Source organism: Ostrea edulis, chromosome 1 (assembly GCF_947568905.1).
Source record: "Ostrea edulis chromosome 1, xbOstEdul1.1, whole genome shotgun sequence".
In the NCBI taxonomy this organism is placed as follows: Eukaryota; Metazoa; Mollusca; class Bivalvia; order Ostreida; family Ostreidae; genus Ostrea; species Ostrea edulis.
Genome location: NC_079164.1, coordinates 102,957,123 through 103,082,637, shown reverse-complemented (window position 1 = coordinate 103,082,637; position 125,515 = coordinate 102,957,123). Strand labels below are relative to the sequence as shown.

Genomic DNA, 125,515 nt, shown 5'->3' with positions numbered 1-125,515 from the left:
GCCGTCTCATGAATTTAATATTTAAAAAATACCTAACATATTTTTTACTGTACATAGAGTGTATGTCTGAATTGAACCATGGACGCTACCCTCCTTCCCCGTGATAAAATTATTGAAGTACATGTATTTGGGGAAATGTTTGGGGGGAATTGTTGCTTGTCAATTGATCGTGCCAAGAAATCCCGTCCGTCTGAACTCGTTGGCTTTCATAGAACCATATTACATGCTGATTAATAGTAACCGTCGCTTATATCTCAATTGCGGTCACTGATTTATAACGGTTTTCCTACACCGGAGATTTTGCTAGGAATTTCTTGGCATGTTGAACAGTTGCGAAGTCCACTTCGCCTCATGCCTGAATAACGTCTTTCTCTAGTTGGACTATTCGTTGTTATTGCATGAAATCTGATTTCAACAAACTGAAATGATCGTTAATTTAGATTGAAAATGTAAACTACATTTAGCAGATAGTAAACATGATTTAAATCTAATAAATGCAGTTTTACTACTCTAAGCTAAGTTAAGCTATAGTTTCCTTAAATATATGTTTCACATTTGATAAACTAGGTTTATCGGTCGTAAACTGTAGTTCACAAATTGCTAACTATATATATATATAATTAACACTCTGTAAAACAAGGTTTACGCAGCTTAATAAACTTATAGTTTATGAAATGGGAAATTATAGCCTTTATTGCTCTCAGTTTTGTGAAATCGGCGTGTTATATACTGATCATAGTATATGATCTACGGAGGGGGTTACGGAGGGTAATTAGCTATCCCTTTGCAAGGTTTATTTTTAAGCTTTTGTCCTTTAGGGGTCTTCAGCTCCCTTTATTGGGCGAAAATGGTGCAAACTTGGGTTGCAACCCAATGTATAAGCACAATTTCTATTCTTTCTTGACCTTTATATCATTCTAGATTTATTGTATATATTAGTAACAATGTCTATAAGCTGTATTTGCTTTTGATTAATAAACAACAACAACAGCTTTTGAAACATTTCTGGATCTGTCATTGGTGACTAGGTGTAAATTGACACCTTGTGACAATTATATTGGCTATATATCGCCGGTGGACAAAACATACAGCTTTACATATAATAAGTATTAAGTTTGGACGAATGTTATATCCGATATTGGAATAGAGACTTAATTGTCCTTTGACAATGATCGAATAACAAGAAATGTATTTGAACTTGATTACAATAAATGTTGAAATAATTGGTGCAGTGATTTGAAGTTATTAAAGGGGCATGGGTACTATTTGAGCTGAACATTTTCAAATTTTATTTTTCTATTTTTATTGTTTGCAATGCTTAACTAAAGTATTTCTGATGGTCATCCAAAATTTGAACATCAATCGTTGAGTTACAAGTGAGTTACAGCACTCACAATTCGTAGAACTTTATGTAAACAAGGCTCGTGCCATGTTTTTGTTTACATTTGCATTGCTTAATAGAAAATATGTTTAAAACAAAATGAGATGTGCCAAACACTAAAACTTATTTAATTGTTTTAAGAATTAACTTGTAAAGAAGGTGTTGCACGTCTCATGTTAACTTCCCTAAAGGTGTTGCATGAAAGATCGAAAAAATTAAGTTATTCAAATACACTGTATATGATAAAACCAATTGGAACGCATGTCTTGATTCAATATTTTTTTTAAAATAAGTTTAAAAGACGTATATTGACAAAATTAGCCAAAATATTCGAGTTTAAATCAAGCAATAAGCGATTTATGATTTTTAGCGTTAAAATGGAGGAGTATCCCCAAATTTCGGAAAAACTGTCTCCGTGAAACAAAATAAATTTTTCATGAACATGTTCTTCGAGTTTTCTTCTAAAAAACTGTCGCTTTGAAATTTTGTTTCACGGGGATATTTTTTGTTGATGTAAATTTTAAAAAATCGAAACGACTTCATAGGTAATATTTTCAACTTCACTTGTACGTTAATTTTCCTTAGTAATATATTATGGTCTACTGTGTGGTTCAGTGGGTAAGGTCGTCAATTCTTATATGAAAAGATGTTTTCTATTTTTAAAACGACCGGGTTCGACTCCCTCACGAACACACTTTATTTTTCATATTACGTTTTCCATCTAGATTTATTTTCTTAATTGAAACACGCTTCTAGTTTTTATAGATGTTTCATGTCAAATCTCTGTTTATTGCCATGTGCCAAGTTTGAAATAAGCTTCCAACCTGGGCACTGTTTAGTTTGTGAATAGGGCTCTCAACAAACACGCCGAATACAGCATGCAATACCTGTGTTTTAATAGTCAAGGATGCTAACGAGAACTTGTATGTTTTTCTGAATGAAAGTTGTTGACAAAGGCATGGTGCCTTTTACAAAAATCCGTTGTGAACTATGCAAAGCTTTGGAAGAATTTTTTTAAGGCTAAACAGGGGATATAACCGTTAAACAGTTTGAGTTTATATGTATTCCAGTAGCAAATTGCTATGTTGAATCAATTTCTATAGGTGCATATACTTCGAATAATGTTGAACTTTATAAATGCGTATTAAACTTCCGATATTTTGTTTTGTGGTCAGAGTCATGTACAGTTGCCAATTGTTGGTTGTAGAAAATAATACATACGAGTATAAGAGCTTCTGGACTGTAGTAGTGATTCATTCGTAACATGTAACCGTATGCATTGTATCTGATACTCAGAAGAAAAAAAGACAATTTAATTTTCACTATTTCAAAAATTATCTTTAGACTACATGTATAATGTATTGACACATAAAATGTATTAGGCTTGTCCCTAGTACTAGGGGTATCCTTCAGGTATTTAAATGGTAAATACGCAATGAGTATAAATATGAATGAAGGTCAGTTCTACGTCACGAATGCTGGCACGGAGCTCCGATTAGGGAAAATTCCCGCTTCGGTGCAACACCCTCTTAAAAAAGTCTGCTTTAAACGAAACTTCTACAAGTACATGTATATCTAACCTATGTAAATAAAAACATGACACGAGCCTTGTTTACATAACAAAGAATGATTTATTGATTGATGTTTTCCGCCACACTCAACAATTTTTCAGTTATCTTGTGGCGCCCACCAGTTTTTTGTTTTTTTGTTTGTTTTTGTTGTTGTTTTTGTTGTTTTTTTTTGTTTTTTGTTTGTTGTGGAAGAGAGAACCCAGATACAATGTACCTGGGAAGAGACCACCGACCTTCCGTAAGTAAACTGGGAAACTTTCTCACTCACCAGCGCGAGCGGGATTCGAACCCGCGACGAGCAGAGGTGCTCTAACCACTACGCCATGGAGCCCCCCCCCCCCCCCCCCCCCCCTTGTTCTCATGAATAACTATTCAAAAATATCGTCCAATCAAAGTAATCGTTATAATAGTAACGGAACTCGTCTGTTTTTAATGCATGTAGCATTAACTTAACTTTGCTATCACAACAATAGTATTGTATACCGAAATTGGGCTGGAAGCGTCTTGTTGATTGGACAAATTCGCTCAGGGTGTACTATGAGCGCCCAATCAAATTTCCTCATAAATTATCTATGAGAAGGAGCGAGTAGGAATGAATGGACCCAGGCGTGTTGGAGAGAGGATTCGAGCATAATCAACTGTGGGTTTCCGACGATGGTATCTCCCATGTACCTAACATTCAATTTTTTGCTGATCGTTAGGAATACCTTAGTTGAGCATTCTAAACATTAAAAATGAAAAAATAAAATTTCAAAAATTTCAGTGACCATGCCCCTTTAAAAGGCAAAGTATATATACAATCGCTTGGAGCCGGATGAAATGATGTACATGTACTTCTATAGCAATTTTCACTGTCGTTCAACCAGTTCGAGCCTCTCCGTAAATCACCGACAAGCAATTTCTGCTTGCATACCGAAGATTTACGGAGATAGTCGAACGAGACTAGCATTTTTGGATAGCACAATAATAATTATTATAATTTTTCTTTTCAACGTAACGTATTTTAGTACAGTGTTGTTTAGGATGTCTATAACTTATAACCAATCACTGAAATAATGATGAAAATAGTTTAATATGAAAAGCAATACGTTTGAAAAACCGTGATTTTTTTTCCATCAAAAACAAATTATCGGGAATTTTTCATAGACACAAACACTCATGCAAAGCAATATTCAATGAAATGTATTGTAAAATTATCTTAAATCAGTATTGTTATATTATGAAAATGCATGCATTTTAAAAACTGATGTGGAAACGTCTAACAGTTAGTGACCAAACGTCCTAAGGCCAAAACGTCTTAAGGCCGAAACGTCTTCAAGTACTGAAACATCTAAGGACCGAAACGTCTAGGAGGCGAAACGTCCTGCATTCATCACAGAAGGAAAAAAATAAAATGGCGATGTGGTAGTAAAAAACCTGTTGCTATATACACAACTTTAGATTTGTCGGTGTTTCTGATAATATATCAGTGGCTGTGATCATGGAGAACGAAGGGTATTTGAACAAGTAAAAAACTCACATACATTTTTTTGTAAATATTTCTTTGAGTGAACAATAAATTATCTTTTCGAAGACTAGATTTTCAGTTCTTGCTCGAATTTCACTTTGTTTTCAAATGTTTTGAATAAAAACTATTCAGGTACTCACCTATGTCTGTAACCACATGTGGAATAGTTTACTTTGTATCTATGTATATCTTTCAATGGTTGAGACGGTGCTGTCAAAGAACTGTTGAGGCGGTATAAGCGTTGATTCGAGCTCGGACGATTGAACAGGTTGGGAACACTTCCCCTATAGCGAGATATTCTCCCTAAAATGCGATTATCTCTCTCTAGCGAGAGGAAATATATCCCGTACAACCTAGAAAAACACTCGTGAAGTACATCTCTTCGTGTTTAACGTGAAAAGAAGAAAAGGTGCTAAAATGTCTGATACTTCTGCAAATATATTAATCAAATCAAAAACACTCAAATGTGTATTGGATTTCAGACTGCTTCTCTCTTACGCAGCAACATTGATATGAAATTTCTTGACTGTGTTGTCAATTTCATATCGCGTCATATTGAGTGCGTGTCGCATTTATTTAGTGTTGCACGGGATTTGCCATTATTTTCAATAAAGCAGCCAAAACATCTGTTTATGGTAATGTTTACTCTTTCGCTAAAGTGGGATAATCGCGTTTTAGCGAGAATATCTCGCTATAGGGGAAGTGTTCCCAACCTGTTGAACAAGACTTGCAGAAGTAGGAGTACTCTCCTGATTTTGATCCGCCAGTTAACCTCATAAGCTATGATTTCAAAATGATGACTGAACTCAATGTATATTAGTGTGCACAGTGACGTATTATAGGATTTATCACACAGCTTAGTGGTTCCTAGCTGTTTGTAGCATCAACCACCAGGAATCCAAGATAATGCATAACGGACATATATAGGTTCAGTTTGGGAATTATTTTACATTGATTTTCTCCGATAAATGTGCAGCTCAACACCCCAATTTCTGCTTTCATTACAATGACACTAAAGCTTGCCTTTTGGGCTGTTTGCTGCATTCGCTGTGAATTGTATCGGACCATTACATGTTACTAGTTGCCATAATTGATGAATGATTTTTTTTAATTCTGAAAAGTTATCAGCAAGTGCATCAGTTTTAGAAATACTAGCACACAACAAGCATGTAAGAACGAGCTGCCAGACTAATAATGATATAACTGGTCAGTAAAATGTGTAACATGCATGCTAAAAAAATCCAAGTGTAAGACTTCATGTGTTGCATGTCATTAACTAGAGTCTATTCACATTCGTTATCGCATGCATTACTACAGTGTTGTAAAGTAAGAATTGTTGGCAGCATCTGTGCAATGTACACTGATTTGTAAATTAGATAAATCTTTGTCTGGTAATTGGTAAACTAGTTTGCAATGCCTTACAAAGCACCATTTGACAGTATATGATTCAGACAAAAAGGTCAGTAAAAGATTGTTTTAATTCACTTGCAGGCAAAATGAAGATGAGGAGCTTAAAGGACCCATCATCAAAACACTGAAATCCAGACATAAAGGGCCAGTGGAAGATGGAGTGACAACCGTAGATATAGGCCCACTGTGTAGGAAGCTGGGTCTGGCCTGGCTAATGACCAACCCATATTTGTGGTGTGTCAAGGATATTTGTGGATGGGTGTGTGCCATCTTTACATGGCTGCTTGTTCTATATGCTGAATATGTCGTTAACTTTGTCATGTTGCTCCACAACCCTAATACAACATGGAGTATAATCAATGGCGTAATATTCCAGTTCTTTGCATTTATGGCAATAGCATCACATCTCCGTTGTATGTTATCGGACCCTGTAAGTATTTCACAAACTATATTGCATTACTTGATATTTATTAAATCTTTATTAATATCATGATGAGGGTCGTGTACATGTAATATGTCTTGGAAATTTTCAAAGTTGTACATGTATGAGACAGATAGTAAATTTTTACAGGTCTTCATTCTGAATATGTATTTTTTCTCTCTCATGCAAGTATGTTCATTAAAAAATATTGTCATAATCTTATGAATCCAGTATTCTGGGTACTAATTCAGCAAGCCTAGAAAAGTTTGTATTTATCTACTATTGGTTCTAGGGTGCTGTGCCAAAAGGAAATGCAACCCATGAAAATATAAAAAGGATGGGATTAGCAGACGGACAAATTGTTTTTAAGTGTCCGAAGTGTGTTTCCATTAAACCAGACCGGGCTCATCACTGCAGGTAAATATTTACAAAGAAAGGAAAAAACACATCATCACTGCAGGTAAATATTTACAAAGAAAGGAAAAAAACACATCATCACTGCAGGTAAATATTTACAAAGAAAGGAAAAAACACATCGTCAACAAAAAGTACAATGCATAAGAAATTATTTGTGGTTGATTACAAAGTATAGTAAATACTTGTAGTTATTTAATTAACAGTAATTTTCGGTATTTTTATTTTATCTGTATGATTAATTATGTATTAGTTAATTGAATTGAACAAAAAATATGTACATATGATCAATTGTGTATACAGATATACCAGTACATATTAAATGAATGTATATTCAGGGTTTGCCATTTACTTTTTTGAGCACTAGACCAGTTGGGCTACTTCAAATGATTTTTGCTAGACCTGACCTTACATCCACTATCCCCGACCAACTTTCCAGAAACTGATAGTTTTTCCATATTTAAATGTACTTAATTCAAATGACAAACATTAAGTTTGCATGAACTAAAACATACTTAATTGTCTCAAAAAAGAGCTTTAGTCTCGTCATTCAATTTAATGCTTTCATTTTCAAACACATTTTCTGTTTCATTAAATTCTACCCGGCATGGAAATTCTCTAGTCCATATAAAATAAAATGACCTCAACCGTTTTTTAAATCTCTATTTCATAAGCCCTGCTTTGTTTCTTCCCAACCTTTTACTTTTTTTCTTTTGGGACATCTTTCCTTGAGGACGAGAAGTTGTATTTGAATATAGATATTCCCGCACATATGTCAACACCGAAAAATGGCTGTATAATTTATTAATTTGGTAAATACTTTCTTATAATATTATTTGATTCAAATAAACTGGGTTTTTTAAACAAAATGAAAATAAATTCATCTAAAACATAACTTTACACACATTAACATCGAGTAGATGTCGTAAAACATCACTTCCAACCACGACTTATTTATTAGAACTAAAAATAGAGATTGTGTCATCATGTGGTTCAAAATTGCTCACAAAGTCTACAGTTATTCTTTTTTAGTTAAGAATAAAATATCTTATGGTTTAAAGTAAAGTTTCTTGTTTATTTTTTCAACACGACCAGTCAGACTAGTAAATCGACATTTTACCCAACCAGGCCTATCATTTAGTAGACTCAGTCGGTCGGACGTGCCTTAGTGTCAAACCCTGATATTAGAAAATAGATATTTTGAACACAAAGATTTCTGATTGTTTAGAGAATTCATGTGTTATGTAAATTTTTAGTGTTTGTCAAAGATGCATAAAGAAGATGGACCACCATTGTCCATGGGTAAATAACTGCGTAGGAGAAAGCAACCAAAAATTCTTTGTTTTATTTACAGTGAGTATGATGTAGAAATATTTTGATTTTAGATTTGTGGATTTTATGTTTGGGTGATAAATTGATGAATTCACTGATTGTCAATTTAGAAAGAAGTTAGTTTAATTGGATGGACTGGGGGAAATCTGTATGTTGGAAAGGAAATGCTGTTTTATGATTTAGTAGATCTGATATGACAAAAATTAGTATATATCTACCGATAATGGAGGAAAATGTTTACTTCATCTATGTATATGTACGTTGCTCAAAGTGCTACTGGTGAGAAATAGTTAACCAATTAATGTCCCATGGCCAGACAAATTCTGTGATATTGTATGTGTTCATAAAGTAGTGCTACATGCACTGATATGTTGATGCAGTGTCATTCCATGATAAAAAGGAATAATAGTATTAATATTGTACAACACCAATATATCACTAATTCAATATTTTGCCCTATACTAGTTACTCTAAATTTTTAATAGTGTTACACAAAAACTTGTATTAGTACTCTAAACTTAAGAGAAAATACTGCCAGGACCAAATATATGAATATAGAACAGCAATTCCTGCATGTTTACAGGAATGTGACAAACTGGGAGATTTACAAACAATGCTGTTGTCATTCATTACATGTACATATAGATTTTAAGTTACATTTGTATGAATATGGTGTTTTATAGACAGGAGCTCACTCTTCCCTAAATAAGAAATTTGTTTACTAGTGAATAAAACTCTCGAGTAGTCAATATATGGGGATCAGATTTGATATATTGTAGATATACAGTCTAGATTTCTACCCTTTTCTAGAATTTTTGCAAAACGTCTTTGACAATTTGGTTAACAAGTCAGACTTTTCAAAGAAATTGATTTATTATTATCGACTTGATGTATTTTAGATATTGACGAAGCATATCAAAATATCATTTTATGACAAATTGTTTACATTGTTATACTAAGCATGATTGACCATTCATCAATTTAGCAGCCATGTGCTTTTAAATACAATGTATTAGATACTACAGGAGTCCTCTTAATATGAATATATACAATTCTCAATGTAGAGACTCAGAGAGTGGAATTCTGAATTAGGTCTGCATTCAATCTATATATATATATTAAATGTTTAAATGTTTCCAACAGATGTTTATCTGATAATAAAATGTTACCATTTTCTGTCAGATGTTTACATGTCTGTTCTTTCCTTTCAGATGTATATATGTATCATATCATTCCATGCACTCTATATGGCGATTCACCATTTTATTACCTGTGTTGGAAGGGAGTGGAAAAGTAAGTAGAGATATATTTTGATAGAGTCAGCTGTTCGTATTACATGTATGGTAAATGTTTCTTTTCTGTTGGTGTGTTTGTGTTGAAGATATGTAACTTTTCTAAAGGCCATGGTTCCAGTTTTTACTAATAGCTGCAGAACTGTAGCTTGCTTAGTTTACATGAAAGTTATGGATAGTCAATTTTTTTGATAAAATTTTTTGGGCTTTGATCAATTTTTCAGTTTTGGACTGATCATTTGATGAGAAAATGATATGTCCTCAAAGAACTACACACGTTAACTCGGGATTCCGCCTACATATTCGACTCATATATATTTTAAAAAGCTTTGCGATTTTGCTATAAATGAGATTTTTTAAAATGCAAAGTAGAATTCATTAGTAATTGATTATTAACTTTAATACCAGTGTTAATGAATTAATTGCTCTTGATTTCAATTACTTTTGATTAGGGGTAGAAAAATATGTTCCTTGAAACCAGGCTTTAAAACATCATATATTTTAAAATACTTATTGATATAAATAAATAACAATTTAATTTGTTGAATTGCTTTATATTACTGAGTAAAAAAATGGTTAATCTTCATTTTTTTTTTTTTTTATACTTTAAAGGTATATGTGCCGTAATGAACAGTATTTTGTATTTATTTAAAAACTAGACCAAAGTTTTGTTATAATAGTTTATCAAATTTAACAAACTCTGAGCACAAATATTAGGATGGATATCTCCCAAGCATGACAGTCCTGGTGCTAGGTGTCAAACATCTTGAGGCGTATAGGGAAAAATTGTGAATTTGATTTTCCTGCTTAAAATTCCTATTCTTTACTCTCAATCGTCCTGTTGACAAATTGGATAATGAGCATGGGTGCCTTTTCTAAAACTGTTGAAGCCAATGCTCCCTTAATCAGGAATTAGACCTAGGCCTGAGGGTGGGGTTATATGGATCAGACATGTATACTGTAAAAAGAAAGAAAGGTGGTCATGTGACATCGATAGGAGTTTTGATAGGAGGATTGGAAAGGGTTTTTTAAGAATTGGCCATCTTGGGGATGGAGATTAGAAAGGAAAGGGTCACTGAAGGAGAAAAAAAATCTCAAGTGACATATTACTTGAAAGTTCTCAAAGAGTAATTCAAAAATAGTTAGCCCAGGATAGGCTGGAGCTGGGTCACTGTGTATGAAATTTAAATTGTTGATTAAATTTGTAAGAGAATATAATGAGTGTTGTAGTTGTCATCACGATTATCCAAATTCCCAAAGAAAAGACCCACTTACTGCATGTGTTGTAAGGTACGGTGCATTTAACTCAGGTGACCACTATGGCCTATGGGCTTCTTGTTCTGTCAGTACATAATGAAAATTAAAATTTTGGTTTTAAGGTAACATTCAATTTACTTTGGAACTTAATTGTATTTCTTACTTATTTTTGTAACAATTGCAGCTTGTTCAGGGGTCTCGCCACCAGCTACAACAGTTTTTCTTATTTTCCTCATTTTTGAAGCACTACTGTTTGGAATCTTCACAGCTATTATGTGTGGGACACAAGTGTCAGCCATTTGCTCAGATGAAACAGTAAGAAACAGATATATAAAACTCAGATTCGCAAAGTTTTCAAATTCTTAGCTCACAAGAGAATTTATCACTGTTCTTACTTCACCACCATAAAATTTTCAATTTGAGAACATTTTTCCACTACACTCGTGTCAAGACATACGTGGACCATCAAACATCAAACATCTATTAAAGCCCCATTCAAACAGAAGTTTTTATACATGTATCCCTGCAAATGAAGTTTAGGGGGTATACTGGAATCACCTTGTCAGTCCGATGACATAAGTCCAGTGTTAACTTTAACAACAATGAATAGATTTGATTGAAACTGTATATCTTGTATGAATAATGAAATTGTGCACCTGCTATTTTGATTGAGAGTTTTGAATATTCACGGATTGATTGATTGTATATTGTTTAACATCCCGCTTGAGAATTTTTAACTCATATGGAGATGTCACCATTGCTGTTGAAGGGCTGCAAAATTTAGGCCTATGCTTGGTGCTTACTGCCTTTGAGCAGGGAGGGAACTTTATCATGCCACACCTGCTGTGACAAGGGGCCTTGGTTTTTGTTGTCTCGTCCGAAGGACCTCCCCATTTAGTCACCTCTTACGACAAGCATGGGGTTCTGAGGACCCATTCTAACCTGGCTCCCCACGGGATAACATTCAAGGAAGTGATGGACGTTTTTTTCCATTTTGAGTGTGTTTGTTATGTTGCCATTGTCCAGAGTACATCTTAAAAACTATAATATTCTCTATTTATCACTATCCAATGTGCCCTGTGAGGAGTATTAGTCCCATTAGGATATTCTAGTTTTACTTGTTTACATAGCCAAGTTAGGTTGCAAGTCAATCTGAATCCTCTCGCTTATGCATGTAGTATTCATAATTCTAATGCTACATGTATCAAATTTCATAAACACCAATGATCAATATAAAATGAAACATGTATTGTTCCTTTTGATGCAAAATAACATCTTGAACGTTGAAAAGTTTTTGTGGTATCTTATGATACAATATTCAAACCTATTCAATACGCCGGTTTCGAGATACTTCCCTTTGGAGAACTCTCGTATATAGTGAGGCGCAAAACAATTTGTTTACACGCGGGAGTGGGACTGATATCCATCACTGTGTAAGTGAATGTACTCAGTAAGTTTCTCATACACTGTTAGATCACCCGAATTTGACTGATACACAAACTAAGTAAGTTATAAGTATTTAGGGAGTAATTAAATACATAGAATTCTTATCATATCACGTTATTTTGTTGGACATAAGTACCATATCTAAGACATTACTTGCAAATATGACATTGTTTTTATGTTTCCACTTTAGTAAAACATTTCTTTCGATAGTATATTGTATTTCCCACATTTACATATTTAAAGAGAAGCCGCTTTTAATACATTTCATCATCTTCCTCGCTGACTGTAGGTCCACTCTGTCCCACTTCGTGATTCAAAGTTCCACTAATTGCACAGAAGAGTTCGTATCTTGAAACTGGCGTATTAAACAGTACCTTTTTAACCAAGCTTAAATGATTTCATCCAAAATATTTTAATGAAAAATATTTGTAGGTAAACAGTTAACATAGACAGAGTTGTTTGTAAATTACATAGAGCGAAAGTATGAGAACATATGAATGAAAATCGATGGAATTCAAATTGATTTGTAACCCAAACTGTTTAGTTTACATGGGGCTTTAATGAATGTTCAATGGTAATGTCTTGATACAAGTATAATGGGAAAATATCTAGGGAATTTTTCCATATCACAATTTTGAGGCATTTATGCAAGAATACATAAGACCTCATAAAAGTTGCACTGTAAATTGAAGATGTTTTAGCTATTAGCTAATGCAATTGGTTGCCTTCCATCGTCGTCTGTTAATGATGAAACTTGATAACTATCATTTCAATTCTAACGAAGCATCTTTGGTACAAGGGGGACATACATTATAAATTTCAGGACTCCTGCACCCCTGGGGCCTTAGAGGCAAGGCAAAAACTGCCAAAAATTGACCAATTTTCAAAACAAAAAATCTTCTCTACAACCACACATGTTTAAGAAAAACTAAATGCATAGTGATGTAGAGCAGGAAGGTCTCTTCCAAAATTGTCAATTTCTTGATCCCTTGGGTAGAGGTTCTGACTCCAGGTAGGGGCCAAACTTGATATATAGTGTTTATGTGTTATCGCAATTCACCTTTGAATTAGAACACTTTACCCGATATACATGTAGTATTGCGTTGAGTGACGACACAATTGAATGAGACGATTGAACAGTTTGAATGACATGTTTGATGTAATACAACAAGAGTTTTCATTGGCTGATTACAGCCTGCCCACTTTCTCGAGTGGATTCAGGTGATCAGTTAAGATGGACGAACTAGAAAATTACTAGCTGGAGAACTGTAGCTCTATGAAAAAATATTGTGACAGAGAGCTACAGATCCACCTTTTATAAAAACCTTTGATTTACGGGGCACAAAAAGCTGCGCATGGTTGAGGCCTGATATCGGTGTATTCTTGTGTTGCTGTCTCATAAATTCAATATAAAAGTCTTAACATATTTTCCTACTACCGGGTATACTTGTGTCCAACCAAACCTTCAAATATTCATTAAATCCACACATGACCCAAAAACTCGCAGCTTCAAATGATTTCGTTTGTTGACGTAGCCATGTCAGGTAGCTGGTCAATTTGAACTCTGTTGCTATTGGTATCTTTTCATGAAATTGGTTGTAAGTTATGTATTCGATCTTCATTTATTATCAGCACGAATAATTAATAGAAATTAAAAAATATAGTTTTTGTAAAGGCAAAATAAGCTCTTGATTAATGAAAATGCTACATAAGCCCATTATGATCCTTAACACTGTGTGGCGTCGGTGGCCGAGTGGTTAGGCCGTCAGACTCTCGACCGAAAGGTTGTGGGTTCGAGCCGCGGCAGGGCTGACGTTGTGTCCTTGGGAAAGGCACTTTACATGAATTTCCTCACTCCACCCAAGTGTGAAAGGGGTACCTGGCTATAGACAGTGAAAGATATTGTTAGAATGTTAGTGCTCTAGCGCTTGTAATGGCAGCTTGCACTGTATGCTTCCTAGGAGGCTGAGAAAGTTCTAGATTGATATAATGTCTGCCGGGGTAATAATGTACAATGTACATTGATAATTGTAAAGCGCTTTGAGCAGCATACGCTGGATAAGGCGCTATATAAAACCAATCATTATTATTATTATTATTAACACTAATGTGGCAGAGATGGAGACTGGCCCAGACTAATGAAAGCCGCATTGCCATGAGTTTAGCTATTTGAATAATTATCATTTAATGGAACTGGGATGATACATTATTTAAAATATTTAGCTAAAATATTTGTGGGGTATTAGTTCACATCTAGACGCTATTGTGCCAGTATGGAATTGAACCAGGATTCGAATACCTAACATGGCTACGTCAATGAACGAAATCATCAAAAGCTGTGAGTTTTTGGGTCGTATGGGGCTTTAATAAATATTTGAAGGTATGTTTGGACACAAGCATAGTAGGAAAATATGTTAGAAATTTTTTTATATTAAATTTATGAGACAACAACACAAGAATACAACGTTTTCTCTTTCTTCCTTTGAAGTTTGTTTCCATCTGGCCATCATGTTTTCAAATGCTGACCACTCCTGTATAAGGGAATTTGGGCGGACTTATACATATGGACCAATGAGAGTTTCTGTTGCATTTCGCAATTGTATTACAAACAGATTCAATTGTGTCGTCACACAATACATTATCAACTCAGTGGATTGATAATTGATTTCGAAATAGGCGATATTTCAATATAAGCGATTTTAATGTAACTGACGTTTTAATGCAAAGGAAATAAGAGACTGAGACTGGGGATTTTGTTTTACTTCAAAATAAGCGACTTCAGTATTATTGGAGTAAGCTGTACATGAAACTTCCTGACATATTGCAGATTAAAGATTGTAAAAATCATGGCCCCCGGGGTAGATTTGGGCCACAATAGGGATCAGAGATTTACATGCGAATGTATATGGGAAATCTTTAGATATGGGCCAATTAAGGTGAGCGATGTGGCCCATGGACCTCTTGTATGTTTTTATAATGAATAAACATCTGACGGGTGTACACTGTATCATGTGCCGTGGCGGTGCACTTTTTTATACTCCCCGCGAGCGAAGTTCAGGGGGGGGGGGGGGGGGGGGGGGATATAGGAATCACTCTGTCTGTCTGTGCAGATTCGTGTCCGGGCCATAACTTCTTTGTTCTTTGACATAGGCATACCATATTTGGCACACGGGTGGATCACCATGAGACGATGTGTTGAGTACCTTCATGATGTCTATTTGACCTTGACCCTTGACCTCAAGGTCAAAATTAAAGGTTTTTAGCTCACCTGAGCTGAAAGCTCAAGTGAGCTTTTCTGATCGCTTTTTGTCCGCTGTCTGTCCGTCTGTCTGTTAAACATTTACATTTTCAACTTCTTCTCCAAAACCACTAGGCCAATTTTAACCAATGTTGGCACAAATAATCCTTGGGTGAAGGGGATTCAAAATTGTTCAAATGAGGGCCAACCCCCTTATCCAAGGGGAGATAATAGTAAATCAGTAAAAATACACTGAAAATTTTTAAAAATCTTATTCTCCAGAACCAGTAAGCCAATTTCATTCAAACTTAATGCAAATCATCCTTAGTTGAAGGAAATTCAAAATTGTTCAAATTAAGGGCCAGGTTCTCTTCAAAGGGGAGATAATCACAAAAGTGCAAAATAGGGTGGGGTCATTTAAGAATCTTCTCATGAACCACTGGGCCGGAAGAGCTCAAATTTACCTGAAAGCTTCCTGACATATTGCAGATTCAAGTTTGTTCAAATCATGGCCCCTGGGGGTAGGATGGGGCCACAAGGGGGGATCAAAGTTTTACATACAAATATATAGGGAAAAACTTTTTCTCAATAACCACTGAGTCAGAAAAGCTGATATTTACAAGAAAACTTTCTGACATAGTGCAGATTCAAGTTTGTTCAAATCATGGCCCCCGGGGGTAGGATGGGGCCACACGTGGGGGGGGGGGGGGGGGGGGGGGGGTCAACGTTTTACATAAAAATATAGGAAAAAGCTTTAAAAATCTTCTTCTCAAGAACCATTGGGCCAAAGAAGTTAACATTTACATGAAAGCTTTCTGACATAGTGTAGATTCAAGTTTGCAAAGGGTAGTTTGGGCCATAATAGAGACTAAGGTTTTACATGCAAATATATATGGAAAGTCTTCAGATATGGGCCAAGGTGACAAAGGTGAGCGATGTGGCCCATGGGCCTCTTGTTTTGCAATGGATTCGTGTCCGGGCCATAACTTCTTTATTCTTTGACATAGGCATACCATATTTGACACATGAGTGTATCACCATGAGACGATGTGTCATGTACCTTCATGACTTCCATATGACGTTGACCTCAAGGTAAAAATCGATTATAGGGTTTTGACATAGTCATACCATAAGACATGGGTGTATCACCATGAGACTATGTGTCATGTACATTCATGACCTCTTTATGACCTTGACCTTGATCTCAAGGTCAAAATTATAGGTTTATACTATGGATTTGTGTTCGGACTATATCTTCCATTTTCTTCTACAAAGGCATACCATATTTTTACACTCAGGAAAGAGGTAATTTATACCTATTAACAACACCCTTTCGGAGATTGGGGGGGGGGGGGGGGGGCATTGCTCACAGTACCTCTTGTTTATTTTGTGATACTTAGGTGACCACCATTAAAGATCATGGGCCTCTTAATGAAGTGCATACTACAGATATATATTGATATTTTTAAATGTTGATAAATCAAGTTAGTATGAAGGCCTATGGGCCTTTTATATTGAATTACTCTGTATGCTTACATTATTGTCACATATATTGATCTTCTTTTTGAACCTCAAGTAACTGCACTTACCACTTCATGGAGGGTTTGATTTGATCAGACAGTATGGACACAGGGCTTTTATCAGCTTTACGCTGTCATTTAAATTTTTAACGTGGATAACACTGCTTATTGAAGTTACACAAGTTATTTGTTACTTCTACTTTACAGGGAATTGAAAGTCTAAAAAGTGATTCAGGTCACCAGAAGAAGGGCTACTGGATGAGTCTGAAGGCCACATTTGGTCACCCCTTTACTTGGAAATGGTTTTCTCCTTTCAGCACACCAAAGTTTGCTTATTCCAAACCATATTTACATTGTGTTTAACCAAGGACTTGCAAGGAATGGTATATCAAGTTGATCAAGATAATTACAAAAAATCTTTTTATGTTTTATTTTATTTTTATATATTTGTATTTTGTATTGTTATTGTCTGTTATTTATGTTGCCATTGTATCATGTTAAATGAATGTGTTTCTCCATAATGATTTTTATATAAATTCATCCAACATGGCACTGTGTTACTTTAAAACTGTAGTGACTGCATGCAGTCTAAATGATCAGCAACAATTTATTATGTACTTCCTTATAAACTGGATGGGCCTTAGAACTGATTGCATAAGTAGGAATTGTTTCTCATACATCCATTGGAAATAACATTTTTCTTTAATTGTCATAAAAGAATGATGAAGTATTATATCATATAATTGCCTACTTCAAAACATGTCAGAGACAATCCAAGTTTTAAATAAAAAGGGGTAGATTTATTATGATTTTTTTGCAACAAATTGTGTTTGTAAAAGAGAGATAACTCTTTTACAGGAAAAGTAAATAATAGTAAAACTAATTTTCAACCTGGTTAGCTTGATGTGTGTGTGTGTGTAAAAAGATGAGAAACAAGTGTTAGATACTTGCAGGCTATTTTCCATTTATTTTTAGTGGTTTTACCTGAGCAATACAGGTGCAGTGTATTATACTTTTGTATTATACTTTTGTGAACATTTTCCATAACATTTTGGGGGGGGGGGGGGGGGGGGGGGGAAGCCCATAGCCAATTTTGATTTTTTTTTTTTTTTTATAATAAAGAATTCTGAACTACATTGAAATTCATTAGGTCAAAAAGAAAAAAGAATAATCATTAGTTTCTCATGCACCACTACATCTGTTAAAAAGGTACTGCATGGATTTTTTTGTCTTAAGTTTTTTTTTTTTTTACTTTTTGTAAATGAGGCCTGTTTCATTACAGATTTTTATGTAGAACTCAGAAAGTTTTAATAAGATTGTAAGTATATTTTTGATCAAATTATTATTCAATGTATACTCATTTATGTCCAAGTGTTCAAGAATAATAATATACAGGTAACTCATGTTTCAGTCAACATAGAAAGGAAAGATAACTCATGCTACAACCAAATAAAAAAAAACTTGAAAAATAAAAACCTGCCTGCCTCATCAAAATTTGATATTTTTTGCTGGGGAAATTATTAATTTTTTTTTTTTTTCGCCTTTCTTTTCTTTTTATAGATAAAAAGTTCTGTAAAGGATTTCAGCTCTGCTTTAAAATTCCTTTCCATAGAACAGACTTCAAAGTTTCTATTTAATTAACTGGCGAGTGTTTGAAATAGCTTGATTTTAATGTACCATTCAGAATTTAGTGGAGGAGTTCTCCTGTACTCAGTAACTGTTACTCACCTAGATAACAGTACCTCCTTTCAGTTAAGTGTAAAGAAAATGGAAGAATCTGCTCAATATTGTATAGAATATTGCACATTTTTGTGCACAGCAGATTTCTTATGAATTTGTATTATTGACTTTTGTTATAGTGTATAAAATCCAGTGAAAAACATATACTATGTAACATTAATTTTGTTTTAGTTAAAATATTTCATATATGTACATGCATGTATGTTGAGCACTTAGAAGTTCTTGTATACTGGTGTAGAATGGTTATGATTTTTTTAATAATGTAGTCTGTAGTACATGTTTTAAACACTTATAAAAATGTGGAATTCCGCTCCATATTATAGTCAATACAATCATGATGAGGGGGGATACAATCATGATATGGGGGGGGGGGGGGGGGGGGCAACATTACTTTGTTGAAATATATAATTGCAGTCAAGCACATCGCAGGAACCATAATGCAGTGCACTATTTTCCACTGTGTGTGTGTGTAATCTTGTTTTCTTTTGTTTTAGGTTAGACATGTGTTTTAGTTTATTTCAATATGAACGTGTACATGTATTATGATGCAGTTTTGAGTAATGATTTTTTTTTTTTTTTTTTTTTTTTTTTGGTTTTTGATTAAACAACTCAGTGCATTAAGAATTATGTAGTTTTTTTCAAAAATGTTTGAATATTAACAATAACAGATCTAGTGAATTATTGCATGTGTAGGTTCAATACACGTACACTAGCAATGGTATATAAGGAAACACAGTACGTGGACTTATTTTAGCGGGATTCATATTTTGGCGCCTTTTAGAAGGCCGCTATTTATGGTTGCTCTAAAATCTGAAAATTTCAATTTAAGCTTTATCATATCTATAGAACAATGTGTACAAGCCGTGATCGTGGTATATTTTACGGCATCACAATGGCAGCTGACCTGAGTAGGAAGAATTTTACACACACGATTTCAAACAATTGTGTATATATGATAAGTAAGCAGTGGTGTAATTTCGATGTCATTCGTTGTTGTTTACTCGTATTGAAACAAATTTTAAAAACAATCAAAACGATCTCCAAGTTTTGTAGAGTGATGACCGTAACAAACAAGGTTAACGTTTTAATGAAGATCGCAAATTATCAAGTAGATGACCATATCCTAAGTATCAAATCCTTTTGTAGAGGTTAAAATGCAATTTTTAAAGATATCATGTCCTCAATTTTACATTATTATTTCAGATGTACATGTATGATTGATTGTATATTGTTTAACGTCCCTCTCGAGAATTTGTAAACGGTTATTACGACCAACTTTCACTTCTTGAATGCATTTCTAAGACAGATTTACAAACCCACTAATTATAATGAATTGTCTGACCAGATTGTCCATCTCGAATTCTAGATATGATTGACATGAATGCTGAAAAGGTAGATGCCTGATAATTTATATTTCAAAAATTTGTGAAATTTTACGCTAAACCAAAGCAAGGCTTTCTTTGAATTAAATCTATAAATTCAGGATACATTAACTACTAGAAATTCAGGGGGATCTGGATTAGAATAGCCCCTCAGTACCCCTTGCTTGTCGTAAGGGGCGACTAAATGGGACAGTCCTTCGGATGAGACCGCAAAAACCGAGGCCCCGTGTCAAAGCAGGCGTGGCACGATAAAGATCTCTCCCTGCTTAAAGGCCATAAGCGCCGATCATAGGTCTACATTATGTAGCCCTTCACCGGCAATGGTTACCTCTCCATATGAGTGGAAAATTCTCAAGGGGGACGTTAAACAATATATAATCAATCCATCAACTAACAGTAGCATGGGTAATATACATTAAAGCATGTTACACCCATTTTGTGATCGTTTTACATCTGATGTTTTATTGGTGGATCAGAGGTGGTGAATTTGACACCAAAATGTAAACATACTCATATTATTGGCTTACTGTTACTTTTTTCTAAAAGAGGAAGCGATGTGTTTGAAAAATTCTGAGAACATTGTGCTTTTTGTTTGGCTGCTACATAACGCTTGGAGCCGGATACGGTTCGAACAATATTTCAAACAATATATCTCGTAAAGAAAAGAACCGATTAGTATTGAACAGAAAATATTCTAATTTTCTCCGTTTTAAAAACGGGTTTGAGAATTAGCCAGGAATAACATTAAGATTTTCATATGGAGTGAGCCAAGTCTCCATTGTGAACTGAGTAGAATATGTTAATACAGGTTCAGATTTTATATGTTTTGTAAATAAAAGTATGGAGACTTGACCCACTCTATGAAAAAAAAAACAACACCTTCTTGTGTATAACTTTTGTCGTATTATCAAGAATTTTGTATGAAAATTCTGCATATTGGCTATAGATTTAAAACTCTGATCTATAACCCCTTTTTCTTTAGTTCCATCTAGCAAGACTTTGTGATTAATGTTCAATTCATAAAATTGGTAATATCCCTACTATATTCTTTTGAATATGATGAATTTTTCCGTATATTAAGTGCAAAAAGGTCATTTATTGGTCCGTGTTTACCCAACTCTCTACCTTGTATTGCTTATAGGAGTTATGAGATTATCGTTTACCTGATCAAGATAGAGGGCTTACGGCAGGTGTGACCGTTCGACAGGGGATGCTTCTTACTCCTCTGGTGTGTCCAGGGGTCTGTTTGTCCAACTCTCTATTTTGTATTGCTTATAAGAGTTATGAGATTGATCACTTCGTTATCTTCACCTTTCTTCCAATCTACAAGCGTTGATATATATGTTTATATATATATATATATATATATATATATATATATATTGTGAATTGAACATTAATCACAAGTCTATTTAAATGTTTATCATTACAATTTGTAAGGAAACTTTTTAACTGTAAATATTGTTTGATATCCACGGTTACCGGCTTGAACACAGTGATAGTTGAAGTGTGCAGTCATGGTAATACAAATAGTTCATCAGCTCTGACTGTGCCCAAATTTGAATAAGCTAAACTAAGTACACAATGAGTATTGTGTATGATATAGAAAACTTTATATATCTGAGTTCTCTGAAGCCGTTGTCCCTTAATTTATTTCGAATGTTAACTACAAGCTAGTGTAAGGATTTTGAAATAATGAGAGCATGAACTGCTACGATTAACTCTAGCATATTTGCACTTCATGGAAAGTATGTTGCTGTTAAATCCCTCATGTATTTCAAAAATGAAATTCATGTTTTATATTTACATCTTACTTTACGTCCTGTCGGAATATTCCCAGCCGTTAAAATAGTGATACTATATTTATCAAGATTCATACGCACATTGTTTACCATTTCAATTTGTAAAGATGTCGAAGGTAAAAACTTTGGAAATGTAGATATTCTGTAGCTAAAGGGTTGATATGGCTGAATGTAGGTTTTAAAACTTGTAAGGTTATGTAATTGGGAGTTTATTTTCTTTGCAAGTATATTTGATTGAAACATAGTTATAAAGACTTAAATCTGTGTGTGTGATACTGGAAAGTAAGCGGAAACAATATCCTCACGAGATTTTGTTTTTAAAAAGTCAGATGTGGCAGACACCTTTAATTCATACACACCCAATATTTAGTACTATTAATGTGTTTTGCTGTGCAAATTGTACGAACTAATGCGTGTTTTTAAAGTACATGTACGTTTTGGGGTTGTTTTTTTTTAATTTTTTTTTTTACATATGTGTTAATGCGCTGAAGGTGATGTTGAATTTACATGTTAATAAATGAAGCAACTGATGTTTTTTTTCTCTTCTGTATATTGCTAAACAGGGATATACATCGGACTTCTAACAGCACAGGAACAAGATGTGTATCATTAGTTTATGGCGACTAAGGGTGGTTATCTATAAAAACTTTACCAACACAATGAGTGTCACTTCAGCTCTCTAAAGAATAATTGCGTCCCTGTACACTTGCGTTTATAATTACTGCTGTGATTGGATGTTTTAAATTGTCAGAAGCATATTTGTATTCGAGGCTGCGAATTTGGCAAAAATGTCATTAACGAGTTTCATGACATGACTTTGCTCCATGAATCAGACGTACTTTGTCAAACATTTAAGGAAATGAAGAACACTAGTGTCTCCCCGTTTTAAAAGAGTAGACTTTGAAAATATTTTGTTGCATGTATCATTCGGCTTTAATTCAACTTTATTGCTACTTCCGTTTTGATTTGTAAACATAAATTAAAATTTGACATCAAAATACACACACACACACAAGGTGCTCTCAATATTCATAACTAAGTGGAGAAGAAATCACCACGACATGTTCAAATTCTGTTTTTAATAAAATCCCATTCACACAGTCTTCAGTGAGAAACTTTCATAAACACAAACATCTTTCCACCTTTCATGTAACATTTGATCATGACATACGATACTTTGGTCATTATGGCAAGTCAGTAATATTTAATTGGCAAGAAACAATGTATGTATAATAACAGTTCAATGAATTACAACACATTGAATACTACGAATAAAACCATGCTTGAATACTGACAAATTCTCATATGAAATGTGCAATATTGAATTTTTACTCTCTCAAAAAGTCGACGATTTTAAATAATGAATATAAGATATGATGTTCGACTTTGACACAACTGATACATAAACACCATCATAACTCATTAATTATTCATGTATAACGAAGCTAATTCCGGTGTATTAAGAAATTAACATATATTGCGTTCTTATGACGGAAGAAGATATTTATGATGTAAGGCAATCGAAAAACATATTTCAAACAAATCATTGAAACGAGCAGCTAATGAAATTCCTGGAAAAAGAAATGGAATTACATGAAGAAAAACAGAAATACATAATGTATCCATTCGTAGATTGATTTCGTCATAATGGAGATGATTCTTTAAACAAGTCCAGATTGATGATGACTCTTTTGCCATTCAGCAGAGGGGAGGAGGAAGGAGATTGTTTCGGAGAATCCTTCTGGGCTGCTTCCGTCATGGCAGAAAGTTTGTGTTGTAAGTGACGGTTTCCAATCTTCATATTTCGCTGTTTTAGTGTTTCTAACTGGGTGTACAGACGTCTAAATTCCTCCTGGAACAAAGGTTTAATACAATATGTACATATTTCGCTGTTTTAGTGTTTCTATCTGAGTGTACAGACGTCGAAATTCCTCCTGGAACAAATGTTTAATACAATGTGTACAAACTCGTGTCCGTATACATATGATTGAATACTGATTATAAATGAACTGTTTATATGACATGTATTTAAAAAGAGGAATATCCATGTACAGTATAATCTACATATATTTGCCTGCTTTGAGCTAAAAAAACAACGAGTGCAGTCCACTTGGCTAGTGCTTTTGAGCTAAGGATCATTAATTTACATGATGTGAGCAATATTTGATGCGGTTATACAGTGTATTGTCGAAAAAATTCAAAACATAGGTTGTGTTGTGAAGTGAGCAGCATTATTTAACGTCATTTGCTGTATTCACTGCAATTCATTTCGACAAATTCCTATAATATTTAATACATGACTTGTTTTTGTTAATATAACAATTTATCAATCCGAGAAATATGATATTTTGCTTTTCCTCGGTCAATATATCATCTATCGTGGATTGATAGATTCTTATATCAAGTTCCACAAAAGTAAATAATTGTTTCATAACAATTATTCCTGACAAATAGCATTTTGACAATTTATAGGGAGCCAAATGTAGTTACAAGACGACGGAGTGTTCGCCTTGTCTGTGACAGTTTAAATGACTACTTTACTTGGATGTCTTTCTCCAACAGGCTGTCACACTCGGTGTCCTCTTGTCTGTCGGTGTAGTTGTAGCATCCGGCATTGTTGGAATGGCCACTGCCCATATTAACAGACTGCTTGGCGTTAAATGTGGGTTTGGAACCTTTATTCAGCATGGTATTGTGAGTTCCATTACTTTCACCCTTTCCTCTATATTTATACACTAGATACATCTACGGAGAAAGGTAAAACATACTTTTACATATTGAAGAGGGTTATTTCGATTAACAAAATGGATATCAACTTTGATTATTTTGATGAAGAAAAGGTTTTTTAAAAATGATACTCTCCTATGAATAAAAATAATGATTACGCTGTATTTTAGCATAATAATAACAACAGCTAATAACCCAAACGTCCATTAGATTCCGGTCTAACCTTGCTTCCGAACAAAAACGCGAGAGTGACGGTCGTCGTTAATTGTGTATGGATGAAGATGACTAAATACATCAAATCAGGGTTGGCAGGGAAAGGATCTTGAAGAAAAATCCTGTAATATGTGATAAATGAGACAATTTAATGGGGTTTCTTAAATCATATTTCAACAATGTGAGAAAAATGATATGCATATATTTCTCATATTTTTATAAATTTTATAAAGCCTCGAAGACATTTTTAAGTCACCCGATCGGGTAAACAATTCAAATTTTACGATATTGTGCGTTAACTTCAAACGTTTTCCTTTCTTACATACATATACTACAGGAACATAGTTTACCAATATTGGTATGTAACATTTGACGAAGGAGAGAAAACAAATGTGATTTTCGTGGTCCTCCGCCCTGGATTAAAAACCTCAAAATTGGTGCAATCAAAACCCTGGAACATCTACATGTACATGAAGCAGGACAACTGTTTACATGAAAGGTGAAGATAAGGAACAGTGATCAATCGCATAACTCCTATAAGGAATATGAAATAAAGAGTTGGGCAAACACGGACCCTTGGACATACAAGAGGTGCGGTCAGGTGTTTTGGAGGAGTAAGTATCCCCTGTCGACCGGTCACACCTGCCATGAGCCCTATGTCTTAATCATGTAAACGGAGTAATCCATAGTCAAAGTCAGTGTGCCAAGAACGGCATAAAATTAGTATAAAATACGCCAGACAGCATTTGATCCAATGATAGGTTGTATTGTCAAACTAGATCATTATAACGATAATAGAATTTGCGAAATGTTGACTATAAACGAGATTGTTGAAACCCCTTTAACATCAACTTGTTTGTCATTAGCCTTTCTCGATTTAACAACTGATCCTACGCAGAACAAGCTCTTGCGTATCGAATCAGTTGAGAGGTATAAACACCATATGCAGGTGATAATGGAATATTGCTACATAAATATGGGAAGTTGATAATGGAGGAGCTGAAATAATCTCATTTATCATCAAGTGGAGTTCTTTATTTGCCGTTAATACCCATTTTCAATATAATATTTAAGTACGAAGCAGATATGTAGGACTCTGCGGTTTCTTTTACTTCGAGTTCACAGGGATATATCGAATCGACATATGAATGAAAATGATTATTGTTAACAGATAAAACGTCGTCGATATATGTAAATGTCGAGTTGAAGGCCACAGCAAGATAATTTTTCTTCTCGTGTGAAAGCTTTTGAAGAAACTCTACTTCATAATAATATATAAAAAAGGTCAGCCAACAAAGGAACACGATTCGTGCCCATGGGATTTCCAACAGACTGTTGGAAGACCTCATCACCAAAGACTGCGAAGCTATTGTCAATGAGGAACACCAGCATATTCCTTATTTCAACTTAAGAGTACTTGCGCGTGGAATTATAGAGTGGTGTTTAACAAAGTATTTTTTGGGTGACTGATCACGAGATATGAATATTCACTTTTTCCATTTTTGCTGAAGAAGCAACTGTTTATGATGTCAAAAAATTTAGTTTTTGATTTATCACGAGGGATGGTCGTGTAAAGTGTTGAAAAGTCATGAATTTTGATTTTGTTGATTTGAGAAAAGTTTTGCGATTTCAAATTAATTAAAATTTCTTTAGAATTTTTTATTGATTTACACCATTTCTGGCATATGTAGTCACACAGTACGTTTGAAGTTTCTCCTTCATAGCTGCTAATATTTTCGAGAAGAGCAAAGATAGGGCTTGGTAGAACATTTACTCGATCCAGCAATTTTTCTTTCTTTGTAAGGTTTTTTGTGAAGTTTAGGAATCCAGTATAGGTACGGTAACTCATATTCATCCATCCCATTGACTGGGAAACTAAATGTATCTAAAACTGAAGCATGATTTTGAAGAATTTCATCTTTTGAAAGGGCAGTTGGAACATAAGTACGATTACCAAATGTGGAATTAACGCCAAGTTCGTTTAAAATACAGTTGTAATAACGAGCCTTATAAAAAAGACAATGTTGTTACAAGCTTTGTCAACTGGAACCAAAACATATTCTTCATGTAACCTATTTAATTCTTGCATGTATATTCTAGATTGTAGTAGTTATGACAAGGAAGGGTGTCTCTTCCAAAATTGTAAGTCTCAGGTTCAGGAGTAAAGGTGCTGAGACGAGTTTCCAGACCCCTGTACATCAACAATCTGAGTACAGTGATATTGTGAAATTCACGCCCTGTACATCAACAATCTGAGTACAGAGTGATATTGTGAAATTCACGCCCTGTACATCAACAATCTGAGTACAGAGTGATATTGTGAAATTCACGGTCTCTGGTTTTGGTGCTTGAACAAGGCTCTATGTCTTATATTGTGAAAAACATGGTTTTCTTAAATATATTTTTCTTGACTCCAAAATTGGGTGTAAAACTGTAAATTATATATATATAAAAAAAACCAACAACTGAAGATGTTTCCGTTCTCAGAGTGAAAGATGTATTCATTGCACTAACAACTTACAACTTTCGTTGAGTGATACTGGGCAGTCGGATGACCGTTCAGGCTCATGTGCCTCTTGCTTCGTTATCAGAGTGGTAACGTACGTGCTATTCTAAGCATAGCACACAGCAGCAGCCCATTCCCTAGTCTGCATCATCCAGACTTCTGTGTTATATAATAAAGTTAATTCCTGACTACAGAACATAATCATGTAAACTGAAATACTACTACCATACACTTACATTGAAACATTGAGGAATAACGAGAGGAGGGTCTCGTTGTATATAGCCCAGCTGATAAATCTGCTCTCGTTGAACTCCGATGGAGCCTTCCTTACTACGATGCACAATCGAACACCCCATAAAAGAAAAAGTAACTCCGCTGCAAGATAATAGCAAAGGATCCTTAATTAATCTTAATTGCTTCTAAGATGGTAAGGATAATGTACTAGAAGTTTAATATGAAATAAAGGTTAAGAATTAATTCCTTATTACAACTATTATCAAAAAAACATAAGAGAAGATAAATTGTCAGTAATTGACATCACTATTATTGGGATTTTTAAAAGTCATCCAGTACCCTAGTTCCTGTGCAAGAAATGCAAAAACTATCTTAACCATCGTAACGATTTTTCTGACCATGAAATCACGTAAGCATAGTTATGAGTTTCCATTCCCATCTAATCTTAATGTGTTCACTCAAGGCAATTTAGTACGTGTGATTTAGTCAACGACATCGTCAAATGTCTTCACTCAAATGTGCTCACTCAAGGCAATTTAGTACGTGTGATTTAGTCAACGACATCGTCAAATGTCTTCAAGGATGTGACATTCCTAGAAATTCGATGACGTTTTTGTCCTCTGGAAAATAATAATCACTGAAAAAATTTACTCTATTAATGAGGGCATTCTTTACAGTGTTAAAGTAGAAAATATGAGTTACATAACCAGTGCGAGTTGGTAGCCATTTCAACCTCAAAATCGTGTTTCTTAGCTTTTTAATTTTTCAGGAAAACCAAGTGTGTCTTCCCCCATTCTACACTTGGTTGGTTTTTTTTTTTGGTAAATGTATTTCCTTCAGCTGTTGTCTACTCTATTGAAAAAGACATTTGCAAGCAATACACACGAATGCTCTCTGTGATCTGTCGATATGAAATACAAGGTCTTGTTCAAAGATTGAAAAATCAACGTTCCATGTTTACAAAAGCCCATTGAACTCATTTTCGTAACTGAAAAGAATATATTTTTTTTGCGTTTTAACGCGAAACTTTCGAGAACAAACGCATCACTTTTGCGAATAAACGCGTAACTTCCGCGTCATGATGCGAAAATTACACATTATAACGTTATCAAGAGTAGATTTTGCTTATAAACACAAAACGATGGCATAAATCCCAATTTATCGATTAAATGTGCACAATATTAAAAAAGAGCATGAAATAATTTGTTCATTACAATGAAGAAAAATAAAAATAATCTTGTCCCGCTGTACTTTGTAATTTTGTATTTGCATATGTCTTGATATATGTACTAAGAAGATCATTTTATTGACCTGTGTTTCCGTGTACTTGAATTTTGGAACATATTTTGTGTTTTTTAATTGTTACTTAGGAGAGTTTTTTTCTACATCAAATCAAACCAAACGCATTTCAAATGACAAAGTTACGAGACAGTATGTTACAAAGATTGCAGTGAGAATTATACAGGGTTTCCCAAAAGATGACAGTCAAGGGACATAACCTTTGAAAAGTGTGGATTCATCTATTATCGGACGAAAATGACTTAGGTCATTAAGTGCTTTTTAGAGACATTCTGACAGGTTTTTATGCTTTTCAAATGAATCAAAAGAAAATGCCGATTAAGCAATGTTTACAAAATAACATAACATAAATTCAGATAATAGTATTTCAATATTTCTTTAAAATTCTGTGACATTTATGAATTCGACTTTGCATTCAATGAAATCATAATAGCATATTTGCCAAACATTCTGAAATATGCGTGTATAAACTGTAGGAGTGTTAGTGTGTATATAGTTCTTTACTTTAAGGTTACTTATAAATGCAGTCTTCGTTCATTGTACTGATCACGGGTTCCTGTTTTACATAACTATATTCATAAAGAATATTTCGCGTTATAACGTGAAATATACGCGTTTATTCGCGTATATATAGGTAATGGGACAAAGTTGATATTGAAAAAATGAAATGAAGATCACTGGGTTTATAATGGCTGTCTCTTAAGAATCACCACTGCCTCTGGGGAAATGTAATACTGAAAATAGTTTCATCTGCTTTCATTTGATATTAAACAAAATTAATTTGTTCAACAAGAAATGAATTTGATCATGAATTATACAATGCTATATATTGAATATCATTTTACACAGATAAAACTTTTAAGTATGATTTTTAATTAGGACTATACATGCACACTCTGTACATTTACATACGAATTTGTTTATCCCAAGTCTATCTTGTCCATCTTGAAAGGGTTTACGTCAATTCAGATGATACATGATAACTAATTACCTTTATTAATCTATTCTATTCATAGCAGATATATATATATATATATATATAAGGGCGGAAGTGGGTATCCAAATAAAGTGAAATTTTTTGTGCTTAAATTACATATTTCTTCACTTAGGGCAGTTATGTTCATTTAAAGTAGACCTATACTCGGCCTACGTCACAATCAAATGCAAAACCACGCTTCCGTTTTCCGAAATGTGATATTTTAACGATATCCATTTGATTTTTGCATGGTGATACGAGATATGAATATCCGATATCAATTCCTTCCTGGGTGTTCTTATCAGTCAAATCTTAAAGTAGACCTATACTCAGCCTACGTCACAATCAAATGCAAATGCGGAAACTCGCTTCCGTTTTCCGAAATGTGATATTTTAACGATATCCATTTGATTTTTGCATGGCGATACGAGATATGAATATCCGATATCAATTCCTTCCTGGGTGTTCTTCTCTTCTTATCAGTCAAATCTTAAGTTGAGATTTTGTGGTGTGTTTTTTAAAGGAGGGAGATAAAGATGATTATAGCTTTAGAAAAAAATCGGTTGGAGAAAAAACAACATTTTGGTGGATGAGGGCGTGTCAATTACATTGTACACTGTACATGTCCGTGAGGCATTCAGTGTACATTGACTATTTATGTATGTAAAAGTTTTACTATGATCCAAATGTTCAACATATGGAATTGCGGGGCATCAGAAAGTGGGCGAGACAATTGCGAAAAGGGGGAGGTCAAACCAATTCAGATTTCCACGAGCATCATGATAATATTTCTTTTGTGAGGATCCCGGTTAGAATAGGTTCCAAATTATCATCAACAAATACATGGTACGCTCGTGTAAGAATGAAAAGTTCACATTATGCTGCTTCAGTGACCACAGATATCGCAGTTGTTTTTGCTGCTACAATGTTGCACAGATATTGACGCAAGCTTCAAAGATCAGCTGCAAATAATTTGTTTTATTTCACCGACCGTCATGAATTTGTCATTTTCCCCTCATCCTCTCTCCTTTTTCAAAATTATTGGGGCGGCATCTATTAGTTCCTTATTGAGATTGAATCTACTTAGACCGGCGTAAGTGGTGTACGTGTACATGTACATACATCCAATTTATGTACATGTAAATGATTTCATGACCTGTAGAGATTCATATAAAACTTTGTTTCAGGATATAAGATATATCACACATTACACGTATACATTAGTCATATAAGTAAAATCATCAAAATTCAGTTTGTTACTTTATTTCTAAAAGCAAAACGCGTACACCAATTTGAATTGCATCATCTGAAACTAATACATAAGCGTTCTGGTGAAGATGGTCTGCGCAATATTTTTTTGTGCCTAAACCTCTCGTGGTAAACCACGAGTTACGAGTGACTGTAAGGTTTTGGATTATGTAGTACCTAAATTATGTCAGTTTTTTTCACAATAGAAATGTTGTCTTCTATTACTTAGAAGTTACTTTATACAAACTTGTACAGTGCATGATGTGTCATGGACTCGGAGCACTGTTATGTTAAGTTTGTCAGTAAAATGTCCGGAGTTTACACATCGATAAATTCTTCAAAAAGAATGTTTGATTCTTATAATTCCAGTTCATTCACTTTATTAACAATTGCAAAAATTTGAATAGTTTCTCCGCACTATGTTATTTGTTTTCAGGTGTGTATGAATACATTGCGTTTTCGGATTTATTGATGTGTAAACTCTTGTTCAGCTTTATTTTTGTCCAATCAAAACAATTGTAATAAATAACATTGGAATTATTTTAAAGTATGTTTTATATGATTAGATACCTAAATTGTGCCATTTTTTATCTGTTCAAAGCATGCTGCTGACCAAGAATTTTTAGGTCACCCTAGTCACTCTCAGATGAACTAGTGTTGTTGGTCTTTGTTCGTCGCCATGTGTTGTCGGCTAACATTTTTCATTTCCTCTTGAAAACATAGACTAGGCTAATGTTACCAATAGGGCTGTAGAGTGAAAATGTATTATATTTCATAATTTTATTATCATATTGAATCAAATTTTAGAAAATCTTTATTTTCAGACAAGTGTGTGGATAAAATAATTGCGTGGTATATGTATGGGGTATGGTACTTAGGTGATCGTTAAGGCCTGTGGGCCACTTGTTTATTACATGTGCATGTAACCAAATTGTCACAAATACTGGTATTCATTTTGTGCATATATGTACATGTGTATCCTGAACCAGAAAATCATGAAATTAATCATACAATACAATTGACACATCTCGACTTTTCTTCTTTTTAAAAATGTGTGTGAGGGGTTGTGTGTGTCTGTAAGGGGGGGGGGGGGTAAATTTTTCTAATTGACTTTATAAATGAATGCAATAAATGAAACAACATATATTCATATTATGCCTGAAATATTTTGCCTATCATTCTAGTTCAATATATTTTTCCAAATATTAATTTCAAGCTGACTTTTTGCTCATCTTCAAAGAATAAATGCGTTTTTCCATGTTATTTTCAAATGGCTAGAGTTACCTCCCTTTAGTGTTTTGGCGGGAAAAAATGCTATTTTTAGAAACTACACACCCATACCTATCTAATGATGATATGAAATATATACCTTACCAGGCATAATTTTTTCGTCAATTGTACATCAGATACCTTAAATTGTTCTCTGAGGCAAATATTATTAAAAGTTATGTAAAAGGTGTTTTTAAAAATAAAAAGCATGTAAATTAAAATAATGTGCACGCAGTTGATTGTAATTCTATTTGAACTTTCGATATGTAATAAATGAAATGATACACTCTATTAAGCTACACACTACATTTTTTTAGTCGATCTAGTTCAGGTAAAATCGATTCAAATATGTGGTGAGATGGCAATAAAAAAAAATGCTGTTGCATGTTATGTTAAAACTTGAGGTGGAATAGGATATTTTTAGCTCAGATGCGAATCACAACGATTAAATCCATTTGCAAACATGCTTTAACCGGTCGACAGTTTGACGTTAACAGTAAATCTTACTTTCCTTTAATCCCCAAAAAGCATTGAAATGGGATTTTGGATAAAATTGACATGTTGAGTGCAAGTAAATTTAACAGAATGGAATTTTCCGGCATGTTCATTTCCATGCTCACGTAATCATTACATCACATAAACCTCAAAACACTTACGAAACCGAGGAATTTCGACGAGACACCATTAAACGTTACAAAACCTTTCTTTTGTTTAAAGTGCAGTGACTACGAATCTGCAGCACACAGTGTACATTCCATTATAAACCAGTGAGTCGTAGTTTCATCAACATGATTTTAAAGTAGACTCTGCTTACCGATGGCAGCGGAATGGTCCCACCAATCAGAGGAGCATTGATATGTTTTCAAGCCATTAACATGCTTTCCTGCAGAAAATCAAAGGCATATGCTAATGTTTATTCAAATGCCGATTTCATGAAAAGAAAGGCAGCTTTAGTGATTATTCAAATTTACGTTTCACGTAAAATTACTCATTCTACCCCCCAAAACATTGAAATTTTAATATAGATCAACATTTTTTTTTCTTTTCTGAGCTATTACACGATAAATTGTGTATGCTTTACGAACTAATAGTCTCCTTGATACGATCAGTATACAGATATTCAGACATTAACACTACCTTCTACTACCCTCGGCGTTCCTGCAATGGTTCTGGCAGTTAAATATGCAGCACACACGACAGTGATTAACAGCAGTCTTTTGATCAGGTCACCATCGGAAATTTTCACTCTTTGGGCAGATCGTACTCTGAACACAACTGATATTCTACAACAAATAATTTGAAAGGATGCAAATCTGAAGATCAAAACATCACAACGACTTTTATATCCTACATTAAGGGTGTATGTGAATATTCATTGTTTTACAAATACAAAATATTAAATGTACTTGTGCATTTAAAACGGGAAAATCTATTTGGATTATAAAGAGTAAGGTTTGATAACCAGAAGGAAAATATGTATGCAGCAGTGAATAAACTCTATTTGTATTCTCCATGAACCCTTTTCATTTTACATGAATTATGAATGAATGTGCGTACGATAAATACCAGAATGCCTTGTACACGTGTTGTCACCGATGTACTATTGAACACGTATTTGCGGATTGAATTTCGTTTTAATGAGTTGCACAACACAATATCATTTTAGGCCACCTGAGTCACTCGTGGATGTCATCTGTTAACATTTGAACATAATCATCTTATCCTCTAAAAGTGCGTGGCCATTTTTCATCAGATTTGGTATGGGACATCTTTGTGGGGAAGATAAATATTGTGAAATTCATGGTCACTGGCTTCAGGGTTAAGTTCGAAATCTGTCATCTAAAAACGTCTTCTTTACCCAGGAACATAGCAGACAAACTATGTTATTGACATAATTAATAAGGACGCCTTTACCCAATTTGTGAAAACCATGGCCCCTGGGTGCTAGTTTAGGCTTTTTTGTTTACATAGTGAAAACTCCTGGACATCAAATAAACAAACTAAGTACATAGTAATAATGAAAGAGAAGTTTGGGAAATTCATGGCCCCTGGGTCAGGGGATCTGGTGTTAAGGCAGGATAGTATATTTTTTTCTTTCAAACTCTTTTTCTTGACTCTTGGACATCAAATAACAAACAGAGGAAACATTTTTATTGATAAGGAAAGAAGCCTCTACCAAACTTGTGAGATTCATGGCTCTTGGGTCTTGGTACCAGGATGGGGTTCGCTGGCCTATATAGCGCAAATGTGTTATTTCTTTCAAAATTACCTTTTTTATTCCCAAACAGCCAAATTGGATATGTAGCAATGAGGGGACATATATATATATATATATATATATATAATATGTATATATAAATTAAGATATTCATGGTCCCTCTGTGTTGAGGATTATAGGTCGGAACACTTATAGTGGGTCCATATGGTGAAAATGTATTACTTCCTTTTTAATAGTCTTATTAAACCTTAAATGTTAGACTTGACACATACATGTAGTAACAATGCGAAGCGAAGCCTTTACTTAAATGTTAGACTTGACACATACATGTAGTAACAATGCGAAGCGAAGCCTTTACTTTGAATGTTAGACTTGACACATACATGTAGTAACAATGCGAAGCGAAGCCTTAACTTTGAATGCCCCTGGGGTCAGGAACCTTGATATTAGGAGGAGGCTCTATGATTCATATAGAGAATATATAGTATTTCTTCTAAATTTCTGGACACCAACCGAACTTAGCATAGATATTGTCTGCTTAGTTACTTAGTATAATGGGTTGGGGACATCTACCGAAACTGAAATGCCTGACCCCTGGGTCAAAAGTTCAGTCTAGATTAATCTAGTGAAGAAGAAAAACAATGGATTTTATAGAATCTGCTTCATTCCTGAATATATTGCAAACAAACTAAGCTGACAGCAATAACTCCTGCAGAAAAGATTTAGGCGTTACAAAGGAACTATCATGTCTGCATGTCCATTTTCTTTCCAACTCGGTCAGAACATTGTAATAAAAAGGAATTAATTTGTTTTCTCTGGGGGTGGGTGGGTGGTGTTTTACCTTCCCATCCCATAATTCATCTTTCATATTGGGACGTCAGTAACAGTAGGTGAGATGCCACAACTATTGACCCCTGCATGGTGCTCAAAACTGTAGCAGTGAGGTTTTTAGCATGCCAGCGCGTAAAATGGGACCTCTATTTCCTAGGTCATGCAGTGAGGTTTTTAGCATGCCAGCGCCGTAAAACGGGACCTCGGTTTCCTAGGTCATGCAGTGAGGCTTTTACCATGCCAGCGCATAAAATGGGACTTCGCTTTCCTAGGTCATATCCGAAATACAGCAGTGAGTTTTTTTTTAGCATGCCAGCACCAAAAAACGGGACCTCGGTTTCCTAGGTCATGTCCAAATGACCGTGACCTTTACTTCTTATGTCGGGTGTTTGACGAAAGAACAGTCAATGCACGTGTTCAACGTTTTGGGTTTGATGTTGTGCCGGGCTCGAACCCGAAGTTTCCCGGTTGCGAAGTGAGCGCTCTAGCTAATAGACTACAGTGATCAGGCAGACATTTAGATCAGATAATGTGTAACGAACAATCACAAAATTGTGTTGCTTAGATAAATTCCGTGTGGATGACATGCCTTCCTTGTGAATTGGAATAGCTTGTGGCATATACAAAATGAAATTGATGCACGTTTCTCGTGAATGCGAAGTGATGCTTGTTTTAGGAATTCTAGTAAATGTAAATCACACTTTGCAGTTTGAATTATCGGCTTTCAAAGACTCTTCAATCACAATTTCTTTTGTAGTACATTGTATGTGGGTAATTTTGTGTGCTGACATAGAGGGTGTACAAGTTACAATTATAATGCAAGTGATTTTGTTGGTTTCAATAATTTGACTTAAGCAGACAGCAGAATATCAAAGTGGTGCCATACATGTACCAAATTCACTGTCAATTTCCTTTCTTCAAGTAGTAATTACACCTAAAAGCTGTCTTTATCTATCCAGGAAGACATCAGGAAAAAGTTATTTGAACAGATTTTTGAGAGCTTCATTTGGAGAGAAAATAGACGGTTACCTCCATGTTTTTAATAATAGTGCTCCGTAGGAGATCGAGAATCCTATTTCTCGAAACCAGAATCGAAGGATGCACGTGACGACACTTGCCTCGAAGTATCCTACAATTAACTGAAAAATGATTGACTTTAATATTTCATGTAGAGCACAAAATATAGAAACTGGCTCAAGGCTTTGAGACATTTTAGGCATGTTGAAGACTAATTGCATTCAGTTCATTATTTAAAAAAAATCATAGACAGTGATTTCTTCATTCTTCGCTGTGTTCGTGGTTGAACAAGACGAATTCCAGTGACTAAGAAGTACACAAAATCTGACTATTTACAAATTCATATTTACCACACACTTTTATGCCCTTGAAAATTAAAGTTGTCATGGCTTGAACATTATATTCACTATGCGAGTGCATGGACTCCTTTGCGATTTAGTTTTGTCTGTTTCTGCTGCACGTCCCATTTCAGAATTTTTCACTCGTGTAGAGATGCTAACAGTTTTTGATGAAGTGCCACAGAGTTTGATCTATGAATGACATCTTACGACCGTAGCAGTGAGGGTTCTTTATCGTGCCAAGGCCTACCGTGACACGTGACCTCCGATCCGAAAGACCCGTGACTTTCACCTTTAATGCCGGGTGTTTGGTACAGGAAGAACAACTACATGTGCCTATGTTAAACGTTTTAGGCTTTACACAGCGTCAACCGCAGGCCTCCCATCTGCGAAGTGAGCTCCCTAACCACTTGCCTACCGCGATCAGTTTAGTTAATTTTAAAGTAAAACTGTCATATCACTCAATGGAATACAATTCTAATTTTTAAAATAAAACTCTAAAGGTAATATAAAATGGCATTCGGTACTTGTCCTATGCATCGATCAACAAGTCTTATAACAACCATTATCATATGAATGAATGATTCCGATATATCTATTTGGCTGAAATCTAACAAATTAGGAAAAATGAAAAGATGAAGATAACGAACAGTGACTATTCTCATAACTCCAATAAGGTATACAAAATTAAGAGTTGCGTAAACACGGAGTCCTAGATATACCAGAGTTAGGACCAGGTGTTTAGGAGGAGTAAGCATCCCCTGTTGACCGGTCACACCCGTCGCGAGTCCTGTATTTTGATCAGATAAACGGAGCAATCTGTAGTCAAAATCAGTGTGTAAAGAACGGCCTAACAATTGGAATGAAACACGTCAGATAGCATTTGACCCACCGACAGGTTGTATTAGCAAACTAGATCCTTATTACGACCATAGAATTTGCGATAAGATAAATAAAATGTTATATTCACTTCAACATGCTGTCGAGGCGAATATAACATTTGATTTTTCCAATATCGGACCAAATATATTCTAAAGTTGATACGATTGGTTAAAACTTGCGTCTCTATATCATCTTCGATTAGATCTTACACTTTAGCTGTAAACAAAGATGTCCAAGCAAATGGTTTCGTGAGATCTAGTTGCTGGTTTCACATTTTAAATTATTCAACACACAATTAAGTAATTATTGACAATTTCCTGGCTAAGACGATGTTTTAGTTACCCTCGAAGTACCATATTTTCAGCGCCCTCCGGGCTCGGTGGAGCTAAATTTATCCTATTCTTGACCTCAAAATGTTGATAATTTTATAACATTAGTTTTATCATAACCCAAAGATGTGCAATGCACTATATCTTTTCTTATGACAAAAATTCATAAACACCAAGGTATTAAAGGACTATGTATGTTAATAGTCTTTCTGAGGCCCCGTTTCAAAAGTTGTAAAGGAAGAGTTTTGAAATGTTCTCTTGTTTTCAATCTAATTGAAATTAGATGTTAGATCCGCTTGCATACTCGCTACACAAACATCTAACAACATCCCGTAGAGGGTCACGTCAGAGGTCAAATTCGATTGACCAATGAAATCACCGCTGGCAAAATCATTGAATGTTTGTTGAAGCCGATAAGTCTAGAGTGATACCGAATTTGACCTCTGACGTGACCCTCTATGGGATGTTTGTGTAGCGAGTATGCGAGCGGATCCAACATCTAATTTTAATTAGATTGTCTTGTTTTATGAAAGAGATCACATTAAGATATAGTTTACATATTTCCTCTTGGATATTTATAGTCATTTGAAAGTGCATAACATCTAAATAAAGTGAGACACTTTAATCTACTAGTAGGTTTGTTTAAATGTTTGGTTTTTGGTGGGTTTTTTTTGTGTGAACGTTTTTCTCTCAGAAAATATTGAGCGCAGCTTTGGACAAACGAAAGTTTTCTCTTACACGTGTATACTTTAAAGATAAATGGATGTATAACAAGCTTGTGCTCGAATTTCTTGTAGAAGAAAAACACATTGAAAATATTCATCTTACCACGGTATATCAAAATACCGGAAGTAGCGGCAAAACGTCACGTTGATTCATCATTTCAGAATTTTGATTCTACATCATATTGATCAAACTGAGAAGAACTGAATTGCATCGAGATTCTTCCACAGAATGCATTGAGATTTGAAACAAATGCAGAATGTCGATTTTAGTAAACAAATACAGCCCTCGTCATATATATGGTTCTTTGTATACTTCATTCAAACTATGACCATAACCAGCCATTATTACTGAAAGGAAATGAATCATCAACTAACAATTCAGATACAGTTAACACATGATCATAGAGGAATATTAGTTACCCCGTGATTCACAATTTACAATGTTTACATACCGGACAATATAGGAAGAATGCACCAAGAAGAATAATGCGCATCAAGACTGGACTTGCAGCTTTTAAAACCTACAGTGAAAGCATGTGACACATTGTACATGGTAAGACATATTTGATACATGAGCTTTTTGAGTAGTTATACCATGAAGAATTATGCCTCCTCAAAGACGATACAGCTTATAACATTAAAAGGGTCTGTTGTCTGATTTTGCTGTCGTGATATACAAGGGACACTTTAAATGATAAATATTTTAAACATCCACGTATTTGACATGGTTTGATGTAGTTGAAATCAATAGATTTACATATAAATAAATCATATATTTATAAATATATGATGACGTTGAAAAGTAGTCACGATAATGTACATTGTCTACAACGAATTTCAAAGGAATAAAATCAAATTGTTAATACTTGTAAAAAAATTTTTTTAGCAACGTTTAGTATTTGATATTCATATCATGTTTTACATATTCATACACTGTACTATATTTTAGTTCATTATACTATTAAAAAAAGAAGATAAAAGGTCCTATTGTTACCTTGACATCTCTGTACTGGACCGTGAACCAAACAAGTAATGGGGTGCCACAGAGAATGAGAATAGAAATAGCCAACAGGATGCTGCGCATAACCCAATTAAGGGTCAGCACGCATGGACTATGATCGTCACAGGTTATACATCCAGGTTCGCACATGAAGCACTGGTAAGCAAACAGGTCATCGTATTTGTTCTCAACTCCCTTGAAAATCAATTTAAGAGTAAGTTTTAATTTACATCTAATCGAATATCAACGGCGAACTTCAAAAGTGGCTATCGTTCGAGAATGCAAAAACATACATGCAGTTTAGATTTATTAAACCTAGTATGTGCATAACTAGACCAATAATCTTCATTCATATATCATTAAGTATTTTGAAATTTTCCTATGTTTTCTATAAAAAGTACCCGGACTTTTATCGAGTCCTAGAAAGCCCGAAATGTAAATGCCGGGTGACGTCACATCTGCTTAGGTATCTCAAATATTGTGTCATAATTACATCTGTTTACTAATGATAATGAACTCAAACAATTCGTCTGCTACCAAAAATGTAAACGAACGTGCACTTCTAGGATTAGAAGTTCATAGAATTTGACAAAAAAGTAAGAACATATGGAAACGGTACACAATTCCCCCGTCACAAGCTCAACCAGGGTGTTTTTCTTAAGCCTTAACTTGATAGTATCAGCCCTCATCAAGCTGACTTTGATATCCTCCCTTTAATATGAATAAAAGGTCCCAGCTTAAACACTGAGAGAATGTACACGGACCAACCAAGAGCTCTGTAACAGTGTGTAAAATATTTCCCCATAATTGATCAAGTTCAACAACCTGCAATTCTTATAAGCATCAAAGAAAACTAGTTCTAATTGTAACGGGGACCGTTACAGATGTTCCCCAAACCTCCCCCAATTAAAAAGTGATGTCCTTGTGAATCTATAGGAAAAAATCATTTTATTTTAGCCTTTAATTACATGTAGTACGTTCAATATGGTCATTTCAGTACCAAGAAATGAAAGAAAGCGTTGCACGTGCATACACGCGCACGCGTGTACGATTCCGAATTTTTGTTTATGTCGTTCAATAGGCATTTGTATCATATACCCACAGTATGAATTTCATAACCTTTCCACCACATATAAGGAAGTTATAGCGATTTCAAAATCGTCCAATCAGAATTCAGCACACGTGCATGCAGGTGCTGAGCAGTAATTCTAACCACAGCAATTTGTAAGGAGTACCAAGACACATCTAAACCCCTAATATCAATAGAATTTGATGAAAAACAAAAACGTTATCGTTCTTTAAATATTGAACATTTGAAAAACGTTGCACGCGCATGCGCGTGTGCGTTGGAATTTTTTGTTACACCAAAATATAGATACACATATTGTCTACGTATGCTGTGAATATCATCTCATTCGCTTCATAAATAAGATAGTTACAGACGTTTTAGTACTATCCAATCAAAATGAAGAGCACGTGCATGCGCGTGCAAATTGGTAATTTTGACCATGCAAATCAGTTAAGGGTCTCAATATCTACTTATGATATGAATATCAAGCCATTTCAATGAAGAACTAAAAAGTTACACTAATTCCAAAGTTAGAGTACAAATTTTGTAATGCACGTGCACGCGCATGCGTGCGCGTGCAGACAAAATAAATATCATTTTTGATATCTACAAATGATATACTACCATCCTATTTAGGTTTCATATCGATCCCTTCAATATTCTGATTTTCCATTTTTTGTACCAAAATTGCAGTGCACGTGCGCGCGCGTGCATGCACGTGCAGACAAAATGACTATCACTATGCACATCTACAAACGCTATACTATCATCCTGGAAAGTTTCATATCGATCCCTTTTGTAGTTTCTGAGAACACTACCGGACAAAAAAGTACCGGAGAAAAAGAATAATAATAATAATAACTAGTTCTAATTGTAACGGGGACCGTTACAGATGTTCCCCAAACCTCCCCCAATTAAAAAGTGATGTCCTTGTGAATCTATAGGAAAAAATCATTTTATTTTAGCCTTTAATTACATGTAGTACGTTCAATATGGTCATTTCAGTACCAAGAAATGAAAGAAAGCGTTGCACGTGCATACACGCGCACGCGTGTATGATTCCGAATTTTTGTTGATGTCGTTCAACAGGCATTTGTAGCATATACCCACAGTATGAATTTCATAACGTTTCCACCAAATATAAGGAAGTTATAGCGATTTTAAAATCGTCCAATCAGAAATCAGCACACGTGCATGCACGTGATGAGCAGTAATTCTAACCACAGCAATTTGTAAGGAGTACCAAGATACATCTAAACCCCTAATATGAATAGAATTTGATGAAAAACAAAAACGTTATCGTCCTTTAAAAATTGAACATTTAAAAAACGTTGCACGCGCATGCGCGTGTGCGTTGGCATTTTTTGTTACACCAACATATAGATACACATATTGTCTACATATGCTGTGAATATCATCTCATTCGCTTCATAAATAAGATAGTTACAAACGTTTTAGCATTATCCAATCAAAATGAAGCGCACGTGCATGCGCGTGCAAATTGGTAATTTTGACTATGTAAATCAGTTAAGGGTCTCAATATCTACCTATGATATGAATTTCAAGCCATTTCAATGAACAACAAAAAAGTTAGACTGATTCCAAAGTTAGCGTACAAATTTTGTAATGCGCGTGCACGCGCATGCGTGCGCGTGTTGGCAAAATAACTATTATTTTTCATATGTACAAATGATATACTATCATCCTATTTAGGTTTTATATCGCTTCCTTCAATATTCTGATTTTCCATTTTTTGTACCAAAATTGCAATGTACGTGCGCGCGCGTGCATGCACGTGCAAACAAAATGACTATCACTATGCACATCTACAAACGCTATACTATCATCCTGGAAAGTTTCATATCGATCCCTTTTGTAGTTTCTGAGAACACTACCGGACAAAAAGGTACCGGAGAAAAAGAATAATAATAATAATAATAACTAGTTCTAATTGTAACGGGGACCGTTACATATGTTCCCCAAACCTCCCCCAATTAAAAAGCGATGTCCTTGTGAATCTATAGCAAAAAATCATTTTATTTTAGCCTTTAATTACATGTAGTACGTTCAGTATGGTCATTTCAGTACCAAAAAAATGAAAGAAAGCGTTGCACGCGCATACACGCGCACACGTGTATGATTCAGAATTTTTGTTGATGTCGTTCAACAAGCATGTGTATCATATACCCACAGTGTGAATTTCATAACGTTTCCACCAAATATAAGGAAGTTATAACGATTTTAAAATCGTCCAATCAGAATTCAGCACACGTGCATGCACGTGCTGAGCAGCAATTCTAACCACAGCAATTTGTAAGGAGTACCAAGACACATCTAAACCATTAATATGAATAGAATTTGATGAAAAACAAAAACGTTATCGTCCTTTAAAAATTGAACATTTAAAAAACGTTGCACGCGCATGCGCGTGTGCGTTGGCATTTTTTTGTTACACCAATATATAGATACACATATTGTCTACGTATGCTGTGAATATCATCTCATTCGCTTCATAAATAAGATAGTTACAAACGTTTTAGTATTATCCAATCAAAATGAAGTTCACGTGCATGCGCGTGCAAATTGGTAATTTTGACCATGCAAATCAGGTAAGGGTCTCAATATCTATCTATGATATGAATTTCAAGCCATTTCAATGAACAACAAAAAAGTTAGACTGATTCCAAAGTTAGCGTACAAATTTTGTAATGCGCGTGCACGCGCATGCGTGCGCGTGCTGGCAATATAACTATTATTTTTCATATGTACAAATGATATACTATCATCCTATTTAGGTTTTATATCGCTTCCTTCAATATTCTGATTTTCCATTTTTTGTACCAAAATTGCAATGCACGTGCGCGCGCGTGCATGCACGTGCAAACAAAATGACTATCACTATGCACATCTACAAACGCTATACTATCATCCTGGAAAGTTTCATATCGATCCCTTTTGTAGTTTCTGAGAACACTACCGGACAAAAAAGTACCGGAGAAAAAGAATAATAATAATAATAATAATAATAATAATAAGAAACAGAGTAAAAACAATATGTTCCCAAACTTTGTTTGGGGAACATAATAATAATAAGAAACAGAGTAAAAACAATATGTTCCCAAACTTTGTTTGGGGAACATAATAACTAGTTCTAATTGTAACGGGGACCGTTACATATGTTCCCCAAACATCCCCAATTAAAAAGTGATGTCCTTGTGAATCTATAGCAAAAAATCATTTTATTTTAGCCTTTAATTACATGTAGTACGTTCAAAATGGTCATTTCAGTACCAAAAAATGAAAGAAAGCGTTGCACGCGCATACACGCGCACGCGTGTATGATTCCGAATTTTTGTTCATGTCGTTCAACAGGCATGTGTATCATAGACCCACAGTGTGAATTTCATAACGTTTCCACCAAATACAAGGAAGTTATAGCGATTTTAAAATCGTCCAATCAGAATTCAGCACACGTGCATGCACGTGATGAGCAGTAATTCTAACCACAGCAATTTGTAAGGAGTACCAAGATACATCTAAACCATTAATATCAATAGAATTTGATGAAAAACAAAAACGTTATCGTCCTTTAAAAATTGAACATTTAAAAAACGTTGCACGCGCATGCGCGTGTGCGTTGGCATTTTTTGCTACACCAATATATAGATACACATATTGTCTACGTATGCTGTGAATATCATCTCATTCGCTTCATAAATAAGATAGTTACAAACGTTTTAGTATTATCCAATCAAAATGAAGCGCACGTGCATGCGCGTGCAAATTGGTAATTTTGACCATGTAAATCAGTGAAGGGTCTCAATATCTACCTATGATATGAATTTCAAACCATTTCAATGAACAACAAAAAAGTTAGACTGATTCCAAAGTTAGCGTACAAATTTTGTAATGCGCGTGCACGCGCATGCGTGCGCGTGCTGGCAAAATAACTATTATTTTTCATATGTACAAATGATATACTATCATCCTATTTAGGTTTTATATCGCTTCCTTCAATATTCTGATTTTCCATTTTTTGTACCAAAATTGCAATGCACGTGCGCGCGCGTGCATGCACGTGCAGACAAAATGACTATCACTATGCACATCTACAAACGCTATACTATCATCCTGGAAAGTTTCATATCGATCCCTTTTGTAGTTTCTGAGAACACTACCGGACAAAAAAGTACCGGAGAAAAAGAATAATAATAATAATAACTAGATGCGATCTCGTTGCGAGCAACGAGTGGGTCTTCCGTCCAATTTTAGATGTGATGAGATAAGAATTCGAATGAGTTTTTCGTTCATGAATAATGATACAAATATATTGTCTAGACGTACAATATAGTTTCGGTAATGTTTTACAAATATTGATCATTTAAGTGCTATGAATTAAAGACTCTCTGTCGCTCTCGGCCAATTATTGAAGGGGTCAGCCTTTTTTTCGACAAAAAAATTAATAATGTAATATATACTGCGATACAAATTCGACTGGTCAGGCGAGTCATGTCGCCCAAAGGCCTATTTTTTTTTATATATCATTCTAGATATATCTCGGAAAACTGAACAAATTTTGTTCTACATGTCCTATCAAAATTTTCTTGAGAAAAAAGTTATTGATTGCGACATTTATCAGATTGTTAAGGCGAGTGATAAGGCCCGTGGGCCTTTTTCTTGATATCATTTGAAAGATCTTGCAAAACTGAACAACTTTTGTTCTACATGTCTTATCAAAAGTTTCTCCAGAAAAAAGTTATTGATTGTGACACAAATCAAACTGTTCAGGCGAACCATGAGGCCCGTTGGCCTTTTTCATGATGTTGTTCGAAAGATCTTTCAAAACTGAACAAATTTTGTTCTAGATGTCTTATTAAAAGTTTCTTGACAAAAATGTTATAGCTTGCAACAATAACCCAACTTTTCAGGTGAGCCATGAGACCCGCAGGCCTATTTCATAACATCGTTAGTTAACGCTTGCGAAAATGAACAACTTTTGTTCTACATGTCTTATAAAAAGTTTCTCCAGAAAAAAGTTATTGATTGTGACACTAAGCAAACTCTTCAGGCGAGCCATAAGGCCCGTTGGCCTTTTTCATAATGTTGTTCGAAAGATCTTTCAAAACTGAACAACTTTTGTTCTAGATGTCTTATTAAAAGTTTCTTGACAAAAATGTTATAGATTGCAACAATAACCCAACTGTTCAGGTGAGCCATGAGACCCGCAGGCCTATTTCTTAACATCGTTAGTTAACGCTTGCGAAACTGAACAACTTTTGTTCTACATGTCTTATCAAAAGTTTCTCGAGAAAAAAGTTATTAATGTTATTAATTGTGATACAAATTCGACTGTTCAGGCGAGCTATGATGCCCGGAGGCCTTTTTGTAGATATCATTAGATAGATCTTCCAAAACTGAACAACTTTTATTCTACATGTCTTATCAAAAGTTTCGTGAGAAAAAAGTTAATCATTGTAACAGAAATTCAATGGTTCAGGCGAACCATGAGGCCCATGGGCCCATTTCTTGATATGGCACGAAAGATCTCAATAAACTGTACAACTTTTGTTATATATGTCTAAACAAAATATTTACAAGTAAAAAGTTATGATTTAAAACGTGGAAAAAACTTGTACACTTTTTAAAACTCCATTTTCGACCCCTACCGAGCTTCCATACTAGGCACTTCCGGAAATTTTGAAAACCCAGGTGCACAACTACAACATGTCGTCTAACATCACTGAAAATTTCAGCTCTCTAGCTTTTATCGTTTTTGAGTTTTTGTCTGGACAAAATGGTCATCTGAAAATCGATAAAAGGGGGAGAACTCCCAACCGGAAGTGATTTTTCAAAAATTAAAACGGCGGTACAAACTTCAAATGGCAACGCATCAACCCTGAAAATTTGAAGTAAATCGATCCAGCCATCTCCGAGAAATCTTCTGCACAAAAATCGGTAAGGAGAAAAAAAAAGAATAATAATAATAAATAATAAGAAGAAAAGTGAAAAATCAACAATAGAATAATAGAAGGGTCTTCCGCTGAAGACGGAAGACCCCAATAATAATAAGAAACAGAGTAAAAACAATATGTTCCCAAACTTTGTTTGGGGAACATAATAAGAAACAGAGTAAAAACAATATGTTCCCAAACTTTGTTTGGGGAACATAATTAGAACATTGCTATGAATCGAAATCCGTGCAATAGACACATAATATTCATATTGTCTACGAAGGCGTTAGCTTGAAAACTGTGAGATGAGGTAAATGAACAAACCATGTAATCGCTTTATGATAAATCCTCAAAACTGATTAAGTTCAACAACATGTAATTTTCTAGAATAAAATGACGAAAATTAAAAATCTAAGCAGACTTACATATAAATTATCATATCATTATCTACGTCACGTGAAAAAAATATACTCAAACTGATAGCAAAAATACTATGATATGATATATACGTATTACAGTGATGATTATGAATTAAATGACAACCATATTCTTGGTTAAATTGATGGTTGGTTGATTGTTTCCTCGAAAATCGTCACTTATGTAGAGAATAGACCAGGTTTTCAGTGAAATTTGGACCTATTCTAGGCGCTTTGGGTCATTTAGCTGTGATTATTTTTTTTTATTGTTCGAATACCTACTGTGGCAACAAGACATCAAATGTCTCATCCGAATGATAAGCGATTTGAATATTCACTATTTTAATGACCTTGAAATGCCGCGGCGGTATAAAGGTGGAGCGATCGCCCCGCACACGGAAGGTTGGGTTTTGAATCCCGGTTGCTACAGACCCAAGATGTTAAAACAGATAGTGACAGTTCCATCGCCAAACGCTCGGGATCAGGTGTAAATGTCACGGGTCCTCGGAGATGACCTTAAAAACGGATGTCCCGTGTCACAGTAGGTTTGGCACGCTAAAGAACCCTCACTGCTCAACGGCTGTAAGCGCCGAGCATAGGTCTAAATTTGAAGCCCTTCACTGGTACTGATGACGTCTCCACATGAGAGAGACATTCTCGAGAGGACGTTAAACAATATACAATCAATCGATGTTTGTTACGTCTTGTAATCGAACCCAGACAGGCCTCCCGCACTCGAATCGAAACTTATCGTTACATCTTAATGAACTAATAATATTCAACTAAATATAAGAATAAAATTTAAAACATGAATGCAATTTGAATACACAATGCATTTTATTACCTTCATTTTCTTTTCGTATTCATTCTCAATTTCTGATCCATTGAAGTATTTGTCCAGTTGATCCAAGACCGGAAAATAAAACCCATCTTTACAGACGCATTTATACGATCCTCTTTTGAATCCTAAACCACGTAACGGCTCACACTGAAAAAGTTTATAACAACGGTATAGAAGTGAGAATACAGAAACTGCCCTATCATGTCACGATTTTACAAGTGGAGGAGGAGGACACAAACACGACAATATATATGTGTTCTCAGTGCCAGTGCAGATTTAGTTGTTCATCATCCACCTGTACACCTATCTGTTACCTTGTCTGTGTGTGTAGTAGGACTACCAGTGTAGAAATGTACACCTATCTGTTACCTTGTCTGTGTGTGTAGTAGGACTACCAGTGTAGAAATGTACACCTATCTGTTACCTTGTCTGTGTGTGTAGTGAGACTACCAGTGTAGAAATGTACACCTATCTGTTACCTTGTCTGTGTGTGTAGTAGGACTACCAGTGTAGAAATGTACACCTATCTGTTACCTTGTCTGTGTGTGTAGTAGGACTACCAGTGTAGAAATGTACACCTATCTGTTACCTTGTCTGTGTGTGTAGTAGGACTACCAGTGTAGAAATGTACACCTATCTGTTACCTTGTCTGTGTGTGTAGTAGGACTACCAGTGTAGAAATGTACACCTATCTGTTACCTTGTCTGTGTGTGTAGTGAGACTACCAGTGTAGAAATGTACACCTATCTGTTACCTTGTCTGTGTGTGTAGTAGGACTACCAGTGTAGAAATGTACACCTATCTGTTACCTTGTCTGTGTGTGTAGTAGGACTACTAGTGTAGAAATGTACACCTATCTGTTACCTTGTCTGTGTGTGTAGTAGGACTACTAGTGTAGAAATGTACACCTATCTGTTACCTTGTCTGTGTGTGTAGTAGGACTACTAGTGTAGAAATGTACACCTATCTGTTTACCTTGTCTGTGTGTGTAGTGAGACTACCAGTGTAGAAATGTACACCTATCTGTTACCTTGTCTGTGTGTGTAGTGAGACTACCAGTGTAGAATTGTACACCTTTCTGTTTACCTTGTCTGTGTGTGTAGTGAGACTACCAGTGTAGAAATGTACATGCACCTATCTGTTACCTTGTCTGTGTGTGTAGTAGGACTACCAGTGTAGAAATGTACACCTATCTGTTTACCTTGTCTGTGTGTGTAGTGAGACTACCAGTGTAGAAATGTACACCTATCTGTTACCTTGTCTGTGTGTGTAGTGAGACTACCAGTGTAGAAATGTACACCTATCTGTTACCTTGTCTGTGTGTGTAGTGAGACTACCAGTGTAGAAATGTACACCTATCTGTTACCTTGTCTGTGTGTGTAGTAGGACTATCAGTGTAGAAATGTACACCTATCTGTTTACCTCATCTGTGTGTAGTAGGACTACCAGTGTAGAAATGTACACCTATCTGTTTAACTTGTCTGTGTGTGTAGTGAGACTATCAGTGTAGAAATGTACACCTATCTGTTACCTTGTCTGTGTGTGTAGTGAGACTACCAGTGTAGAAATGTACACCTATCTGTTTACCTTGTCTGTGTGTGTAGTGAGACTACCAGTGTAGAAATGTACACCTATCTGTTACCTTGTCTGTGTGTGTAGTGAGACTACCAGTGTAGAAATGTACACCTATCTGTTACCTTGTCTGTGTGTGTAGTGAGACTACCAGTGTAGAAATGTACACCTATCTGTTACCTTGTCTGTGTGTGTAGTGAGACTACCAGTGTAGAATTGTACACCTTTCTGTTTACCTTGTCTGTGTGTGTAGTGAGACTACCAGTGTAGAAATGTACACCTATCTGTTTACCTTGTCTGTGTGTGTAGTGAGACTACCAGTGTAGAAATGTACACCTATCTGTTTACCTTGTCTGTGTGTGTAGTGAGACTACCAGTGTAGAAATGTACACCTATCTGTTACCTTGTCTGTGTGTGTAGTGAGACTACCAGTGTAGAAATGTACACCTATCTGTTACCTTGTCTGTGTGTGTAGTGAGACTACCAGTGTAGAAATGTACACCTATCTGTTTACCTTGTCTGTGTGTGTAGTGAGACTACCAGTGTAGAAATGTACACCTATCTGTTACCTTGTCTCTGTGTGTAGTAGGACTATCAGTGTAGAAATGTACACCTATCTGTTTACCTTGTCTGTGTGTGTAGTGAGACTACCAGTTTAGAAATGTACACCTATCTGTTTACCTTGTCTGTGTGTGTAGTGAGACTACCAGTTTAGAAATGTACACCTATCTGTTTACCTTGTCTGTGTGTGTAGTGAGACTATCAGTGTAGAAATGTACACCTATCTGTTTACCTTATCTGTGTGTGTAGTGAGACTATCAGTGTAGAAATGTACACTTATCTGTTTACCATTGTCTGTGTGTGTAGTGAGACTACCAGTGTAGAATTGTACACCTATCTATTACCTTGTCTGTGTGTGTAGTGAGACTACCAGTTTAGAAATGTACACCTATCTGTTTACCTTGTCTGTGTGTGTAGTGAGACTACCAGTGTAGAAATGTACACCTATCTGTTACCTTGTCTCTGTGTGTAGTAGGACTATCAGTGTAGAAATGTACACCTATCTGTTTACCTTGTCTGTGTGTGTAGTGAGACTACCAGTGTAGAAATGTACACCTATCTGTTACCTTGTCTCTGTGTGTAGTAGGACTATCAGTGTAGAAATGTACACCTATCTGTTTACCTTGTCTGTGTGTGTAGTAGGACTATCAGTGTAGAAATGTACACCTATCTGTTTACCTTGTCTGTGTGTGTAGTGAGACTACCAGTGTAGAAATGTACACCTATCTGTTACCTTGTCTGTGTGTGTAGTGAGACTACCAGTGTAGAAATGTACACCTATCTGTTTACCTTGTCTGTGTGTGTAGTGAGACTACCAGTGTAGAAATGTACACCTATCTGTTTACCTTGTCTGTGTGTGTAGTGAGACTACCAGTGTAGAAATGTACACCTATCTGTTACCTTGTCTGTGTGTGTAGTAGGACTACCAGTGTAGAAATGTACACCTATCTGTTTACCTTGTCTGTGTGTGTAGTGAGACTACCAGTGTAGAAATGTACACCTATCTGTTACCTTGTCTGTGTGTGTAGTGAGACTACCAGTGTAGAAATGTACACCTATCTGTTTACCTTATCTGTGTGTGTAGTGAGACTACCAGTGTAGAAATGTACACCTATCTGTTACCTTGTCTGTGTGTGTAGTGAGACTACCAGTGTAGAAATGTACACCTATCTGTTACCTTGTCTGTGTGTGTAGTAGGACTACCAGTGTAGAAATGTACACCTATCTGTTTACCTTGTCTGTGTGTGTAGTAGGACTACCAGTGTAGAAATGTACACCTATCTGTTTATCTTGTCTGTGTGTGTAGTAGGACTACCAGTGTAGAAATGTACACCTATCTGTTTACCTTGGTTGTCTCTGGTTTGCACCTTGCGGAACCTGCAAATACATTGGGCTCCGTGGCATCATCTGACTGAGGACATTGGTCAATGTCTACCTTGTCCAGATCGATGTCTATTCCACTCGTTCCCCTGTAGAAAATTATATTGTATTGAAAATCAACTAACGGTCCGACCGGCAACAAGAATATGGGATGTTACCTGCATTGACCAGGTACTTTGTATATTTAGGAAAATGTCTTCCTGTACATAGGACAGCAATACAGGATTCTCTTTGATTGTATCTAAGACTGGATGACTCCACACACAACTCATTCTTATCCAATTGCATCGTAGCTGGACAGAAAACTCTCTTTCGCCATTAACTAAACATATGGCCATAAGCACAACTCGGAGAGCTGTGATAAAGGGGGCGACCATTTGGCACATACTACTCTTTTTTTTTTTAGATTTGAGATGCAATAATTTGCTCTAAAAAAAATTTTTTTTTAAACATCAGACTGAGTTGTTAAGCTTTCAATAAAATTGAAAATAACAATTTAACCACATTTCAATGTCACTATGACATTAGAAAAATTTCATGGTTTTACCTATTATATATCGGATATAACATTAAAAAAAACCCAGGCAGATATGTAAAATATTCAGATCAGAATCTGCAAGACAAACACCAAGCATCTTTTGACAAAAATTTCTCGACGTTGTGCGGTACAAACTATACAATATCTTTATATAGTTTTAGACATTCCTTTTATGGCACGACAAATCCGCTTTCATTAATTTAGTGGATAATGCCAAATGAAAATGAAGTTCCCTATCTTCAGCTGTTCTAGAGTATACGAGGAAATTTGCTTTATTATTTGTAAACACTAATCCGTAGTTGTTACGATATCGATTCTGGAATTTATGACAGAAGATTGTCTCATTACTTGACAGAAAGACGCGAATCGTGATAAATTCAAAGAAACTCCGGGACCGAAATTGAAATAATTATTTTGAGAGTAATTCCAGGCGATATAAGACTTAAGTGAAAACGGGAGACAATATCAATTTCTCTCAAGATAGAAGCTGTCATTTTAAAGGGAAAATATGTGAAATATCTACATGGCAGCCGATCTCAGCGATGAAAAGGTCTCCTCTATCATAAAACGGGGGAAAAAGAGCAATGCTAATGCATTGAGATTTCTCTACGAAGTATACTTTGGTCCTGAATCACTGTCACAGACGATCCTCCCGAAAATCGCTCTGTTTATTGTTTACTAGTTATTGAATTGTTATTTATACAAATGTATCACGTAATATGAAAACTACGATACACGTGCTCAGTTTATATACAGCAGGAATGCACATTGTTTGAAACAATATTTATTTCAAATATTATATATTGATTATAATACAGTATACTGTTACAATGGTTTTCTTTAATTGGGAAACGTATCTTCTTGATGATTAATTGCTTTTATTAACTCGTTCTATTAGTTCAATAATTTTATTAACCTACATGATATGATTGTTCCTTTCAAAGAGCAATTGCACGCAATTCCTGGTAATAAACTTGAAGAGACTGATATCTTTCCCGTCAATACCCAACGGCTCTAATTGAACCATTTCCTACGTAGGACAAAGTTTAGTGATTCAAGACTTTTCAGGAAATAACTTGGTAATATTAACAAAATTTAATATATCTGACCTTCGGTAATTATTAGGGTGTGAAGATTTACTTCTGTTTTGTTAATGGTAATCTAGTTTCGCCATTGTACCGTAAACAAATAATGTACAAGGAAAAGAGACGAATGGTTAGTGTATAACACCTACTCATAATGCTGCAGTACTAAATCACTTTTCGTGGTCGATAGAATTAGGCGATAAAAATGGCCACGTCTCTAAAGATCCCTCGTTCCAAAATCACGTTCTGGGAACCATTAAGAATTAATGTTTCCCGGTTTTTTTATGTTTTATATGTTACTTCTTTATCGATATCAAATCATTTGATCTCTTATTTTTGAACACATCAGATGTCAATGTGTTATGGTCTGCGTAATAATCGCCGAAGCTATCTACGAAAATATCAAGTCTGCACCTTGTTCACATATAAAAAGCAGTATCACAATGTAGCAAAATCCATTTGTTATTTTTTTTTTTTAGATGTAAATGTAGATCAACATTCAATAACCCATACAACCGACCTACTATCAAGTAGGTAAAGACATATTTTGTTTTCTGGATCAGCTCTTTGGACGAATAAGGCATGTCCTAATTCGCTCCACTTTTAACATTGATTGGCAAGCCTAAAGACCAAAAACATGTAGTCTGCGTTGTAAATACGTTTGTAGATTAGTGTAGTTGTAGTGCTAGATGTATTTATATGTAGTTTTTGTTATTATGCTCTGTTGATATTGACCACATTATGTAATTGTTTTCGTTTGTCCTGAAGAAGGGACGGGTCGTCCCGAAAATTTGACAATCTCGTTGTTCGTGTCGTTGGTCATTCGAGTGCTTTGTATAATTTTTTGTATTTGACCTTGTATCCATGTTGTGGATCCGACACTTTGAGGTATCGGGTGTTGTTAGAACTTTAGTGCTTTTATATATATATATATATATATATATATATATATATATATATATATACTAAAATGTTTTGGATACCTATATTTCCAAGGTCACAACACTGCTTTCGTTGCACTTTAGCGTTCCATAGCCCTTTCTTTAGCATCACACAGTGGTGCAATATGTCACATGATGTATACAGAATACTGTCACACAGTGGTACAATACGTCACATGATGTATACAGGATACTGTCACACAGTGGTACAATACGTCACATGATGTATACAGGATACTGTCACACAGTGGCACAATACGTCACATGATGTATACAGGATACTGTCACACAGTGCTACAATACGTCACATGATGTATACAGGATACTGTCACACAGTGCTAGAATACGTCACATTATGTATACAGGATACTGTCACACAGTGGTACAATACGTCACATGATGTATACAGTATACTGTCACACAGTGGTACAATACGTCACATGATGTATACAGGATACTGTCACACAGTGGTACAATATGTCACATGATGTATACAGGATACTGTCACACAGTGGTACAATACGTCACATGATGTATACAGGATACTGTCACACAGTGGTACAATATGTCACATGATGTATACAGTATACTGTCACAAAGTGGTACAATACGTCACATGATGTATACAGGATACTGTCACACAGTGCTAGATTACGTCACGTGATGTATACACGATACTGTCACACAGTGCTAGAATACGTCACATGATGTATACAGGATACTGTCACACAGTGGTAGATTACGTCACATGATGTATACAGGATACTGTCACACAGTGGTACAATACGTCACATGATGTATACAGGATACTGTCACACAGTGCTAGAATACGTCACATGATGTATACAGTATACTGTCACAAAGTGGTACAATACGTCACATGATGTATACAGGGCGATACTGTATTTTATAATGGTAAAAGACGATTATTTCTCTCTTCTCAGTGAACAGAAAAATGTTTATATTTGGACACGAGATTCACATTTCGTGATCAATTTATTAGAAGTGTGCGAACATTTATAATTATACATACATGTATCTGTGACCAGCTCCAGTTTCAAGCGGGGGGGGGGGGGGGGGGCTTAAGTTTGTAACTTTTCCACTCAAGAAAGATGAAAGGGGTTTGAGACCCGAAATGGCAAAAGTGACCTTTTTAAAATATTCACTGGCAGGGGAGGGGGGAGTTACAATCCCTGTAACCTCTAGAGGTATCACTGACATTATACATGAACATCACATGGATCACAGCATAAAGGTGTGTGTTGTGTGTGTGTCTCATTCATTAACTATAAATGTACAAGTCTGTATTAGAATACAAACTGTAGCAATTAGTTCTCAAACATTTCCTAGAACAACTCACGGGGAAAATTCAACTCAGCGTAGCTTTAAATACGTCATTTATGACGTTATGATTTCTCAAACGTTACAAACACATACCGATACCAGATTCCCTACAATTCATTAATTACTTAACATCAATAACCAGACACTGGGAACAAAATGATTCACTATGGTCCAATACAACGTATTGCTAGAAGATTCGATTAGGATCAAAGTATTACAGTCTTTTCTTCAGAGCATACGCATGTACTTTACAAAGTCTTATCTTCAATAAGAATTTTGACCGTGAGGTAATTTCTTTTCAATAAGTACTTTAACCGTGAAGTAATTCTTCTTCAATATGTACTTTGACCGTGAGGTAATTCCTCTTCTTCAATAAGAACTTTGACCGTGAGGTAATTCCTCTTCAATAAGAACTTTGACCGTAAGGTAATTTCTCTTCAATAAGTACTTTGACCGTAAGGTAATTTCTCTTCAATAAGTACTTTGACAATGAGGTAATTCCTCTTCTTCAATAAGAACTTTGACCGTGAGGTAATTCCTTTTCAATAAGTACTTTGACCGTGAGGTAATTCCTCTTCAATAAGAACTTTGACCGTAAGGTAATTTCTCTTCAATAAGTACTTTAACCGTAAGGTAATTTCTCTTCAATAAGTACTTTGACCGTAGGGTAATTTCTCTTCAATAAGTACTTTGACAATGAGGTAATTTCTCTTCAATAAGTACTTTGACCGTAAGGTAATTTCTCTTCAATAAGTACTTTGACCGTGAGGTAATTCCAGTAGACTATACTTACTTGAATTTGAAAGTTCCATTCTTGTATCCAAAGAAAGGCACGGTATACGTCATCATCCAGATATCTCCGCCTCCGCAATCAAAGTATGGTTTGCTCCAGTGTCCATCCTCATATGTCACGGTAATGGAGCTGTCGTCAATCACCTCCCCGTGTTGACTTTGATTATATCTTGGCTGTGCTGTACCTAAAAATGATAAACACAGCTAAAATCATCTCAAATGTTAAAACAATGTTACATTTAAAACGTTTTAAACATCATTAAAATAAGCTAAGTCAACCGCTTTTATCTGTCAATTTTCAAGTTAGAAATATCGGGATTTTAAGGGAGAAAGCTACTTAGGGAATGACTAAATTCTCGTTTGTTATTTGCGACTGTTAATGCTGATTTAACGGTCGCAAACTGAGTTTTACCGACGACGCAATGCTGCAAATAACAAATGAGAAAATAGTTATTCCCATTCTAACGTCAATTCGCATTTTCCTTGATGTTTACGTCTTATCCGTTCTGCTTTAACTTTAAAAAATAAAATATGTTACGAATTGTTATGTTTTTGCGTTATTCTATTATGGCGTCACAATCGATAGGTTTTCGTTTCGTTAATGCTTGTTTCCTTAGTACATTAGCCAATTAGAATGTAAATTACATTACAGGTGTATTAGAATGCGCATTTTATTCATAATTGATTCTCAGACTACTTGGCCAAGCTAATTGATAATCGTGGTAATGTATACCACCTTTACATGTAACCTCCATCTTATATATCTACTAAACATTACATCTTTTGTTCTAAGAATGGACAGTCTCAGGTAAACCCATTGACAATGATAATTATTAATAAAGCTATATTTGAATAGTCTAACAATATAACCAGTCTTGTGTAGAAGTCTGTTTCTTTTGTTCACTTATTGGACAGTGTCAGGTAAGTAGTCTTGTACTGCAGGTTTTTAAAATTATTCACTCACTCTATAGTGCTGAGCCATATCAACATGCCTTCCTCTGACGAGGAGAGCATTTTCATTGCACAATCAAACTTTAAGGATTTTAATGAAAGTACTGCAAATATTATCTTAATGAGTGTTATATTCTGGATATGGAAGGTGAGAAAGTTATGGAACCGAATTCTGATTTGAAAAGCATCGTGTTTTCGAATATTTGGATAAGGAAATAATTAACGCCAGCCAAAAGAACTCAATACACCCATCTCGTGAAATGAAATGAAATCATTCATGAAAGCGAAAATAATAATTCAGAATTAGGATATGCTAATAAAGAAAACATTTTTAAAAAGCGTTGTGAAGAAGTTTCGGAATGTGCCTCTGAATCCAGCAAAATTCAAATACAGTATGGAAATATGTCTTTCAAATTTAAGTTTTGATGGGATGTAATAATGGCCAGTGGAATTTTATAAAATTGGGAATCTTAAGAGTTGAAGCAGAGAAATCTACTAAGGGGAAATATCGTTTTAAGTGTTTCGGTGATTTTTCCGATATCTGTGTTGAGTCTTACTTGTAGGGAATTTAAAATTAAATTTGTATCTCTTTGACAAACTTATTGTCTTTCTCTTATTTTCAGCCTACCTGTAGACGTCTAATAAAAGTAGGATATAAGCCTCAAACTGTCCATTCTTTGAGAGAAGAACTGATCTCGGCCCTACGGGCCTCGATCAGTTCTTTCTCTCACAGAATGGACAGTTTTTGGCTTATACCCTTTACATACAGAGTATAAATAACAAGTCATAATATAATATTGCACTTTGTCACAGGCGTGAGTGATTTAATTACATGTATGAATTAACTGAAAAGTTATTATTTCCAATGTAATATGATGTAATTATAAATTATATTCAATAATAATGGTTGGCAAGGATAATGACTAAAATATTATTTTGATATGATTTCATACCGAGAAATTAAAATGATAAAACATAAACCATATAGGCTTTATACCTCAGTGCATTAGCCAATCAAAATACAGGTTACAAAGCACTTGCCGTAGAATTTGTATTCCTATGTACATGTACTTTGACTTCCATCCCTTATGGCAGATTTAACATGAAATTAATTGTAAACCTAAATTAATTATCTTCTATCATAACAGTGTTGGTGATGTATGATTCCATTACTACACTGTAGTTTGAATATGAAATATTGCATTGGCAAAATAATGTTTTGTAGGGCACTGGGACATCCGATTTCATCCAAAGTTTGACATTTTGGGGTGATTAATATATTTTTGCGAAAAAAGAAACGTCATATCTAGTAAAGAAAGTCTTCAAGGAACCTTCCAACTCTTCATTACAATTTTCTATGTCAGTATTTTGAACATTAAATTGTGTTTGAGATTAGTGACTTGAAAAATTAATGAAAACAGAAATTTGATTAAAATGGGAATTTCCTACTCCGGGCATAACTCTTAACAAATCTTGACACATAAATTCCCAGAGTTCAATATCAGTCCATTATCTTGTCAAGTTAATAATATTTAGAGGAATAAGAGTGCTAGGCAAATTCATTCATTAGTAAAGCAGCATTCCGTTGGCCTGTAACATACATAATGCGTGTAGGTTACCCTTATATGTAAATAATATAGATTATTGACATGGATATGAGATAATCTCATTTAATTGAGTGAATAGCATTATACAATAGGACTTAACTTGGTACAAGCTAACTTATTTTAAGAAAGTCAGCATCAGGAGGAGTTAACTAGTATTGCAACTTCCTCTTCCTCTTTACATCCCACTCAAGTGGAAGCAATAACAGCACATTGAGTACGTTTCACAATCAAGGCCAATCCATGCCACCAAAGAGAAAAAGAGATGGGGGAATGGTTTCTCCAGCTCGGGGCAGAGGACAAAAAAAAAGTCTCACCAAAACAATAGGCAGCAAAAGCCTGGAACTGAAGAAGTGAGAGATAACCATCCCCCCTTCCAGCACCAGGAATCCTCAGAGAGCGTGCCGGGGAGTGAGGCTGCACCAGATTTGGGGGAGTTTGGGCCTTCCAACTTTGGTAATATTGGTAACTCTGATTTTTCTTTAGATTTAAATGTTGCTGACTTCACCCCTGTACCAGAATTTAGCTACTTTGATAATGTAGGTCAACACATTCCTTTGAAACTGAAGCAAAAAATTTGGGATGGGCAATTTGTTGATTTAGGTTTGCTGTTGAAATCAGCAAAAGAGATTGACAATAGTTTGGGGGGCCAAGGTGAAATTAAAAGCAGGGATGGAAAACTCTGCATTGTCAGGTCTAATGTGGGTTCACACCTGACAATTGAAAAATGGACTAATGCCTTCATGATTTACATGAATGTTATGTTGGAAAAATACAGAGCTCGGGCCCAGAAGTTTTTAAAATACATGCGAGACATCAGATTAGCTGCCACTAGATCCCAAGGCTGGTACAAATACGACGAGCAATACCGTCTCCGCAAAGCTAGCAATCCTGAATCCTCCTGGGGCATTATCAGTCAGGAATTTTGGCTACTATATGTGACCGGCCAAAGTTCATTCGAAAGTTAAACTCATTTCATAATACTAAACAATTTTCAGGTGAGAGCAGTACATCTGCTGTTACCCAATATTGCTAAGGCAAGGTTAATAAGGCTATTACAAAATTTGTTACGTCTGAAGTTATATCAATGTTCATCAAAAAACCAGTTTATTTAGGTATGATGCATCTCATTGCTGAAAATGCAAACTAGGCCTACTTAATTATATATAGGGTGGTTTGGAATTTATTTTGGGGGGAAAGGGCAAAATTTTCCCTCCTCAATAGTTTGAAGGATCTTGTCATTTCTGATGGGTTCCTATAACCTGTCATTAAGTTAGTAGATAGATATGATCTCAGCAATTTTGGTGGGGAACATCATATCGATGTTTGTGGCGGGGTCAAGGGAGACATCATTCCTGTACAAGCTTAACCTGTTGTCTCTGCCCATCTGCATCAAAGCATGAGGGATGTCTCATGGCTGTGTATGTTAACATGGAAGTTAAATGCCATTGAGCAAATGTTTGGAATAACTGGAAACTGCTTGGGGTCTGCAGCATTTCAGTGCTCAGACCCCCTCTACCTCTATAAAAGGAGGAGAGGCTACAGGCTGGTTGGTGTTAAAGTTCTAAACCAGGTAGCAAGCCAAAGACAGGGTGAAAAAGCTGTGCAGCTTGTGGGCCTAGCCACCATGCGTGTCAGGCATGGGGTTCCATGGCACTCGCATCTAAGCGAGGCCACTAGTTTGCCCGTTGGTTTATGGTATCCTAGTTGTCTCCCTTGACTCCTACTAAATTTTGCGGCCAGTATCATCCAACACTGTGTATTATGTTTTTATGATGTCGTTGCTTAATAAATTAATGTAAAGTACAATTGGTGTCTTCAATTCTCACAAGTGGCTGAAAGATAATTCAATAACATTGTAAAAGGCAGACAAAGTAACTATCATTGGCTGCAATCTTCAATTAATATGCATATTCCAAGGGAAAAAAAACCCAAAAACAAAACAACCACAAAAAAAACCAACAAAAAACCAAAAAAAAAAAAAAAAAAAAACAAAAAAAACAAAAAAAAAAAAAAACCCCAACAGCACAGCTTTGTCAATTAAAATTGCAGGCAAATAAAACTATGGAATAAAAGATAGATGTATAAGCGTTGGTGATTTTTTTCAAAATAAAGTTGATGGTGTGAATAAAGTTAAATGCCACGTACTATGCAGAAAAATTGAATAAATCATGGTAGTGCGCATGCGTAATGGAAATGTGTCTGTGATGTGCAATGAAAATTAAGTTAATTAACATCCTGCATATTATATCCTTAGAAAAAACAAATGGGAAAAGTAAATTAAATATTATTTCGTGATCACTTGCTATCTTCTGGAGGAACGTATTACCCGGTAGTCTAGATATAGAAGCACTGTTATTTCTCTGTAGTGTACACTGTATATGTACTTTGTGTAGTGTGTACTTTGTGTAGAGTGTGTACTTTATGTAGAGTGTGTACTTTGTGTAGAGTGTGTACTTTGTGTAGAGTGTGTACTTTGTGTAGTGTGTACTTTGTGTAGAGTGTGTACTTTGTGTAGAGTGTGTACTTTGTGTAGAGTGTCCTTTGTGTAGAGTGTGTACTTTGTGTAGAGTGTGTACTTTATGTAGAGTGTGTACTTTGTGTAGAGTGTGTACTTTGTGTAGAGTGTGTACTTTGTGTAGAGTGTGTACTTTGTGTAGAGTGTGCACTTTGTGTAGAGTGTGTACTTTGTGTAGAGTGTGTACTTTGTGTAGAGTGTGTACTTTGTGTAGAATATGTATTCTGTGTGTACTTTTTGTAGTGTGTACTTTGTGTAAAGTGTGTACTTTGTGTAGAGTGTGTACTTTATGTAGAGTGTGTACTTTGTGTAGAGTGTGTACTTTATGTAGAGTGTGTACTTTGTGTAGAGTGTGTCCTTTGTGTAGAGTGTGTACTTTGTGTAGAGTGTGTACTTTATGTAGAGTGTGTACTTTGTGTAGAGTGTGTACTTTATGTAGAGTGTGTACTTTGTGTAGAGTGTGTACTTTATGTAGAGTGTGTATTTTGTGTAGAGTGTGTCCTTTGTGTAGAGTGTGTACTTTGTGTAGAGTGTGTCCTTTATGTAGAGTGTGTACTTTGTGTAGAGTGTGTACGTTGTGTAGTGTGTGTACTTTGTGTAGAGTGTGTACTTTATGTAGAGTGTGTACTTTATGTAGAGTGTGTACTTTGTGTAGAGTGTGTACTTTGTGTAGAGTGTGTCCTTTGTGTAGAGTGTGTACTTTGTGTAGAGTGTGTACGTTGTGTAGTGTGAAGAATAGGATGGTGAATATATAAAAATGCATATACTTTGTGCAAAGTGGGATGGTGAATATATAAATGGTTACGTTTTGTATATTGACTTTGGCAATTCACGAGAACCGCACCTTATGAATTCTCGGAATTCTGATGTTTGCATGTGTACATAATATGTACATGTTTTATAAGCTCCATACCATATGGGTTATACCCGAAACAGTTGTTAAAGGTGCGTTGTTATATCTAAAATTTGAAAAATATTTTCTCTAGAATTTCAAATTCTAATCCAGAAAATCAAGAAAAAATGTAACTATTCTGAACATGTGATGTAACAATGACAAGGGTTTGGCTTGATAATTATGTTAGCGACAGGTCGACGGCCATCGCCCCACTAAGTTTGAGAGAGAAGGAGAGGAATTTATCAAGTTTGTTAATCTGTGTGAACTTAATGGATCGGCGAATGCAAAGGCGGTCTGTGGTTAGAGTAGCAGAGGAGATTAAAAGTATTGTTCACTTTTGGATGCCTTTAAAGGGTTAAAGAACTATCAATATTTGAATAATAGTGCTGAATTGTTTGAACCGAAACTCTCCTATTCCTCTGCACACAGTATGACAGTTGTTAGAAATTAAGAACAATTAAATATTCATCCAAAACGTAGACAAAAATATAGGTTCCAACATTTTTCCGTATCATGAACATGTATATTCCAAAGGTTACCATGCATTTAGCTTTTCAATCCCTTAACACAGTATCAAGTCAAATAAGGCTTTAGCTCCTGAAACAGTTTCAGTGCACGTAAGAAAAGTAACACAGGAGTATAGCCCCGACAGTAAAAACATCACCACCCCACGGTAAAATAGAACGCTTGAGGCTTTATTGTAGCACCGACTTAGGGTTTTCTGGGTTACCTTCATTAGATTAATAAAGAAGGTATCAGCAGGATAAAATCAAACAATGTTCTAAATCAGGTACTAGAGTATTGCAATTTCAAACTGCACCAAACATCGCATTTATTTTTGTTAGCTTAAATTATGAAATAGCAAGTCTTTGGAATGCGTCGATGTGACCTATAAATCCCTGTCAAAGATCGTGCCGGCAATACAGAACTAGGATATTTTAATGAAAAGAAATTAAGGAATGACTAATTTGCATATTGTCTGAATCCTTGTGTATAAGTATTTCATGCATGAAATTGCTCGAAATCGGTTCCCTTGGGAATTAAGGCGAATAGTAGTAGTAATAATGATAATGAATATACTAAACGAAAAATTCTCAGCATAACAAAAGATATTATGAATATCTTAAGAATCAGGAAGATGTCCTTAATTACACAAGGGTTTACGATCAGAAGAACTCTCGAGACTAAAAACATTTCTAATCAAACTAAATCCACGACATGGTGATATCTCATACACTGACTTTACAGCGTAATAATTTTTTTCTATCCCATAGAAAGTATAAGTTAAAAAAAAAAATAGACAAGCGAATTTTTAAAAATCAAGTTGATCTATCTAAAATTTAAATGTTTTGTTTTCTAATTCAATGTACATGTAACTCTTCAAATGAGACATTTTTTATTGCTTTTAACTGTAATAATACGGAATATATTTCAATACTATTTGTTTTTCAAGTTTCACGTTAACTTTGATTACACCATTGTAAAACTGTTTCTTTATACTATATTAAACATCAGACTACGTTAGTACTCTCAGGAGCATTATTTTTACTGCAAACTGTGTTTTCCCGGAATGGATACAATTTTGTGCAGAACCTGGGAAAACACAAACAAAAGCGCTCGATACACGTCCACCGCTGAACAGCATCATCCAGTGCAATCATCGCCAATACTAATTCTCTTCATCCAAAATGTACATTTTCGAAGATGTTGGTGATATTATGTTACAATTTGAAAGCATAGAAGTAGGCACCAATTCAAACTTGTTCAACCATTCTGCGGTGTAGCGCCGGTATTAATGATTCTGTGATGGTGATCATCTCAATAGCTGAAGCTTCAAAAGATCAGATGACTAGACATGAGCCGTGATATTTTACAAGCACATTCTAGTTTTGAATTTTATGTTACGGTCAATAAAAATAAAATGGTGTTGCGAAAATCAGATCAATGCACGTTTGTTGCAAACATCCATGGTTTTTCAGTTGAAACGCTCTTTTTCCAAATATCTGGGTTTCTTTCGTAAAATTAAGAGAATTCCAAATAAATCACAAGTCTATTACTGTAGGCTATTCAGATAACTCCATTTGGTCTCCAATCATTGTGAAAATCAAGTGTGTATAACGGGCCACCGCTCTAATAAAAGTAGGTCCGAATGTTTATGCACTTCGGCGCAATTGTAAATGCACTTCAATTTTCAATAAAGTATAGTTAGGAGAAATAGTAGGTGCGGTAATGTAGCTCTCTCCGATATCTTTAGGAGGGGGTAGAGGGTTACAACTCCTTAGGATCTCTGTAATGGCGCAGATGCAGGAGTTAAGTTATTTGCATATGCCCATATAAGGTAGTGTTTACATCAATGTACAGATACGGATGTCGTTAGTATTGGAAAGGTTTAAATTTTATATCAAATTGAAAAACGTCTTGTAGAGTTGGGGTTTTTTCTGCCACTATATGATCTTCTTTTTTTCATTGGAATGGCTCAAGTCCGTGTTGACCAACTACATTTTCGCGCTGATTGTCATATTTTGGTTTTTCATTATATTACATATACGTACGAAATCTTGCGATAACAAGCATGGCGGAGCAGACGATTGATTGATTGAATATTGTTTAATGTCCCTCTCGAGAATATTTCACTGATATGGAGACGTCACCACTGCCGGTGAAGGGCTGCAAAATTTAGGCCTATGCTCGGCGCTTATGGCCATTCAGCAGGCAGGGATCTTTATCGTGCCACACCTGCTGTGACAAGGGACCTCGGTTTTTACGGTCTCATCCGAAGGACCGCCCCATTTAGTCGCCTCTTACGACGGAGCAGACGAAGACTTTTGCATGTTGTACATATTTAATGAAAAACACATTACCTTTATTATACACCACTAAGCACAAAGTTGGTACTCTTTTTAGTGTAGACAACAATAGAGACACATATACATAGCTTTTTAAAAAAATATTCGTAAAAATATTTTGTACCATTACAAAGCTCCTTTGGAATTTTAGCCCTCTCCCGAAAACGCCAGAATAAACAAAATTGGAGAGGGCTACATTCTAGCAGCCAGAGAAACAGCCGTAGAGGCTTAAACACATTTCGCCTCATTGAAACGAAAAGCGAGTTGTATACGCGAACAGACTGGCTGTTTCTGGAATGAAAAACGAATACATGTCAAATATTGTTAGACAGCGTCAAAAAATATATATTGCTACTCATGAAGTTGAGTGCAGCTACGAAAAATCTACACAGATAATTTCACTTTAAGTTGAACAATCAAATTCATATTACTGTAGTATCTTTATCATTTAGTTAATTAAGTCACTCATACGGACGCGGTATCCCAATGGTTAGGGCCTACTCCTCAAACCGGCAGACCAGGGTTCGACTCTCGATCCCAGCAGCGCGTCAAAAATAATAACATTTAATAAACAAATGTAGCACCATCTTCCCAAGTCAAGGGTTATTGATTCGTTACCTCGCACTAACCCTTGACAAAAACATGAGTTCGAGACGGAGGATGACGTAATATGCTAAAATTAAATCACCCAATGATATTCTTTGTTTCAGATGCAAATTTGGTTAAGAACAAAAACAGAAAGTAAAAAATGGCGTTTATAGAAGAAAAGATATTAAGTGAAAAGCATCTAAAACTTCGTGTAATTGTCTTTTAAAAGAAAATGAATTTTCGAAAATCATTTGACAGTATCTGTCTACTGGTAACTGACCACAAATTCTACAGCATGTTGCCGTCGCTATGTGTGCTTAGTTTCGTTTTCGGCCGACAATGAAATAGCTCCACGATACAGGCTGCAACACAAATCATTTGCTCCGTCTCGAACCCATATTTTGAATGGTTACTGATGTCAAGGGTTAGTGCGAGGTAACGAATCAATAACCCCTCACTTGTGAAGATGATGTAGCACTTGGCTGTTCCTTCGCCAACCGCTCGTCCCTAAGGTCTTTCTGTTATGACCTTAAAACTGGCAGTATGACATTGTGTCGTGCAAAGGTCAAAATTTGTGGCACTTCGGCTTAAGATTTTAACATCTCTACATGAGTGAAAATTTCTTGAATGATACAAAAACAACATGCAAATAAACAAAACACCTTTTTAAAAATTAAGGTATATGGAGTTTGATCATATATAGTACTGCTTTTCTGGTATCCCATTCATACATGTCATCCCGAGGGGATCCGGGTTAGAATAGGTCCTCAGTTTTCCTTTGCTTGTCGTAAGAGGAGACTAAATGGTGAGGCCGTAAAAACCGAGGTCCCTTGTCACAGCAGGTGTGTCACGATAAAGATCCCTCCCTGCTCAATGGCCATAAGCGCCAAGCATAGGCCTAAATTTTGCAGCCCTTCACCGGCAGTGGTGACGTATCCATATGTGTGAAATATTCTCGAGAGGGACGTAAAACAATATTCAATCAATCAATCATTCATACAAGTCATTCTGGTTATCCCATTCTTTTTTATCATTCTGGGAATCCAATCGTGGTACACGTAACTCATTCTGGATACATTATTTAAGCAATCATTTGTCACGGTAGCTCAGTGGTAGAGCGCTCGCTTCGTAACCGAATTCGAGCCCTGCTAGTGCCATGGCCGCATCAATTCCAAGACGTTTAACTAGATAATGATTGCTCCTTCGCCAAACGCCCAGCATTTACAATGTAGTAATGAGAATCAAGGGTCTTTCGAATGTGACATTAAAAACGGAGGTCCCGTGTCGTGGCAGGCTTTAGCACGATAAAGAACCCTCACTGTTACAGCCCCGAACGCTTAGCATAGGTTTCAATTTGTGGTACTTCACCTACAGCTGGTGACGTCTCAATATTGAGTGAAAAATTCTCGACGGGACGTAGAAACAATCATTCAGCGAATCCCATTCAGGTATTTCATTCTAGGAACCCTATTCAGATATCACAATCAGGGACTCCCATTCAAACATATCATTATGCGTACCTCATGAAGAATCTCATTTATCAGGGTGTCCTATTCTAGTATTTCATTCACTGAACCTTTTTCAAGTATTTCATTTCTTCGCTATCCTTTTCAAGCATTTCATTCAGAGTATCCCATTCAAGGCATCTTGTTAGGGGTTTTTAATTCAGGTATCGCATTCAGAGTATGTCGTTCAGGGTTTCCTGTTAATATGAGTCCCAACCAGGTACATGTATATCATTCAGGGTATTTATTCAAAATATCTCTATCATGTGTCTCATATAGAGTACACCATTCAGGTATGTTGACTATTTAGGTATGTCATTCAGGTATGTTGACTATTTAGGTATGTCATTCAGGTATGTTGACTATTTAGGTATGTCATTCAGGTATGTTGACTATTTAGGTATGTGGAATTATATTCATAAAACACTAACACAGAGCTGTTGAGCTATAAAATCGATGAAGTCAACCACCATTCACCTCGAAAATATTGCTGTACACTCTTGATAGACTTTTTAAAAATTAGGTACACATATGTCCACTTTAATATTATATCATAAAATCTACTTATATATTTACTAGTATTTATTTGTAAATTTTATTTCCCAGAAAACCTAGTATTCTATAACAAATAGAAACAGTCTATACAAAATAGAAAAATGTGACAGCTGCTAGGGATAGGGCCTTGCATAAGCTCCACCTATCCAACAAAGATTAAGCCCGATTTCATCACGAATGATCAAGATATAGTGCTCACGGCGGATGTGACCGGTTACAGGGGATGTTTACTCCTCCTACGTACCTGATCCATTTCTGGTATGTCTAGGGATCCGTCTTAGCCCTTCTCTTGATTTTGTATTATTTATAGGAATTATTCACTGTTCAGTATCTACACTTGTTCGTTTGCAAAGAAAATTGCTTGCAATGTCTATTTCAAGATATATATATATATATATATATATATATATATATATATATATATATATATATATAAAGCACTGAATACACCATTCAGGTATGTTGACTATTTAGGTATTAGTACTTATTGTTAATTATATTTGTGTTTTCCCCATAATGTGATCCTTTCCCGTCCTGACGAAGGGACAGGTTGTCCTGGAAATTTGACAATTCCAATTGTTCATGTCGTTGGTCATTCTAGTGCTATATAGTGATATATATATATAGTTACTAAATGATATGATAGAAATATACAATTATAAAAGAGAAGAAAACTCTCAGTGAAAGATGATGCGTTTCTCACCATGTAACAACCATTATTGATAACACTGTCTGCTTGAGAAACAATAACACTGAAGGTTTGCAACACGCAAGTTTTGAGATAAGAACTCTTTTGTGTAGGAGGTACATATAACACTACTACTCAATGTCTTCAGTGGACAGAGTGTGACTAAATAATGATGAAGACGATAAGAAATATGAAAGGTGGCATTTGTTTAAAGATGTAAATGGGGGATATATAGAATACCTTCAAAAGTACCGTTTAGCTAAAATGAAAACATTAACTTAAAAATCATAAATATATATAAATATTTGCAAGTTGTTACTTAGATATGATATTTACTAGCAACGAAATACTTAATGTGATATAATAAGCATTTCATGATTGTGTTTATCTTCCTCTGGATACGTTTAACATTCCTTGGTTTGCGAACCAATCGATTCTTTGTAAGGAAACTTTATATGAGAAACTTATTGTGTACATTCACTTACATGCAGTGAAGGGCATTTGTTCCACACCTCGCATGTAAACAATCGTTTCTCACCTTATTGCGCACGAGAGTTCTTTGAAGGGAAATAACTCGGGGGCATCTCGAAACTTGCAAAGTTTACTGATACAAGTTTTAAAAACATCATTCTAGCATACCCCGGTACTAAGAAAAAAAATATATATACCGACAGTAAAATAGACTGAGGCGCTATTGAAAAGACAAGTAAATTGAGAGGAATATTGCATCATACAATGCGCACATACAGCTTTGCATTCATTGCTATTTACGTTCCTCAGCATAAAAAACATCAATGTTTCATTTTGACTAGTGACATGATATCAATATTTGCAGATCTAATTTTTCAATTGAACAGAACTGAAGTAAAAAGTAAGATGACTTTGGACAATGATTCGTCAACTAACATTATTGTTAAATTGATATCATAGATAAAACAAACCCTGGTATGGTCAGCAAGTACTTTTGTTTAGTTCATCTTAAACTCACAGTTGCAATAACTTAATTCTATATTCGCTCATCTATTTGATAGTTTTGCTATTTCAATGAACAAGGAAAACTACAAAACTATGATGTTTCGCCATTCCTAACTTGATCTGCATTATAAATGAAGCTTGCGACACCTCGTAGCTTATCAAACCAGTTCTTAAAAAATATTCATGGGATTTCTTAGATATAAACGTTCCAAAGTTATTCTCCTGCAATAAACATTGGAAGTAGTGACGTTCAAAACTCATTCTAATTGCAATCCATCGTAGTCTGGGAAAGGTTAATCAATTTTCTGTTACTTTCACAATTTACAGATTTTCTTCGATCTTTTCTCGACAAGTACTCAAATTACAAAATAAATCTCCACACCGTATCTATTTTTCATGCCAGTCACAAATAAGCCCCGGTAATAGCAAAATTGGTAGCACTTCCTTTCACTTCATAAATTTAAAACAGGAAGTCTTGGCGAGGACCCAAAATTGAACAATCACTTTTTTCCAATTAACGAAACCTCTGATTACCAAGTCCAAATTTTCTTGGAATTATTTAGGAGAATACTTAAATTGCATTAAGCATAGTTTACAAGTTTTGATCGGTTTCTTAGAATCCACACAATGTAATGGTGTGTGTGAATGTTGTTGTATTAAAACGTGTACAGAAAAATGGGAAAGAATAAAGGATAATTGTAGGCTGGTGCTTTAATGACGCAGTGTTAGAATCAGAAAATCGCATTATCATAAGATATGAAAAATTAAGACAAAGTATTCTTCTCTGTTAATTCTTCTTTGCAGACATCATACTTTGTAAACATAAATATTTGAAAAATTATATCACAAATATATACATATGTATCAAATTCTTACATTTTGAATGGATAGCTTGCTTGATAGTAAAAACACAGAAATTAAAACTACATGTAGAATGTTCGCGAGACACAGCGTGCCTGACGTTATAAGTGTGCCGTATGAATGTAAATTTGGTGACAGAGAACACACATGCTATGTATCAATGTCATACATTTAAACATTGTTTACAATTCGATATTTTCAATATTTGAAGTTTAGGAGCAGATAAGTAAAATCCTCAAATCAGATATACAATCTACAAAATACCGTGCTTTGAAATAGAACTTTTTTTTATGGATAAATATAATGAATTTCTTGAGTGGAGACATTTTTACGTGACTGGAGTCAAAATTTGATTTAGCCTATCTCTCTCACAAAGTTCTAAGCTGTGGCAGACGGAAGGACAGACAGACGGACAGACGACGGTCAAAGCAATCCGTAAGTGTAGAAATGAAATATCACAATCAGGTATTTCCTGGACTATAATTTGTGGCATTAATATATATATATATATATATATATATATATATATATATATATATATTGTATTTTGCTGGAATAGGGGGTCAGTTTCTCATAATATAATGCTAGTCCAAGTTTCCTGATCCCCTATATATATATATTCTGTATTTTGTATATACAACTGACTGTAACATAGCGACATAGATTAGATTTTAGACTACAGTAGATATACCAGGTAGAGTTATTTGGTAATATTTTAGGACTGCTAATCAAAATGTTACAGAACCAGAAAGAGCATCCTTTTCTGGACGAATGTTTTGGTCATTAATAATACATCATGTAATTTTCACTTTTATTCAGTTTAGGCTTCAAAACTCCAGTGTCTGGTTTTTGATTACAAAATCAAGTAATATTTTTTAAAATAAAGATGCATTATTCAATTCTGCAAACAATAAATATCAACATTATTGAATTCAACTTTGCTGTATTTACTTTATATGTGAGATTTATGCGCGGAAAGAGTTAATTGAGGACGGGGATCCATTTGTCGCTACATTTTTAAAGAGGTTTACACTACATATGAATTTTGTTGCAATTTCAATGTTTTTAAATTGTTCTTTCAATTTCCATGTTCAAGGAGAAACTTGTAAAGAAAAATAAGGATCATTAAGTCTAATAAATATGAAAAAAAAAGTTTAAAAAGAACATGTAGGTTGATTGAAAACAATATTTTTACACTCAAACTATACATGTACAACAAATCTTCAGCATATGGAAATCAGGCATTAAAAACATGCTAAAAGTGTTGTAAGTTTTAAGTGATGTAGATTACTTGCAATGCCTTGCTTCACAATTTAAATAGGAACAGAGTGAGGAATTTTGAAATCTGAATTATTAGCCAATCAATGAAGATTTCATTGAAAACGTCGGGTTGATTAATCCAGGCGTTTCTAAAAAAAAAAATAATAATCGGTAATTTGAAATAATTAATGAATTTACTACATTTGAATAATTCCAAATCACTGTATCATAAATTACAAATTTGAAATAAATGCATAGGGGCATAAATACTGACAATATATTCAATAACACGGGAGTGGCATAATCATAGTCTTGTGCAACCAAACGCTCGGCTGTTTCCGTAAATCTCCGACGAGCTCTGGTTGAACGAGACTTGCGTAATCATGATACTAACACACCCCTCCGCGACGAAACATAGAGCCATTTCCAAACCTATTCTTTTGAATAAACGAAACTCAAATCAAACTTCTTTAAAGCATGTAGCGTAGACTTATTTAATTCTACATATATGCAATTTCTGTAGGATGCTTAATGAAGAGAAAAAAGTAAAGAACTGCCAGCTATGCATACTATCTGATTTTTACAGGTAATCTTAAAGATGATGGAAATCTAAGCATAGTAATAACCTATTAACAATATATGACGTATTGCTTTGTAAGACGTGTCGGAGAGTTTTAGTAATCCTTTGCTATTAAACAATGTTTTTATTGAATTTAATTATCGTCGTTGATGGTACTTTAAATCCCTATTATCTTTTATGAAGGCATCTAATATCTCCATTGGTAATTTTCTTGTTACCACTTCCTTTCCCTAGAGGTGTAGAGAGCACCTTGTGAACCGAGTGGAAGTGACCTTCCTGCTCCAGTGCCTGTCCACTGTGTTTTTGCGATATGGATATGCGAATTTCTATATTCATTAGCATTTACATGTCTGGAAATTCTGAGATTTCTTCTCATCGCCTGACATTTCTGACATTCTGGTTGGATCTTCCTTTTTTTAGTTATATCTTTTTATCTGAGTCCTACGTGAGCTCAGCTGACATTTAACATAAGAGAGTAATAGCACGGCATGACAGAAGTCAATATACTGCTACTACAGATGTTTAAAAGTAATCCAAGTACATGTAAATTTTAATTATCAACATTAATTATAATTATAAACTATAGAAGAGTGAGATTGGTTTAGGGTCTGTGGATGTATCAAGCACCTAGGAAAAGATCTACACCATAGGGTGTTGACATACTGTATATCAATCATAAATACACCAGATATGTTATTGAATTTCAGCAGAAATATTAATTTTGAGCATTGATTGTCTTTAAGACGACAGAGTTAATTCATTTCTTCAGTATAACTGAGATATTTTTAATATAGATTTCAATAATATTCAGCACATTGAATTTGGTTTATTGTACACGTACTTACACACACAACCCAATTCGAATTTTGCGTCCTTTCTCAAAATGTGGTTATTATTTCAAAATATCTTTTTGTTTTCTTCTGCATGGTGTAATTTTGCTTTCATAATTTTAATATAAATATTGTATAATTGGTAAATTTAAGGCATGTTGATATTCTTGATTGCTATTTGACTCATTATATACTGTGAAAAATACATCGCAACGGGCTTTCCTTTCACATTGAAAAGCATATGAAAAAAAAATCGATTTCAGTGAATATTGGTTCGTTAATGTTACGTGCATACTGAATATTATTGAAATCTATATCAAATATATCTCAGTCAATTCCCGAATGACAAAATTGTTACTGACAGTCTTTTGTGTAAAAATTGAAATAAAATGTAAACGTAGAACAAAAGAAATCATAATAGTAATTCGTCAGAATTTTAGAAATGTTGATAGATAAGACATAAACGAGATTGGACAGAGAGAAATTATGTCGGCAGTTGATTGTTTCAGCAGATACTGGTACGAATACAATTCAATGAGTACATTAGAGGTTTTGCCTCTGGTAATCTCATAAATTCCCTGAAGAAATGGTAATTGATACTGTGTAATGTACTTAAATGTGGAAGTTTACAAAGAAAATTATTCGTAATATGTCGTAAAAGTTTATCACAAGACCCTCAAATCTTAGCGTGTGGAAAAAAATCGTAATTTGCAAAAATCTTTGGCAATTAAACATTTGAATGTCGCCAGTGTAATCCGAAAATTTCTACCCCTCTGGGGTATAACAACAAACGTGTTTTTGAAAAGTATTTTAAGTGAGGTAAGATGCAGTGTGTGCTTAGTTTTTTTTTTTTGTTTTTTTTTGAGCGTCGAGCGTAGTCCTTTCCTTCTGGGGAACATCACGTGCGTGTACACATAATGGTGTAAAATAAAATCGATCGCAGCCCGTGGCGGTTACCTTAACGAATAATGGCGGCTACCATTTACTGGACTAACAGACAGATCAAATATCTGCATTGCCAAATTGAATCATGCTGTTGAGTGATGTTCAAATCATTTATATATGTAGGTAATTTCACGGTGGCGATACATTAGCAGATTTCTTTAAAAAGTTGCCAACATCACAAAATATTGAAGAGGATTATATTTTCAATGATTATATTGATGTATGTTTTGTTTCCCGTTGTAGGTTACCCATTGATCCTTATCATAACACTTTGGTTGGATTACATTAATCTTTTTATTTTCATTTTGTCAAATACCTACTGAAAAGAACGATCTAAAGTAATACTAAAGCAATACAAATGCAAAATTACATTTTTTTTGTAGCTCACCTGAAGGCCCAATTGAGCTCTTCCTATCAAAATTTATTCATTATCGTTGTCAACTTTTTACATTGTCATCTTCTCCAGAACCACTGGGCCAATTTTAATCAAACTTGGTTCAAATCATCCTTGGGTGAAGAGAATGACGTTTGTTGAAATGGAGGTCCATGCCCCTTTCAACGGGGAGATGATAAAAAACAGACAAAAATAGGGTGGGATCATTTAAAAAAAATTCTCAAGAAAGTTGAAATATACATAAACGCTTGCACAAAGCATGGTCCCTGAGGTAAAGTTGGGCCACAATAGGGGATCAAAGTTTGGGGTGTAAATATTTAAGAAAAATATTCTACAATCTCCTTCTCAAGAACACCAGGACCACTATTAGTTATGCAAACATCCCTAGATAGTGCATAATCAAGTTTGTTCAAATTGTGCCCCCCCCCCCCCCCCCCCCACAGTAGGTTGGGGCCACAATAGGATATCAAAGTTTTACATGAGAATCTTTAAAAATCTTCATCCCAACAATAGCAGGGTCGAAATTACTCATACTGAGATACAAATATCTTCGTGTAGTTCAAATTCAAATTTGTTCAAATAAGGGGCTCGAGGGTAGGGTGGGGCGACAATAGGAGATCAAAGTTTTATCTGGGAATATACAGAACATTATTTGGACAAATTATTTTCAAGAGTAGCAGGGCCAAACTAAATCATATCCAAATGCAAATGTTTCCAAGTTGTGTGGATCATAAATATGCATTCCTTGTGACGACGTGTTTCTTACCTTGCGACCTTGGAGTTTGACCTCTGTATAAGAAACCCTAACCTAACAAATATATCCTGAACTATTTAAGGTATGGCCTTCATATTTTGTATATAGATTTTTGATAACACGACCTTTCATTTGATGCTATGGTGTTTGACCTTGTGACATTGACTCTGAAGGTTAGCTACTTTTCCTATTCAATATCCCCTGAACTATATAAGGTAGAGCTTCATATTTTTGTTTGATATGTTAGTCATATTGGTGTTGAGGCATCTGTATATTGTATGAATTCAAGTTCTGTTAATATGTTGTAACCCCTTGGTGCTAGGTTGGGACCACAATATGGGGACAAAAATTTATTATGGGAATAAAGGTTGAAAAACAAAACTTTTCAAAACCACGGCAACTGAACAATAGGAAGGCCATACTGCCTCAGGTGAACTATATGGCCCATAGCCCTCTTGTTCTGGGTATAGTATCTCTACTCCATCCCCTGTCATTAGAAAATTACCATTTTGTTAAAAAAAAAAAATGCTCTAAAATAAGATTATAATTATGACTGCACCTTGCAAAATGAAACCGTATGTAGGTAATATACAATGCACTACTGAAAAATAAGTTGAAGTTTCAGGGATTTCAACAGTCTCGTATAAAGTCAGCATTTCGCAAATTCTATGGTTGTTATACTGATATAATTTACGAATACAAGCTATAACGAGGTCGAATGCCGTCTGACGTAATTCATATCAATTGTTAGACTGTTCTTTACATTCTGATTTTGACTACAAATTACTACATTTACCTGATCAAGGTATAAGGATTACGGCGGGTGTGACCGGTAAATAGGGGGTGCTCACTCCTCCTAATTACCTAACCTCACCTCTGGTATGTCCACGAGTCCGTGTATGTACATGTATTTCCATGGCAATATTTTAAAAATGTATTGGATGAGTTATTATTAAGAATGAAAAATCGTTATACATTTTATCAATTCAAAGTCTAAAGAGAAAAAGAAAGTTAGCAAATAGAAAAAATTCAGACTGATTTTTCTACTGGTGCTTAAGGTCAAAGAAGGAATCCTAATATTGTTTCTTTTATGGCTGACTATAGGGATCAGTCTTTTTCTTTCTCCGTCTCCTTGGTAGACACGGTCTTGTGATCAATGGTTGAGGTCAGGGGAGACTACATATATTCCCGGAAGTCGTTGACATTCAAAGACTCCAGAAAGACGTCAATATTCCCATTATAGTCTGATCGTATATTTCATCTGCTTAATGCTTTTTTCGTTGTCCTACGTTTCTCTTGTTCACCCATTGTCTTCATGATAGTGCACGTAATTATCCTCGTTACTATGAAATTTGTCGATGAATTTTTTAAAGGCGAATTGTCCATGCTTCTTCCAATATACCTTGAGGTTTCTATGTGCAATTATTAATTCACCAAAAAAAAAGAGATCAACGAAATAAGAGAAGAAAAGAGTCCTGAGACCCTTTAGGTCGTGAATGATTCATGTAGAATTGTGAACGATTCATGTAGAGTCAATCAAAAAATTAAAAGAATATGATCTAAAAGTGGAAAGATCGTCTTTAAACTACACGAAGATAAAGACAGAGAAGACTGTTACAAAAACCAGCCACTCACATTCTGACAAGTATCATGATGAAAGACACACTAGAAATAGGAGGGGGCACAGCGATAACCAGACGCAATATTCATATTAAAGATACACTGAACGGCTTAATGCTTTTCGTTTCGTACTGTATTTTATAACTCTAAGAATGGTGTAATCGACTTAGAACAGTCATTACCGTATATCATAACTCCACGCTTTATAGTCTCCGTATAATCACACAAAGCTAACTGTAGCATCTCATGACGTACTCTAAGATATTTTAATGTTAAAAATTTCAGAATCAATAAAGGACTAATGCTACCAATATTGAAAGTCAAAACGGCTCTACGAATAAAGGTTATTTCCCAGAAAATCAGCGAAACAATGTCAAAGGAAGGAATGAATTGTAACAGTTTCAATTTCTTGGTTTGGTAAACTGTATATATATACTGTATATAAAGTACAATTTGGATACAATTTTTATCACTATGGGAATTTGAATATTATTTTTTATCACTTTAGGGCTTTAATACTATTATTATTTTTCAAAGACTTGCATGTACGTGTAAGAGTTTAGGCAACAGTGAAATTCAGTGAAGTATTGCGACCAGTTATCTTTAGCACGAATGGAATTTCAAAGTAATATGTTTAGAACACTTAAATGAGGAACACGAACAAAATCCCAAGATATCACAGATCTATCACAGCCACTAATCGCGTCATGAAAAATTAACCTCTCTAAAACATTACCACCATTGATCGATGCTTAAGTAAAATAGTTTCTCACTTTGGGGATCTTCCCTGACATCCGCCCGTTTCAATGATGATCAAGACATCTCTGACAAGATTGCGCGGTGAGCCGGTGACTGAGATACGCACGTGATATTTTGTCGCTGCTGTTGTTTTAAAGTAATCCTCTTTATAGAACATAGTTAACAACTCATATATTTCCGTAGAAGAACTTCATGCGTTTCCACCCTTAGACCATGATACACGCACTGAAATCAAACTTTCTCACAGGTGCATAATGAAAATAACAGTTTCCTATTTTTAAACACAGAAAGAGCTATCCGTTTTCTTTCAACATTGAATATGTTTTATTTGTATGTATTTACGACCTATTCGAAAAAAACATTTCACTCGAGTAGAGATGTCAGCAGTTTTATAGTTGATTAGTTTTATTGTTGACGTACAAGTACTATCACTCGAGTAGAGATGTCAGCAGTTTTATAGTTGAAGTACTATCAGTTAATTAGTTTTATTGTTGACGTACAAGTACTATCACTCGAGTAGAGATGTCAGCAGTTTTATAGTTGAACTATTATGCATTGCGTTTACCACCGTATCAATGAGGGTTCATTATCATCCCAACGCCCACGGTGGTGCAGTACTAGTGCCACTCTTATTAGATACTACAAGACCCGTGACTCTCACTTATAATACTGGGTACTTGGTGAGGAACAGTCACTATCTGTGTTAGGCGTCTTACGTTTGACGCAGTCCTTCCTGTTGCTATTATTTTGCAAAGATTATATGGCAAAATACATATTTGTGATCTACTTGTGTTAAAACATTTCAAAATTTCACGTGGCCTCTCTTACTGGAAATAGATACATGTAACTATATCGTTTTTCTGCAATAATGTGTGAAGGATTTGGATTTCCATTTTCGTTTTAGCAGTACGGGTTGACGTAGTATAATGCTTGTCCGAGATTGAATCTGAGGCTACGAGGTCAAAGGAGATACATGTACACGATGCTCATACACGTATTTTCATCATGGGGTGGTCTTATGAAATGTTTATCGTCTGTAAATTTCTCGGGGCTACAAGGTCATAGGGTATGGCCTGTTACTAACATGATATCTTTCAAGATAGCTTTTTCCCGCGGTGTATAATGATCCTTAACGTAGTATGAACCTTATTTAAAAAAAAAAAAGTAGAACTTGGCAACGATCGAAAGGCATATGTGTGTTTTTCCCCATTAGATGGGAATTCCTGGAAAGTTCTTCAGCGATAGTCCAGGACACCACTTCGATATTTTTTTCACACTGCAGGGCTCCAAACATGTAGGCTAATGGTTTGAACAACTGCATTGTTTTGGGGGATCATATCATAAATTCTCTCTCAAATTACATGTATTAGAGTTCAATTTGGAACACTGACTACAATTTCTGCATTTGAACTATGCATTAAATGTGGGATTAAATTGTCCAATTGCTAGTTACAATGTCCCCATATTAACCCTGTGAAAATATGTTCTCATCTGTCTTATTGAACATTATGATGTTTCCACCCATCCATATTTGTCTATTTTTTTCAGCAAATGCAATAGTTGTAATTAATCGATACATCTCAGTCATTAAATTTCCAATATAGTTGTAATACTTTCCTTTATTCACATATTAATATAAAACATGGCTTCCTCTACCGAAAAAACAAAACAATTTTAAGCATGGACAATATAATATTTGCATATTTATATGTTTACAATGTTTTTGCCTTTGCTATCTTTACAAATTGTAATGATAGGCATCAACATCATGAACGTGCTGCGGTTGTTAATGATGTGCGTATGAATACAGAACTACACTGTCCTTAATAAATATGAACGTCTATTTTAACGCTTGGGATTTTCTGACAGAAATGAAAGTAGAAAGTAAGTACATATAAGAAATAAAATTCGTTTTTAAAAGTACATGAGGGTATGAACATCAACGTTTCACGCTTGCATACTTTTCATGAAGCGCCATCATCTACAGTAGAAGTTGCAATAACTAATATATTTATTCATGGTATGATTAATGTGATGGTGTATAATACATGTTTCTAAGCCCTTCCCACTTTTTACCCTTGTAAATTACCAATCTGCAGTAAGTAATGCAAAGTTAATATGGATAAACCTTGTTATCGTTGTTACGGGAAACATACCGTGATTATGGTTGGATTTTATGTCAAACGAGTCACTCAAGCGTCATATTACGATTAATAGTTGTCCGTCGTCGTCCGTTATGCGATAATTTTGAACATAATCAACTTCTCCATATGTGCATTCCAACTTGTCATCGTATTTGTAAGGAATATTATCGGGTTAAGGAAAACGAATATTTTGAATATCATGCTCACTGCACTCCTAGGTCCTGAACGGTGGGATCACAGTCTTAAAAATGATGCAATCTTTAAAAATCTTCTTTATTCAGGAGCATCAGGCAATCTATCATAATGAGCAAGGATAATGCATGCTTCAACCATTATTGTGAAACTCACGATCCCTATGTCAGAGGCTCTGGTGTTAGGGTGGGTCTTATGGTTCATATAGTGAAACTGTATTATTTACATTGTGTTAAACGAACAGTAATCAATCTCATAACACCTATAAAGAATACAAAATAAAGAGTTGGACAGACACGGACCTCTGGATATACCAGAGGTGGGATCAGGTGCCTAGGAGGAATAAGCATCCCCTGTCGATCGGTCACACCCGTCGTGAGCCCTATGTCTTGATCAGATAAACGGAGTAATCCGTAGTTAAGATAAGTGTTTCAAGAACAATCGGTATGAAACATGTCCGACAACATTTGACCCAATGATAATTTGTATTGGTAAACTAGATCATTATAACGACCATAGAATTTGCGAAATGCTGACTTTAAAGTAGCTTGCCTTGATTTTAAAACTGATCATACTCGGAACAAGCTCTTGTGTATCAGTTCAGATATACATGTATAAACACCATATGCAGGTGATAATGGATTATTGCTACATAATTATGGGAATTTGACGATGGAGAAGCTGAAATTATCTCGTTTGTCATAAAGTTGAGTTGTTAGTTTGTCGTTAATATTCATTTTGAATAAAATATCTAAGTATGAAGGAGATGTGGAGGATTCTGTGGTGTCTTTTATCTCGAATGAAAATGATTATTGTTAATAGATAAAATGTCGTTGATATATCTAAATGTCGCATTGAAGGACACAGCAAGTGATTCTTTTCTCACGTAGAGGCTTTTAAATAAACTCTGCTTTATAAGAATATAAAAACAGGTCAGGTAAGAAAGGAGCACAATTCGTGCCCATGGGAATTTCGACAGACTGTTGGAAGACCTGATCACAAAAGAAGATATTGTCAATGAGAAGCTCCAGCATATTTTTATTTCAACTTCAGAGTACTTGTGCGTAGAATCGGAGTGGTGTTTAAGAAGTCAACATAATTTTTAGACGACTGATCACTAGATACGAATATTTCCTTTTTCCAGTTTTGTTGAAGAAACAACTATGATGTCAAAAAGTCTAGCCTTTAATTATCGTGAGGAATGGTCGTGTAAAGTGTTGAAAAGTCATACGTTACGATGTTGATTTGAGAAAATTTTTACGATTTCAAATTTACTAAAAGTTCTTTAGAATTTTTTTTAGAATCCACATTTGATTTACACCACTATTAATTATAGACTATTCAAAGATGGCTTTGTTCTTTAAAATGTCTGCTTGTTCTTGATTATCTAAGAAAATACAGTGTCGGAAGGAAGGAAATGAATGGAAGAGGAGATGGTTTTAAATCAATTGATTGGTTGGATTTCATACCAAATTACTGAAATTGAAATACTTCTAATCTAGAAGGCGCAGGTGTAAAGTATTATCAATATGTCAAAGTTGCAGATATTACCAATGAATAGAATATCGATTCAATGGCATAGTCTGATGCTTATTTTGTAATCATTCAAAGTATTGGATGACTAAGCTAATACCGCACACTGTCAACACCCAGGTGGAAATCAAAATCGTCTTCGCATGTGAAAATCCGGATATATTAAAAAGAAAGTTAAAAAGAAAACCTAATTCGTAGTCTTAATAACGTAATAAGAGATAAAGAAATGAGATGAAGAAAAACAATTTTAAAAAAACTATAATGATAACAAAATTGGTCTTTATTAAATTTAGTTCAATTTTAATGATACGTGCAATTACATTGTACATATAATTCGATAAGTGGACGAGACTGGGACACGTCCCCCGACTGGGGCCCCCTTCTTTTACGACACTGTTTTAGATTCTGTAAAAGGCAGGTTATGTAAATATTCATGTTGCCATTGAAAGGTGTCCCTAGAAATTGGGAGGTGGATTGATTGATTGCGGTCTTACGGCGTTTTGGCAATATTTCAGCCATTTGACAGCGGTCAACTAATTGAAATATGTTTGGTTGTGAGTGTTTGAGTTTCCCTGACGGCCTCCAGTGCGCCTACTCTTTTTCGAAAATCGGAAAAACGGTCTTTTGCATGCCAAGGGGGTTGTGATCCTTGACACGGGACACCCTTTAACGTCCCGTCGGACGAAAATTAAAACTACATAAACAGGTAAAAAAAAATCCCAGATCATTTCGTGTAGGAAAGGTGAAGATAACGCTATGCTCTATTCGGATGTCAACCAGAGAAAAGGTCGTTTGTGATAACTGCAGCAGTAGCGACTTTATTTGATCTTTTGAACCATCTGTATATATATATCTGTATAGATATCAATTGTAGTATGTTATATTGTTTTATTTCGGATAATTTGTGCTTGAAAACAACGGAATTTGTTTGAGATTATATATATTCAGAAATTCAGAAAGTGATGTGTCTACTTTTGTGTTTTAGTAATTTCCATGGTGGTATTTCAGAACACGATGGGGGGTTTTACGATGTCCAAAGGTAATACAGATGAACAAATATACCAAGAAATAAACGGAAATCTTTATGTAACTTAAATCAATAAGGAGATGGATTTCATCAAATATATTCGAATGCACAGATGAAATCATATTCAATATGAGAAAGGCTTGTTTACCCTATATTTATACTAGTATTCATCATCCAGATATTGCCAAATTTTGTCAATTGATCAACATCAATAATAACATTTCACTTACACGTAGCAAATCATGCAAAATCCTTTTTATCATTAATAACAGGGTAATATCCCCTGGTTAACTTTCTTGTCGCATGCACTTGTATATACATATTTATGTGTTTCGTACTTGTCAATGAGAATAAACTCCTTGTCATTGTTCACACATGCATGTGTAGACCATAATAAGGACTGAGAACTAAGATAGTCACTACCCCCTCTCCTCAGCTTTGTCATTACACAAACTACATAAATACAGAAGATCGACCTGTTGTCCATGTTCCTGGTCTCAGTAACATACACCCCATTAGTCATATCAGTGAAGGGTGTACATTCGTCCACTATATGTAAAAGTTTATATATCATTAGTGGTTATCCATTTGTAGTATTCAACACATAACGATAATATTTCCTATCTACTGAATGGAGGGTGTGCTTTTTGAAAAAAAAAATTGTATCATTTAAAAGAGTTTGTCAAATACAAAAAATGTACCATAGAAATTTACAAAAAACATTTCACTGCTTGATTTATTTCACCTTGAATTATACATTAAAGTGTGTAAGAAGAGCATGTTTTATTAAAATATTTGTAAAAGAAATTGTATTTTTGAACAAACCTCAAGCTAAAAAGTTACACAACGTTTCTCTTTATAATGTAAAACTTATACGGTACGAATTTTGATGCACCAGACGCACACCTCGACAAACAATGTCTCTTCAGTGATGCTCAACCGAAATGTTTAAAATCCGAAATAACGATAAACTTGCTAGAGCTATTATAGGGGAAAACAGAGTGCCAAAAGGTGGAGTCAAATTCGTCGAAGGATAAGAGCTATGCATCATGAGGGAGATAATCCTTAATTCCTTAATCCTTCATATAAAATATGAAATAGAATTAATAATTCATCGTAGATATTTTTAAGCATATTCGATTTTTCTAATTTCTATCAAGTGCGGATACATGTAACTTAAAAACTTCTAAGTGCAAAACGATTGGAGTCTAATCGTTTACCAGGCATGGGAATTTCATTTTACTCTTACATTATTCATTTAAAAACAAGCATTTATCTTGATTTAAATCATCTGAAATTGTTCAATCTCCTTTCTTTATATACCGGTTGCGGTAGCTGTGGCGGTGCATGAATTCGAGGCTTACTCGGGTATGATTGATTGTATCTCGTTTAACGTCCCTCTCGAGAATTTTTCACTCAAGTGGAGACGTCACCAAGATCGGTCAAACCTAAGACGTTGTTTAAGACGTTAATATAGATAGTGATTTATCCTTCGCCAAACGCTCGGCATTTAAAAGTGAGAGTTACGGGTCTTTTATGGTATGACTTTAAGAACAGTGGTCGCGTGTCACGGCTGGCGTTGGCATGTTAAAGAACCCTATGACACTGAGCGCTAAGCATATGTCTAAATTAACAAAGAAGCCTTTTCATATACATTGAATACCTTAAGGTAGAATTTGACATCATGGACGACGGTGTAGGTCGTAAATGGTATGATGATATCAATAATGGATGCATATTCGTCCCCTATCATTACATATATATATATATATATATATATATATATATATATATACATGATTGATTGAAAACCCATATTCTGTTTACCACCCTGTATTACGGTATGTGTGTATGATTGATTGATTACCTCTGTCATTACTGGTTGCGTATATGTGATTGACTGATTACCCCAATCATTAACGTTTACTGCAAATGTAATTGATATACGCATAGTGCTATTATTAGTTGCTCACACTAAATTCTTTACGTGTAGATATTGTATCCAAGGCAAGTTCGTAATGCACTATTTCAAGTATGATTCAATATTTCTATCAATGAAGTATGGATGTCACTAATGATTAATTTATTGTTTCCTTCTCGTCGAGGATTTTTCACTCATATTGAGCCTTACCTGCTGTAGGTGAAGTACCACAAACTCAGATCTATTTTTAGCACTCAGAGCCGTACCAGTGAACGTCCTTCAGTGGTACAACGCTTGTCGCGACATGGTACCTCCGGGGTTAAGGTCATATGCGAAAGACCCGTGATTCTCACTTCTAAACCCGAACGTTTGGCGAAGGAGTAATCACTACCTGTGTTCACGTCTTAGGAGTGGGGCTTGAACTCACGATCTCTCGGTTACGAAACGAATTATCTACCACTGAGCCATCGCAACCAGTCTGTGTTCGGATATGCAATGCCATTAGCTGACCACATACACTATAAGAGATCCTTTTTAAATCCAATTTATAAAGAAAGCGCACCAAAAGGTTTACTGGGGGTTCATTAAAGGAATCACTTTCTAGGTAAGTGATGAGGTTGTTTGAACTTAATAAGACATTGTTCCTAGATTGCTTGTTTCTAATACGACCCGTCGAGATATTTTTTACTCAAATGGAGACGTCACCAGTTGTAGGTGAAGAACCACAAAATTAGCGCTTACGACCGTAGCAGTGATTGGTTCTTTAACATGCTAACGCCTGCCGCAACACGAGACCTCCGATAGTAAGGTCATATCCGAAAGACCCGTGATTCTTCTAAAATGCCCGGGTGTTTGACGAAGGAGCAATCACTACCTGTGTTTATGTCTTAGGTCGTCCCGTGGGGATCAGGGTTAGAGTGGGTCCTCAGTACCCCTTGCTTGTCGTAAGAGGCGATTAAATGGGGGCGGTCGTTCGGATAAGACCACAAAATCCAAGATCCCGTGTCACAGCAGGTGGGACACGATAAAGATCCGTCCCTACTCAAAGGCCGTAAGCGTCGAACATAGGACTAAATTTTGCAGCCCTTCACCGGCAATGGTGAAGTCTCCATATGCGTGAGCATTCTCGACAGGACGTTAAACATTATACAACCAACTAACCATGCAATGTCTAATTCTTAGGTTTGATGCGACCATGACACGAGCGGGGCTCGAACTCACGAACTTCCTGATCATGCAGCGAACGCTCTACCACTGAGATTCAGTGGTCGGTGATAAATATAGTAAACGTCTAGAAAGCCAATCAACTGTCTGGGAACAAACCTGTTGAATCCACGTGAGGGGAACATTAGGTAAGACGAAGTCAACTACATGTATATAAACAAGTCCTCATTTAGAGTCGATATTTACCAACATAAAGAAACTCATAATTACTATATTAGGTCTGCAGATATGGTATAAGTTGGTACCTGATGAATATATTTCTACATTACGTAGTGTCTTAGTGGTAAACGTTGTAAATCAACTTCTATTGTATGAAAGATGAAACATATTGAACAATGATCAATCTCGTAACTCCTATAAGCAATGGAAAATAGAGAGTTGGGCAAACACGGACCCCTGGATATACCAGAGGTGGGATCAGTTGCCTGGGAGGAGTAAGCATGCCCTGTCTATTTCATTAAACGCACAAACATGTGTTCAACAAAAGTGTTTTAAAAAGCGATGACTGTCGTTTAGATTCTCTCCGCGTGCATGCAGTAAATGTCTCCAAATAGTAATTCCATGTTGTTGAACTTTATTCTGATAAAAATATCATTTGTGTCTAATTTCCATTTAAAGACACAACAGAACACCACCATGACTGTATGTCACCAAAAGTTGTAATTTCATTAAATCATTATTATCACTGTTCGTTATCTTCGCCTTTCATAGTACTCACTATGCAAGAAAATGATCCACTTGATCTTGTACGACAATACACAAGCAGATATGGAGATATATATATGAAATTTGTTCCATTAATGAGCAATTAACATCTTTATTGAGAAGAATAATGAAAAGAGGCCCAAGATAATGCTCCTATATCTTGTTCTAGAGAATTATTTAAAAGCTATAATTTACACACATTAATCGCCAAACTTAACGTCAAAAACGATACTGAACAGACATTTATTTACAGCATTATTTCAGATCATATATTACGCTTCCGCTTCTCTATGGTCAAACCTTGTATCTCAGTGACTTCCACACAAAAATAAATTGACGTCATTTAACGCCGTCTCGATACAAACGCCAATACTTTCTTATAAGTGTTACGAAATCTCTTCTAAACCATCCGTGCTGCTCTTAAATTCATATTGAAACTGACACAAAGCGAAAATCAAATCATTTTGTGACATTCGTTTTTATAATATATGAATTTATGCAATAAGATTAGAATGTCGGATTTGCGGTTATCCCTTTTATTTTTCATTCTGAATAGGATTTAACTTCCTTTTAAAAGTGAAAATTTAGCTTATCATATTGACATACTAGTATTTTTGACAGAAATATCATATCAAAGTAGAAACTGTGTTTTTGCTGTGTTTTATTGGTCAGTATGTTGCATGCTAATACGAAGAATAATGTTCGTGCGCTTGGAAACTGTAAATATACTGTAAATTCAATCATGACAAATTCTGGTTATATACAATATAACATTCTCATTTTGTATAGTTCATTTATAGAGTTTTATGTTACCAATGCTCCGTAGCAAAAGAAGATTGATACACTTTTAGTCGATGAGGGGTTATGTAGGTATAATTAAATGTTTAATTTCTCATCGGACATTTAAAGGACACATCTCGTGTTTTCAAAGTATACAGAATTATCTGCATTTTGTCTTCCTTATGCTTATAGAAATTAATTGTAATAGTTCGTTCACTGAAGTATTGCGATAATTTGCCACAATACGGACTTAAATCTAAGCCCCGATTTCAAAAAGCCTAGTTAATTAGATAGGTAGTCACGTGGTACAGTGACGTCATATGCGACCTTCGTCGATCAACTTGTTGTAATAGTAGTGTTAGATATTTTTAAAAACTCGGGTTTTAGGGGCCTAATTTATTTACCATGGATAACATTTATTTCGATGTTGACAAATTTCCCGAGTCTTATATCTTTTAGCCACCAGTGCATACAAATAGCGACCCAAATGTAGCGAGGAAAGCGAATATGAAATCTACCTAAATTTGCGAATAAATAATGTTTACATGGGATCACTGTCTAAACACTATTTGGGAATGCCATTTCTGTAAACAACTGTAATTAGCGTTGTTGCTTTTCTAAAACAAACAGTGCAATTATTATAAAATTTATTTTTGGAGAAGTTAGATAGGCCTAAATTATAATACGATTATGTAGCATTGACAACTAGGCCTACTGTCACGGGTGCATTTCGGGGAAAAAAATATAATAAAAATGATCAAACTTATTGTGAAAATCACAATACTTTTAAATCATTTTATTCAAGGAATTTTATTAATCATTATATTTTGTTATCTACATGTTGTTACTTAGGAAGTGGGAGCGCGGCGTGCTGTTGTTGTAAACACGTACGCGTTCCTTTAAAAAAAAAAAAATGAAAGCATTATAATTCAATTCAAAGTTGGGAAATATCATATTTTATTATTCATAATTGAAAGTTCTATTATCTTTTATCTTTAAATTTCGTTTTTAAAACTACCAGTTGGTAGACACTGCTAGCAAAGTTCTGTCTATATGTTGTTACAAGGTGAAGGTCAGTTCGTGCGCGTGTGTATTGAATTTGAGAGCAGAACGGAATGCATATGCGGTAGGCCTATATGTAACAGTGCGAAGCTTCGATAGAACCATTTTCTCGCAGTTTATATACGTCTTTGTCCAAGAGCTTGTTTGAAAAAGTACAGGGACAAATTCTACTGGGGGTTTTTTATGGCAAAGTCGTTGTGCCGACAAAAAATATTTACGTCTTGTCCCTCATACCTTCCTTCGAAAATTGAAAAAAACACAGTCCAAATCATCTGTACTGACAGCAAGTACACCCTTAAACGGCACAAAACAACCCAATGCAGTGTTATTTACAAGCCGTTAATGTGATAATTGTTTGTTTGTCAATTAAATCTAATCTGTTTATGAAATGTCTAACAACTGTTTTCAAATCTTCTCGCTCGAGGTCGCATATGACGTCACAGATAATGGCGCGTAAAATATCGAAGAAAATATGCATATCGCAAGATTTGAATTTCATCGCTATCAAACTCGAAAACTACGCAAACTGTTTCTTTTAAAACACATGTAAAGTAGTTTTAGGCATGAAATGAATTAATTTTGCTGAAAAAATTAAAAAGTTTAAAAACATGCGATGTGTCCTTTAATGTTTGTATAATCGATTAAACCTTTAGACAAAATTAGAATATTAGGTTGGAAATATATCTAATGATTTATCGTTTCTTTAATTGTGTTGTTCAGTAGCAACGACCTTGCCAGCGGGGGTTTCAGAAATCACTGGCAATAATATTAAAACATGCACATATGCGGGGAAGCTCACTTGGGCTAGCTTGTAGTTACATGATTAATAGACCTTTAAGGTCTATATCGTTGTCACTTAATGGATTGCGGGCAAACATTGGTGAAGATAATCTTGGCCGTTTTTGAAATACTAGTATTAATCTACATAAATTGCATGTGACATCCGATAAAGTCGATAGACCAGCTAGCAAACATGTATGTCTTTATGTGTATGCATGCATGTAAATCCTTTTTCTTTATAATCATTTTGTGATAATAATGACGAATGTGCATAACCTTGAACAATAACCTAGAAATGATATGATACTCCTGATAATATTGCTTTTATTATATATCCCTATGTCATTTTGATTTCGCCGATTTTTTTTGGTGTGTTTCTATTCATGAATAATTTATGTGAAAATTTAGATGTCAAATGATGATGAAAGGAAAACACTAGTTGCGTATGTTGTAATTCTTCAAATATTAATTTAATCTTAAACAACATATGACAATGAAACCGATGGATTTTGAGGACCACGGATACAGCAATTTTACAAATTCATAATAACGATTCTAGTGATTTCATACAGCTGTACCGTTTTCCATTTTTAAAAAATCAAATTCATATCAAAAAGATATCAAGAACAATAAATATTTGATACAAAAATTCATACATTTCACTTATTACAAATCATATCAATTATTTATCAAATATATTTCAAAGATGTAAATCATCTTTGAAATATATTAAGAAATACAGTACGCATTTTCGGGGATTTCGCAGGATAACTTCCTTGATCTCGAACTGTTGTTTGAAATATAAAACCCGAGGCTAACTCGTCGACTTTTATATTTCAAAACAACATTTCTCGGTCAGTTATACGCAGTAATACTCCATTATATAACTATCAACAAAAACAAGAGTTATATGCATTAATTCCACTTTTGGTAATCGTATTTATACTCCAACTGCCCTTTCAAAAGATGTAATTCTTCAAACCATGCTTTAGTTTTAGACATATTTAATATCCCAGTCAATGGGTCGGATGAATATGAGTTACTGTACCTATACTGGATTCCTAAACTTCATAAAAACCCTTACAAACAAAGACACATTGCTGGATCCAGTACGTTTTCTTCCAAGCCTCTATCTTTGTTCCTCACTAAAATATTAACAGCTCCGAAGGAGACACTTCAAACGTACTCTACCACTATATATGGCAGAAGTGGTGCAAGTCAAATGTGGATTTTAAAACATTCTAAAGAACTTTTAGTAAACTTGAAATCGCAAAGCTTTTCTCAAATCAACAATATCAAAACGTATGATTCTTCAACACTTTACACGACCATTCCTCAAAATAAATTAAAGACTACACTTTTTGACATCATAGACAGTTGCTTCTTCAACAAAAACGGAAAACGGAAAGATTCATATTTAGTAATCAGTCATTCAAAAACTTTAAACACCACTCTGATTCCACGCACAAGTACTCTAAAGTTGAAATAAAAAATATGCTAGAGTTCCTCATTGACAATATTTTCGTGGTCTTTGGTGATCAGGTCTTCCATGGGCACGATTTGTGCTCCTTTGTTAGCTAACCTGTTTCTATATTCAAATGAAGCAGAATTTATTAAAAAACTTCTACGTGAGAAGAAAATATCTCTCGCTGTGACCTTCAATTCGACATTTCTATATATCGATGACGTTTTGTCTATTTACAATAATAACTTTCATTCATATGTCGATTTGATATATCCATGTGAGCTCGAAATAAAGGACACCACAGAGTCGTCCACTTCTGCTTCATACTTAGATATTTTATTGAAAGTAGACATTAACGACAAACTGACAATTCAACTTTATGACAAACGGGATGATTTCAGTTTCTCTATCGTCTACTTCCCATATTTATGTAACAATATTCCATTATCACTTGCATATGGTGTTAATATATCTCAACTGATTCGATACTCAAGAGCTTGTTCTGCGTATGGTCAGTTTTTAAATCGAGGTAAGCTACTGACAAACAAGTTGATGGTACAAGGGTTTCAACAGTCTTGATTGACGTCAGCATTTCGCAAATTCTATGGTCGTTATAACGATCTACTACGTCAATACAACCTATCATTGGGTCAAATGTTGTCTGACGTGTTTCATACCGATTGTTAAGCCGTTCTTGGCACACTGATTTTGACTGCGGATAACTCCGTTTACCTGATCAGGATATAGGTGTTAACAATAATAATTTTCATTCATATCTCGATTCGATATATCCCTGTGAACTCGAAATGAAAGACACCATAGGATCGTCCACTTGTGTTTCATACTTAGTAATCTTATTGAAAATGGATATTAACGGCACACTAACAACTAAACTTTATGATAAACGGGATGATTTAAGATTCTCCATCATCAACGTCCCGTATTTATGAAGCAATATTAAATTATCACCTGCATATGGTGTTTATATCTCTCAACTGATTTGATACTCAGGAGTTTGTTCTGCGTATGATCAGCTTTTAAATCGAGACAAGCTACTGCCAAACAAGTTGGTGGTGCAGGGATTTTAACAGTCTCATTTAAAGTCAGCATTTCGCAGATTCTATGGTCGTTATACATGTAACAATCTAGTTCGTCAATACAACCTATCATTGGATCAAATGCTGTCTGACGTGTTTCATACCGATTGTTAGGTCTTTCTTGTCACACTGATTTTGACTACGGATAACTGCGTTTACCTGATCAAGATATAGGGCTCACGACGGAAGTGACCGGTCGACAGGGAATGATTGCTCCTCCTAGTCACCTGATCCCACCTCTGGTATCCAGGGGTCCGTGTTTGCCCAGCTATCTATTTTGTATTGCTTGTAGGAGTTATGAGATTGATCATTGTTCGTTATCTTCATCTTTGATCAAGTATATAGTTTGATGTTAACGGATTATATCAATGCGATGTGTTTATTTTGTCTGCTCTGTACATTCCACTAAAACTATACACATGTGGTTGAGGGTCAAATTGTCTGTACATTGCTTTGTTTGGTTACAAGTGTATCGATCTTCGGAATGCAGACTGTTCTTTTGTTTAGTATCATATATCCTTCAGTCATTTATAAATTTATTTGTTACGTATATTGATTATTTTTTATGATTAAAAAAATAATATCACCAGTTATTGACTGTATTGCTTTATTAGCAAATCATGAAGTGTAAAAACAGTAACAGAACAGCCCGAAGCTGCACGTTTAACAGACATGAAATCGAGTTGGTGTCAATAAGTGTTACATTTTAAACCCATATATTCATTTTTGTAGAAGTTTGATATGTATCACTGTTATGATGATGTTTTGATGACCTACATGAAAGGTGAAGATAACGAACAGTGATCAATCTCATAACTCCTATAAGCAATACAAAATTGAGAGTTGGGCAAAATATATATGTAATCAGTGTATTGCAGAATAATGACTGTGGCATGTCTTTGATTTCTTCAATAATCGCAGTAGAATGCTTTATATACTTCTTAACATTATATTTTCAAAGTTTTGAAAAATGGTTAATTCTGAAATTCATTATTTTATATTTTGCAATGATAAATCTCAATCTGTCTCCAAAACATTCGCAATAATTTTGAATGATTAGATTACACAAGCCTACAAGCACTAGCTTTTTAAAAAAATTAAAAACAGTCGTGGTATTCAGGAAAATGATCTACCTTACAGGGTCCGCTTCTTCAAATGTTGATTAACTTTAACACGGTGTTATTTCAGTGTTATCCTGTGTTAAGGTTAATCATGTTATAATGCTTTTTAATGAAGTTTTGGTTAATTCCGTTTTAACTTTAATCTACCTCTAATACCTATGTTAAATGTTACAACGATGATTAAAAATGGCTACCCACTTTATAATTTACCCACCTAAAAAAAACCACGAAAATATTTCGAGAGCTCGGCCATTTTGAGGTGTAGGTTAATGTTCACCTACAACGATGTATTGTGTTTGTAGTTATCATTTGATATATTTGTCAAATGAAAGGTGAAGATAACGAACAGAGATCAATGTCATAACTCCTATAAGCAATACAAATAGATAGTTGGGCAACCACCTACCCCTGGACATACCAGAGGTGGGATCAGGTGCCTAGGAGGAATAAACATCCCCTGTCAAATCTCATGAAAATGACGTTGAGAGAATAATTAATGTAAAACGTAGAACAGTCGTATGAAATGCTGCACCATTCTATCATTGGCACATTTTGTAATATATGTTAAAAGGAACTAGTGAATACAAAATCGTGTCCAGTTATGAATTAAGCTATGCAACAATAGAAGGACAAACACAGACCTTGGATAAACCAGAGTCTAGGAGGAGTAAGCATCCCCTGTTGACCGGTCACAACCGTCGTGATCTTGATCAGATAAACGAAGTAGTCCGTATTCAAAATCAGTATGTAAGGAACCGCTTAACAATCGGTATGAAACACGTCAAAGAACATTCGACCCAGTCATGGCTCGTATTTGTAAAATTAGATCATTATAACGACCATAGAATTTGCTAAATGCTGAAATTAAACGAGACTGTTGAAATACTTGTAACATCAAGTTGTTTGTCAGTAGGCTGTCGTGATTTCAGAATTGATAATAAGCAGAACATGATCTCGCGCATCGAATCAGTTAAGAGACATAAACATCATATACTGGTGATAAAAAAAATATGGCACACAAATATGGGAGGTTGACGATGGAGAAGCTGAAGTCACCTCATTTGTCATAAAAATGTGTTGTTAGTATACCATTGACATCTATGTTCAATAAAATATCCAAATAGACTACAGATATAGAAGACTCTGGTGTCTTCTTTTATTTCAAGTTGGATGGGATATATCGAATTGACATATGAATGAAATTGTTAATAGATAAAATGTCTTCGATATATCTAAATATCGAGTTGAAGACCACGGCAAGGTATCTTGTCTGATCATATAGAAGCTTTTGAGTAAATTCTGCCTCATAAGAATATAAAGACAGGTCATGTAATAAAGGAACACAAATTGTGCCCATGGGAATTCCAACATACTATTGGAATACCTGACTATCAAAGACTACGTAGATATTGTAAACAAAAAACTCCAGCATCTTTTTTTATGTGTGCGTAAATTAAGAGTGGTTTTTAAGAAAGTAATTCTTTGAATGACTGAGGACAAAATATGTATATTTCCGTGTTTATTTTTATTAAAGAAATGGATATGATGTAAACAAAAACAAAAATAGTCAGGCATTTGATTTATCGTGTATGGTTGTGTAAAGTGTTGGAAGGTCGTACGTCTTGCTGTTGGTTTGAAAAAATCTTTGTGATTTCAAATTTACTAAACGTTCTTTGGAATTTTGGAGTATCCACATTTGATTTACACCACTTCTAGCATATGTTATGGCACAATACAACTGAGGTTTCTCCTTCACAGCAGTGAATATTTGAGGAGGGAGTAAAGATAAGGACTTGGTAGAACATTTTTGGATCCTGCAATGCATCTCTGTTTTTAAGAGTTTTTGTGTAGTCCAGTATAGGTACGGTAATTCCTAGTCATTTGTTCCTTTGTGTTTTATATGTAATTGTGGTACATGTACATAAGATGTTAAGTATATTAACGCTGGTAATGTTTTGTCTTTTTTTGTCTTTGTCGCTTTACAATGAAGTGTAACTATTGTGTATGCATTTTACATATGGTATATTCACTTGGCAGTTGTGGTTCAATCTCATTACACTGAAATATGGATAGGACTTATAATTGCAATGAACTATTTTGAGAGAGATAATTTAATCAATATGCATTCAACTGGTCAAATTAAAACATCAAATATAACTGCATTTAAGTACGTGTAATGATGTGTAAAAGATGGTTTTTATTTTGAATAAGAAATTGATACTTCCATCTTGATGTGTTTTGTTGCAAAGCAGATGCATGTTGTTTTCTTACCTGATGAAGATGAATAAACTTTCGACCTCTAAGGTAATGATTTAATATAAATCGGATCAGTTCCTTCAACCATTTTAATGACAATGTCAAAGGCTCTGATTTAGTTTACGACACCAATGCAGAGAAACATCTTTACAATCGGTGACAAGTAATTTCCAAGAAATAAGAGTTTTGACCTTTTCTTTTGATCATTAGGCTAACATGGGAAATCATTATATTGTGTTATTCCCATTGAAACACTTATTATATCACGGATGATTACCGTGTAGTTGTAAACATTTATATGGTACAAACTTTAGAAAAAAATGAATTAAAATGTCAAAGACCTTGGAAAGATCAGTATTGAAAACATTTCGTCTGGCTTCCGTTTTCCCCACATATCCTGTCGTCAATTTGAACAATCCCCATATCTCATTATTCTGTGCCTAAGAGTATTGAGCCTGAATGGGTATTACTACATTACATATGTATATATTTATATATATATATATATATATATATATATATATAACGGGTGTTCATGTTTTTAGGCATGAAATAGAAAGACGTAATTAATTTCAATACATCCATAGAACACAGAATACGAAAGCGATGTAAAATTAAACACCTAATGCAAAATCAATAGTGAGATATTTTGCAACGAGTCTGTAGTTCATTCTCAAATACATATAAACAATGACGGACAAGCAGCAACGCCAATCAGCTGGGAATGGAGCGATACTCCAACTACTCGAGATGTCACGTTTGTAGCTGTGCAAATTGCTCTTAATTTGAGACTTCGGAATTTTGCATTAATTTGGTGTAAATTCTGTACTGCTGTCCTTGCAAAATAATACTAAAGATGCTTTGATTCCAATGTTTCTTTGCTGATCACCATAGTTAGGAATTGACTCGGCTTCTTGTCTCCAGATGCAGTGTAAAATGGATCCGACGATTATTAATTGACAAAGTGTTTGATAATTATAAGGGATTGTTCTTGGCACATACACGACTTGTAAGGTCTCTGAACTGTATGTAGCTTACGGTCAAATACAATTTTGAAGTGTAACAGATTGTCACATTAATTATTTTATTGCATGCTGTAATAACCTTTTCTCTGATCATTTTACAAAATGCTGCTATTTGACAAGGCCATTGCCTGGTTATGACATATCCATAACCGGTGCTTTTCCATGCCAGGATTATACCTACTATTAACCGTGGCTTATAAAAGAGCATAGCTGTGTATACCTCAATGAAGTTACATTTAATGACATCTTCAAAGACAGTGGGATTAGAAAATTTCCCGCCATAAACGGCACATTTTTATCTGGAGAATATTATTTTCTCTGAAGCTAAACTGTGCGGTAAAATTAATATTGGATAGAGATGATCAATAAATTACTATTTTACTCTTGTGAGGAGTACATTGCCTTTTATAAAATTCTATTCAGAGTATCTGCATTCTATTACCGGCAACATAGTTGAAGGTTGTAGTTACATAAAAGTACATGGATCTAATTCTGTTACATGCGCTGTAGATGATTTTCTCCAATGTTCTGCTCCCTGATTTTAACTGCGGAGTACATGTTATGTACATTGCTTGTTGTATATCATACCGGCTTGTATTTTTTTTTTTACTGCGGGGCATGCCAGTTATATGTGCTTGCTGATTGTAACTGTCAGTTTGCTAGAGGTGATAGTTCTCTTGATTTTACCATGTTTCTAATTATCAAAAGGGTCTCATGTGGCTTTATATTTAGTTTCGAGTGGCAATATGACATGAATGACAAATATAACAACAACATTGCATTTGAAAGATTCTCACTCACCTAATTTAGAGAATATGGAAATCAGAACACCTGTATAGCAGTATATATCTTCATGAAGTACAATGATATATGCATAATGCTTCTTTGAAAGCTATGTATATGATTTATTCATTATTGAATGGCGTTTAATCCATAACAACTGTTCAGCGAATCCTGCCTGAAATTCGGATCGGCTGGACATCTAAATTGATGCTCCCACAAAATGTCGGAGCAATCTTCATAATTCATGTCTGGAAATTCACATTCAATTTCTGCCGGTTCTAGCAATTAATATGCACCCTAGTGACATTGCTGTTAGCTTCACATAAGTAATTTCACTGTTAAGCCAATTTCTATCACTATTACCGAGGAAAGCAAGATTCTAAATGTTACTCCATTGTGAAAAGAAAAATCAAAAATTGGCAAAAGCAAATATAATCTCTATATACTATCACTGAAAATTCTGTGAGCCAAAGGGGTAACACCATTTTGTTATATTGTTGGTATCTTCAGCGGTCTCCGTTTTAATTTGTACGAAGTCACAAACTACACCAGGGGTTCCGAGTACTTGATTCAATGCTCGCATGTTTCATACATGTATGCGAAGTCTAGTCCGTAAACTATAATATAATTTTACTTGATTAGTAGATATAGTAAAATTAATTTAAATCCTACTTTCATTTTAGATAAACTACCCTCAAATAGCAAAAATGAGAGTAAAGTGGCGGGACATGCTTTTTTCTCTCTTTTAAAAAAATGACAACTTGCATGTAAGATAATACGATATGTTGTTTATCGATGCTTGATTTTGATCTTACAGAAGAAATATTTTTTGATGATTGTTGAATAAATACAGTATGCCTCTTCGTTTCCTCAATCCGTGATTTTAGTTTTGAATTAGCCTTATGGAAATTTCCAGAACGAAGCGCCCAGAACGAGGCAACATCATAGCTGCTTACGTTTGCAATCATTTTCGGGTCTTTTCGGCAATCCGAGAAGTTGCAACTGGTTTACAACATGATCAGTATAAAAATATGTGGTTGTTCAGTGTTAGTTATAATTTTGACTAGGTCTATATCTATCATTTTATGAAGATTATATTACTTATAGGAGTTATGAGATTGATCACTGTTCGTTATCTTCACCTTTATAGGAGTTATGAGATTGATCACTGTTCGTTATCTTCACCTTTTATATACAACTCATTCAAGGAAGTACACTCCCCTCCCGAGACCAACGATCTGACACATCGATAAATTTTCAAATACGATATTCATCTGATATTCTCACTCTTCTTACCTTTTCCGTGGTTATACAAGTTACTGTTACGACTTTTTGTAAAAATAATTATTAACAATTACTGATAAGTACAAACATTTGGATAAATACAAATAGTTTTTTATTTTTATTTTGGTTGAACATATTTTGTGATGACATATATCTTGAAGATAAGTAATAAATCATAAACTGTCGAATATGTCAAATATCGAATGATCCGGGACTGTTCTGGGAAGTTTGCGCATTATAACTTTAAAGTTAAAAAATTTAACAGACATTATATTGTACACTACCTGACGATGTCCAAGAAATCAGGCCAATGTTTATGATATAGCAGTTTTTCTGTTTGTCATTCATATACTGCATTATATTTTGAATATTACGTTTGCTAGAAGAAACGATGTGTATTCATAAGTTTGCCCTTAAATTGTCGCACTGGACAAAAAGTTTACAATTTTGAAATTATGAACGACCGTTCATTTTATATTTGGTCAACTATTCGTCATGACGGATTACAAATGCATTCGCAAATCATTATCTAATTTTCAATATGGAGAGAAATCATTTACGTTACAAAAGAACATTCAATTTGGAGCTCTAAGTGACATTATAATAATAAAGTTTTATTTACTGTATATGATGAAAGGTGAAGCTAACGAACAGTGATCTCATAACTCATAAGAAATACAAAATAGAGAGTTGGGCAAACACGGAAACCTGGATATACTAGAGGTTGGATCAGCTGCCTAGGAGGAAGTAGCATTCCCTGTCGACCGGTCACACCTGCCGTGAGTCCTACCTCTTGATCAAGTAAACGGATTCATCCGTACTCAAAATCAATGTGCCAAGAACGGCCCAACAATCGGTATGAAAAAAGTCAGATAGCAGTTGACCCAGAGATAGATTGTATTAGCAAACTACATTGTTATAACGACCATAGAATTTGCGAAATGCTGATTTTAAACGAGACTGTTGAAACCCTGCACCATCAACTTGTTTGTCAGTAGCCTGTCTCAATTCAAAAACTCAACATACGCAGAGGAAGCTCTTGCGTGTCGAATCATTTGAGAGATACTAACACCATATGCAGGTGACAATGGAATATTGCTACATAAAATGGGAAGTTGACGATGGAGAAGCTTAAATCATCCCGTTTATCATAACGTTGAGTTGTTAGTTTGCCGTCAATATCTATTTTCAGTAAAATTTCCAAGTATGAAGTAGACGTGGACGACTCTGTGGTGCCTTTTGTTTCGAGTCCACGGGGATACATCGAATCGAGATATGAATGCAAATGATTATTGTTAATATATAAAACGTCGTCGATATAACTAAATGCCATAATAAGAGATTTTTTCTTCTCAGGTAGAAGTGTTTGAATGAATTCTGCTTAATAAGAATGTAAAAACAAGTCAGCTAACAAAGGAGCACTATTCGTGCCTATGGGAATTCCAGCAGACTGTTGGAAGACCTGATCACCAAAGATTATGAAGATATTGTCAATGAGGAACTCCAATATATTTTTAATTTCAACTTCAGAGTACATGTACTTGTCCATGGAATCAGAGTGGTGTTTAACAACGTAATTTTTTGGATGACTGATCACTAGATAGGAAAATTTCTGTTTTCCATTTTTGTTGAAGAAGCAACTGTCTATGTCAAAAAGTCTAGTATTTAATTCATCGTGAGGAATGATTGTTTAAAGTGTTAAAAAATCATACGTTTTGATGTTGTTGGTTTGATGTAAGCTTAGTTGACGATGGAGAAGCTGAAGTCATCCTGTTTGTCATAAAGTTGAGTTGTTAGTTTGCCGTTAATGTCTACTTTATATCTATGTTCAATGGTATGAATAAGTCTACCTTCGTGTCGTTTATATAGCTAGTGGTAGCTTTGCATATGTTATGAGGAAACTGATATTGAAACTGGGATGACGTCTTCGAACACCTGCAAATATGAATTGGTTTCTCCCATCTAATCAAATATATGAGGAAATGATAGAGCTGAACATCGATGGCGAGATACAGCGTTATACCACGAACTGGTAAGGGATAAATACACGTGTATATCGCGGTAGTGACACAAGTCCCGAATCAAATTCTAGAAACGTAACTGAAATTTACATTTTTATTATATGGTAGGTAGTCATTGACCTAGATGCAATATCAAATTAAATTCAAAATCACTCATAAGTGATTTTACAAGTCCGGTTCGTGGATTGGGGGTAGGATACCGCCTTTATAACATGTATTAAGCGATGTAGAGGTATCGTTGACATAGCAAATATTTTTCTGCTTTGTAAGATACTGTGTTTCACGAACAAGGAAAACATGAAATTCTTAATAAAGGTACTCTACATGAAGATCCACATATATTATATAAAGGTTAACCCACCGAGGCCTTAGTCCGAGGTCATGACTACAAGCTTGGTTCACTCCTTCATTTTATCATTCACATTATAGGAAGCAATCCTTCATCTATCCTATAGGAAGTAATCATAATATATGAACACGTTAACTTTATATAAGTGCAACATCATTCGGGAGAGGGCTAACATAGGTTTATCCGGTGCCCAATCCCAACCAGCATTGAATAAAAATGTTGTTTACATTTAAAAGTACAACATTTATTGATGTGAAATGCCGGTATATGAAAAGGATGGAATTCCAGTAGTCCAGCTACACACTGCATGCCTATTAAATCTGCAAAGTGCCCTCTCCTAGCATCTAGGGGCCACCAAGCAGGTAACTACTGGGTTTTATACCTGATCCCACCTCTGGTGTGTCTAGGGGTCCGTGTTTGCCCAGCTATCTGTTTTGTATTACTTGTAGGAATTATGAGATTGATCACTGTTCGTTATCTTCACCTTTCGTCAGTAAAAACTTTGTTTACATTAATAGTTATTCACAAATGTCCAAATTTAATCAAACCATTTCACCCTCTCCCTATGCTTCTTATAAGAGGTCAATTACAGTAAAGACGGTTCAGGCCAAGGGAGATTAGCTATAATTTAATTCAAAACCACGGGAGATAATATATAATTTAATTCAAAACCTAAGGAGATAATATATAATTTAATTCAAAACGCTTATGCTTTTTATCATAGAAGCATACGCATGTATGGACGAACAACTTTAGATATGTAGTTGTACACATGTATATAAAATCAATCCAAGACGAGTAACTCTGCCAAATAAACCTCAATTTCTACTGTATCCTTCGCAGCTTTAAACATTCTCTACCTCACCATGCTCCATAATATACCTTATGATTTACAGAGCACACAGAACAGTTACTGGGTTCCACTGGTCCTACATTAGAACGGCTCTCTTTTAGAGTGCAATATGATTGATATTGCCTTTAAGATATGTTATTCGCAGAATGTCTCAATACATGTAACTGTAATTTGCACTAATGAATCACTAACTTATAGATAACTTCCAGATAAATACCATTAGTTTACCATTAACTGTAATACAAAGCTTGGCTTAGAAACTATAGATAAAATAAAAAGGATTGATTAGCTTTCGTGTTTATAATCTGCTGAATATAGCTCTGTATAGAAATATCTTTAAGAGTTAGTTTCATTATTGAGTAAAAACGTATTTATACTTACCATTTGTAAAATTGAAATTCTGTAGTTTTCCAGCGTTTAATCTGGCAGAGTAAAAGAACTCGGATGTATTTCCTAAGTAGTCATATTCCACGGATAAATCTTTCACATTTATTCTACCATCCTCTTGTCGGTAAGCATAAGGACAAAATAAATAATAGTCTTTAAACTCCATCCAGTCATAACAATTCCCAGCTGCAAAAATCTCATCGTCGCCCTCCACAATATTGCGAACTTGAGTATAAAAGAGGTATTCCGAGTTTAGAACTTGTGGTTCCGCTTCCTGCCAGATTCTTGTCAGAAAGTTTGCCCTATTGACGGCTACTAACGCTTGCTGCTTGAAGCGGTTCTTTCCGTACTGTTTGATCACCCCTTTCCCCAAATTAAATTGCGTCCCTGCTTTACATGTTTCTTTATTTTGCTCATATTTCGCAACTATTTTCAAAAATTCCGCCACTACGTCAATGTCTGACGTCACCGAAGTATTGGGACTCTGTGGTACTGTGTAGGGTACGTTAGAAACTGAGATGTACGGCGGAGGTGATTCAGCGCTGTAGTTCAACATAGAAGAAACGATGTTTGATATGGATGAAAGCAAACACAAGCACTGATACACACTTCGAAAGCAGTGCAACTCTGAGAAGCTCATTATTGTGGAATGTATATTACTGACGCAGAATCCAAGAAGTAATCAGTGTTTGGTTTCCTGAAAATATACAAAAAATAGTGAGGTCCAGTCATTTCTTTCGAAATATGATTTGAAGATGGAAATATAGTTATAGTACAATTTTCAAAATAGAAAATATTTATCAATTACCGCTGATCTCTCCTTACAGAAGAAGTAGAAAAAAGTGTGTAACAAATTCAAACCATAACGTTATAAAGAGATGTATTTTTAACCGTAAAAACTGTCATTTATTCTTCCACTAAAAGTAATTCATATTTATGCAATAACTGTATTAAATGAAACGATTTAAACAATGTGCATTATATTAATCTAAATGTCATCTTAATATTTCAATGGGACGATGGATAGAGGGATAGATAGATAGATAAGCAGATGGGCAGATAGTTAGATAAATACATGTAGATAGATAGATAGATAAGCAGATAGGCAGATAGTTAGATAAATACATGTAGATAGATAGATAGATAAGCAGATAGGCAGATAGTTAGATAAATACATGTAGATAGATAGTTAGATAAATACATGTAGATAGATAGTTAGATAAATACATGTAGATAGATAGTTAGATAAATACATGTAGATAGATAGTTAGATAAATACATGTAGATAGTTAGATAAATACATGTAGATAGTTAGATAAATACATGTAGATAGATAGTTAGATAAATACATGTAGATAGATAGATAGTTAGATAAATACATGTAGATAGATAGTTAGATAAATACATGTAGATAGTTAGATAAATACATGTAGATAGATAGTTAGATAAATACATGTAGATAGTTAGATAAATACATGTAGATAGATAGATAGATAAGCAGATAGATAGATAAATACATGTAGATAGATAGATAGATAAGCAGATAGATAGATAAATACATGTAGATAGATAGATAGATAGATAAATACATGTAGATAGATAGAGACATAGTAGAATTAAACAAGTCGAAGATGCACTTTTTAATCCGGAGTGTTTTCGCCTCTATGCTCCTCAGTGGATTATTTGAACTATATATATATATATATATATATATATATATATATTTCCCTTATAGTGTCAAAATTATTCATGGATGCAATTCATGCTATCGCCAAACCATGGGCAGATGAAAAATAGACGCATCGCCAACTTTATACTGTTTATATCATTTACTAGTGTTTTAAAAACCAGATAAGGAACGAAATCCGTCTCTTTTCATGCATTTGTTTTTATCTATGTAAGCCTCTTTTCTATCCAAATCCTGCAATCAAATCAGGTATTGGATTGAACAAAACAAAACAAAAAACCCGAATGACCTTCGGGTTCTGTTGCAACCGCCTTGCTGTCAAATAACAAAAACAAAAATATGAATAACAGCTCTTGATCACAAGTAGCTAGATACTTTTTTATGATTAGCTATCAGGGAAAGGCGTGGAACAACTAAATTCGAACATCCGTCATGTTTTATTAAATATTATGCAAGTTAAATTGTTGGAAGGGCATCGCTCTTTTAAACTTAAGATAATTGCTAAGTCATGCAGAATTCAAAATCATTGCTCTTTTGCACATTTCTGACAAACATAGTAATCAATTATCAATATATCATGCTCCAATACGGTGGCCCGCACCAAATACCGATAAATCAGTCGCTCTACTGCAAGATAGTCAATTAGGATATCAAAATGATCTTTTAGATCTCTGACAGAATATTAATTCCTGTTTTGAAAATGACTTTCTATATCAATCATAAGAAATAAGCTTGAATTTGAATGACGTATACACAGGTTTTCTACAGAAGAAATTGAACATAAAATCAAATCATATATATTGGCAGTATATCCGCTTAAGGTATAATTGCAATTGAAGAAAACTGACGTAAGATTTCTAAAACTTTCAATAGAAGTAAGATCTACGGGTACTATAATTTTCAATACCTTATAGAAATAATTACGTCAAACCCAACATAAGTTATTTGTAAATGTGATTAAACATCTTGAAATAATTCTTTAAATTTGCATTTAGTTTTGATTAACAAAATAAAATCTATATAATTTGGTATTTGCGTGGAAGATTTCTGTTTTGTTTTTTATTTTTACTTCCTAACTGGATCTTCTCATTCTTCACAAAGGCACCGGGTACGTGTCATCTGAAACGTATTCACATTTCTTACTTACACTGTATAAGGGATGCTTACCATAAAGAAAAGTGCCTGTAACCACTGAAATACCACTACAACACTACCTTTATGTATTGAACATATTGAAGCGCGTTTACTTATCACTAAGTGATGATGTTCAAAGTAATGTCATCAAGGAAGTATGACACAGCTAGTGAATTATTGAACACTATAGATTCACACGATTTTCAAAGACGTCATCACAAAACTTCCTAATACTACTATGCGAACTTGTAAAAACCTCTACTTAACTTGACTTGCTAAGTTTTCGAAGACCGAAATTTATATATTTTTTAAAAAAAATAATGAAAATAAAATAAAATGAATGATAAAAAGCATCATGTTTTCTGGAAACAAATTTTCAATTTTTCTTAAGTAGAAATAGTTAATGACACTTTGAATTGCCGTGAAAACACGTACCTGCACCGATCAACCACATTGTCCAAACTTATCAATAGTCTCCTGTATAGAAAATGCATTAAGACTTAATTCCAAATGCCAATTTCATACGAAGACAGTGGCAGCATAAAAACCAAAGCATCGTTACTCTATATCGTTGGTAAGTTAATTTCACTATTTTAACGCAGAAAAAGACAAATTGTAAGACCCGCTCTTTCTGGTATAGTTGATACAACAAACTGAATAACATCGACTTGACTGTTAGGGTTTTAGAGAGCAGTGTAAATCGATATACCTCTACACTGGTCCCAAGCAGAAAAATCCACCATGTAAACATCCCACTTTTACATACTATTAAGCACTGGTTTCTAAATATATGTGATTCCAAATTCCAAACTTCATATCTGTTCATTTGAAGCTATGGTTATGCTGTAAGTGGTATGCCACGACAATCCCATGGGACGCATTTTCCCTTCCAAACAGAGCTATGGCTGAAGTTAATTTTGAACATCTACATGTATACGAGCATGTTTAAAGTTATGCATCGAATTCCACGCAAATAAATTTTCATATACCCAATATTAAGCGTAATTATATTCCATTCTCTAACACACTTAACGAAATAGACATTTGTGAAGTTTATCTTTTTAAAACACACGTACTGGGGATTTGTCCACAAAATCATATAGGCCTACACATAGTTTACAGGGTGTTACAAATATCACTGGCAAGAACAAGTACTAAAATGTATCCAATTTTGTGTTAAACTATTTGCACAAAAAGGATAAGATATAATTCTGAATGTGTACTCTTAGCTTTAACAATAAACAAAAAAGACAATCATAAATCCATCCGGTTTGCTTTCATTTATGTTGAGAAAGAAGTAATAACTTTCTTTTTAAATAAATAAGATATTTTATGTGGAGGGCTATGATTGGAAATTGTTACAGACGGTCATGCATTATTTACCGGCAAGACGAACACCACCTCAACCGATAATTACATTGACACTCTTAGCCTACATAAGCAAAGAATAAACCCTGTATATCTATCTATCTATATATCTAGGTAGATAGATAGATATGAAGATAAAATGAATACTTGTATCCCAACTTTTTGTAGTACTCTACATAAATCAACTTTGTGAATTTTATACATCAATTTAGTGTGTGTATATATATATATATTTGGCTCCACTTGTTTGGCACGCTGTTTTTGGCTATATTTAGATCTAAAACTTCATAGTTATTTCGGATTTCAAACATTTCGGTTGAGCATCACTGAAGAGACATTATTTGTCGAAATGCGCATCTGGTGCATCAAAATTGGTACCGTATAAGTTTTACATTATGACCCCTGGGTCGAGGCCTCTGCTGGTGGACTGTTAGTCCCCGAGGGTCTCTACAGCCCAGTAGCTAAGTACTTCGTTACTAGCTTGAAAATACGGATGTATATTTAATTGCTGTTATAAAATTTAGAAATTCATTTCAAAATTAAGGATTATCTCCCTCATGCATAGTTCTTATCCTTGGACGAATTTGGCTCCACTTGTTTGGCACGCTGTTTTTGGCTATATTTAGATCTAAAACTTCATAGTTATTTCGGATTTCAAACATTTCGGTTGAGCATCACTGAAGAGACATTATTTGTCGAAATGCGCATCTGGTGCATCAAAATTGGTACCGTATAAGTTTTACATAAATATATATATATATATATATATATATATATATATATATATACATATATACATACAACCGTACTTGATTACGAACGAAATTCTACTTCTTTTATTAGTTTTAGGAGATAATGCTTTTGAATATGCCATTCTCTATGACCAATTGCATAAAACATGATGACACCTGTAACAAACTGAAACCACCAGAAACCAAGATAAACACGTACGCTATTCGTAAGAATGGCAAGTCAACTTCAACCGTTCTATGCTTGTCTCACGTAACGGTCATCGTTCTTTCTACTAATTAACGGTGTTAAAATTATCTGAAATAAAATATCCACACGGGATGTAATTAGTGTAAGATCATTTTCTTTATAATGTGATGTTTTTTCAAGAAAATCAAAGAGAGTTACATTTAGTTAAAAATAGAGTAATTTGAGAAACCCTGGGGAACAGAAAACCCGCTTTCTCTAATATTTACAATATATCGTTTCACAAAAGCATCGTACGGATGTTTTTGAAGCACGTTAATTCACTGTCTTCTCACCAAAAATCAAAGGTTTGATGAAGTCTGTAATAAATTCTAGTAGACGGAGGAATTTCAGTTATTTGCACATGTACTAGAATAACATTTGTAGTATAGCCAAAATCAGTTTACTGCATAAAGAGCGTGTTTGTATTCCCAATCCCCCTGCATTGCTTAGTGTTGGTTGTTTGCTATACATAACAAATGTCATTTTCTTTTCTCGGTATTTTAAGTAAAACCAAACCAAACCACACTAATTCGCGAGTCGCACAATATGATACTGTATTACATAATCCCTCTTGTCTATCACTTCAAACTCACTGTGTGACCTTTTGACATCATAGACAATTGTTTCTTCAACAAAAATGGAAAACGGAAAAATTCATATCTACTTATCAGTCATCCAAAAATTATTTTGTTAAGGTGGCTCACTACACCCAGAAATAGTTTCTCAAATCAGAAAGAATTGATTTAAAAAGGCAAAAATTTACAAATTTGGATAAAAACATGATTTTAGAAAAAAATTCAACACATATGTACAAAAGACTCTGAGCGATTTGAACTCGAGACCTACGGTACACCAGCCCAATGCTTTTTTTTTCTTTCTCTTTTATTTAGCCCAATGCTTTAACCACTAAGCTATGATGATAGACAAACAAATCGAAAGAGACAAATAATTTCACAAAACATTTAAATCGCGATCTTGTGACATGGTGTCATAAAGAGTTTAATCTTTAGTGTAGTGAGCTACCGTAAACACCACTCTGGTTCCACGCACAAGTACTCTGAAGTTGAAATAAAAATTATATTAGAGTTCCTCCTTGACAATATTTTCGTGGTATTTTGTGATCAGGTCTTCCAAAAGAGTCTATTGGAATTCTCATGGGCACAAATTGTGCTCCATTGTTAGAAGACCAGTTTTTATATTCATATGAAGCAGAATTTATTTTTAAAAAATTCTACGTGAGAAGAAAAAATCTCTTGCTGTGACCTTCAATTCGACATTTAGATATATCGACGACGTTTTGTCTATTAACAATAATAACTTTCATTCATATGTCGATTCGATATATCCCTGTGAGCTCGAAATAAAAGACACCACAGAGTCGTCCACTTCTGCTTCTTATTTTATTGAATGTAGACATTAACGACAAACTGACAACTCAACTGTATGACAAACGGGATGATTTAAGCTTCTCCATCGTCAACTTCCCATATTTATGTAGCAATATTCCATTATCACCTGCATATGGTGTTTATATCTTTCAACTGATTCGATACTCAAGAGCTTGTTCTGCGTATGGTCAGTTTTCAAATCAAGGCAGGCTACTGACAAACAAGTTGAAGATACAGGGTTTCAAGTGTCTCGATTAAAGTCAGCATTTCGCAAATTCTATGGTCGTTATAACGATCTAGTTTGCCAATAAATCCTATCATTGGGTCAAATGCTGTCTGACGTGTTTCATACCGATTGTTAGACCGTTCTTGGTACACTGATTTTGACTACAAATAACTCCGTTTACTTGGTCAGGATATAGTGCTCACGGCAGGTGTGACCGGTCAACAGGGGATGCTTACTCCTCCTAGGCACTTGATCCCACCTCTGGTGTGTCCAGGGGTCCATGTTTGCGCAACTATTGCTTATAGGAGTTATGAGATTGATCACTGTTCGTTATCGTCCCCTTTCACTGAAAAAAACCTTTTATATTCTATTGATCAGATCTAATTAAGCATAACGCATTAGAACATGTATCACATCGAAAATAATTGTAGAATAAAATGCAAAAATGCGCTAATGGTGAAGTTGTAAATTTCCTTAATCATGCGCAGGTGCAATGGTGTTCTAGTATATTTGCAATCTATCGATATAACGTTGTTATCATTATAACATTCGTTCTTTCGAAAACACAAGTGAGTATACTATACAGATATCTAAAAAGTTTCAGACTGAAAATACACTTTGGTTACTACATAAATAGTCGTGATGATTGGTTGAATAGTGGGTAACGTCCCTCTTGAGAATATTTCACTCATATGGAGAAGTCACCATTGCCGGTGAAGGGCTGCAAAATTTAGGCCTATGCTCGGCGCTTATATCCTTTGAGCAGTGAGGGATCTTTATCGTGCCACAACTGCTGTGACATGGGACCTCGGTTTTTGCGGTCTCATCCGAAGGACCGCCCCATTTAGTCGCCTTTTACGACAAGCAAGGGGTACTGAGGACCTATTCTAACCCGGTTCCCCACGGGACTAATGTTGATGAAGATTTACATCTAAAATATTCAAATTTGTTTTGTACACTTGTTAGTGAAATCTAAATGTCTAGACTTCTTGAATGCATACATATTACTTTCACTAAGCTTTGGTATAAAAATTAATCGAATTTCCTGCCGTTTATATCTATTAAGGTAACTCCACCCCTCTAGAATCATAAGTTCAATCTTATATTTGATTGTTGATTCTTCAAATAATTTATCGTAGTAACAAATAAAAATTATATAAAATAAGTATGTTGCGGTATTAATAAATTTTTTTTTATCAATTACAAATGTAGCACAGATATACCTGTTGTCAACGTCAGAAAATTGCATTTTCCCTTAAACAGCAATATCAAAGGTTATAATGGTATAATAGTATTCATAAAAACTTCAAGAAACTGATTGCCATTGGATTCGATATTTTGAAACATATAATTGATTATTCATATATAACTTAGACTTTTGAAATATTCTATGATTAACAAGAATTTTTACAATAACTATTGAAATAGACTCCAACGAAATTTATGTTCCTGCTATGCATAAATCTTCATTATATCATTGATTTTGCAAAATCTTGTGACGTCACACGAGAGTGGAACTACCTTAAGATTCATGCATGTACATTGTTCACAACTGCTGTGTTAAACAAGAATCACGTACGGGACCAGCGTTTTAACCTACCAAAGGGTCGTACCGGACCAGAGTTTTAACCTACCAAAGGGTCGTACCGGACAAAAGTTTTAATCTACCAAAGAGTCGTACCGGACCAGAGTTTTAACCTACCACAGGGTCGTACCGGACCAGAGTTTTAACCTACCAAAGAGTCGTACCGGACCAGAGTTTTAACCTACCAAAGAGTCGTACCGGACCAGAGTTTTAACCTACCACAGGGTCGTACCGGACCAGAGTTTTAACCTACCAAAGAGTCGTACCGGACCAGAGTTTTAACCTACCAAAGGGTCGTACCGGACCAGAGTTTTAACCTACCAAAGAGTCGTACCGGACCAGAGTTTTAACCTACCAAAGAGTCGTACCGGACCAGAGTTTTAACCTACCAAAGAGTCGTACCGGACCAGAGTTTTAACCTACCCAAGGGTCGTACCGGACCAGAGTTTTAATCTACCAAAGAGTCGTACCGGACCAGAGTTTTAACCTATCAGAGAGTCGTACCGGACCAGAGTTTTAACTTACCAAAGAGCCGTAAAATCTGGTACGTTTTGTAAAATCCGAAACCCGAATATGGTCGGCGATGTTATATCATTAGTGGGTTAAACATGTACAGAGTGTACATCATTAATAGTGAATGTGAGGGGAGATGTGTGATTTAATGCCGATACAATCACACTAACGCCAATGTCTGCACACCGCAGCAATCTGTTTGCAGGTCTAATGATTCCACGGTGAACCAGTCACTAAGCATCTATTAACCAGTGACATTTAAAATAGATATTGACCAGAGTCGAGTCGAGTAAGGCTTTCGATATAAAGTGTGGCACAACGATCTAAAACTGTTGAATTAGTTAAAATGTCCTTGTTAAAGATTTAAAGGTGAGTTTCATGGAAGAAAACAGGGTGTGTGGGTTTTTTTAATTAATAAAAAATTAGATCAGGCAAAGGACCTATCAATACAGTTACCCCAAGGCAAGACAATATACTTGAAGGTAAGAGAAAAGACCAGAAATTACCTTGTGAAATATATCAACATTAGGAAAAAGCTATGGTTAGGGATACTTGTAAATGTAGCACAGTGATTTGATAAGGTCGCAAACTTGAATTACGAAGATCCTCTCCTCCTGGCTGATATAACCATGGAACTTTTTTTCAAATTCTAAATTTGTCTTAGGGATGATTTGTCGATCTTGCTTTTACAAATAGTGACATTGCCTTAGATAGCTAGTAATTACAAAAAAACCGTAAGAGAGAAATATTGAAAAACTACATTCGACCGTACTACATTTACCACTTGCCGAAAAAATGACATCATTAGTGGTTGGTGCTGTTCTTTTCGTATACCATTAGTGGTTGGTTTTGTTGTCCATAGATGATACAACTGGCAAATTAACTACACATAAATCTACTAACTTGAACAGATTGGTATTTTTTAAATATACACTTGCACCATGGGAATGGGAAAGAAAGTACATATTTAAAATTTTGCTTTATCCATATGTAGCCTTATTTTTTGGTTTAAGTAAGAACGAAAAATCACCCATGGTCTTACCTTTTACCTCTAGATTAACTGGTTCAAATGGATGGTTCCGTATGTATTGATAAGCTTTCAACTACTGTCGTCACGCGGCGGTATTAAGCTCATTATATTAATCTTTTCGACATGCATCCCATCACTAGTGTGTGCATCAACGGCTTTGGATTATTTCATTTGTTTAAATATCGAGCTGTTAATATCATTGACCACTATGTATTAAGTACAATATGTATGCATCGTGTCATTCCATGTGAAAAATACCAAAGAGTTATCGCCCCTAAGTGGCCTCTTGGTGTGTATTTCCCCCCCAATAACGAATGGTAATTACGATATACAGGAGTGTTCTGACTTCAGATTAGACCACCACTGACTTTTTTATGAGTAGAAATATCATTTTACACAAATATTGATATTTCATTCTAGATCGTTGCTACAACCTTTTGATATGACACTTTAAAAGTGTCTTATGGCAGAATTTTATTACTTTAACTGGTAATTCAATTACAGACGTGTCCCAAGAATTCTTTTTTTTTAATCCTATGGAATCATAAAATGAAAACTCTATGATATATTCCATTAAATAAAAGTTTACTTATCAATGTAACTCATTCTTGGATCTTAGCAGCCAGCATTTTTAGCATATGGTACCATTCGACAAATCTGTTTTCCTTACGTAGAACATCGATTTGTGCCGGTTCTGTCTCTTATAAGGACCTTAAGAAAATTGAAACCGGCACATGGAATCTAATTTTGAGGATGACTGCTTCCAATTTACAAACCTCTTGAAGACACAGTCAAAGTGATGCTCAGAGTTTGCCACGACTATTTTCATTGTCGGACTTATCAGAACAAAACAATATAACGTAATTAAATGTATATAATAGTTTCAATATCCAACAATCACGTGGAAAATACGTGGACCGGAATTTGGTCATCTTTATAGGAAAATTGTGCTGTCATCTGTTAAATACATAAGCATTTCATTCGTCCCATGTATCAGATTCCGAAAAACACGATTACTGAAATGTGCCGCATTAACTTCCGTTTTCAGTTAAATGCGACAAACTGGATGTAATATGAGATACCAGAGATGAAATTGGGATTTGAAATCATGCTTTGATACACAAACTAATAAAATTGCCCCGCAGAACAAGATTTGTTTTATTCAATGCAGTGATAAAAATTTCATGAAATTATATAGAGCTATCTTAAAATCGAAATAAAATCAGCTATATGAAATCATGTTTTAAAATTCATAATGCAAGTTCCTAAGAAATACTGCTACGAAACGCATTAAAAAATAATATGAAGTTATAGTAATAAAAATCAATCAATGCATTATGGAATTACTGAGTTAGCCCTTAAAGCTGACATGAATTAATAAATATAGTATAATTCTAATGTCCGCCATATTTCTTTGCTAATCCGCCATATTAGTTGGATATTCTATTGTTATATGTATCAGGGTTCGCATGGTATATAAGGGGACGAGTTTTGCTACGCTTCATTTCACATCAGTGTCTTCGATTTACCTGTGCGGGTAGCTTCGACAGGTAACACGTACATCTCCGATACTAATTTATAGGACATCAAGAAGAAATGAAATCACGTTTTGAAACACCATGCAGTGCTCAAAATTACAATAAACATATCGTACAGTAGTAAATCATTCTAAAAGCTTTGGATAAATAAATATAGAATGCCTTTTCTTTACGTGAATGTGCATACATTTGCAATAAATATGTCAAAACTATACAAAAACGCGGAGAAATATTTCATCTATTATCTAGATCTATTGATGAAACGGAATAAGCAAAGGGTATAAAATCTATACCATTCACACTTACTTCAAGCAAAATGCAAATACATAAATGCTACTGTACGTATAAAGAAGACATGGTCATGTACGCTCGTCATGAAAAAGCATCGAATGCGGATGACTATTTACCTGGGTCTACTCGTAATATCTGTAAAGGACCGAGGATGTACAAATGTACGTGTACACTTGTCGAAAATACTCAAAGTAGTAGTAAAACTCCCTTTATTAGCATAATCCATGAAACAAAACGATACACTCCATTTGTATTCCAACAGTAAACAACATTGTCCATTGTACAGACTGCGACACACTTAGCCCGTGCCGATCAGCTATCTTCAATCAGGGGAAGTATCAGAGTAGAATAGTTACCCTGTATTGTGCATGAATCCTTATACAGTCAAACCTGTATTAAGAGACCGTCCAACGGAGAATGGAAAAAAGGTCACATGTGACAGGTGGTCTCTTAATACAGGTTGCCTATTTTCCACAGTTAATGGATAAAATATCGTAAATAATTTGTACAATGGAGAAAATTACTACATGTATTTGGAATTTATCATTAAGAATATCAAGTACGGTTTTAATAGTTGTAAAATAAAATTAATTATACACTGTAGTTAAAAATCTAGAATATGATGTGTTGTATCATAATTTTTTATTCATCAAAAATTACATTTAATCTATTTGAAAATGATAAACTTTGCATGCATTTCATATTACACATTTACATGAGATTTAAAAATTATTTATGAACTGCATGTAAATTTTCTAAAACTTAAAAACACTTTGTTGTAAAGGGTATTTATGTATAGCCTACTTGTACAGTGTAACTAAAAATGCAATGCTTGTGGTAAGAAAGCAAATGGTGAAGTGTTGCGTCTCGTTTTGTACAATACATGCTGGAAAAATGTTATTCAATTTGAGAAACATTAAATAAATCACAATATCCATTGTACATGCACAACAAATCTTTTAAGCTTAGAACTAATGTAGGCAATTTTCTTGAACTCGGACGTTTCAAATACTCGGGTCATGTCAAAGTGAGCCGCTAGTTCCGGTCATTATTCTGGAAACCTCTAGTATCTCATGCAGGAAAAACTGTGAATACTCCGTTTAAAATTTCAGTCCTAAGCACAATATTTACCTGATTTATATCACAATGGGGCAAATTTTTACTCTGTTGAACATAATGGTATAACAAGTGGTAGATTTTCATTTCCGATCTAGCCTTCCCAGCTCTTCTTAAAGTTTGTCGAAATTCACAACTTCAAATACACCGGCCTTGATTCCCTGATCCTTGATTTTGTTAAATAAACATCAACTCGGGTTTTATTAATTAACCACTCACGACACTGCATGTTGACAGCTTAGGTATAATGATTTATTCAGAGGGTCAACTAAACAAGATCATCGCCAAACTGTGCGTATTAAAACGAAAGTGTTAGGGGCGATAATTCCCAGAATAGTCGTGCGTTTGAAAATGAAAGTGTTAGGGGCGATAATTCCCAGAATAGTCAGCTCAACTGAAATCGAAAGTAGTAATCACGTTGTAATCGAAAAATGTACAGTCGTTAAATAGAGGTAAAATTTCGTGAAAATACACGAAAAGGTTGTAAAAATCATGGTTGTTGGTCGCGTCAGACAGGTGGTCGTTTAATACAGGTACAATATATAGAGTAACGTCTTGGGGGGAACTTTTTATGGTCACATACGACAGTGAGTCACTTAATACAGTGGGTCACTATGGCAGTTTTGACTGTACTGTATGATTTACTTATCAGAGTATTGCAGATTTATAAATCAGGATATCATTTAGGCACATAAATCCTTTGTGCAAAGATAATTTGCATATACAACACTGCATGAGTGTATGGAGAGAGAGAGAGAGAGAGAGAGAGAGAGAGAGAGAGAGATTCAAACGATGATCTTGTAATAATCGCGCTCTTATTAAGACAAATGATATCGTTAATTCAATATAAGAGAACAGTAACTCAATATTGCTCTCATTAATTGATAATACAGATTTATTTGATTCATTTAAAGCACGCAATAATTAAAAATTAAACATATCTTTAAATAATGTTATTTTCAATTACTTCATTTTATGCTAATTCGGCGCTCAATAGATCTTATATATCTATGCCATTTTGCTTTATTACATTCTGCGTTGAACTCGACGCAAATTGTAGTAATGCAAAATGTAATAATTGAGAGTTTATCATATGCGTAGTTATCAAGCACATAGAATTGTTTTTTTATTTAAACATATTTTATTGAGAAGCTCAACAGGATTGGGCAACAGGCATAGCCTATGTAGGCCCTCCCCCAAATACAAAGGTCAAGTACAAAGTACTTAGAATCAAGGGGAGGGGACAAGAGTGTCTGTCCCCCACTTTTGATAACAATATCCATTTTTTTTTCTAATGTTTTCCGCCACACTCAACAATTTTTCAGTTATCTGGTGGCACCCAGTTTTTGTTGGTGGAAGAGCGAAACCAGATACAATGTACCTGGGAAGAGACCACCGACCTTCCGAAAGTAAACTGGGAAACTTTCTCACCAATCGGCGCGAGCGGGTTTCGAACCCGCGCCGACAGAAGTGAGAGGCCGTTATTTTGTAATGCAAGTAAAAAATATATTGGGTGACAACCCCCCCCCCCCCCCAACCCCCCAACCCCCCAAACTTGACCCCAGCTTGAAAGTTCTGATATAATAGTAGAAGACACACACCACCACCAATTAAGAAAATGAAGATATTATGAGGCACTCATAGTAGAGGACTCTAACCACCCCATCCCACCCCCAACGATGGAAGAAAATGAAGTGTAGGGGGAAATTATTGAGGCAGTCAAAGTAAAAGACTCTTTTAACCCTTCACCCCCACTTTAGGACTTTGAACATCGGATAAAACATCTTGGTTTGTTTGGGTTTTTTGTTTTATTTTATTGCTGTTTTCGTTCATCTTTTTTAATTATTATTTTGAATGGCAAGAAATTTTGAAGAATCCAATTTTCCATTTTTTTCATCCTGTTGTACCCCCCCCCCCCCCCCCCCATGAAAAATGACGATACATGTCTGGTTATTACATGTACATTTTACTTTTCAACACATACATGCATACTAATTGTATGGTGTAGAATTGCACCCTTTACCAAGTTTTCCTTCATTTACAGTGTAAGGAATGGTAAACCAAAATCACAAAACATAATGCATAAAGGCCAAGATAGTTTTAAGCGTAGGAACTTCATTCACGAATACATAAATACATGTATTCAGAAAAATCGCATGCATGCATTGCAGGACTATAGCATGTGTGTTTTAACGTTTCTGTAACATGCCATAATGATTATTTTCATTTCGTAGATCTGGCGCAATGGATATATTCTGAAAATAGACATACCGCTGTACGTCGAAATTTCATATCCAAATGTATTCGATAAGATGTTAGTATTCATAAATCAGTAAAATTCGTGTTGAGGTTTTATTTGATATGATGCAGTGTCAATCTACTGTAATGCATTAGTAGGATATGCAAAAGGCAAGAGTATAAACATTTTCTAGTATCGATATCTATATGATCACGAAAAAATATCATATAATTTGTATCCGGATTCATATGCCGATTTAGATATCAATAAAAACAAAGCTGCATAGTTTGGGGGAGGGGGTTCTAATGAGTCTGATGAAATTAAAAGAAGGAACCCCACATTTGCATTCAAACTAGATGTACTTCAAAATTAATTCATTTCTGCTCTGACTGAAAGCATGATTCTAAATTCGGGAACGAATCTTGCATACAAAATAATTAATAGGGGAACACATAAATTCGAGCTCCTTTGGAATTTAATGAAATGCAAATATGCTCCTTTCTTTCAACACGAATTGATATGTTGTTTCAGGCACGTATACAGGGGGTTGGGGTGGGCAGGGAGGCTGGCCTGGTCTGCTCTCCCCACTTTTTTGACAATTTACTTTTTCCCGTTATTCTAACATACAAAGTCAGTATTTTCTACATGCAGTTTAAACTGGTATATATATATTTTTTGAATTTGTAATGAATTCAATTATAAGCATCAACTCCTGTAAGTTTTTAATATATTGTCAATAACAAATTTTTAAATAGCTGGAATTTTTGAATGCTTGTAAGCTTACCATTATATCAGTGATCAATTTTCTTTCCTTCTGTGAAATGATATTGTACATCGAAGTAGGACAGTCTCTCTCTCTCTCTCTCTCTCTCTCTCTCTCTCTCTCTCTCCTGTTCAATCAATGAATATGGACATACAGAGACCGTAAATAATTATGTGGTTCCCAATGAAACAATAAAACTATATTTTCGTTTATACATTTCCTTTTATATGTGTCTTTGTGTAATCAACTGTTTATTATGGATTACAAATGTAATACCCGCATTTTTAAACAGATGTATATTTTCGATCATTATTCCCTTATTTGTATATCCAAATTTGTATATGATCATCGATAAATTTTGAATTGAGCATGCAATATATCCAACCAGATGCTCAATGTATATGATTAGATTCCCGGTTTCTATCAACTGCAAAACTTCGACCAGACAAGCATTCAATGCAGGAAAAATTTTCGACTCTGACATCTCCCCTGATTGAAGACACCCTATTTGGCACGGATGAAGTGTGTCGCAGTCTGTATAATAGAATGACAACGTGTTGTAAAGTTCTAACGAGATACAAATGAAGTTTATCATTTTGTTTCATGGATTTATCAGAATAAAGAGAATCTAATATTTTCGGTAAGTGCACATCTCCGATACCTGTTGAATAGACGTCCGTATTTGATACGGTGTTTTTTGTGGCGAATATGCCATGTGCATTAGATATTATGCATATGGCATGGACCTGTATTTTGCAAGAATTGATATAAATAATATATTTTATGCTCTTTGCTTATTCCATTCTATCAGTATGTAATTGGCAAATGATTTCTTCGCATTTATTTCATAAGAAACTGCAAATACTTGCTTGCACTTGCAAGTATGCAAGAAAAACTTTTTTGTGCATTTTTTTTCTAAATTATCTAATCTTTCGGAATGTTGCATTGGTATACAATAAATATTTTGTAACTTTGAGCAAAGCATAATGTTTTAAAATGTGATTTTATTTGTTTCGCATTTCCCTATATATTACTATCGGAGATGTGCACTGGTCGAGTCCACCTAGAAAAATCACTCAGGTGTGACAATCACATTTGGGGTATATACGGGTAGAGTAAATTAGGCTACCTGAGAGAAATATGGCGGATAAGATGAAAAAGGTGTACGTATTTATTAATTCATGTCAGCTTTAATATTGAACACAGATGTAGCATTTTTCCTTAAATGTACGTTTCCAAAGTAAACCCGATTGCAACTGATCATATGAAAAGGTGAAGTTAACGAACTGTGATCAATCTTATAAATCTCATAAAGAATACAAAATTACGAGTAGGGCAAACACGGACCCCTGGACATACCAGAGGTAGAATCAGGTGTCTAGGAAGAGTAAGAATTCCCTGTTACTGGTCACACCCACCGTGAACCCTTTATATTGATCAGGTAAGCGAAGAAACCAGTAGTCAAAATCAATACGGCCTAAACATGTACATGTAACTGTTGGTGTGAAACACGTCAGACAACATTCAACTCACCCACAGGTTGTATTCGCAAATAAGATCATTATACCGACCACAGAATGGGCGAAATGCTGATTTTAAACGAGACTGTTGAAACAACTGTGACATCAACTTATTTGTCAGTAGATTGTCTTGATTTAAAAATTGATCATACGCAGACGATGCTCTCGCGTATCGAATCAGTTGAGAAACATAAACACCATATGCAGGTGATAATGAATAACGTTGAAAATTGCTAGTGTCCGAAACTTACCCCTAACACAAGTGGATTACATATTTCGTACCAACTTAAGATATCTTCAGCCTTAATCATTTTGGCTAATCAGAAAGAAAGATGTTCAACGTTTATAAAAAATAGATAAATAGATACCTGTAGACACCTAATTTACACGTGGCTAACTCAGGAGGAATAATGCACCAGATAAAGCTGTTATGGATGCGAAGTGGAAGATACATGTATGTACAATAATATTTTGGAATTGAAAATTTTAGAATTTACTTTATTCATTAAAAAATGCATTCACCGTAGAAAGTAACCTGACAAGATCAAAGCCCCTGCAAGACCTCCAGATCGACAGTGTCGCGGTTTTTTGTTTTTGTTTGGGTTTTTTTTGGTTGTTTTTTTTTTTTTTTAGATTTTTTTTTTTATCTTTAATGGAGCATCATTCTTTAACCTACTAAAATTTCCAACTGGGCAATAAGATTTTAAGGGACAAGGTAAAGTATATACATTACTGATATTTATTTTTCTCAATTGTTTTGAAAGAAAGTTCGCCATTGTGTTTTCTCTCTCTCTCTGTAAGTACTACTATAGGAAGAATAATTAGTGCATCCAAATTATTTTTTTTTATTGAACTTTTATGCTGTAGAAATGTTACAATGTTTAACAATTCAGGGAGATTTTTATGAATATATTTTGTATTTGTAATACGAAATGAGCTAACAGATTCCAATTAATCATGTCTTTGTAGTCATCACTTGTATTGTGATTTTGTGTTGTTTGTTTGTGAATCTATACACGGTATGGCGTTTAGTAATAAAGGATGGAACATAACACGCAGCAATCATGTCATGAGGCCCATGTATCTACGTTTCGTGTTGATCGATGTTTTCGCATTTTGACGATTTAAATTTGAGTCGGTGAAGCATGAACCTGTTTCCGTAGATAACATTGGATCAATAGATAAAAATTCAACAAGACAAAGCCAGGGAAGCACTATTATTCCCCCACAAGTTAATTCTCCTGATTGTCTGTAAGTCCTATTTCCCATAGAATTGAAGATAATGATGGTCTGGGTCTTTCTACAACTGTTTAAATTGACGTGTTGTATTCTGTAATTCTGGAGGCTCCATTCTGTTATTCAAACCAGGGTGAAACCTCTTGGTTAACTTTCCTGTCGTAATCACTTGTACATACACTGTACTGGTATGCTTAGTATTTGTTATATTTTCTTTACGCTGCAAAATGCTGTTTATGAGAATAAATTATTTGTCGTGGTCAGGGATAAATAATATTCAGATTTTTGAAGAAAGGATTGGTATGTGTTGTTGTGCTGATAAAATCACATTGGCACACTGTATATATTCTAACTCTGTAAGTATCATTCACACACTGTAGATATTGTTAAACTGTAAACATCATCAATATAATGTAAATATCCTAAATCCTTAATCATCCATATACTGTATACATCGTAAATGTAAATATCATCCACACACTGTAAATATCGTAACACTGTAAATACCATTCACAAACTGTAAATACCATCAACACACTGTAAATATCATCCACACACTGTAAATATCGTAACACTGTAAATATCATCCACACAATGTAAATATCAACCACACACTGTAAATATCATCCACACACTGTAAATATCGTAACACTGTAAATACCATTCACACACTGTAAATACCATCAACACACTGTAAATATCATCCACACACTGTAAATATCGTAACACTGTAAATATCATCCACACACTGTATATATCATCCATACATTGTAAATACCATTCACACACAGTAAATATTATCCACACACTGTAAACATCATCCATATACTGTAAATATCATCCACACACTGTAAATATCATCCACCCACTGTAAGCATCACCCACACACTGTAAATAATGTAACATAGTAATATCATCCACACACTGTAAATATCGTAACACGGTAAATATCATCCACACAATATAAAAATCATCCACACGCTGTAAATATCGTAACACTGTAAATATCGTTACACTGTAAACACCATCCACACACTGTAAATACTATTCACACACAGCAAATATCATCCACACACTGTAAACATCATCCATATACTGTAAATATCATCCACACACTGTAAATACCATTCACACACAGTAAATATTATCCACACACTGTAAATATCGTAACAATGTAAATATCATCAAAACACTGTAAATATCATCCACACACTGTAGATATCATCCACACACTGTAAACATCATCCATATACTGTAAATATCATCCATACACTGTAAATATCATTCACATACTGTAAATATCATTCACATACTGTAAATATCATCCACACACTGTAGATATCATCCACACACTGTAAATATCATTCACATACTGTAAATATCATCCACACACTGTAAATATCATTCACATACTGTAAATATCATCCACACACTGTAAATATCATCCACACACTGTAGATATCATCCACACACTGTAAATATCATTCACACACTGTAAATATCATTCACATACTGTAAATATCATCCACACACTGTAAATATCATTCACATACTGTAAATATCATCCACACACTGTAAATATCATCCACACACTGTAGATATCATCCACACACTGTAAATATCATTCACACACTGTAGATATCATACACACACTGTAAATATCATACACACACTGTAAATAGCATGTGTATCATGTACGATCCTCTTAAATGTACGTTAAATAACTGTATCCCATTTCCTTTCTCAATGACCGTGTAGCGTGTGACAGCGTGGCGAGAATTCCATCGTCATCGGCAGCAAGTTTTTTGACTTGACTAGATGGTCGAGCGGTCTTGCGCTGGTTACACACTGCTAGAAGATTTGGTTCCGCAGGTCGTGAGTTCAACCCCGGGTAGGGGCGGAAGTGGGCATCCAAATAAAGTGAAATTTTCTGTGCTTGATATTAAATATTTCTTCACTTAGGGCAGTTATGTTCATTTAAGAGTTCATTGCTATTTCCGTACTATATATATATATATATATACTCGATCCATACAGAATTGTTTTATATTAATAAATGTATGCTCATAATTGTGTATGATAAGGTTGATCTAAAATGATAAAATTGTTATAACTAATTTACAAATACGCACATGATGGACCATGGATAATCCGGAAACTAATAAAACAACATTATTTTCAAACCATTTATTATTAACCATTTAAGAAAAAAAAAAAAAAAAAAAAAATGTATACATCAATTCGAGGACAATTGTCGGGCCGGAATATTTTTGTATATTATAAACATATCTACCCGCTAAAAAAATCAACAGGATAGTATTAAAACAATCTACATCTGTATTACAGGTACATGCAATACGGCACTTTTATTAGTATCCTTTTACAAAAGACTAGCGGAAGAATATATTAACCTTACCTGTTTGTTCATAAATTCCTTATCAAACTTGTAGGACTGACGTTGGTATAAAAACCTTGCTTCCTATTGGATTTCAGTATAACAGGTTAAAGGTCAATGTTACTGGAAGAGATAATTCAGAAATTGATTTAAGATACGTCCTAATTCAATTTTTGTTAAACCTGCAAGAATCACGTCATGTAAAAGATCTTGGTTCCTAATAATGTTTAATGTTAAGTACAAAGGGTCATCGTTACTGAAATTTCTTGTGCACAAGATTAAAGCTACATTTCTATCCAAATATTGTCAAAATTTCCAGAATAGTATTTTGTATAAAGATCTTCATTCTTATTACTTTCCAATGATTGATATAAAAGGTCGAAAACAGTGTAATGGAAATTCCAAAATCCTTTGTATTCTGATTTCAAGCACATTCCAGGGATGGTATCTTACAATAGGGAGTTCTCGCTTTGAGGAGCCCATGTTTTCCCCAAGAAAAAGAATTACAGCAAACTTTCATAGATTGAAGTGTATTTTAAAAATGATTTCTGTATGTATAAGAACGATTGAGTGTTAACAAAGCCTGAGGTGACGTGACCTTAATATCGTATCAACGAATCTTGTTTTTATAGTCCAAATCCAATCAGGAACAATGAAGCATGTTTCCTAATATCAAAGAGGATATATGAAAGTAATTTTACAATATTTCATCGTGGCCATTATAAACACCTAATATCAGCCATATTATGAATATAGACATAAAACTGTGTAATTATTATTTCCTGCTGACAGATAACAACAATTAGTAAAGCGACAGTGACTCATCGCGGATTGGTTATAATTACAACAGAAACAATAACAGCAAGGAAATTATGACGTTTTTGCATCCTACAATTTATCCTTAAGATTCATTTATCCTTGAGTACTACATTTAATATAAGTCATGAAAACAGCTTCTGATTGGACGCCTACCGGAAACGATTTCACGTGACGTTTAAAGATTTCTGTACTGACCCTCCGCTATGAATAAACCTGCATAAATCTCTTTAAGCAGAAAGGAAAGAACCATTTAGCTTTCAAATCATTTGTCTCTTTGACTATTTTGTTCCTGGACAAAATGTTTTTTAGTCGATCATAGATCACTGAGACCATGACATGTGCCTCTAAAGCGGCAAACCACTGGGGAAAACGTATAAGTAGAGTAGAAACAGAAATGAATGTTCAAACACGCAGCTGTTCATTAAGTGGTATAAATATGTCTCTTTGATGAGAAGAGGCATTTAATACATTTCTCTTCAATTCTTTAACATAGTTACGTTACTATAATTAACTCGATAACTGAACTTCCGATCGCCTTGTCCTGTATGCATGACGATAACCATGCGTTGGGTGTAATTCTCTCTCACTTAATGTACATATTTTCATTCTGGCTATTGCTGACAACAGTTGTGACAAAACCCTGTTACATATCTTCCAATAATACTTAAATTACAATTTTGAGAGCATTGTGCGAACACAATTCGAAAAGTTGAAAACAAAACTATGGGTCCATTTTCCAAAATATAACTGTATGAGGGAAACTTCAAAGCTCAATGATAATAGTCATAATATGCTAAAACCATATCACCTTGCTGTTTCCTTAATTTTCAGTTCATTCGAATCGTGCGAAATGTAAACAAGATTCGCGACATTAAAAACACAAGAAACCCTGATACAGATGAGAGATTCTGTAGTGTGCATTACACATACCGATATGTTCGAGTTTGCTATTTTCTCTTAGAGTGACTCTTTTAAAAAAAGTCTTTTTTTTTAATATTTGGTAACATTCGCCGATTTTATAATTTGTATTTTGATTTCGAAAAAAACCGTGCAATTAAACAACTCAAATCTAAAACCCGAATCGAATGTTCTGATAAAACTGATGGAAGCGATACTGTCAGTGTAAAATAGATAAACAGTGTATATTTCTTTACAGATACATAGGATACTTTCGACCATGAATGAGAAAAAAGTAAAATGCATAAAGAGAAATGCAATCTATTTATACAATTCTCTTTTCTGGTCCTAAATTAGAATCAATTCTGACCTTCATGAGACTTTATGTAGCTTGTCCTAAAATATTTACATTTTCAACTTGTACATGAAAGGCAAAAATAACGAACAGAGATCAACCCCGTAACTCTTATAATATTAAGCAAACCAAAATAGAGAGTTGGGCAAACACGGACCCCTGGACACACCAGAGGTGGGATCAGGTGCCCAGGAGGTGTAAGCATCACCTGTCGACCTGTCACATCCACCGTGAGTCCTATACCATGATCAGGTAAACGGAGTTATCTGTAGTCAAACTCAGTGTGCCAAGAACGGCCTAACAATCAGTATGAAAAACGTCAGACCAGATTTTTACCTAATGATAGGTTGTATTGGCAAATTAGATCGTTATAACGACTATAGAATTTGCGAAATGCTACCTTTAAACGATACTCTTAGTAAACGTGTTTGTCAGTAGCCTTCCTCGATTTGAAACCTGACCATGCGCAGAACAAGCTATTGCGTATCGAATCAGTTGAAATATGTCAAAACCATATGCAGGTGATAATGGAATATTACTACATATACATAGATATGGAAAGTTAACAATGGAGAAGCTGAACTCATCCTGTTTGTCATAAAGTTGAGTTGTTAGTTTGCCGTTCATGACATAATGTAATGATGGGCATTTCCTCATGAATGCACTGCATTTGTGAACATTTCGCGTATGAATCCTGAAAAGTATAGTACGTACGTCTATTTTAATGACTGGGAAATCCGACAGAGAGGAAAGTAGAATGTAAATATAGAAAACAAATTTCTGTTTTAAAAAGACATGGGGTATAAACTGCAATTAACATTGATTTTCATGAAGCGTTTTCACGCGCTTCCTGAAGTATGCAAGTGTAAAGAGTCGCAATTCATACCTCATGTATTTTCAAAATGAAATTTATTTCTTAAAGAGGTTCGCACATGACATTTCCAGTAATGTCAGATTTCTGGGAATTGTATTTTTGATTTCTACGTTGAAGGAGAACTAGGAAATTGAAAAAGAAAAAATGGGGTCACAATGCTTGTTATTGAGCTACAGTGTTCTAAACATGACCTTTTTGCACTTAAGATTTATTCAATTAAACATTATTTGTCTGTTGGTGTCAATACAATATAAGCAATATAAATCAATCATTACATAAAATAGATTCATAATCATGTCTTCTAACAATACAGATAAAAAAAAAAAGTTTAATACAAGTAATGGAAATAAACTATGACCTTTTTGCACTAGATACACGAAAAAGTTCATGATATCAATTTTGAGAGTTTAA

General features: G+C 34.8%; 2 protein-coding genes across 4 annotated transcripts; one reads left to right on the top strand and one right to left on the bottom strand.

Moving 5' to 3' along the window:
- Positions 1-4,300: 4,300 nt before the first annotated feature.
- Positions 4,301-17,338, top strand: LOC125668572 (palmitoyltransferase ZDHHC3-like). 3 transcript variants are annotated; one of them, XM_048902856.2, is made up of 7 exons: positions 4,301-4,458; positions 5,951-6,299; positions 6,583-6,707; positions 7,961-8,057; positions 9,248-9,329; positions 10,770-10,900; positions 16,997-17,338. In XM_048902856.2, exons 1-7 carry the CDS (start codon positions 4,433-4,435, stop codon positions 17,150-17,152), a joined length of 966 nt encoding a protein of 321 aa, XP_048758813.1. In that variant the 5' UTR covers positions 4,301-4,432; the 3' UTR covers positions 17,153-17,338. The 3 variants fall into 3 exon arrangements, with proteins under 3 accessions (XP_048758813.1, XP_048758822.1, XP_048758830.1); XM_048902865.2 differs by having other exon boundaries at positions 4,329-4,446; XM_048902873.2 differs by having other exon boundaries at positions 4,329-4,458; positions 10,830-10,900.
- Positions 17,339-21,249: 3,911 nt separating this feature from the next.
- On the bottom strand, positions 21,250-104,595 carry LOC125668564 (probable G-protein coupled receptor CG31760). The gene is made up of 14 exons (XM_048902845.2): positions 104,409-104,595; positions 101,147-101,849; positions 56,017-56,200; positions 51,281-51,404; positions 47,806-47,949; positions 39,520-39,720; positions 38,978-39,046; positions 36,264-36,373; positions 33,323-33,468; positions 33,000-33,068; positions 27,396-27,534; positions 24,664-24,775; positions 24,255-24,458; positions 21,250-23,565 (listed from the first exon to the last, which is right to left on the bottom strand). The coding sequence occupies exons 2-14, from the start codon at positions 101,790-101,792 to the stop codon at positions 23,356-23,358; spliced, it is 2,358 nt and encodes a 785-aa protein (XP_048758802.2). The 5' UTR covers positions 101,793-101,849; positions 104,409-104,595; the 3' UTR covers positions 21,250-23,355.
- Positions 104,596-125,515: the final 20,920 nt, after the last annotated feature.

Bases quoted from the DNA above. Each gene is read 5' to 3' on its own strand.
- LOC125668572 (XM_048902856.2), top strand. From the start codon at position 4,433: ATGGAGAACGAAGGGTATTTGAACAA. The intron at 9,330-10,769 runs GTAAGTAGAGAT...TAACAATTGCAG, and splicing joins TGTTGGAAGGGAGTGGAAAA to CTTGTTCAGGGGTCTCGCCA. The intron at 10,901-16,996 runs GTAAGAAACAGA...TCTACTTTACAG, and splicing joins CCATTTGCTCAGATGAAACA to GGAATTGAAAGTCTAAAAAG.
- LOC125668564 (XM_048902845.2), bottom strand. From the start codon at position 101,792: ATGAGCTTCTCAGAGTTGCACTGCTTTCGAAGTGTGTATCAGTGCTTG. The intron at 24,776-27,395 runs GTAAGTGTATGG...CACATATTACAG, and splicing joins TTATTCCTCAATGTTTCAAT to GATTTTTCTTCAAGATCCTT. The intron at 24,459-24,663 runs GTTAGACCGGAA...CTTTCTCCGTAG, and splicing joins CGTTTTTGTTCGGAAGCAAG to ATGTATCTAGTGTATAAATA.